The following is a 102,284-nucleotide window of genomic DNA, read 5'->3' as shown; positions in this document are numbered from 1 at the left end:
CCTTACATTGTCCCCCCAGGGTTAGTGGACAGACAATGCCTTATTTTCTGCAGGAATAAGGTCCCTCATGAAAAAATAAAAACCAGCTTGTCTCAAGAGGAAAGAAATGAGGAGGGGAGCCCTGCACCAAGCAGGACGTTTTGTTGTACAGTGCCAGCTGTACAAAAGCAGACCTGCAGCCTGCAGGAGCCCTGCTTGGGTCCCTCCCCAACCATCACAGCCTACCCAGGCCAGCTCTGGAGAGAGCCACTCAGTGCTTCACCTTCTGGAGTGAAAGAAATGCTTTTCTTTAAAGAGTGAAAGCCACCACCAGCCTGGCCCTTGGTGTTACAGGAGGTGCAGATGAACTGGAAGTCCCTTCCTTACTGACTGCCTGGACACCATGGGGGGCCCTTGTCCAAGCACAGGCAATAGAACCTCTCCTGCAGCCCTGCCTCAGAGTCAGTGTTAGATGTGACACTTTTGGTAAAATAACGCCAACAGTGCAAGAACTAATGGTGATTTTTCAGTTTACATTACTGGGGAGAAATAATGGTGCTCTGAGAAGACAGTGGGTAAATCCTTGATGACTTTAGCAGAATTTATAGCAATCTTAAAAAAAAAGACAAGAAATCCAGTAATTAAATTGATAGCAGGATAATAGGAGCTTTCCTGTACACTCCACATCATATTTCCCAAAGGAAAGTATGTTTCAGCCAAAATCTATGGTCTTTCTCAAGCAAAACTCCTCTGACTTCAGGGGAAAGCATGCTTTAGAAAGAGTGCTTTAGAACGCTTTCGGAAGAAGTTTTAAATCTTGACTCTTAATATCTACTTAAGTATTGTCTGATTTTGCACCTGGAGAATAAACAACATACACCATTCTGAAAGTCAAATACCATTCAAACTAAATGTGGCTGGGTTTTTTTTCCCCCCTTATCATTTATAAAGTGTAATTATACTCAAGTCCAACTGTCAGCCTGAAGCAGCATGTTCAGTGGTGAATTCTCCAAGCTCCTCTCAGGTGCTTTGTGTGTTGCCCTTGAAACGCTGAGATTCCACAGTGTTCATTACCTTGTCCTGGTCCCCAGTGCTGTAAATCACGTCCATGCTTTCCTTTGCTCACAGGTCCTAGACAGTTCTCATCTGCAGCCTGTGGGTACTAATCACCAGCAAAAAGCCATTAACATCCAAAGTGCTTTGTTAGCTAGCAGCACAGAGAGATGGTGTGAGGTTAAACACCAGTGACTGATACACAGCTGAGGAGTACTGTGGCAACAAGAAATTTGGTGAAGAGCCCGGTGCTGTGTGAAAGCAAAGCCATGGCAAAGCTGGGAGCAGAGCCCAGCTCTTCTTGCTGCCATTCCAGACCTGCCCTGGGGCCATTCAAACAGCTTCTGAAGGGTCATTTCCTTCTTTTTGTTGTTTGGGACATAGAAAGCTCTCAGTCCTGTCAGTCCTGTAGAGGCTCCTGTATAATTGCAGAGTCCTTCTTGCACACCCTTGCTGAGCTGGAGTCATGGATCTTGTCTGCAGTGTTCCTACAGAAAATGGAACCAAAGAGGACAGGATACAGAGATACAGATGGAGGGGGAAAATGGCTCTTAAATATAAAGAAACGCTAGTCAACAAATCCTGCTCTCAGCAGGTCTTCGTGGACGACCTCAGATTGTGAAATCAGTGAAATCACAATGCAAGGCATAGACAAAAGGCTCTGTGTTTTCCTATATTTAATAGATTTTGTTTGTTTGTTTGTTTTGTTTGTTTGGGGTTTTTTTGCTAGCTCAACCCTTTAAAAGAGACTTGCATCAGTGGAATGTTAAAGTGAGGATAAAACTTTTGTATCAAACAGTTAATACAAAATGACAGTGAACTCATTTAAAAATCTGCCAATGATTGAAAAATCTAAATAATCTTTTAAGTGTGACTTTGAAGAAACATTTTTTTTCCTTCTCCACCTTATTCCATTTTATGCCATAGAGTTTTTGTGGTCTAAAAAATAAAAAGGAGGGTATGAAGCATGCTGACCTCAGCCAAAGCCCTGGGACTCATTCCCAAGGTGAATTTGTGCAGCTTGCAGTGCTGTCGCTCACTGGCTCAAGCACAGGGCAAGCAGAGGGCAGGAAGGCTGTGACCTGTCCTGCCTGCAGGTGACAAAGGGGGATGTGGCACTGGCCATGGCTCGGCTGGGGCTGGGACCCTGCTCCCAGGCCTTGCACACACCTGTGCTCCTCCCTCCCGCACTGTTTGCCTCCAGATAACAGTGCTCTTGTGGAGAGAGAAATCTGTGACAAGGCAGCCTCAGAGCACAGCAAGGCAAGTGTTTCAGTGTCCCCTATGCAGGGGGCACAGGGCAGAGTGTCTGTGCATCGTTTTCTGGACAGTCACCTCTGCTTGCTTCCTTACATTTTTTCTACCCACATCCCTGCAAGCAATTCTACCAACAAGGGTAAAAACTGTCCTTAGCTGAAAGGATCATTTTATCTGAACATTTCTCTGCAGCAAGACAAACCCTCTGTACAACAGACAATCTTGTCTAAATTAATGTATTATTTATTTTGCACCTTTTAAATCACTTTTATTTACAACAAGCCTTAGATACAGCTCACACGCAGTAGTTAAGCTCTGGCAGTACCGACCTCAGGGAGCGAACACGTTTGCAAATTACATTTCTAAGTCATAGAAAACAAAAGAAAAATCGACTTTAAAAGAACAGTTTTGTCTCCAGGAAGGGTGGCAGGACACGTGTGCAGTGCCTGCGGGGCAGGGCAGGGCTCGGGCGGCTCCAGCTGGCTAATGGCCCCACTCCTCCTCCCGCTCACCCAGCCCCTCTTCTTCTTCTGGAAACACTGACTCGCTCTGACTCTTCAGGTGCTTGATCCCTGAAAATACAGAAGTCCTGGTTAAGGTTGTGTTTGGCTTGCATCAGGTTTTTTTTTTTTTTTTTTTTTTTTTTTTTGTGGAGCAAAAAACAGAAAACCAAAATAAGGGCAAGTTTAATGCCCGTATTTGCTCCTTTTCCACAAACCTCTTAGTTCAAGTCAGATGATGGTGTATTTACAGCAGAGATATTCTCTTCCTTGAACAAAGGTTCTGAACAGTATTTGCTTCTTTTTTCCTTGGTAAGCCTTGGTCAGGGGTGTGTTGAAGGCCATTGCAAAGCTGTCCTGAGCCAAGGAGAGCCTGACAGAGAGGAGACTGCTGGCACCACAGCTGTGACAGCACTGGATCATTTCTTAGATGGAGAAGGTGTTCTTTGACCTCCAAATAACACGAGGGGCTGGATGAAAAGGGTAAATACCTATCACAGGATATTTGGAAGTTCAAATATCCTGGTTTTGGTTATATCAAGTTTTTTGTTTGAGGGAAGTCATGAAGAGCCTACTGCTGGCTGGTTTCAGCCAACAAGTGAAGTAGGCTTTATGGAAATGAATCAGATTACAGATATTTCCCTGCCTTGTGTTCAGCACAAGGAAGCAGACTTCAATGAATGGGCCTAATCCCATCTCCTCAGCTCTGCCTTGGTGTGATAGAATTCAAGGTGGGAAAGGAAGCAGCATCAAGACAAAAAGATGACAGTGAGACCAGAGAGGAAGTGTTATTATTTTCATAAAACCTAAAGAGCAAATGTGTAAGGTTAGTCTCAGGGTCCCCCCAGTTTATGACAAAGAAAGTGGGAACATAACTGTTGATCAAAACATAACTATTTGAACAAAACCTAAGCCTGAATGAGGCTATTTTCTGATGCCATCGCTGACATTGAATAAAAATATTTTTGATTTCGTTAAAGATCATACATAGTTCTAGTAACCGTCTCGAGCTGTTAGAAAAAATGCTTCCCTTCCTGTCTGTGATGAGGAGAAATGACACCCCAGCTGCTTTATATAATCACTGCTAGATAATCAAGCACCCCAATGTGCACCCTGCAAGTCATAGCACTTGTAGGGGCACATTTTTCACAAAGGGCTTCACCCTTGAGGGGTGAGGGCAAGATCCAGATTACTGCTAATTGTGAGTAAGAAGAGTTGATGATGGTGTAAGTCCAAGAGCTTTGGCCCCACTGCCTCTTCATCTGGAAGTTCCTACACCTCACTGTTTATGCCCACATCATTCCAAAATACAGGGCAGATTTTTTCCAAATATATAACTTGAAAAAAATCTCAGCATAAGTTATTTCAGTTCCACAAGGTAACAAATAGCTGAAAACTGTATTTTGCAATGGTTGTACAACAACCAGCTCCATTTCTAACAGGAGCCCATCACTCTGTGCTGGGCTCTGGGCTCCTCTCTGTCTTTTCTTCCACACAGATGACAGCACACAGTCTCCTGGGAAACTGTTGTTCCCACATAAACCAAGCAAATACATTAATGCTCCAAAGCCACAGCTCTTGTAAGTGTGCCCTGCAATAATCCAACCATTTCCAGTTAAGAACTGTGATACAGAAGGTGCTCAGCCACTACCAAGCTCTTTAGCAACACCCTTTAGTAAGACACACACTTTAATATGATTTCACCTAACTACAGGTTAAAGGACATTTTCTTCCAAGTTATGTTTTGTTTGTAAGGTAAATTTTTCTCCTGTTGTTTCCTCTGCACTTACAGAGCCATTTCTTGTACAATTCACACTACTCATCTAACAGCTGCTGTTCAGTGCTTCTGGCAGGAATTACTGGAGCCAGAGTGAACCATTTTTTTAGGGAGCTTTTCAAAGATGAGAAGGGAAAAGTCATGGACAGAAAAGAAGGCATGTCATACATGGTATGATGAAACCATGGAACTGTATTTTTTAGAAGTGAAGACTTCTGGCCATGTGGTTTAATTGCAATATTAAATATGAAAAGGGTAGGAAATGGAGAGAAATTACATCACTGAGCATTACCCATTGATTTTTGCATGGCAAGTAGCTATTGATCTTATTTAATGATTTTTTCATCAACTCCATTCTGCAGCCTGCCTTCCCCTCTGCCAGTCATTTCATGCTCCAGTGTCCCTTGGAAGCTTCCTCCTCTGACCAGTAAGTGCACAAGACTTCATGTAGTTATACATGAGCCTCAGGATGTTGTCACAGCATCAGGTTGTCAGAATGAACTGACCCTTGGTGTGGCATTACAGAATAAGATGCTCATCTACACAACGGAGTAAATCAGTGTGCATTGACACAGAGGGAATGAAATTCCTGTCAGTAACCTATGAGCAGGAATGATAGGAAATGCAGGTAACTGCCCTGAAAGATGCATTTCCTGCACAAAGCTGCAGACTTTTGCAGTGCAAAAGATGGCCTGGAGTAATAAAAATACTTAGTTAAATTACAGCACTCATTCTCCTGGATTAAAAGCATATCTGGCCACATGACATTGCAGCAGCCCACAGTGGGTGGTCAGAGGGCACCAGAGCTGGGCAGGTGCACACTGGCACCTGCAGCCACAGCTCAAGGGCAGGGGCTGGGACAGTGGGGCTCCAGTGGGGTTGTTCAGGCTGAGCCCCACCCTTTGTCAATATCAACCATGTGACAAGCAGGTAGTGGGGTGAAGCTCTACCCACAGAGTGCTTTGCTGGATCAGTTCAGCATCTTTGCTTAGCAATATCTATTATCTATCTTAGCAATATCTGTTGTTTGCTGAAAGGTTACATTCTTTTAGAGAATGAGTAAAAATTCATTACTCAGGTCATCTCAGCCTTTTTTACAACCACAACTGTGGCAACACTAATTTATGAGAAAGGATATTTCCTTCTCATATTTCCAATCTTTGTGCCAGTGACACAGCTCATGCCCTCAGCTTTCTCAGCTGGTAACCAAGCAGGACCAAAATGCTGTAGTTTGGGGGTTATTTCTGTTCACTGACTGAGCACAATGTAAAGATGAGATGATATACAGACTGTAAGAATTTACTTGTAGCAAAAAAGCAAAACAAAGCCAGGGTATTTCAGAAGAAATTGTTTGTATGTAAGAGCACATCCAAGTTATAAACATCAAGTTCCTGATTCCACATAAGCTGCACAAGCTCTACAGTGTCAGTAGCAAGCAGGGAGGACTGCAAGTGCTGATCCATGGAGTCACCCTGTCCCATCAATGTCCCTTTTTGCAAGCAGGGAATTTGTGGGCACTCATTTTCCTGAAGTGCTGTGCCTGCACTGTCCTGGTGCTGCTCTGTTCCTCTCCCTGGGTCCCCTGCCCTGCTCTGCCCTTCCTTGGGGATGGGGCTCTCAGGGTGCCACCCACCCACTGTCCCCATGGGTTCCCAATCCCCTCTGCACCTGCCCCAGCCCCTGCTCCACAGTATCCCACCCTGCCTGGGCTCTGCTCTTCACCTGGGATGTCTGGCAGCAAAAACCCCTTCCAGACCAAACACTGCCCCTTCAACCACTCCCTGAGAATGCTTCACACCCACAATGTCTCCACACTCATCCTGATGCTACTTCCAAGCAAGGTCTGTCTGAACACTGCTAAAGCCAGCAGGACAAGGGTTGTTTTTTCTCAAAGGGCTTGTGTTTCACTGCAGGTAATGTAATACAGTTAATGTTGATAAACAAACCCATCATTCCAAACCAGATTGAGAAGCCATGCACAAATATCATTTGAAGTGGCAATTCTTTTTAGATGAAGTCACTGTCTCAAAGAATATTTGTAGAATTCTAGATACTGATAAATTATGAATGAGAATGGGACAATTTTTTGTCATTTTTGTAGTCACATCACATCCCTGCTGCTTCATCAGCAGCTGTCTTTTAGCTTCTCTCCACCTAACCAAAGCACCAGCTTAGAAAGCTAAGTAGGGTCACAAGATTTGAAACAACGAAGTGTTCCTGAATTAAATATCTCCTGGAAAAAAAATTTAAAAATATTCAAGTAATTAAGGCAGCTCCCCATCCTATTTAACACTTCTTCCTTCACTCTGCTTCACTGCCCAAGGAAGGGTGTTGACATTTACCAAACTCAGGATTGAAGTCTGCTTGGCAGCTTGAATTCCCCAAAGTTTGAAGGGTTATTTAGTTTTACGATTTGGAGCTGATCCTCTCTCTATCAAAAACACATTTCCAGATTTGCAGAAAGCAGTGAAAGGCACAGATAAAACAGGCTCATTTGCAGCATTTCAGAACTCAAATCACTTTGAAATAATCATGCAAACAGACCTGGCCAAAGAGGATAACATCCAAATAAAAATGTCTCAGCCAGTGCTAAATTAATTGTTTTCTATTTTCCTTAGCAAAAATGAGAATATCAAAAGAAATAACATAGGCCCATACCACTAAACAGGAAAAAGGACTATTCTTTTTAGTGGCACATTCTGTTTTGCATTTGCCACTTAAATATGTTTCAATTATGTTTCTCTGCTGTGTCTTCCTCATAATGTTTTTTTCCCAATTCAAGTTTGGATTTAAAACAAACAAACAGACAGAAAACACAAAACCCAAACAAACAACAAAAACCAACCAAACAGAAAAAACCCCTCAAATGAATGCCATTAAATCCAGCATCCACCACAGGTCTTTGGCTGGGCTGGGTGCAATGGAAAGCCCTTGTGAAGAGCCAAAGGAAGCTGGCAGGTCTTCAGGGCAGCCTCCTCCCTCCATGCCTGGGGATGGCCCCTGCACTTACAGCAGATAGCAGCAGCTGCATCAGGGCAGGGCAGTTCTGGGGCACCTAGCAGCAGCCTGCCTGGACCAAGGAGAGCTACCCAGAAGATGAAGGTATCTGGCTGTGAATTGGAAGAGACTATTTTCTGGCTGGATGTAAGGAAGAAATAATTCCACAGAGTGTATTTAAGCACTGGTGTGATTTCCCAGTGAAAATGTGATTTGTCTCTTCAAGGAGATTTTCAGTACTGAACTAGACAAAGCACTGAACAACCTTGTTAAACTTGGTGCCAATTCTGCTTTATGCATCAGGTTGAACTAGGGACTTTCCCAAGGTTCCTTGCATCCTAAACGACTATATGATTTTATGAAATCAAAACTCAGTAAATGCATCTTATACATTGTTTATAACAATGTATTAACATTAACTGTGTGGGCTACATATTGATCCACCTGGGAGCTCAAATGACTCCTTTCTCTGGAAAAGTGATGAAGTATCTAAGTGCACCAGTCTGAATTATATCAGGAACAAGATTCCTCTTCACTCCTTGAAACCATGGGGCCAGACTAAATCAAATATTTCTGCTCTGATTTTGGAAAGCACACAAACTCTTAATGATGTGCTCCACTATGATTTATATATATATTTATGTGAGCTACCTATTTCTCAAAAGTAATGGGAGTAAAGTCAGTGAACCTGGAGCATCTCTTGCATGTGACAGATACACCCATGAGATCCCCAACATGTCACATAGAAATCACAGCCCAGCTGTGGCCCAGTGCTTGGAACTGCAACAGGAAAATGTAATTCCTGAGAGGGAGGCACAGAGCTGCTCCTCTGCAGGTGAGTCCTGGCCCTGCTGCTGAAATGGCTCCTGGTCCCTTGGGGGCCTCAGGGGCACATCCTTGTCTCAGTCACTGCCAGGGCGTGGTGCCTGAGGGGGCTGACTGCCAATTGAAAGAATGTGCTCAGCTTCCTGCAGATGTAACAGGTTCAAAAAGCTCACTGTGCTGATCAGCCAAGGCCTGTGCTCCCTGTTTCACAAGAAATGCCTTTCTTGCTCAGCATCTGCTCAATGGGAGTAACACGGACTCTACACTTCACAAGATGTTTTGCCAGATGTTTCCAGAAACATCTGGTGCTCCCTGGGATGAAATGTGCTCCCTTTTGGTGTCAGTGCCAGGGGGAGTGTCCAGAGCCTGTCCCTGCTGTGAGCACCCCAATCCAGCTCTGACAGGCACAGGACACAGTCTCAGCTCTGAAAAGCATCAATGCTTGCTGCTCTTCCCACCTCCAGCAGAAGCCAAGGACCATCAGAGCCTGCAGGAGCAGCTGCTGGCAGAAACCTCCTTTGACAGAAGCTGAATTATTATTAAAAACTTTTCCTCTCTGTGATGGCTCTCAGTTCAACAAAATGCAGCTTCACTGGCCTCCCTTCTTGGCACTTTATGCTTCATAGAAATTTAGAAAAATCCAGTTTCATCATCTTCAAATGTTCACTGTCAGGTACATGCCAGCTACGCTGCCCAGTTTATTCAAATGCAAGAAACACATGTCTTGTCTTCTCTCTGCCCCATCTGGAGAAGATATCAGAAACACAGCTGTCATTACTGGTCATGGAGAAAAAAAATCTTATCCATTGCACATACATCTCCTAGGCATTTTGATGTTCTTGATCAATAATTTTGTTCTTTGGCTGAAAAGAAATTAAATCCTACTATATATTTAATTTTTAATTTTTTTTAAACTGCTGAAATACAGGAGGGCGTATATAGAGCATACAAGAGCAGAACAGTAAGAAAAATGCTATAGTTTCCCAAAAACATATTTTGAGCTTTCTCTTGTTTCCTCTTTGCAAAAAGGACCTGTTATCTCTCTCCTTCATCTGTACAATCAGTTCCTGAAACCTTTAGTCCATTTTTACTTAATTGAGGGGTCTAGATAAGCTCAACCTGCATACAAGTCAGAGTTCAGTGCTTAAGCTTTCATTAGTAACTCTTAAAAACCATTAACCCTATCCTTAACCCTACCTGCCTCCCCTTCTTCTCTCTCTACCAGGCAGCTTACCAAAAATGATGCTCACTGGTTCTACCTTATCAGCCCTCTCTGCCCCCATTCCCCATTTCCTTGATCCAGTTGCCCTTGCACCCAGTCTCAGCTTTCTGACCTCTCTCACTGTCCTTTCCAGCCTGCTGATATCTTTGCCTCTGACAATTTTTGCCTTGGTTCTCCTTCCCTCTGGTTCTTCTGCTGTGGTAATCCTCTCTCCTTGCTGTTCTCTGAGAGTCATTTTCCCTTCTGCCCAAGTGAAAACTCTAGAGTGCATCTTCTGTGCAAGCTCGTGGAAGTCCAAGACAGCCCCTCAAAGTGGTCAAAATCAAGCTCTTGATCTGAAGTCCTGTCCACAACATTCATCTGCCATGAACAACACTGTCATTTTTTCCCGATTTTTAGGCTTACACATTTCTGATTTCCATTCTTCTCTAGATCCCCATATCCAATTGTCATCCGAGTCTTGCACATTTTTTCTTGCTTAATGTGTCCCATCTAGTTTTTACTATTTATTCAGACTTTGAAACTCTCCTTTTTCTGGGGTCTTCACTACTACCACATCTCCTTCTCCTAGCTTTATAAATGGACCTTTTCTCCTGCCACTAATTTCCCACTTGAGCTCCCTCCATTGATTCCCTCCAATATATTTCAGATTAATGGTGGCTATTTATGCTTTCAAGGAAAATTAAATTTCTTCATATATTATGGGCATCCTCTGCACTCATCTCAAATCAGGGAGTGATACAGCTTTGCTTCTCAGGTTGCTAGGCTTTTATATTAGCATTTTCATTCCTTCTCCTAAAGCTCAGGAGAGATACAACTATCTGCCTCCATGGCTATATCCAAATCCTCAAAATCCTCAGTTATGGACTTTCAGAAACACACTGAGAACATTTTTGTGGCCAGCCTGCTGAGACAAAGACTGTTACTTTCCTCCCTAACATTCTCTATCTGTCCCTGGGCTGGGTTGCTCCACGCTAGCTGGGAGCTCCCTGGTGCAACAACCAGCTTCTGTTAAATGTTTGAGCAAGGTTCATGTGGCATGGACTGAATTCCTGGTGTGGGCTCCTGGATGCTTCATTAACCTCAATATGATATGGCAAGAATTGTTGTGTGCAGTGATCAGTGGATGTTACTGAGTAAGAACAAAGAGCCAGACAAAGGCTGATGTGGCTATGCAAACACAAGATGCATTTTACACATCTCTCCTTGTGCTTCTTCACGCCCACCCAGTAGAATGGCTTCAGTCTGACAAGCTGGCAGCTATTCTTTCATCTGCTGGTGCTCATGCTCAATAATCAAACCAGATGACCTGTGGCAGGAGGTTAATGCTGCTTCCAAGCAGATTGGCACCAAGAGCCCAGGCTGTGTGTCCTAAGGCAGCCACTCTCTTGGGTGGTCTCTAAGCTACTGGCAGTTCAAAGAGTATCAAAAAGTTACCTATGGCACCACAGCAATAAAACACAACACAACACACAGGCCTTGGCAACTCCCATGTGTATGGGTGAGTCAACAGAAAAAACACGAGAGAGGGAAGGCAAAATAAAAATGAGGGGATGTGCAAGATTTTGCTTTAGAGATGTTGGTGACTGTGAATAGTCTGCTTGATACAGCCTTTGAAAGTTTTCTAAAATGTAGGGTGTTCTTTGTGGAGAAAGACTGAAAAATGATGCACTGTGCAACAGTCTCAAGGGATCTGAGTGGTACCCACGCCTGTGGGTTTCTGTTAAGCAAGGTTTCACAGAAGCTTGATAACCAACATGCAAAGGTGGCCCTTAGCCCTGTGGCCAGTGAGTCTGAGCATAACCAGGTCTTTTCTTTATTACACAGATCACTCCTCCAGAAATTAATGAGCTTTTCTCTTACTGTTAAAAAAAGAAGAGTCAACATACATAATTCGTGTTAAGTTCCAGTTATAAAGACAAAACCCCAGCTACTGTTTGTCTGCAATGAATTTATGTAAAATACTGTGAATTACTGTTGTATGTAGCTTTCAAGTTTGAGAGTGAGATAAACAAGTTGATACAGAAAGTAGATGCACTAGGTACTCTCTAAGTCCTGTTTAGATTAGCCTAGGAAAAGCAAAGTCAGGCTGTCACTCTGTGATTTACCATTGATGTAAATGGTAAATCAACATTCAAACACCAGCAGATATGGGGGCCTCCAACATTTAGCACGAAAAGGATCTGGAGCACCAATGTGGCAGTTTAAGCTAGGCTGACATTATAGCAATATATAAATAATAATTACAAAAACCCTCCATGTGTTGTATTATTTTATACCTCAGCTCAAAATGAGGAGAAAAAAAATTCTCATGTGTTGTGATTATGAGACCAAGACATTATTCAGCCTTGCAAGTTCATTTACTTTTTTTCCTCTCTCTAATATGCATGACTAAACCAAAACAAATGATGTGAAGCATTGGCAAATATGATGGGTTTATGCAGGTCACATATCTGATCTGGAGCAGATCAGATCATCAGCAAATTCAGCAGGTCACCATGGCCCTGTAGAGGTTTGTGAGTGATCATTCAGAAACCCAGCAACAAAGTATGACTCATTTTCTACATGTCTGCTGGTTGCTCTCTTAGCTCAAGTCATACCATCCTCAGTTGTCATGGTGAGCCTTTTAAATGACAAATGTTGAGGCTCATTTGAGGCTCCTTTCAGTCAAAAGGCTCACTGTTAAACTATCACAATGAAGACTGTATGAGAGCAGCAAAAATCATGTTGCAAATGTCTGGCTACTTTCCAGTTTGTTCTCTGAGACATTGCTTCCCACTTTCCATTTTTCCCTCTCAGGATGGCTTGAAGCAGCACTGGCTCCTTAAGAGTCATGTGAAGGAGCTTCTTGCACAGAAAGGCTTTTGTTGGCCCTCCTCAGGCTGGCCAGAACACACACTGGAGAGAGGGGCCAGCTTTGCCATGGCTGAAGGGACTGCATCTCCCACGTACAGCAGCCTAAAGAGTAAACAGAGAGGTTTTTGTTGCCCAGGCAACTTCTCCTGGTATGGAAACATCTGGTTCTGCTGGTCCCTCCTTCCCTTGCCAGCCCCCAGACTGCAGAAGGCAGCCAGTCCTCAGAGCTCACATGAAGAGCAGAGGCCCCTGCAGTCAGCCAGCACGTGACTTTACTCTTTGGAAAACCAGAAAATATTTCTTAGCTGGTTCTGTGAAGGATGGCTCTTGGACAAATACCCCAAAAACTTGATCAGGAAAACCTGCAGAGGTGGCTTCCATGGCAGTAATGAACCCAGGCAGTGCTGCAAGGCTCTCCTCCCCATGGCCCCTGTGCTGCTCTGACCAGGCAGCTGGGGCCAGCAGTCAGGAGAGGATTAGAGCTTTTCAGCTGACACTTTTCCATCCCAATTTTTCACAGCTAAAAGACAGGCTTGGAACTGCTGGTAAGTGTGCTTGAATTCAGTGCAGGCAGACCTTCAAAGGTGCTGTGCTTTGACAGGTCCTGGGGAGCTTGTTAGATGGTCAGAATCTCCTCTGAAAAAGCATTGTCTGGAGGCCAAACCTTACTGGGCAGTGTGTTCATTTGCTGGAATTGCTAAGCCCTCACTTTTGACATCAGCACCACTTTCAGTCAGGCAGCTGTCTGCCTGAGAGTAGGTCAACATCACAGGACTGGCAGAATTGCTCCCTCATGTCAAAGGATTACAGTAATTCCACCAAATAAAAGGCCACATTTTCAAACCTCTAATCAGCTGCTCTGTAATAACAGAAGTCAAAAGTTCTGTTACTGTCACAAATTATGTCTTAGAACTCACTGGCCTTAAAAGTTAGTGAGTAGCATTTTCTAAATACAGCTTCTTTAAATTAAACCATCTTACACTTTCACAGGCAACTTCTGTCATTCCTAGGATTCACCACATGCTTCTCCAGCCTATGCATCCAGTTGGAGCCACTCTGCAGCCTGACTATCTTAAAATAAGCTAGGAGGCTAAAAGTGGGAAGTTTTACAGCTAGAAAATCACATCAGCCCAGACTTGGGAAAGCTGATGCTAAAGACAGCATGAAACAATGCTCAGTATTTCAGCTACAGGAGGCAAGTCTGTTTGGAGGTAGGGACAGGCCAAATTTTAGTGATACAGACTGCTATGTACAAAATAAAACAATTCTATCATCCTACCTGCACATATCATCCTACCCTTGTTTATATAAAGGAAAGGTTAGGGAGAATTAGATAAATCTTTCATAAGAAGTCTTAACTTCTGCATTCAATATATGTCATTGTTCAACCTCAAATATGGATCAAGTGTAGCGTTAGGTTGGAGGCTGTGCTTAATGCCAGAGCTTCAATTACAAAAATAAGGGTCCTTTCCAGGCCTTGAAGTCAGTGAGCATTTACAAAAGCAGCCCTCCACTTGTCCCAGGAACAAATGCTTTGTTCACAGCTACTATTCCTTTTACAGGGGATGAAACAAGAGAGTTCTGCTCCCAATATGTCCAAAGATTAACTGGTAACTTCTGTGTGAGGAAGGGAATCAAGTGTCATGAGTTTATTTCCTCTGATCTGTTCCTGCCAATAGTGGCAACCAAGAACATTTTCCCTTTTATAATATTTTTGTTTTATTTCTTGTGTTCTTAATGGGGAATTTCTGACTGGCTCTCTGGCCATTTCTCTTACCACAGCACAGTTATGTCTGTCTGTATGCTTGTCCCAAACTCCTGCTGGTGCTGTGCAAACCAGCCTTCAAAGCAAATGCCTAAGCATTTGTCAGGGATTTGCCTTCAGCAATTAATTCTTGGGGAAAATGCTGTGTTGAAGAACCTGAGCTGAAGGAATCTGAGCTTGTTGGACCTGACGTGGGCTGACACCTGCACCTAGCTGCTCTGTGAGCTGCACTGTGACAGGAGAGCAGCATGACATCTGATCCATGCCACATGTTTTAACTTCACATTAAATTACATCCATCCCAATGGCAATCTTTGTTAAAGTTTAAAAAATACACTGGCTGGCAGAGCTCTTTTTATGGTGGAGAGAAACGAAGCTCTGTTCAAGCACCTGCAGTGGAGGCAGAGTGTGCTGCTGGGAAGGGCTGGGATGGCTGACCCAGGGCAGGGCAAGCCCACTGCACACTGCTGTTCTGGCAGCACAGCCAGCACAAGTGAAAAAGGAAAATGCTGCTTAGCTGCAAATTTCTCAGCAGTAGGAACAAAGCCTAGCATTTTTTCCTGTGATTACTTACAGTGATTTGCTCCCCCCCCCCCAAAAAAAAAAAAAAAAAAAAAAAAAAGGAATGCACTTGTCTGTGATTCCTTGTCCAGCCAGCAGAGAGACTTCCAGGGCTTGATTTTTCACTAGGCAGTCTGTAACAAGCCCGGGGTAGTTCCATGCCTGACTTGGTTTAAGCAGGATGGATTCATGCCAGAGCACTTTTAAAAATGACAGTAGCAGGCTTCAATAGCTGCAGATTTGCCCTTCCTTGAAGCCAGACAATTTTCATTCATTCATGATTAGGAGAATGCCTCTGAAATTTTGCAGTTTTAGAAAGAAAGAAAAAATCCACCCCAAAAAAATTAGCAATAGCAGAACATTTAGTTTTGCCTAGTTTGTTAAATATACAAAAATGCATACATGCCAGGGGAAAATTAATTTGATTTTTGTACACATTCAAAACACAATGGTAATTAAGGACTTTTTTTCTTTCAAAATCTAACTGAGAATGCTTGACAAAACATTTTAATCTCCCCAACTTCATCAGCCATTTCCAAGAAGCTGTATTTCAGTTTTCTTAAGGCATTCTTATCTGGCTTCAGTTTTTAGTGGACAGCATTATCCAGCTGCTCACTTTTTTCCTGGACAACTACACTGTGGCTCTACATTTTTTGGATTGACTGACATGGGAATTTTTCTGAAGTCAAGAAACCTTAATAGTTGAGAAAAAACTTATTGCCACATCCTTTGGGGAGAGAATCCTTGAAGAAGAGGAGGCTGTGATACTGAGAAGCAGAAGCCTGAGTTATGTAATGGTGAGAATGAAGTCCTGTGTGTAATCACTGAACAGCTTTTGCTGCTTCTGTTTCATCCCCAGGTCTGGCAGGACACCCCCAGCATTTTATATTTTGGATCCTTATTTTCTATTTTTGTTATTCTTTTCGTGGTTATCATTTCTTTCCATGATCTGGGGCAGATACAGAAAAAAATTTAGTTACTGTTAGATGTAAATTTCTTGCTGAATACTCTGTGCAGCCTGAGATTTTTAAGGTTAGGATGAAAATATTTCCAGCGAGTTTTCAAAATGAAGACAAGAGTGAAATCTTTGCTGGCCACCCAAAATTCCAAGGTGGTGTTTCTCTGCTATACTTCCATGTACCATGTGGCTTTCACTTTTAATTAATCCTGTCTCTTCCTTTTGTCAGACCTCTATAAGCTTCTCTGTTAGTTTGCTGATTAATTCCCTACTGAGTTAAAATTATTATCTTCATTTTGATCCTTCCTATGATGACAAAGGAGATAGGATTTTGGCATCAGAATAAACTCACATCAGTACTATTGTAAATGTTGAAATTACTTCTTCTTTTACATATTTTATAAGCAATTTCAAAACTAGAAAAACCTTTTATGATTGAACAAGTGATGGATAGGCAAGTGTTTTGCTTATTATCCCCACTACAGCTGCTTCATGGGTGGCATATAAATAAAAGGCCATTAATATTTTCTTCATGTTGCCCTAACAAGTCCTAATTTTTGCTTCTGAGAGGTTTTCCTAGCACACAGCATCACCCTTGCAAACTGACACTGCTGAGCTGTCTTACAGCAGCAGGGAATGTGCTTCCACAGAAGATGTCACCCCCTGGGCTGGAAGGTGACACTTGGCTCTGGGCAGCTGTGGGATGCTGCTTTCACTGCTGGTGTCATTTCCACGTTGTGAAGGGCTCAGTCTGTGCCAATTAGCTCTCACCCAGAACGTTCCCAGCTGGGTGTAGGCACCCTGTACTTCCCACTGGGACTCTTGGGTGGCTCTCCTGCCCTGGGAGCAGACAGGGAGCAGCATTGCTTTGCTGCAAGGAACAATTTTAACAGAGGAAGGGTACAATCCCTTGAATCCAGGGAGACAAACTGGACTGTAGCAATTGATGGTGTTTTACACAGTAATGCAGACAGGTTTTCACGCCCTTAAAACAAATGCAAACCAATTTAGTACATAATGTTTCTGCACAACCAGGGCACTTCTTTGGTAGAGAAATTCAGCAAAATCAAATTCCTAGCTTAAACTTCAGAGTTAGGTCTGGCACAACGTCTCTGAGCTTTTGGGTGAGGAGAAAAGAGAGCAGTTAAAGCTTTAGTTTGACATCTCTAGTAATATCTTAAATTTGAAATGTTTTCATTTTACCTTGTTCAGCTTATAGGCAACTGAAACCCCACCAAACTCTTATATTTAAGTATTTTTGATTGCTGGAAAATTAAACCCCAACGTTAAGAAATGCATTATTCAACATCAAATGCAGTCACCACGAATTATTTGCATTGCAGTAGATACACCCAGTCTCACCTTGCAGGTGCCAAGGGCAGCACAACATTGGGACAAAATCTTTGGTGGCTCTTCATTGTGTGAGTGACTTGAACTTGTGATAAACCTACTGGTTTGCCAAAGGCATCCAAATACCCCAGAGCCAGCAGCCAGTACAAGCAGAAGGCAATTATGCCACAGAGACACACTACCTGACACTCAGAATTGCCACAGTCTGAAAACAAGCAAAGCTCTCAGTTTTTCTGGGAAGCACAGCAAGAATATCAGTATACTCAATTTAACTGGGGAAAATATAGACAGAATACAGAAAAGGTAGGCTCTCCTCTAAAGGTTTAGACACATTCAGATCACAGCCATAGATTCTTTAAAAATTAGTTTTTACACTTCTTACTTTAGCTCTTGCTAAGAGTGAGCTGAAATAAAAGTCAGGCTCTAACCACTCATGGGATGTGGGGAATACTGCTGGAGTGCAGGTGGAATGTAGCAATGTAGTAACCTCACAGATTTTAAGTTGAAATTAGTCAGATTTAATATCGTTCCACTCCTTGCATCTTCTTTCCATGCAACAGTGGAGCTGCACTAGGAGTCACCAGAGGGAGCCTGCATGCCAAAAATCCCACTGCTTTTTTAAAAACTCTTTACTCTCAGATGGCAAGGACATCGAAAGCTGAATTTATAAAATTTACAAAATTTCTCCTCATTGCTGGGAAAAAAAAAATAAATAAAAAAAGAGAAGGCTGCTGCCTCCCTCTGCCTTGGCAGGAGACGGCAGCCCCTGGGCACTGGGTGCTGGCCAGAGGCAGCCACTCACCCTGCTGCTCTCTGGCAGTGCCTGTGCTTTCCCTGCCCTCCCTTCCAAGGGCCACTCCTTCCTCGAGGGTCGTGTCTGCAGCAGCCCCAGCTGAGCTGGAGAGGGGCCTGTGGGTGCCCTGTGTCCCTGTCACCTGGAAAGGTGCCATGGCAGGGAGCAGCCCACCAACCTGCACCACTGCCAGGGTTTACCAGGTGTGTGTGCACCTTTACTGTGTGCTGTGGGCCAGCACACACAGCAGTGGTGCCCCCCGAGCTGGGACAACCACAGCAAACACTTCAGGGCAGTGCTTTCCTTTCTGAGCAGTCACTAGACCCCACAACTCCTTTAATTGTGTTGATAGAAATAATTGTGTTGAGAGAAATTGTGTCTGTAAATTGCTCTGAGCCTGCTAATCGTCTCTCCTGGCTATAAGTGGAATAACACTGGTTCTTCTCAGGCTGTGCGAGAGCTGAAAAACCTGAAGTATCCTCCCTCCTTCCGTTTCAAGAAAAACTAGCAGCTCCATCAGATTTTCAACAACATCCTGCTGGCCTGTGCAGCTCACAGGAAAATGAATCCCTTTTCAGATCCATATGCTAGCTGCAGTATTTCCTGTGTTTTTCTGGTCACAGTCACACATAATTCATGTGAGCACTCAGTCCTAGCTGCAGGCCTGAAAGGATGTGGTTGAAATCTTCAGGCTGCTCGTGTTCTTGTCTCCATGCCAAAGCTCTGGAGGATGGTTTTGGGAACTCTGTGTTCTTGCTATACTGGGCAATGTTGCATCTCAAGGGGTGAAGGAAGAGAGAAATTATGGAGGGGAGAAGAACCACAGGGCCTTCTGTAGAAAATTTTTGGTTTTTGATAAATTCAAATAGGCATCCACTTCAAAAGGGAAAAAAAAAAAAATCATATTCTGAAAACCCAGAAAACATCCCCACCACAAGAAACCCAGCACAGATGGTCCCTAAAAATCAGAAGCATGGTTTCTGTATGTTTCTCTTGGCTTAACCACAGAAACAAGGAGCAGGTTGTTCAGGAGCAGAGATATCACAAAGCTAATGTGCTGCTGGGACCTCCCCTGGGGTCAGGGTGACACCCGAAGCACAAGAGCTAATGGTGAGCTGCTGTCCCTGGAGGAGCAGCTTGTGGCCAGGAGCCACTCTCATGGAAATCACTGCCCTGATCCCAGGAGGACTCAGAGCAGGTGGTGAGAGCTGGCTGATGCTGTGAGCCTGCACCCACTTGCAGATGCTGACAAGGAGCAGCACAGCTGATGGAGTCCTGGCTGGAAGGTGGTGGGATGGTTTGGCTGTGTCAGGCTAATGCCACTGCTCCCTGCACAGGGGTGCCCTTCATGTTGCACAAACTCACTATTAACCTTGAGCTTGCCTGTAGTCATTCTGTTTTATGAAAGCTTTGCCTTTTGGAGGTGGGGATTTTTATATTTGAAATTTGACTACTTGGAGAGGAGCCATTAATAGACAAAGAGGGGCTGTAGAAACATGCAGTTAGCTACAAATGCAGGGAAGGCTTTTCTGTTTCAGGGTAAATTCCATGAGAGCAGCCCCCCCGCTGTGGGGGCTTTTAGAAATACACTACTTGAGAGGTTCCTCTGTAAGTACACACTGCATCTACCTCCAGAACCCCCAAAGCAGCCTGAGCAGGGTCCCCCAGTGCCCCAGCAGGACCCCTGGCAGTGCTGCAGGAGGAGGGTGCCCAGAGCCAGGGGGAGCGAGGCCCTGGCTGATGCTCTTGCCCTCACTGCACAATCCTGCCCTGCCTGTCTGGGAGATGTCAAACACTGAGCAGGAGCAGCAGTGTGCAATCGAGGTCTTCATTCTGCCATCTTGCTTGGGATCAAATTCCAGATTTACAACGCTTTAGGTGAAACAGAGGGGCAATGATTATTTATTACAGTAGGGCTGGCTGCAGTCAGTGTCTGCCATGTGGCTTGGTTGTTAACCTCCAGCACAGAACATACAGCAAGGAAATAAAATTTAATGCCCTGTCAAATGGCTGACTTCCTAAGAATCTTACATGTTCTCCTATAAAAATATTATCTTTTCTTCAAAAGCTGCTTCCATTCAGAACACAACACTGCCAAAATCTTTGTAATTTCACTATAAATACATCTTGTAAAAAAAGTAACCAGAAGAACACATGCTGCCCTTCCTGGGATTTCTAATTTACATTTTAAAACATGTACTATGTCTCCCATATTTTTGTTCTATAGTATTTATGTTGTTAGCTCTTGAAAGGTTTTTAATGTTGTCTGTTACTGCTTAGAAACAGTGTGATATTTACACTGCCCTGTATTTAACACAACAGTGCTTAATAACACTATTTTCAAGTCATAAATGCTGTTTCACAGCACTTTTCCAAGATTAGCTTCTATCATAAAAATTCAGTTGTACCTTTAGAAGGGGTCCCCTTTAGCATTCATTGCACAAGATTAGAAGGAGCTCTCAGATATGTGGATTTCACACTGAGCCAGATGAGGCCAGCAGAAATACTCCCCCAGATTTTGGCCTGTGTTGGACCTCATGTGGTAATTTAGGGACTGACATTAGTGCTCAACACAAACCTCTCTTCTACACTCCAGGCAAGAGGGGCTGTGGCACAAACATCCCAGTTTTCCCATGGGACAGATGTCAAGCTCAGTCTCCACTGGACACCTTGGTCTCTCTATAGGTGCTGCAGTATTTGTTGCAGCCAAGGCCAGAACCATTTTGAAGCAGGAGCTGCCAGCTGTGTGAGATGAGATGTGTTCAAAGCTGCCAACAGTAAGAAATGAAATACAGGCTGCAGCAGTGTCTGCCAGCGTGTTGGGCAGCACTGAACAGTGGCAGCCAGCTGAGCTGGAGATGGCAGCAATCTGATTACCCTGTCACCAACTCAGTGATTCACTGATTCATTTAACTATTTTTTTTTTCCTCAATTATATCTACTGTCATCATCCTACTGTTTAAGTCTGAGGAAAGAGAGAGGAGGGTAGAGAGAAGGGGAAAGAGACCAGGCACTAGAAGGTAACATCTTGGTAAAGATAGCCAGGAAATTCATTCAAGGCCATTCTGCATCAAGTGCTGTGGTTGTATCGAGGTGCACTGACTCAGATGTGGAAAGAACAGTATCTAAATGATGAGAACAAGCAGTCTGGGAAACAAAGCTGCCCCTCTTGTCACCAAGTTAGGGACAAGGAAAAACCACAATGATACAAAACTGCAGCATGAATCTTCTATTCCCAGTTCTTCAGCAGGTCCAGACAGCTGTGGGCCTTCTGCCCAGGAAATGAAGTGTGTTGATGGCATTTTGTCCCATCTCAACAGGTGAACAAACAAGAGAGTGCACATGAAGAAGGAGGCAGAGCTCAGCCTTCTGTTCCCCAAGAAACAACTTACTGAGACACATTTTCTACTTAAAAGGAATGTGCTGAAGAGCTGGTACTCCCAGGCTAAAGAACAGATGTTTTTCCAGGGATATGGCAGCTCTACTAAGGCATTGGAGGAAGACTGCCCAGCCTCAAGAACAGCTGCAGCCACTGGACATTGCCTGGTTTTGTGCAGCAGTCCTAGCTCCCTGCCCAGCAGTTATCCCAGCCATTTAGCCTACTGGAAAAGGAAGGAGGGCCAAAATACCACTGAGGACTGAGAGGATAATTGAAAACCATCTCCATCTCCTGCTCTGGCCATGTGACTGATGTGCAGCACAATCATCTTTGAAAAAGGATCATCACTGGAGAGACTGGAAAAGTGCAAATGCCTGAGTCAAAGTGACTCACCCACATAAGAAAGGTTTGACTGGGCACCAGCTCAATTTGTGAATCCTCACAGGCCTGGCCTTGATGTTAGAAGACTGTGGAAGATGCCTGATGTTACAGCTGACATTAATTTCCTACAAATTAAATGTAAGGCCATGTATGAAGCAGAAGCACAAAAACACATGGTACTTTTCTCTCTAGAATAGTGGGATGTTTCATGCTCTTACCCTGCTGTGCTTAGTTAACACTGGAAGCTCTTTGCAGAGTTTGCCACGTAAAAAGGCAGCCTGTAAAATGATACAAGTTTCTGCAGAGACTGCTAAAGCCTTAGAAACTTCATTCTTGTGCCTCTTGAAGTAAATTTAGCCTGAGATTTTTGTTCCTCGACGATTCTCATGGGCTCCAAACTCGGTGCTTACCATACTAACAATAATCTTGGATGTCTCCAGACTCTCCCCACGTTTGTCGTTAACCTTCAGTCACAAAGTAATGAGATGCATCAGACATCGCCAGGCTGGCCTGAGGGGTTACAAATTTGGATGAGGGCCACAGACTGTACTAATTGCTTCTAATAAATTACATATTTCAGGAGGGACATCATGATTTTAATCATTTATTCTGCATGTTGTTTCCTTTGGAGAGACGAACAAGTGGGCACTAAACAAGCAGAGCATCTGAAATTCATGGCAGAAGCTAGAAAGAGCTCATTTAATATCAACCATCATTGTAAATACTAGAATTATGCATGTATCAAATCCCTGGGTCTGAGCACTTTGGGAAAAGCCAGTGAGTTCTGGTTGTTTCAATGACTGAAACCAAAATAATGTCTTTGAGTGTTCCTTAGATTTATAACAACTCTGATTTAATCCCATTTCAAATCTTGTACCTGGGGCCTAGCTCAGGAAAAGGCCTTTGTTTTTATGCAAAGAGAAATACATTAGGAGGGGAATTTAAAGCATTTATTTCCCAAAAGGCTGAGAGGGAAAACAGTAAAATGTATCTCTTACTTGCGTGGGGAATGACTTTAATTAGGATTTGATGGCTCCTCATTGCCAAGGTGGTCCAGTGAACACAGCCAGCCACAGTAACTTTCTTCAAAGCCTGCAGAAATTAGCAGGGTCTTGATTGGATCTGAACAGCCTCTTGCAGAGTGAACTAAGATGAGTGAAGTTTTCCTGGTTCCCTGCTCTCTAGCACAGCCAGGCTAGCAGACTCACTGCTAATGAAATCCTCAAATCCCTTGGGAACGTGCACTTCCTTCACAGGGGGAGACCTTGATGGTGTTTAAATAGCCACCAGTATTAATAGCAATAGCTGGGAGATAATGTGGGGGTTTGGGACCTCTAGGGAGCAATGCAGGTTTGGGAACAGCTCAGGCTGACTTCTGTTAGTCTGTGTAAACCTTGCTTCCTGCCTGCTCTTCCTTCCAAGGATGAGCTGAGCTAGGAACAAAACGTGCCTGCCTAGGTGAAAGGAGACCTGCCTGAGCACCAAGCGTGCCCTGGCATGGAGAGCTGCAGCTCTGAGACTCAAATTGCTCTTCTGATTTTCAAGTGGGAATGATGAGACACCAAGGAAGCACCTTTACCTGGGGTAAGTGCCATCCTCTTCTGCCCTGGCAGTCTAAGATGCCTTCACGTGGTCCCTCTCTGTCTAAAATGGGATGGGATGTCTCCATCTCATCCCATTTTAGACTTCTCTGGCAAGTGTGAGGGTCAAAAATGAGCCTCCAGCAAGGCTTCCCGGGGCTCCTCTAGCCCACCAAGCAGAATGGTGATGACACTTCTAAAGATGCTGTTTGTGCTCTGGTAGATGGATGGACCTCTGTGCTAAAACAGTTGGACATTTACTCTGGAAAGGGATCAAAGGATTCTTCTTGGTTTTGTCTTACAAAAGAAGAACAAGAAGCAGATTAGTAAATAGGCAAAAAAGGCCTTACACATTGAGAGCTGACTGGAAAAGATTGCCCAAGGCAAAAGTGGTGACTGTTCAAATTGCAAAACATTCCTGTGGTTGCTTTTATGGTATTTTTCACAGGGAGGTTCCAGCCAACCTTCACACTTGAAGAAGAAGACCTTAAAGGATGAGAAAATTTGAAGTTAAGGCATGAAAGCACATGAGTAATAGCAGGAAAACTGACACAAAGAGGGGAACTGGAGGTGATGAATCCTCTGTTAAGATTGCTGCTTAACATAGAAAAAAACTAAGGCAAGACAAGAGGTGAATCACAGCATGCAGAAAATAGGATGGATTCATTTGATGCAATCTTCAGATACTGACTTTTGCCAGCACTGCCTGCTACAGACCAGCATGGAATTCAACACCAGTGAGGCAGGTTAGGAAAGAAATATCTATGGCAGCAAAATGGAAAACCTCTTTGACATCCATTAGGTTTGGTAATACAATACTAAGAAGCACACCATGCCCAGCTGTTATCTGGTTGGCCAGCTGAGTCTACTACTTAAATCAATAGCTCTCCCATTGATTTTTCCAGCACACTGTATTCCAGTAAAAAGAACAGTGCTCTGAGATGAGTCAGCTATTTGCTCTGTCTGTAGGAACTCTGGTGTGTTTTTGTTTAGGAAAATAAAAGCAGGAGCCAAAGTACACACAGATATAGAGTAATAAAAACCTGCCTGTTGCACCAGGTTTGCTACAGCTTGCTGCAGCAGCTACAGCCCAGCCTTGAGCTAGAGGAAGCTTCTGTAATGATGAAACTGAAATATTTGGGGGTGGTCTTAGACAGATAATAATGCTGAATTTTAGTTTAATAAGTGCAATGGCAGAAGGAAAAAATATACCCCCACATATATCAAATAATAGAATCACAGAATCATAGAATGGTTGGGGTTGGAAAAGACATTAAAGATCATCTCATTCCAGCCCCCCTTCCATGGACAGGGACACCACCCACTAGACCAGGCTTCCCAGAGGCACAACCAGCCTGGCCTTGGACACGTCCAGGGATGCTAAGGCATGCAGTTCAGGAGAGGAGCTATGAGGACCTGGTTTACACTGCACTTCATTTGCACAGTATTTAGTTTAGGCTGGCACAGCAAAATAATACAGCAGTGATTAGATAGATATTGCTATCCATGCAAAACATTTTCCTTCTAGAAAAAATATTGATATTCAACATCATAAGATTATTTCTAATATCCAGCACACAGACTTCAGCCTATTTTGGCAAACAGAGTCTTGTGTGGCAGTTGTGATATTGAGTGATATTTTATTTGAGGACAAGTACTAGAGAACTCCAGCTACAGAATGAGATACGCAGAACTGGCTGATATGGTAGATTACCTCATGACAGCAGCAGTATTTCACACAACTAATCAGATATCCCAGGTAATAAGCTGTGTTAAACAGGCAAATGGAAATTCACATGTTCATCTTCTACCAAGAGGCACCTGGCAGGATGGCCTTTAGACTGCAGTCTGAAAATGAGCCTGCTCTGACAAGTGTCAGTCAGAAGTGCTGGTGAATCACCACAGATCTTGCTTCACTGCAATCACCATCCAGTCAAATTCTGTTCAGAGCTACAGAAGAAGCAAGGCCTAAATGCAGCTGTTCTGATCCCAGGTGATATCCCTGCTGCTTTTGTATGTATTCCTAAAAAGCATCCCTCAAAACTTTTATCAAGACTTCTCATTTTTCCTTATCTTCCCAAGAAAGTCTTCACACACCCTGTTGTCACATACCCAGACCACGGTTTTGGTTGTTCTCCTTTTCACAGCTGCCTGGAAATGAGAGGCAGAATATGGGGGAGTGGTTTCAAATAAGAAACAGAGAACTCTATGGGGCCAGCACCAAAAGAATTTACATATTCAAGAAGCTCTGTTCACAGCTTGGCATTGAATTCTCTGTTACAGCAAAGTAATCAAAGCATAAAAACTTTTTTTTTTTTTTCCCCTCAATTTGCAACTGCAGCAAGATTCAGTGCTGAGGATGGGGAGATGCCAGCCTGAGGCAGGTGGGCAGTGCCAGGGCAGAGGGAAGGCAGTGGTGGCCGGGCAGGACCCTGTGGCAGTGCCCTGGTCCTGCTGTGCCCCCGCCAGAGGAGCCCCGAGCCGGCAGGACAGGAGGTGACAGTACCTTTGAGGGCAGGAGGGGTGAAGACACTCTGCTTCCTCTGCTTGGGAGAGGCACTCTGGGACTGCAGGGGACAAACAGAGAGGGCAGTGAGACACAGACACAGACACAGACAGAGCCTTCTGCTCCTGGCAGCTCCCTGGGCACCCGTCTGAGTACCCACCAGAGAGCTGCTGGGAGAAACACACCGGGTACCACTGGTGCCAGCTCCCAGGCTGCCACAGGAAAGCTAACACACAGGAAAACTAGGACAAAAATATGTGTTTAATGGACAACCTTTATGACTCCCAGGCAAAACTGATCCAATACTACTGAACATTACCCCTCACTCTATCTAAATATTGTTAAACATAAAATTAGGATAGCCCGTGCTTTTAACAGCCTGTGTAATTGATTCTCTTAAGGCAAATAAATGTCTGTGTATATTAAAATAGTTGCAGGGTTTACATTAGCCAGCATTCCAATTACAATGTGATCAGTGATTATGTGCATGTGTAAGATAGTACTGAAGTATTAATATATACATTTTAATATAAATAAGTGGAAGATACCTCCCCCTGTACCTTTTCAATGTGTTCTATTAAACCCAAGATAATAATTTCAGCTACCAATCACTCAGACTTTAACTGAGCCTCATTGGAGTGTCATATTCAGTTAAACTTTGTGTGGCCCCAAAATCCCATCTATGCACAAAAGACAAATTATTCCAAAATAATGGCAGTAAATTGACACATAGAGTAATAACAGCATTATTATTTTATACCAATACACATGGAGTAATAATGGTATTACTACATTATATCAATGTTTAGTTAGCAAAAACTAGCTGGAGCATATTCAGAGCAGCTTTTGCAAAATGAAAGCAGCTAAATTGGTGTCAGTATTTCACCAACTTGAGTTCTGTCTACATAAAAAGGACAAGAAAGCCTCATCCAGTACACCCTCAGCTAGCTTTGGAAGACATAAGTACCATATCACACTCCTAACCAAAAGGTTAGGAAAGGGAAAACTGTGCATAACCAAGCTTTCCCCCCCCCCCCCATTTTATCAATTTCTAGTTGTAGTAATGATGTTGCCTTTACCCAAACATTTGCTAAAAATGCCTAATGTATAGACTCTGAATTTTAATCAGCTCTATTTCCTCATGGAACATTTGAGACATGTTTCACACAAGTAGGGCTAATCCTATTAACTTAGCTTATCACAGTGGATAGAATGATAACATTTATAAATAAAATATTGCCTTCTTTGGAAAGAGAAAGCTATTTATAAACACTATGGGATAGCTTGGTGAACCTCATGCCAGTAAATCTTCATGTGTTTGCATTGGAGTTCAGATTTGAGCCAATCAATACCTCCTGCTGCTATTTAAGGTGCTGCCTGCTGCTCTGAGCAGTGGGTGAAGGAGAAGGAGATCAGGGAATTGGAGGAACCATGCAAGGGCAGGTTAGAAAATGAGATCAGAGGAGCCAGCTTTCAGCTCTTGTGCTGACAACAGGACTGCACTGCCTGCTGTAGGCTTGACAGGTGATGGAGAGAGTGGAGAGGTGCTTGTGCCCAGCAGTGACCTGCAGTCCACAGCAACCCTGGGGTGGGCTGAACTGGCAGGGTCACCTTGGCTTGGCAGTGCTGTGACAGGGCAGGGCAGCAAGGCAGAGGGGAGGCTTGTCTCTCCCAGCTCCCCGCTCCAGGGGGCTGGCAGAACTCAGAACACAGCTTTACACGGCCCTGCTTTGAAAATGATGGTTCTTAAAAGGCTGTGTTGCTGCAGATGGCATGACCATGTAATAAAAGTATCCATTGGGGTGAATCAGTGAGTTTCCAAGAGTTTTTGACAAGAACTATTTTAACAAAAAGTATGTTTAAAAAAAGAAATAAAATCACTTACCTCTGCCTGTGAGATGTTTGTTCTCTTCTCATCTTTTTCTAGAGAAAAACATGAAAAGAGAAAAGTTAGTACAGAAGCGTTTCTCAGGGCTAACATTTGTAACTCTGCCACGAACCTACAGCACTGCTGTAAATAAGAAATTGACCTTCTAACTTACAGCTTTTCTTTCTCATTTGTGTGTCTCAGAAAGCCAGAGGCCCTGATTAGCATTTAGACACAAGCACTGCATCTGAAGCACTTAACTCCCGTTTTTGTCCCTGAATACCAGCGAGCACTGGAGTTCCTTCAGCAGCAGGTCCTTTGTCCTGGCTGGCAGCAGGGCTCTGCAGCTGGGGCTGGCAGGGTGCAGGGCTGCTCTGCCCAGCTCTGAGCTCTCTTCTACGGTTGGCAAAGGGTGTGAGGCAAACCCACAAAGGGTTCTACTGCACTCAAGTGAAAACAAGAACCTCACCTCAGGTGAGTTATTGAGGTACCAACACTGGCACTGAAAAGCGCCTTGCAGTAATGTGTAAAATTAACAAAACAAAGCTTAACAAAGAGCCACCTTTCACCTCAAAAATCTATGACATTACCAGACTGAAACTTTTCCTGATCTTTTTACTTTACTTTTGTTTCATTTGCTTTAGACTATATGTATGGCAGAATTGGCAATACTTGGGACTTCTATTAAAAAGAAGTGCCTCTGAGAATCTGTATGGACAGCTAAGATTGCATGACACAGAGGAGGCTCAAGGCTCCTCCTAACCATGGCACATAACCAGCTTTTGTATGAGCTAAATTGTTTCACTGCTGTTGTCTTCATGTGGGTAATGGCCAGAAAGTATCTGTCTTCTGCTGATGCTTTCACACATATTTGACAAAGATCATGCAGGATAGATGATACACAGCAGTTTGGAGTCCTAAATAAAATAAAATGTCATTAAAAACACAGACATCCATCTCTCACCGTTTCAATGGGCTTCCTAAAATTTTCCACTGGCAGTTATCAGTGTGTAATCCTCACTGAGGTGGGACAGATCTGTAACCACAGGTCTGAGCAAAGAATTAGGCCTAGGCAGGATCATTTCATCTGACTTATTCTCTAGGTATTGGCCTCTTGTGGTGTGCTGTGTATGAGGGGACTAGCCAGGCCCTGCAGATGGATGGATCACATTTTCTATCACATTCTTTACCGTTGTCTCTGGGCATCTTGCAAACATTAATTGATTTACTAGATTTTTCAATAGAAGTATTTCCCATTATCCCTCTCTCTGAAAGATACTCAAATCACTCATACTCAGGGTTAAAAAGTGTAGTTGAAAACAGGGCTGATTACTAAATCAGCATGATCCCACAGATACAAAATTAGACAAGACAATCAGGAGTTTCCTGCCATTGACATTTGTGTGAACTCTGGCAAGGTCACTGATCTCCTCCTGGACTTCCCTACCTGTAAATAAGTGTAGCAATGCCTATTTCAGTGTTGAAGTGTCTATTCCAGCCCATTAAACACTTTGGGGTATAAAGTCAGGCTGGTTAAATGGGTGATAATTTAAGTGCTTGCAGCCTCTCTTATTGCTTGCACACCAGCACATCAGTTAGTCAACATCAGAGGTTTTATTTTTATTATTCAGGATACTAGATTTAGCTTAAATGCTGAAATTTAAATAAATCAGGGACTTTCAGCAAAGAACAATGAAGAGTAAGTTACGTCCCATTCCTTCCTGAAAATCTAAATTTGCCCAGATTAAAAATATATTTTGTGAGCCCAAACTGCTGCTTGCATAAGGAACAAAACCTGACATCAGTAGCTTTGTTGTGTTTCAGGTCTTGATCCTGAGAATGTGCACAACTCCAAGCTGGCTCTCACATTTAGTGTTCTGAGTGATGTGACACTAAAACTGTCAGAACTGCAACATTTACAGCCCTTCCCTTCACCCAGCAGCCTTTATATCACAGGCAGCTTTGGGATGAGGACTGGTCCTGTACGGAGTTGGAGAAACCATTCGTATCCTCAGGGCAAATAGTGCCAGTGAGAAGCATCAGACAGTGTGGGCATTTAAGAACAACCTGTAAAATCACCAAAACAAACCATTTTCCAAATCAGTAAGCAGAGATTGGCAAGTAACCTGAGGGACTGAAAGGGACAAGCTCCAGGCAGGAGCCAGGAAGTGTTTAATGTGAGTTGTGAGCTGAAGGGAAAGGTGCAGCTGGCTGGAGGTGAAGTTTGGGCAATGGTTGCATTTTGGCACGAGTTTCTTTTTGAGGGCAGAAGGAGGAGCACATGCTAATTTCTGACAGGTATTTTGATGGATAATACTCCGTCAAGAATATAGATTTTTAAGGAGAGATGACAAGGAATGGGAACAAGGGAAGCCTAAATCCCAGAATGCCATAGCCTGAGGCAGAGAGGATAAAACAAACAAACCCTCTATGTACAGAGGATGAGGAGGAGGAGAAAGGGGAGCATGGAAGGTAGATAGAAGAGCTTGTGAGTAACTGAAGTAGTAATGAGAGACAGGGACATTGTGCCAACAGCAAAAGGGGAAATTTAGGGATGACAGAGAGCAGAGCTGGAGTGCAGTGTGGGCTGGAGCTCAGTCAGCAGTTTTCTGCCTGGTCATAAACTTGGTCTAACTGAAGGATTACATTAAAAATTGTGTGAACACTTTTCCTTGGACAAAGAGGGGTTTTCCAGTGTAACTTATAATGCTTCATAAAGTTACTTTTTAAAGCAGTTTAAATGGTTAATGAAAGCATGTTTTTACAGCAGTCTTACTAGGAAAGCATGCTTGTGAGAGTAAATGAAAGCAAGAATTAGTGCTCTCCCTGCAAGAGGCCAGTACTGGCACCAAGAGATCATGTAGATCTCCGTGACAACAGATTTTATTGTGAGAATGGAAGGTACAAGGTAAGAAAAAAGATCATCAGTTACCAACTGCAAACCAGAAATCTCCACCACTGGAAGTCAAGCAAGCCATGCATCTCCCAGTCCCCTCTCAAATGTATTGACAATTATAAACTGAATTTCTTTAGTGAACTCTTAGAGCATCAAGCCATCTTGAGAAGGGTCAGGAAATAACCAGATGCTAAATCAGAAATATCAGAATGTGATATCACTGGATTCACAGGGCAGAGTGAAATCTCTGATTTGTCTGCTCTGCTGAGTACTGTGCAGGCAGGACTCAGCTCACAAAAGTATCTCAGTTACACAGAATGAGCAATTCACTTATCATGTTTATAACTCAGCAATTAGATCATGGAGAGTGTGAAGAGATCAGCTGTGTCTCTAAAATATGAAACAAACCCCTAGCTCTCAGCAGGTAACTTCTTCCTACAGATTGCTCTTTATGGGGCCAGAAGGGAAAAAAATAATATTCCACTTTCCTTCCTTACAGACCATAACATTGTTCACAGAACACAATATAGCTGTATTGTATTTCAAATCTCAACATGCAGCTTTTTTCCAGTGTAACTTATTCTAGGCTGCTCTAATTACTAACAGGACTCTAATCAGTCAAGTAATTTCTTGACAGTTTTTGTGGTTTTGTTTTTAAGAGGCATACTATAAATCATATGAAGACCTGAGAATGGGTTTGTACATACCCAAGTGGAGGTAAGTCAAACCAAGACTGGAGCCTTGTTTAGAGACTTCTTTACACCCTTGCTGAGGAAAAAGCAGTCGAGGGCTTTCCCTTGTGCTGGGTGAATAATGTTTGAGCCTAGTGTGAGCCTTACCTCACATAGGCTGGAGCATCACCTGGCAAAATAAACAGGATTTAGGGCTTTTTTTTCTGTATCCTCAGATAAATAAATATGCACTGAAGGGTTCAGCCTAAAAGGTATTCCCATCAATCCAGACCTGTGCACACACTTTCTGAAACAAAGCCTGAGTTTTTTAAGGAAAGTCACTTCTGAGAGCCCAGCTGCCTGCACAGACCTTCCAGAATCAGAGCTCTAAGCTTTGGCCTTCACCCAGAGCAAACCCTCATCCACTTGCAGGGAAACCTGCAGCACCTGGCCCTGGGTATGCTGCCAAAAGAGGTAGAGGAAGCCCCAGGGGGTTGTGTCCCAAGCAGGGCTGTCAGCAGAGCTCTGAATCCTCCCTGGCACATCCCCCAGCTGATCTGGGGGCTGACTCCCCCAAAGGTGTCCTCATCTGGAGCCAGAGGAAGGAGGATGGTTGTGGCTGGAAAGGAATCTGCTTGGTGGTGCAGATCCCTCCTTCCATGGATCTCCTCTGCTGTGCAAACACCGTGTCCCTGCTGGGGGAAGCTCTGGGGTCATTTTAGAGGGAGATCAAAGCTCCTCTGCCTTGCTTCTCCCCCTGGACAGTGTTAATGCACTCAGGGCAGCCATGCAGGCAGAGGGGTGACCTGTTTGAAAGGAGCTGGCCTCTGATGTCACCCATGGCTCTGCAGAGGTCTCATCCAGCAAAGGCTTATCTCATCCAGATAAGTACCCTGCTTGCTTCCCCCCAGCAAGAGCAAATAAAAGCCTTTTCTGAGGGGTTTCAGTCAGGCACTGCAGAAACAGAACAAGTCAGAGAGGCCAGTTTTTACACAAAAGAAACTCAGCAAGAGGCTGGTATAATTGTTGGAGAAAGCTTCTTGTAGTGAGTTTGGGATTTTCATTGGGAAAACATAGCTGAGCAGATAAAAATCACAGGGGGCTGATAGATTTGGACTCAGGCAGTTTTAGAAATATAAAACCAGAAAAGAATCCCTCATTCTCCTGCCATTTAGTGGCAGAAAAAGATGAAATTTTCTAAAAATTATTTTTTGGTCATTTCATCTTTCAATTTTTCCATCACTAAAAGAAAAGAAATATTTTTTGATCTTCCAGTTTACCTCAATGGTGTTTGACCACCACAATCTGTGTTAGTCATTGGCATTTGTAACACAAGCTCACTGAACTCTGATTTAGAAGTTGACTGACCTAATACTTGTTTTTTCTGCTATCACACCTACTTTTCCTTTCTTCTAGAAGACATAAGAAGATCAAAAAGTATTTAATGTTTTCTTTTTGCCGTAGTCCTAACGACCTATTGCCACATCAGCTAGCATCTCATCACTTTTTACTGAACCACTGAGGTAGGAAAAGGAAAAAAAATTCAGAAAAGACCATCATACAAATGCTTACATAGCTAATTGTTTGATTTTCACTTGCTGGTTTTTATTTGCCAGTGTTTATCAATGAGAACTCGACTATGGGTTTAGATGTCATTACATTTAATTACAAAGAAATATCCTGCTAAGCCCTCCTGGAGTGAGGATGTGTTCCTGAAAATATTCCCACTGCAGAGCAGCTCATTAGATGCCGAGTGCAGCTGCTGTGGCAGGCAGAGCTGGGAGCTCTGCTCCCCTCCTCACTCAAGTGCTGACAGCAGAGAGCTGCTGCTGCTGCATCCCACTCACTCATCAGCATCTGAATTACTGCCTGGCCCTTCAGGGAGCACTAATAACAAGATTTGTATAGCAAGCATTAATGAAAACATAGGGCAGAGAGGAATTTGCTATACACAGAGGCATTTGCATGCCTATCTGCCCTGTCAGGAGCCTGCAGCTCAGGTGTGTGGCTTGGGGAAGGTCCCACACTGTGCTGACAGCACTGTCACCCAGGGACCTCTTGTCCCTCTGTCCCAGAGATCACAGCTCAGCTTTTCCCAGCTAGCTCCTGTCTGTAACCAGCCCTTCCCTTTGTACTTCATCAAAATACTGCAGGCCAAATGAATCTGCTCTTTGGACATTTAAATTTCTTTTCCCAGGTAAATCAGTCTTCTGAGCTGTGTATTTCCCACCTTCAATATTCAAGTAGCCATTGCTAGTACTGAGAGTAGGGGCTGCAATCTCCTTTGTTAGACCAAATCCTTCCTCGTGGTGCTCAAAGTCAGCCACTAAATGGAAAGAACAATCATCATTTTCCTCCTGATGCACACAGCAGCATCTGATCCAAACATCTCTGATCATACTGAATCTAAGAACCCACTTTAAGCTGCACAGCCATAAGATTATGAAATAAAACATAAGCTGCACAGCCATAAGAATATGAAACAAAAGCACCTTTCACAAGATACATGGATCAAAATTTCTTTACAACTTGCATTCTGGTAAACATAATCTACTTTGGAAGAAGCTGGAGACGTTGCAAACCTCAGCTGTGAATCTGAATGTATTTGTTTACATCACATGATTCTCAGAAAGGAATTATACTGCCTGATTCACCACCTTGTTATTCCAGCTTCATGCCAGACTCATGGAAATCAGTCTCATTTCACTGGCATGAAACTGGAATACAAGAGTGATGAATAAGGTCTGCAGCCTCACCACAGAGCAATCATGAATTATTACAACAAGCACAAAAGTCATCCTTCTCCTGAGCATTTTTGTGCCAAATTTTTCATTCTCTCTCCCTAAAATACATGATCAATATTAATATAAGTCAAACTCTAAACAAGTACCATAAAACAAATATATCTTCTCAAAATATATTTTGAAAAAGAATTAAAATTTGATTATATTCTCCCTTCTTAAAAAAGGACTTACTTTTCTGCCTCTTGCCTTGGTGTTACATTTCTGCCTGACTTTGTGGCCTTCCAGTTGCTGCCAGCTCTGTAAGGTTTTATCCTGACTTTGACCAGACACAAAATGGGTTTTGTGGAAAAAGCTGTCATGAAAAGAATAGTTCCATGCAGAATCTTCTTTTTCTGGAACACAAGAGACCCTGTCCTGCTCCATGAGAGAGGGTCAGGTGAGCAAGGCACTGGGAACAGAGTTCCTGATGTGAAGTCCTGGACAGGGGGACAATTCCAGAGCTGGCAGGTCTTCCCAGGGAGATAACCAACCCAGGGAGAAACATGCATGAAATAAACATTCTGTTTGGGCAGCTAATGTAAAGATTTGCTTTAATTCCCAATATAAACAATTTCTTCTAGTTGCTTTCTAAGCAGCACAAACTCCTCTTTGGTGAAGAAAATGGAGACAACTTCCAAAGAATGACTGACTAAATAAGATTAACCAGGAGCACGTAAGTACTTCATTTTTTCTTTTGATCTCTCAGATGAGACATTTTCTGGACCAAACAAAATTCTCTGACTAAATTTCCAGGAGTGACTCTGAGCCAAACTTTTCATGCAATTTGCAGCTGACCAGTGTGGACTTCTGGCATCAGAGCTGAGAGGAGCCTCTGGCAGGACCCCAGGGTGTCACTGAGGGCAGGAGCTCTGGGTCAGGGTTTGCCTCCTTTGAAGCTCCCTAAAATTTACTCATCACAAAGAGTGATGAGTAAATTAAACTTATTTAACAGCAAAGTATTTCTTTCTGTTTCCAGCATGACAGAGTTGAGCTCAATCAGAAATCTGGGGTGTCTGCTATGCTCTGAGCCTTGGCCAAGAGGAGTTCATCAGTGCCTGGTGCTGCTGGGTGTTAAGGGGAGCTGAGGGTTGTTACAGGCAAAATGAGTCCCGTGGGAGTCCAACACATGCTCAGTGCAAATCCTGCACCAGCAAAGCCAGCTGGGCAAAGGGGAATGCTGGAGAGAAGTGAAAGACAATCATTTCATCACTGACTTTATCAGCTCATAAGCAACAGCAAGGTTTGCAATTTAAGAGTCAGTATTTTATCCTATAGATACAGCATGAACTGGTCAAAAGAAAAAAAGAGAAAGGACAAAATACTTTTCCATTTACTAAATAGTTCTAGAGTTAGTTCAACTGGGAAAGAACTTCAGCTGTACATGAATTGCCTCCTAGTCAAAACTCTTGCTCATTTTCTAGACTAAGTAATAACAGTCATCTCCATATTCACTACACCATTGAAGGGCCAGGTTAATGCATTCAAATAAGTGAAAATAAATGAGACAAACTGAAGAAAACTGCTGAGATTACTGATGGGAAATTTAAAATTCTATCAGGAAAGCTGTTGGTAAACTCAGGTCTCAAAATGAGTAAAGTAAGACTTAAAAGATATGTGATGGTCTACATATGACTCTTTTATGCACAGCTACTTAGAATGATTAAAATCTCCCATTTAGATTGAAACACACATTAGGAAAAAAAAAAAATCCTGATTCTTGCAGCAAATAAATGTAAACCAGGATGATACAGATTTTCTGGCATGAACCAGAAGGGAACTGGACAGCCATCATTTCTGGGTGCCCCAAACAGTGCTGGAGGCCAAACTAAACTACAAGGAAACCTTAGAAAATTAGACTTTCACAGACATACAGAACGAGGCAAAGGACCAAGACTGCAAGGCAGACCTAAATCACAAAATGCTGTCTCAAAGCTGCCCAGCTGTGTGAAGGAGAACTCACCTCATTGAGAGGTTACAGTGGCACAGGGGCTATTCTGACCTGACAGACATCAATAAAGACTGCAGTTGTGCTGAATGGACCAAGGGCAGCTTCCACACTCACAGCACACTCTCACCTGGCCTGAAACCTGGCAGTGAGAGACAAGACTCTCTTGAAGGAAATAGGAGAGCAGTGGAGATAAGACAGGAGAAGTTGCCAGCAAATACTCAGAGAAACAGGTTCAAGGAGCAGAAACACGAGTCTGCAATGAGTGTCCCCAAGCAAAACAAACTGCCAGACTACTACATTTCTTATTAATGATTGCTGCTGTTTAACCAAATGCACCCAACACTCAAAAAACTTCCCAAGCAACTTGCAATTATTTTTGTACATTGATGGACTCATAAAAGTGTTATTAGTTTGTGAAAAGACTTAACAGTGTCAATAAGTACTTTCAAATACTCAAGGAAGAAAAGTGCCTTGGGCAGACAGCTGTGAGTCCATCAGTAACACTGCCCAGTGTTTGTAAAGTGCTGCTTCCCATCTGCTTGCTTGCTCTAGCTTCAGTCTGTGCTCAAATGACTGAAGATCTAAACACAATACTGAGGCAAAGATCATGAAGTAAAATTCTTTATTACCAGAAATACAGTGCTAGCAAATCCCAGGATAAACTTTTAAACCATTTTCTAATAACTTCATGTGCAGGAATCAGTTGTGATGGAAAATGGCTGATAACTGACCTGCCCATCTCAGTCTTTGTATCAGTGCTACAGCTGCAAATGCCATCACTGTCAGTGGCTCCTTTCTTGGCTGGGAGCTGTAGGAATATTCTAAGCTCTAAAATAAAAACCAGCAGCAGCAGCCAAAACCAAAGAAACCCCAGGCAAACATTTCTTAGCATGCTGTAGCTCACAAAACCATTAAAAAATGCATCCTATCTGAATGTGTTTGTGCATTCTGGAAAGTGACATTTGCCATGGGAGAAGAAAACCTACAAAACAATAAAATTTTCCCTTAGCCAGTGATTATTATTGCTGTCTTAGCAATTTCCTTCCTTTTGGAATAATACCTCAAGGATTTCAGTAAGAATGCTCTGTAAAGCTAGTCCTGGCCAACTGCTTGTGGCTTGCTTGTGGTTAGAATGCACATGCAGAGAGTTCCTCACATGCATGTATCATCTTACATGGGAATCAAGTCAGCTACTAATAATAGCTCTCCTTGGGGGTTAGGACCCTTTTTTACAAGAAAAAAAAAAAAAAAAAAAGGAAATAGCAGTTTTGTAAAGCCATTGCTGGGTTTTCCAAGCTTTCAAAGAGTCAGCAAAACCAGGTTCCATAATCTCATTTTTGCCTTAAGCACAGCTAGGTGGGCTGGAACAGCCCAGGGCAATCCTTGTTAGCTCAGAATAAGTCAGCTGTAATTTCCAAAGGCATTTGTCAGAATTTCTACTAATATTCATACATACCAGGGACAGAGGGGACTGTGGCTTTGGTTTTATACATCTCCATCTGTACTGCCACAGTCAGAAACACCTTGCTGTGATTCCTTTGGAATGAGCCTCATGCTCCTAAGGGATGTGCTGCCCACATTAAAGCCTGAGTCACACACCAGAATTTCAGAGGGCTTGAGAGCCCTCCTCTGAACAGTGACATCCTGCTTGCTGTCTACTGCATCTCAAAACAGACAGTAAATACCTAATGCTGGTCAGCATCAAAAATCTTCCTGGTCACAATCCTTTAAAGGGAAAACTCTTTTTTCTCCCTACCCCCTGTTCTTCCCCCCCGTTTAGTTCATCAGTACAATTCCACTTGGAAAAGACAAGGACACAAACCAGCACTTAGTAGGACAAAGGTGTTGCTCTCAAACCAGCCTGGCTCTCAGGATGGCCCCTGATTGTGCAGCTGTCCTGCAGATCCTAACACAAAAGGGAAAAGGCAGAGCAAACACTTCAGCTGATGCCAGGGAAGCTGCTCTGTGGAGGTGGCCAAGGAAAGGGCAGGACAGGCTCAGCTAAATCTTTGCTTTCTACCTGAGAACAGCCATGGCAGGAACTCCAGCAGGGCTTGAAGGGAATGCTGTCCCTGCCTGTCCCTGAGTGTGCAGTCAGTGCAGAAATGTGCCCAGGGACCAGGATGAGCCACACTGTAGGGTGCAGTGGAGCTCACTGCTGTGTTGAACTTTCAACCTGCCTTGCTCCTGTTCATTTTCTGTGTGACTTTGCTTGTCTTACCAGAATGAAGGACACGGCCTCAGGTAAAAAACACAACCTTTACAATGCTCCTTCATCTGCTTAACACTGCTGACTCTTTTAGTGCAGTTTGGTTCCACAAGAGGAATAATACCAAGACATCAGTTCTCTGTGGGACATCTGCATGCTGGGTATCCCATGGGAAACGTGAACAAAGAAGGAGCAGGTCACTGTGCTTCATTCTGCTGCTCTGATAGTCTCTTGATCCTCCAGGAAAGACATTTGAGAAAAAAATCAGAAGTGATTTTAGATACAGACACAGGAATATGAAGCTTTGAAGGGGAGAAGGAGAAAACAGAGCTCCTTTCAATAGACACACAGCTTAAATCCACGCCAGAACTGCTTTGGTTACTGTAAAAAGAGACTCCACTGGTCCATCAGATCTTGTTTCCACCAGCTGATGACACAGGCAGCTCAGACTCACAGGAAAGCAAAGCTGAGCTCTGCAGCTCCCTGCACTCTTGCTGAGTTTCTGCAGCCTTCTGCAGCTGGCAAAGCCTTTCAGGACTGAGAGGTTCAATTTGTTCAGTCTCTGCTAGCTTTAGGTCCAGATTCATTAAATTCACACTTTTGGTGTAATTTGAAGTGCAGTTTCAACTTCAGTAATGCCACATAAAGAGTTAAAATCTGTCTCTAAGAGCTCAATAAATGGGCTACCTTGATTGATGCTTTAAGTGCAAGCCCTTCCCAATATTCTGAACATAATGAGGTTAGTGCTAAGAGCTGGCCTCTCTCTCATCTATCTGCATTATCTATTTATTCTGCACACGTCACCATGGTAAGTGAGGGCTGCATTAAGTACTAAATAGCAGAGGTCAGAAAAACCCTGTGTTGTATTCTTTTCCCCTCAGCAAGGCTGAAACATCTATTAATGGATTTTAGTTTATTGCCTGTTGTGAACTAAAAAATACATTGAAAATATCAATACTAGCACATTATTGAAGTTTGATTTAAACATAATCTCAAAAAACCTCTCTTGATATTCTTATTTCAAAAATTTTGTCTTATAATATTTAAATAGACTCAATTTCAAATATTCTCTGAATTTTTTTTACATTAAACAGCCCTCCCCCCCAAAAAAACCAGAATCTGTGCCACAGGCTAAACCAGACATATTTTGATCCAGAGCCTTTTTTTAAAATGGCATCAGCATCCCAAATTTTATGCTCATGTACAGTATTAAAGATGGCTTAATTATTTTGACTATAAGAAGTCATTACACCTAGGCACTTCATTTTTTAACTAGAAAACTCACCATCTATTCCAAATTCTCAGCAAAAGAAACTGAGGTGAGTAAGCATTTGGCAGAGTGCAAATCTGTGAGGAGCTCCTCTTTACAGAGAGCAAAATGTTTAACCTTCTGGGTGCAATGAAGTTAGGATCTGTCCAGCTGACTTCCTGAGCAGCCCAGGCAGCCCTGCCCGGGGCTGCTCCCTGCCAGGGCACGGCTCTGTCCTGCTGTTCTCACCGAGCTGATAACAAATGCAAACATTCCAAAGGCTTATCAGGCCTGACCCTGACTGATCAAGCAGCTGGGGAGCTGTAATGTGAAGCCATGTCTATTAAAAATCATTTGCAAATAATCTCCTGGGGTGGAAGGAGGCTGTTTCTATGGTGCTTTTGTATAAGGAAGGAGGAAAACAGACGAAGAGTACAAAGTTCAGCCCCTAAAAATACCACATTCACTCTCAGATAGTTCCAGGGACATTGACCCTTCCAACACAAAACCAGTGGGAGGCAGGGAGCAGGAGGAACAAGTGGAATCACTTGTGGTGCACATTAGGAGTTTAGCTGCACTGGTAAATAAAAAATTATTTCAATTCATTTCTTGGGTATTCAAGGCTGGAACAGGAGTAATGGATTAATGCAATTCCATCCATACTGGGAGTAAGTAAATCTTTTGGGGTTTTGGTTTCATGCCTTCTCAGCTGCACCACTTCTCTGATGTAGGCACGAATCTGAGTCCTGGTTGTGAATATCCAACCTCTATTTCCATCCTCCAGAGCTTTCCCGGGAGGTGTTTGCACCCTGGGCTGCCCCACCTCACAGAGGGACAGTAGGCTCTGCTGGGTGGGAGTGACTCCTTCCTGTTTTGACCTAATTTACTCACTTCAGCCAACTAGGAGAAACCAGTTTGTATGGGTCACGGAAAATGTACCTGCACAATCAATAAACACTGAAAATGAAGGAAGCATGGATAAAAACAAACATGAAAAATTCAGTAAAATAAGTGAATGTTGACCAGAACATGCAAAACAGCTTTTTGTTTTGACTGTCCCTGTGTGACTGTCAGACCCTTCACTGTTTACTGACTCTAGAGGCAGCCCAGACTCTATCTGGCCTCTATATGAAATAGCACATATTTCTTACTGTTTCACACTGTATGGTTTACACAACTGCTAAAATACTCGCAGGGAATGTTTAAATTTGTGAATTACTGTGTTCAGGACAGCAAAACCTGTGCAAACACAGCTGGCTGCTTTGGTGATAACCCTCAGTCCAGGCAGAGCACTGCTCACTGCATCCCAGCCAGCTGCTGTCCTTCCTGCACTGCAGGGAGCGTGACAACTCTGCTGACAAGGGATGGCAGTGACATATAAAACCCTCATCCTCTCATGAAAATGGAGCATCTTCATCAAATGGAACGTTTTCATGAATGCTGAAAAAAAAATCTCTTTTCAAAATTGATTGTTTCTTTCTGGAGCCTGTGAGCTGTTCCTTCTGGGCTGAATAAAGAACAGCTCATGCACAGGTTCTTGACATTTTTTTCTTTTTCTTGAATTTTTCAAGTCCTTGAGCTTGCCTTTTAGTATTTATGGAGTCTGTGTTCACACTGCATATGGGTGAGGGACTTTTGCTGTGCCTTGTCCCAGGGAATTCTGTGGGTCTGAACTGCAGAGTGAATTCAGAGTAACCCAGATGAAAAAGCAGGTGAGCAAAGTGTGTACAGGTAAGAAAGAGGGATGCTGCCTGCCACTGAACAGTTGCAGTCCCACGTCACCCTGCAAACAGCAGGCTAATTTCAAGCACAGACATTTTTATCTCTGTCCTGGAGCCCCTATCACCTGTCAGGTCTTACACAGTGTTTACTTTACATATTTCATTGTGTACCTGTGTCAGATAGTCCTACCCAGCACAGGCTGAAAGCACAGGAAGGCCCTCACTGCCCTGGCAAGACAGAGATCTCTGAACACCCTGGGGCCATTGGTAATGCACTCTGGGCTATGCCAGCCCTCTGCTGTGAGGGGACACAAATGGTTTTCATTGCTTTCTGAAGCACCTCCACACACTCCTGGGATGATATAAAAGAGACAGAATACTTAAATGGCATACACATTTAGTGTATAGAAAGACCAACTAGTTTGACCAAAAAAAAAAAAAAAATACAGCTAATGACAGTTTTTATTCATGTACTGCTTTTTTGACTGCTCTATTACCACATTAGAAGCCTGAAATTGCAATTGAAAACAGCTGCTATTTGGCTTATTCACTCTCTAGCTCTTGGACCAAAGTAAGCAGTATGTCCTACCAGAATCTCAACAGTTTGAAAAACATATCAGTTTCCATGGACTCTGAGACCAAGAGTCTTCTGCTGAGATTTTTCCCTGGGAAGGTACAGCAGACCTGCTTGGCAATGCTCAGAAACACCTGCCTCCCACTAAGCAGGTCTTTTCTTGAGCTCAGTTTATTTTGTCTTGGAAGAAAAAAAAAAAAAGTGATCATTAGATCTAAACCCAAGCACATTCATTCACCTAGAAGCATGATCCAACTAATATTAGTCACAAACCTTAATGCTGGGCAAAGTGACTCACATTAATCCCATCAAGAATGTGCTGCTGGTACAGTTTGCATCAGCAGAAAAGCACATCTGGCTGTGGTAATGAGATTTATCGTGCAGGCAAAGTCCAGGAGTGTCTAAAACCAATTTAGCACTAAAACCTCAACTGCTTTGGGTTGTCATGGCATTGACAAAGGTGTAAGGACAGATTTTCCTCCACCACTCACCTGGCTGTGTTGTTTGCTGCTGCACTAAATACTGGCACTGCCCATGAGGCATCTCAGCAGAGCTCTGGGGAGGTGACAGTGAGCTGAAAGGCAGATCCTTTCTGGATTACCAAACATCAGCTAGGAATGAGAAAGCAAAACTGCTGATGCGAGCACCTCCCTTGTTCAGAGCCAGGTACAGATTGCTTTTCTTCCAGTTATGATTTCCAGCTCTCAGTAAGCTCAGATGGGCTGTGCTATACTGGGAAGGCATGCTTTATATTGCTTTTGCAGTGATAATATGTCCTTACTGCTTTGAAATGAGGTTTGCAAAGCCCAGAAAGGCAGCTGTATTTCTAAACACAGAGTAACATTTACATTACCAGCAAGGAAGTCAAAACAGGCAGCAAAGCAGAAAGGGGAGTTGGAAACAGCAAATACATAGAAAATTTAGATGATACACAAAAGTTTATCCTGATGTTTACCCACACTCCAATGCTTCAAGAAGACTGAACACTTTGACATAAGTTGAAGAGCCTTTGCCAGCCAGACTGTTTGATGTTGTGTTGGCTCTGTGACAAAGCCAGTGTGTGCAGGAATGCTGGCACTGCTCTCTGATCAAAGCGAGCCCTAATGGCATTAAACCTGAGCTGTGGTCTGACCTGCTTTCTTCCCTCTGCCATCACTTCTTTGCTCTGCCACCAGCTTTTCCTTGAGCTGTTGCATTACAATATTCTGCTGTTTTAAAGCATGCTCAGATGCTTATTTCAGCTAATAAGAATTGATATTCCTATATTTTCTGCTATGCTGGGCATGGAGACAGGAGGTTGGGCATAAGCAGAAAAGGCTGCTTGTGATGGTGATGCTCAGTTCCTGCTGAAGTTCTCCAAGGATATTGCAAGGGGAAAAGGAGGCAGGAGAGCTTTAACAATTTTTGGATTAGACGCTTGTGTAGTGAAATAGTTAAATGTGTCTTTAAAACTAAGCATGTGCTTATGCTCCTTTTATAAAAGGCAGGTGTAGAGCAACTGTGGCTACAGCAGGATGTGAGAGGGTCACCCCAGTAGCCCATACACCACCCTCACAGGATGGGATGCTGCCCATTTGTGTAGCTCTCTCACTTTGTACTTGTCTTTGCCTTCACAGATAGTGAAAGGGTCTTATAATTTCCAATAAAAGTAACCTGCTTTGCTATTACAAAATCAAACATCAGATGCTCAGAAAATCCAGCTCCACTGCTGGCAACTGAAGCACAATAGATTAAAGTGATTTTATAACTCAAGTCTCAGTTTGCTAGTGCTAGTTTCTCTGCTCCAATGGGACACAACCCATCTAAGAGCATTTTACAGGTAGAGTTAAGGGTTTCTTCCTGGCTATGTTGTTTCACAAGGTCATCTTGTCCACTGCAATCACTGCTGCTGCTGGAGCTCAAGTCTCTCTTTTGCTGACTGTGATTGCACCTATGCATGATGCCAGCCAGAGTGGGCATGAGGGAATGTGAGAGTCAGTGATGCTACAGGCTGCACAGGAGCTCCTGTAGTCACAGTTACCACCTGCCTTTAAAACATTCAGTGTGGTCTAACACTGCCTTCTTGAAAGCAAGGAAGTCAAGCAGACTCTTCTAAGAGTTTTTGAGCAGCTGTCATTGGTTGAAATGACTTAGGCCTAGTAGATATTCCATCTTCACTTTATAGCACAATTGACCTGACCTAAATAGGTGAAGACATATCCCTACCAAAGCTGTAACAGGCAGCAAGGATGGATGAAAAGACTTAACAGAAAACAACTTTTAGATCTTTTACAGAAGAACTCAAGCTGAATTTATTATGAAGTTCTTAAATGTCCAAACACATTTTATTGCCTTCTGGTTTCCAGATGGGTGTGCATCCAGAACACCAGAACACCACAAATATGCTGCTTTTTCTTCCCCAGCTGCAATCAGAAGCAGCTGTAACAGAAGGCTATGGAAAAGTCTGATTCTTAGAGTATGCCTGTCTCTGGTTCTCAAAAAAAAGAGAAATTTAGATAATTTGAATAAACTTTGTAGGGGCATCCAAACATTTAGGATTGCATTAGGACATGTATTTCAAACTCTTGGAAGCATATCCTCCACTAGCTCCTTGCTCCTAATGAAGGAAGTGGAATGCTCCAGTGGGTAATTCAAGGAACAAGGCTCTCATTTAGCCCAGCTCTAATAAAATAGGGTGGCTCTGTCAGTATCACTGGAATTCTCTACTGCTCAGTTTTCCCATTGTTCTAGGGAATCACACTTCTAAAGCAATTGTTGGATTATCAGGTTAGCACCCCTACTTTTTTTTTTTTTTAAATTAACTGCATCCATTTGCAGCGATGAATTTACTATTGTAGGAGACAAATTTTATTCAGCATCCCCCTGAATTCTACTCAAAATCCAGTCACTGATCAGCATTTTGGGGTTTAATCAGCAAGGTGCCAAGAGGCCCTAGGACCAGCTGACTCTGAAAGTTGAAGGCACACAACCATCTCAGAAGCTGTACAGCACCTTGCAAGGTGAAGACCACAAGGGCTTTATTTGGTATTTGCACATCCATTTGTAATCCTATTGTCTGCCTTGCCAAGCTGGCTTTGCAGTCCTTTTACTGCACACACCCTGTCCAAAACACTTGCCCATGTGAAGGAAGTGACCCCCATGGAAATCTGCATGAGCCTCGTGGGGAAGGGCAGGAAAATGAAGCTGCTTTTAAAGTTTTAATTTTTATCTGGCTTTATGGAAAATTTTAAATCAGGACAAATTTATAATTTAGCCAAATAATAAATTCATTAATATTAGCCCCCAGTATCTAGAAAGAACAAATCATATCTAAATAAACAAATCTAAATAAGTGAAGACAAATGCTAACTCATGGGCTTATATGGAAGCTGGCTGAAACCTGCAGCAATCCTGACTCATAATAAAAATGATTTATTTAAAGACTCATTATGAACATTGCAGGAAAGGTGATAACAGACATGTACCACTTTGTTTACAGTAAAATTTCCTGTAAATTAAAGAGTTCTTATTCTTTGTTTGGTTTTGATTTGGTATTGTACCAAGTATCTGTTTATAAAAGGAAATATGACGGTACAAAGCATGCAAAGTGAATTGCAGCAGAGATTAACAGTGAAGGTGAATTTGCTTTAAATTAAGTCCTAGCAACACAGACAGTGTAGATCCCACTATTATCCTATGTAGGTAAAGAAAATCAGTTGAAAGCAGATCTTTCATGCACCATTTTTGAGAGCTGAGCTACCTGAAGTTCAGGACAGAAATCTACTCTCCAAAAGAATTTAAAAAAATATTCAGGTGACTAAGAGATATGGCAGGAAAAAATAAATGTTGCAAAGCACAACAAAGGAAAAGTCTGATATAAAGCAGGCACTGTGTTCCAAGGGATTAAGTATTGAGGATTTTGTCCCTTTTTGTGGATTTTTTTTGTTTATAACACTCCCTAAACAGCTTATGAAGGAATCTTTCTGAAGTCATGTTTATATGACGAAGTATGTCTCAACCTCAAATCATCCCATCCCACAGGGAATCTTCTGTGGGGACTCCTGGATGAAGATAATGTACTCACAGTTGGAAAGGAATCATGAAAAAACACATTACATGTTTTATCAGGAAACTAGAAGAGAATCTGCTCTGTAGAAACAGCTCCTTGGGTTGAATGCACGCTGGACCCAGCCTGGTATCTCCAGGGATCAGACTTCAGGGGTCTCCAGGCTTTCCACCCATGGAAAGAAAATACTTGTGGATGGAAGAATTTCATCTGGGTCACAGCAATTCTCCTTCTACATACAACCAAGATTGACATGGAGGATAAAACTGTGAAATCAATGACATCATCTGAAGGCCAGGAGCTACCTGTGTTCGTGGGGTTTACAAAGATCTGTGGTTTGGTATTTAGAGCTAAAAATTTAGACCTAAAAAATAAATGCTGGATTTTAAAAGTCATGTAATTAATCAAACCAGTTTGCAGCCAGTCCTGTGTATACAAGCTCAGGGGTGTAGAAGGTGTGCTAGCACTCACCTGGGGGCATGTGTTCATTCATGATGACGAGGGATGCTGGCGTGGGCCTTCTTTTCCTGATCTGTACAGGTATAAACCAAGGACAGTCATTAGGGCCCATCAGTTGCCACACACACAAAGCAAAGCAAATAATCTGTCTGGTCTCCTCCAGAGTACAGAGCAGGCAAAGTTAGAAAGGAAACTATTTAAAGAACAGCAGCACTTTACTGCTTACTGAGAGCTTGTCTGGTCTGACAGCAATCAGGGTCATGCTGCTGCTTGCTCAGGGAGACCAAAGGCATGGGGAGAGCTGGCCAAAATACCTTTGGGATTTGTAATCCTCTTGACTTCAGTTTTTTGGACATGTTTTGCTGAAAAATATCAGCCATATCTTAAAATATTGACACTTAGCTTTGCATCAGGGAGATGATTTCATAGTTTCTGAGCTTGTATGTGCAAATACCTAGTACTGCCATAGTTCTCTCAAGTAATAACTAATAATGTTTTGCAAGTGCATTTCGGAGTTTTGCAGGTGTGAACTCATGTTTCTTAACTCTTGTCAGAGGTGTTACCACAGTAACAGTTCTTTAACTAAAAATACTCCAGTATTTAAGACCTTAAAGAGAGTATTTCCAATACAACAGATTTTACATACCAATACATAGTCCTGAATTGTATACAATTCTTCAGAGTTTATCTGGGTAACTACTTTTGTTCCATTAACAGTGGCTGAACTACATGGTATTGGAATACCCTCTTGTAAAGCACATATTTGCACTGAAAGCTTTGTGTTACTTCACAAAAGCCTCCGGGCCTGAATTTCTATTGAATTTAAGACAGGGACCAGGAGCATTTAAGCTAGAAACCATTCTGACACAAAACCTCAATGTCAGTGCATTTGTTCTTTTTTATTTGCTGAGCCAACATCTGTATTTAGCTAGGTTCAAATTTTGCTTTCAGAGGTGTAAATGGAAAGTTACATCATCAGGGTTAATGGGTTTATTCTAGATTAGTGTAACTGTAGCTGACTGTAGAATTTACTATTTTAATTTCATCACACACCCACAGCGAAACTGTATAGCACTTGGAATCAAACTCACAACACACACAAAAAAAAAAAAAAACCTGCCCATAAATACCAGGCAGAAAATAGGCTACAGCATTTCAGCAGCCATGGGAATTCCAGGAAATCCTAATCCTATGATTCTCACAGATTTCAGAAAAACACCAGAACACATTCTGCTTGAATCCATTGCAGAACTGTTCTGTAAGGTATGGACAGCTTCCCAGCTCAGACGTGCCTGCAGGCAGAATGAGGACCCACAACAATTCTTTTCTGCACCCTTCTGATATTTCACATTTAATGGTCACTCCCAACTTTTCTGGAAAAAGTCTCTGCCTTTTAAGAGACACAACATCAGTGTATTCAGGAAACCAGATGACTGTCCTAAAGGTTCAAATAATTTCATAGCTCCTGGTGTGGAACTTTCAAGGTTATAATATTCCCCTGGTGTCACCTAAAATCAGATGTACCCAGACAGAAGCAAATGCTGAGGACAACTTGCACAGAGAGAAATATACTGGGTCACCTAATTAAGATTTATAGAGTTTTCTCACAAGACTGCCTGTGACCTTTTATTAGGCACATCTACACATAACTGTACACAGTAATAGGTGTCTTTTCCTCCTTAGACATCAGTACTGAGATACATATATGAATATATTTATATATATCAGTAATACATATATTATTATGTGTGTCTTTTGGGAGTGAGTTAAAACCTAAATAGCACACATATTATTCCAACAAGGACATAAGTACAGCATATTTCCACATGTATGTATTTTTCAGGCACATAAAACACTGTAAAAATGACTTAAAGACTGTAAAAAATCACGAGAAACCCAGGAAGTAACTGAAATGACGACTATTGTGCAAAACATTAATTGTATTTTCCCATGTTAAATGAAAGGTAAATAAGATGTTTTCCCAATCTTTCTGTTAGGCATCTATTATGAACTTCATGCTTTGCTTTATGTACATATAATACACTTGGATTGATTTGTTGAGAATGCATTCATTGAGCGGATTTATGTGAAATGTAAGTGTTAGGGTAGAAGTGCAGTTACAGAAAAGGCACAATATACATCAATAAACCTACCCCAGGTGAAGAAGCCTTATTCTGGCTAGAGGACATACCCTTCTCCCTCTTTATCAAACACCACTATAACCTCCAGAGTACTTAATCTAGCATAAGCTAGAATTATACAGAAGCTAGAAAAGCCTTTAGGCCACAAGTACCCCTTGTGCCCACCCCCATCCTGCCCCATTCCCACCCCATTCCCTGGAAACAGCCAAGGAAACCCATCCTCCTTACCTGCTCAGCTGCCTCAGGGTCTATCTGGCTCTGGAACAGGGGCACAGCAAACTGTATTTTTTTGGGGCTGTTGGGCTCCATGGCGATGCTGAGCTGAGGCAGGCGAGGGCAGAGCCTGGAGCTGAGGCTGGCTCCGTCCCCGGGCCGGGCTGGAGCTCCGCAGGAACAGCTGTAGCTCCCGACTTAGCCCGGGAATCTGCGCCAGCCCAGCGACTCCCGTACTCCACATCCACAGAGATGCCACTGCCTTGCCTATTTTCTTCTTTTTTTTTTTTTTTTTCCCTCTCCCCTCTCTTCAGCAGCCCTTCAGATCCTCTCAGCAGAAAGCTGAAAGGAACAATAAGCTAATTGTGCACCGGCTCACTTCCACATATGCCAAGCACTCACTCAGGAGCTAATTGAAAATGCAATACTAGCACGGCACGGCCTGGAGCCTGGGGATTTGAAAAAGAGGAGCTCTCCACTGTACATTACTGACTGGCTGCTCAGAAGTGCAATGCAAGCTCCCTCTGAGTATTGCTGATGGGCTCTTAATTATTGATGGAATCAGGAAGTTTTCAGATTTTGGGGGTGGAGGTAGCAGAAGGGGTGGATTCAAAAATTCCGTCTCTGTTACAGTGTGCCAGAACCACTCTCCTCTTTGCACATATCAAACGATCCCCTTCGCTCTTTCGGATATTTTTTTAATCCTACAGTTTTACTAAATCTTACAGGAAGATTTTTGGTAATGATGCTGCAGAGTTGTCCACAATTTCATGACATTTCTCTGGTGGGTTTGCAACTTAGGCCTGGTTTTCACATTTAGGCTGTGATTTCTTTTGGTGGGCTCCAGCCCACGTGGCTCCAGATACTGAGAACACTCCCATTTGAGCCAGCTCTCCGGGCTCCCTCGTGCTGAGCACATCAACAGGCATCTCATTCTATCAAGTAAAGCAGAATATAGTGTTTACTCAAGATTACATCTTCTCTCCATTGACTCTAGAAAAAGGAAGGATGATTCAGGCTAGTTAAACCACTTTTGGATGACTAAAATTCAGGCTAAATCCTACCTAATGGTACAAAATCTGTGCCTCATTCCAAGACCAGGAAAATAATTTGGTCAATTGTATCAATAGTACTCCTTTCTGTATAATTGTTTTTGATTTGGAATGGCATGTTAATTCAAAATAAGTGCGTGAAACAACATCCAGCAATCACTGACCTAACCTACCTCTTTGCAAAACTCAGAGGAATTTGAAAATGTTCTTTGTTCAGGCCACTGAGAGCACTAAGGATTTTCACAGTTCACCACAAGCTTATTGAGTCACTGAGTTCTTTCCCACCTGTGCCAGTGGAGGAGGCGGGGAAGGAGTGAGGATTGTGGGTGAGAGCAATGCACTGGCCATACACACAGAACAAACCAGCAAGTCAGACATGAAATACTTGTTTGGCTTTGATTTTTGCAAATTAAACCCATGGCACACTAGTGGAACACCGGGCTGCTTCTGAACAGAGGCAAGCACACAAGCTAGCTGGTTGGGCAAGGACCTGATACAGCTTAGGAAGGGAGGATAAACTTTAATCTAAGGATCCAGTTGGCTCCATGATCAAAAATAACTCTCCATGAGGGCCAAAATTCCCCTCCTCATCCAAATCAAAGCAACTGTGAACCATAGTGGATTCCAGCTGACAGCTAGTAGCTGGCAACTTTCCTGTTCAATTTCTTGTGATAGTTTAGGTGGGAATAACTTAAACTTTTGAATCACAGAAGAGTTTGATTGGTCAGGACCTTCTGGAGATACTTGATCCCACCACCTCTGCCTGAGACTAGGCTATTCTGGGACCTCTCTGTCTGAACCTGAATGTTTTTGGTGCTTAAGTGAAATGCTTAGCTTCATTTTCCACAGCAAATGAAAGAGATGCACAAAACACTGATATTCAGTGTTTCATATGCCCATTTTTAAGCCTCTACTATTCCTACAATGACAAAACATAATTTGTTTTATAGACTTCCACAGTTAGAGTGCAATTGTGAAAGTTGTGGTGGCACAATGAAGTCTAAGGCACTAAAGTAGGAGAGGCACACTCTGCTTTCAGCAGGACAATTAGAGAGTTGTTTTCAGGACAGTCTAATTATCCAATTTCACAGTTCCTTCATGCACAGAGGGGCCATTATCAAGGACACCTTCAGACATACCAGGGACATACACACACCCACATACACCTGGGGGAGGACATAAGCAGGGATCTGAAGTTGAGGCTTTCCTCTTGATCTTTGATACTTGAAAGAAAATAACGTTTGTTTTTGCTGTGAGATACGGTGAGAAAAATGTTTTCCAGATGCATTGCTACCATAAGTATTAATATATTGTATATTTTAAATATCAAGTTTCTCTAGAAAATACCTGTTTTTCATAAAATGTCTATTCTAGATGTCTATGAAACTTCATGTATTAAATTGTACAAAGGCAATTCTAATATATGTTACCGATCACAGGAGCTGTAATTATCACTGCAAAGGCTTAACATTTCTTATGTTAATGATAAAATAATTTTATAAACCATACTCAGACAGTAAAAATTTATTAAAATATTAAGTGCTCAAAGGATTATAACAGCGTGTTTCAGCTCCAGATTGCTGGACATTGCTGTCCAAAGGAATCATGTCTCAAATGCATCTTTATTAATGGTATATAAGAAACAAGCTGAGCAACCCTAAAAAAAACCCAAACCAACAAAACCACTTTTTGGCAGCTTCTGAAGGGAGACAGACAGCAGGACAGACCAAAACACAAGGACTAATTCTTAATGGGGCTGGCTAGGACTGGGAGACAGCCCCCCCAATGATGTGATGTGGAAGCATTTGCTTCCTGCAGCTTTTCTCCCTGGGCCCAACTGGAGCTGCAGCCCAGCCATCTTCACATGCACTAACACAGTAACAGTATTTTTAAAATAGTATAAGGGGCATAGTGAGGGAGCACTCAGCTATAGCATTTCAGGATGCCTACCTTGGCTCCCTCTTACACCAATTTGCAGCATTAGAAGTCTGCAGCAATCTGTGCTGGCATTTTCTATAGACTGCATCATAGTCTGGGGAGAGCAGAAACACTTAAGTACTGACACATCCTTCTAGTTCATCTTCTGTTTTTAGTGCACTCCCCACTCTTCAGTTTCAGATGCCTTCACGATTCAGCTAAAACTATGATGGAGTTAAAAATAAGAACTGTCCAAGATCTTTCCTTCCTGTGTCAGTCACTATGTTCTGGTATGAAGCACTGCCTTTTAACACACCCTGCAGTAGGGATGAGCTATGGAAGGGCTCGTGGCAAAGTTCCTGCTCGAGCTATTTCCCCTGGTGTCTAGGAAAGGTTTTTATCTCATTTCCAGCCAAAGACAAAGCTTCTGGGATGGCAATTCCAGGGTGATGGTTCTGCACTTTTTGCACAATTTTTGCTGTGTCTCTGATCTGCCTCAGCTCCTCTGGTGCAGTCAGAGACCACTGCAGCATCACTCTGGAGAGGAGAGCTGGAGTCCCTTGTAAAACAAACCTGCTCAAGGCTTTGGCTCCTAAATTCACCAGTGCAGAGAAGCACCAAGCTGCAGCACCCTGATCCAACAGGGGGCCTTTGCAGAGCAAGCTTGGACCTGGCAATTCTTCCAGCGTGTCTCAGACACAACTGCAGCCACTGATGTGTGAGTGATTTAACAAAGATATGTTGACCTGTGCTTTCCCTGGGCTCTCCAGCTGACCCTCTCCTCACAGAAACATGTCCTCAGCATGTTGCTGGGCAGCCCCAGCAGCATCAGAGGGAGAAACACTGCAGAGCACTCTGGCTTTCTGCTACAGCCAAAAGGGCTTCCATGTGCCCCTTCCTTCTGCCTTTTTCTAAAAAACTGATGAACAGCTTCTTCCCTGCCTTTGCCCAGACATGGGCACCAGTTTGCCCTTTGGGTCTCTGCACTGTGCCTCATTCATGGGTGCTTAAATCAGATAGAAGCCTTCCAAGAATAAAAAATTACATATTCAAAATGACGCTGACATTTTCCGTTCCCAACAGCATTGCAAACAGGGTGACTCCCACTGAGCTGCTGGAAACACAGTGTGCTATTTATGTATAGAAAATGCAAAGAGTCTAAAATTTGCCAGGGAGGTAAAATGCAGAGCAGATCTCATCTGCCTCATGAGTACCAAGTGCTGCCACAGCCAGGTCGAGGAGAAGAACAGAAAATCTTTCTGAGCAGTGAGAGAGTCAGTGGGACATTCAGTGAGAGCTGTTGGCCTGGAAACAGTCTAACCCAAATTTCCATTGCCAGTTCTTATCCATAGGGTATCAGGTTTGGACTTGTTTATGTACTAACTATGTATGTGGATACATAAAGCCTAGATAAGTAAAAAGATACAGCCATTTCTATTTATACAAGCTCTTTAGTTAAGATAATAAATAATTCCTCAGCAGTAGGGTTTTAATCAGAATCAGTTTAAAGTTACTTTATCTGAGCACAGAAGATCTCACACTTTCTATTCCAGTCTTCCTCTGAAATTCACAGCTCTCCACACTTTGAAGTAATGTACAAACATTTACTGCTAAATCCCATCCACCACCATCAATACAATACACACATCCAGAACACAGGAAAGGAGCTGGATTAACGGGACATGACCTGAGCAGACAGTCAAAGGATTCTTGCCTAATATGGACTATAGCTCAATAATGCAGGAAGCAAAACTCTGGTACTGATTTTAGGAGGGTATTTCAGCAGGAAAAGATGCTACAATTTGCTTCCTTACCACGAACAGGGTAAATCTAATACATCTTTCAATAAACAAAACTGTGTCGTGTACATAGGTTTTAGAATGAAATTATATTACGTTATTTCCATATTAAATCTTTAATGCAAAAGTTGCCTGACTATATCACTGAATTAAACAACTGAAATATAAAATTCAGTTGTTACTGTAAATTTTTTTTAAACAAAAGTTAAAATATAGAACACATAGAAGATAAACCAAGGAATGACCTTCCACAGTTTCAGAGTCCGAGTTAGAAAACTCCTGTGCAAACACACATTCCCAGGCAGAAAACGAAAAGTGACCAAGTACCTGTAAAAGCTCAGCATGCCAATTTCAGAACATGTTCTTAAATTTTTGAATTTGAGACTCTTCAGATGGCCCTTCATTCTTGCCTCCTCCTCCCGATCTTAGAACATGCTAGACCAAAAGATATCACAACAATCCTCAAGGTCCTGCCTGTAGCATCTGCAAGGAAGGGACAGAGATACACCTGACAGGATCTGGGTTTTGGTGACCTGGGCAAGGTGTCTGGGGCACAATTGTTTGTTACTTCCTATACAGGTGTTGGGAGTAGCAGGAATGGGGCTGCTCCATGAGTAGGGACAAGCCAGGAGCCAAGGCTCAGTGGGATACCTGGTATATATAATTATCACACTGCCTAAGCAGGACCCACCTTTCCTAAATCCATGCTGGCTGGGCTTGATCCTTTGGCTGTCCTCTATGTGTCATGAGATTGAACTCAAGTCAATCTGATCCATAACCTTCTCTGGCACTGAGGTCAGCCTGACAGGCCTCTACTTCCCAGCATTCTCCTTCCAACACTTCTTGCAGGTGAGTGTCACATTGGGCAGTCTCCAGCTGGGACTTTTCTGGTTAACCAGAACTGATGACAGATGATGGAGAGTGGCTTGGCAAGCTCTTCCACCAGCTCCCTCAGTACCCTGGAGTGAATCCCACCTGGCCCTGCAGACTTGTGGGTGTTTACATGGCACAACAGGTCACTAAATGCTTCTTCCCAGGTGCATGGGGCCTGTTCTGCTCCCTGTCTACCAGCTCAGGGGGCTGATTGCCTAGAGGATAACTGGTCTGTCTGCTAAAGACTGAGGGAAAGAAGGCATTAACTACCCCAGCCTTTTCTTCATCCTTGGTGACAATTTTACCCCCCCCGCCACATCCAATAATTGATGGAGCTTTTATTCATTCTGCCTCTTATTGCCAATGTACTTACAAAAACACTTTTTAGTGTCTTTCACAGCAGTGGCCAGATTAAGTTCTAGCTGAGCTTTTGCCTTATAATTTTTTTCTACATGACCTAATGACGCCCTTGTGCTCTTCCTGAGTTGCCTGCTCCTTATTTCAGTCTCTCTTTTGTCCTGAGTTCCAGTAAAAGCTCCCTGTTCAGCCAAGCCAGTCTTCTTCCCCACCAGCTCTTCTTTCAGCACATGGGATGGCCTGCTCCTGCATCTTTGCAATTTCCTTCTTAAAGTATATTCAGCCTTGCTGGACCCCTTGGCTATTAAGGACTGATTCCCACTGACACTCTCTGAACCAGTGTCCTGAACAGGCCAAAGTCTGCGCTCTACAATTCAAGGCAGAGGTTCTGTTGACCCCTCTCCTTAATTCACCATGTCATTTTGTGGTTCTGTGGTTGAAAGCTGTCTTGAGCAGAGCATCTCCCACCAGCCCTTCTTTGCAAACGGATCTAGTGGGGCACCACCCCTTGCAGCCTCACTTACCAATTGTGTAAGGAAGTTCTCTTCTGCACACTCCAGAACTGCCCCCTCCCCTCTGCTGGAGATATCTGGGAAGATAAAGCCTCCCACAAGAACACGGGCCAACAACCATGAAATATCAGCCAGGCACTTATCAAACAGTTCATCTGCTGCCTCATCCTGGGTGGTCTGTAACAGACTCCCACCAAGACTTTTGCCTTGCTGGCCTTCCCTCCACAGGCACTCAACCTTACCATCACTACCCTTAGCTGTGCACAGAACAAACACTCCCTAAGTACAGAGCCACCCTGCTGCCTCTGCCTCCTCGCTCGTCCCTTCCAAAGAGCTTACAGCCACCACTGCAGCCCTCCAGCCACACAAGTCATCCCAGCACATTTCTGTGAGGGACACAATGTCATGGCTGTCCTGCTGCACAATGGCTTCCAGTCCTCTTCCTGCTTGTTCCTGGCACTGTGTGCATTGGTGCAGAAGCACGTCAGCTGAGCTATCGAGTCCGCCCCAGCACTGGCACGCTGCCCCAGGCCCACCTCTACTGAGCCTGCTCTTATCTCCCCCTTCCAAGCCAGCTTAAAGCCCTCTCAAATCACCACCAGGGAACCCAACCTGTCTCCAGCAAGCCTGGTGCCACACGGACCAACCCATGACTGAAAAAGCCAAAATGCCACCAGTGGTACAAGCCTTTAAGCCACAGGATCAGGGGGGTTCTCCTGCTACTCCTACAGCCAACAGGCAATGACAAAGGTCACTGTCATAGCAAGCTTTAGAAAAGCATGCAAGATATCTCTGGCAATACAGTCTGGCTTTATTCACTGCAAATTTAGTTGACTGGTATTTATCACTAATAAAGCTGCCTGAATCTGCATTGAATCCATATCAAATTCCAGGCTGGAAGGAAAAAAGACAACACTAGTTTGCAAGGAAAGTAGCAGTTTGAATCATTAAACAAAATTAGAACTGTCCATGCTCAGAAAACCATTATGCTAAGTCACCAAGGACAGGCATGTGTTCAATAATGATGGCTTTTTCTAAGGCACTAACAATTGTCAACAGAAGTTGATACCAGCTCAACTTAACCTACTTGACAGGCCCACTAAAATAATTATTTAACAGTTTATAGGCATTCCTATATGTAAGTGTCACTCAGAAAATATTAGCTGGAAGTGTGTTTAAGAATGGCAAAAATCTGTTATCCAGACTATGGAAAAACAGGTGCTTTTGTATCCATTAGTTTTAACACAGTTTGTAGAAATGTCATTTTGAAATGTCTTTATTTTAAATTATAGCCAAACCTCAGATATATGACTTCCATCAGTTGGATGAAAATTTGGCAGTACTTTTCATCTCTCAGGATATATAAAACATTAGGATTTGCAACTGCTGAGATCAAGTGTTCTTACAGGCTACAAGATGAAGTACCTCAGATACTCAGGGACGTTACAGCAAGTGGCTTCTCTTGGTGGAGTAGCAGGAAGTCAGGCTGCTGTCTCGATGGAAGATGCTGCTGGCAGCTCCTGCTCAACTGCCACCAGCTCCTGAAGTGCTTTCCTCCAGCACTCCCTGAGAGCTGCAGCTGTCACCTTTCTTGAAAAGTGGTGACATGGAGCAGCTCAAAGGCATGGGACCTACATAAGTGGTCAAGAGTGTTAATTGACCTGGCTGGGGGACAAGGGGGGCAGGTTGAGTAGGTTTTGGGTTTCCAAAGAAGGTTGCAGACATGTGGGTCTGGCTGGCTGATCTCCTGTGGTGTTTGGGAATGGAGCTACATGCTCATGCAAGCTGCAAAGCAAGGCAGAAATTTACTGCAGCTACCACCTTGTAGGGATTGCCACGTTATCAGTGCTGCCAGAGTTTGTAGTTCAGCTTTCCAAGGTGCAGAATAAGGTTTTCAAGAAGGCCCAGCCTCTACTTACAGGGAAAAACTCTGATGAGAGGTCACCTCATCAACTTCTTGGACCAGCAACAGAAGCCAACAACTTTAAGACAGTGGTTTTAAGTACCAAAACTGCTCTCACATTGCAGGGTCCCTGAACATCTGAAAGCTTTTTGGAAAGCCAAGTCCCAAGCTTTCCTGCTGTTCCCCATTCTGTGCACTGTTTGATCAAATCTATCTTATTTTGCTTAAGAGTAAACCATGCACAATAAAAAACACTGTGACGCAAAGTATAGGCAAAATAAATATTTTATTGGTTTAATATACAGTTTTTTAAAGAAATCAGCCCTTGTGTGTCTTCCTAACACAATTTAAAATTTTATAAACTTTTTCATATAATATTGTAATATTTGAAACTATTTTTGATTAAAGACCTTGACATAGTGTGAAGAGTTTTAGTACATGGAAAAGGCAACGGAGTAAAGAGAGTTCAAGCACAGCCAAAAGGGATATTACATATCCACTAAATGTCTATCTGACCACATAAAAACTCCAATGACTTTCAATTTTCTTCATTGGAACAATCGGATATTCACCAGGCTGACTGAAAATACACTCTGCGAGGGATGGAGAAGGAAAAGAGATTTTTTTCCATTTTCCCATAATATAAGCAAGGTCATTCATGCATTCCAAGTTGCAAATCCTAATTGCTTTCAGAAGATAGTATTTTTATGGCATTTTGGTTAATATGAAGCAGAACATCTCTTGGTATGACTGCAAGTAGTCAACACCAAAAAAAAAACACCCCAGTGCTTAAATAAGGCACTTTCCTATAAAGGGATGAGCAAACAGCAAGGAAGCAAATAAAATTAGTTAAAAGTTGTCTTCTACACAAAGATAAGACTTTCAGTGTCAGAACTTTAAGTAGTTTTAAGAGTAACCTCATGTCATTCTACCACTCTGCTAATAGTAACCGCCTCGAGAATTAACAGCAATTTGTGTAACAGGGTTGTTTCCTTCTTTTGAAGTGGCACTAAGTAACAGCAGTGGAAACCATTATTGGTTATTTCAAGCTCTTAAAGTGGATCAGTTATTGCACAATAAATACCTCATAGAGGTCAGTGTTTTGGGAGGGGTTGTTGTGGGGTTTTTTCTAATTTTTTTTTAAAAAAGCTAGGCTGAATGTGTACGTGTTATTTATAAATTGGTTACACTTGGAAATCTTCAAGTTTCATGATGCATCATTAGACAAAGAAATTAGCTACATAAAAATTTACAACAGGGACATACAAATAAATACAAAAACCTTTCAGAGTGACACAATTTTGCTGATGCTTTAAGGAAAGTAATGTTAAAGTGTCTAAGTCTTTACGGATGAGCTCAAGGAAAGGTCCACATCGGAGAACCAAGCGCAAACCCACAGCAGCCCATCTCAGCAGCTTTAACACTTCCTGAAGCAAAACCAACTTGGCACTTTCACCAGTGGGTGCTGCCCAAAGCAGAATCCCACAGCATTTCCGACTACATCCAACCTTAGAGGAAAAAAAAGGAAGATGAAGACCTAAATTAGATTTTTGGAAGTCTGTTTGTTATGTTTAAGTATGTGTTTTGAAACTATTCATATCTAAGGCAGGCAGGCAAAGTGCAAAAATCCTCTTGCATGGTGCATTCACATATTCATCATAGAGCACACTGAAACTAAAAATCAAGGACCACTCTATGAAAGCTGACAGCAGAGTGGGCCCAACTACAAACCAGCTGACTTTCCAAATCTATCCAGGATTATCAGTATTCTCGGTATTTAATGAACTTCAAATTTGATCTCATATGTTTCATGGAGAAAATGCAAACAAAGCAAGGTGTAAGTTAGCAATGATATTTAACACAATTAAAATAAAAATAAAATCTGGTTCTTGCAGATCCCCAAAGATTACCTGGAGTACCAGTTTCATGGCTGTGTATCTTGTTTTGCAGTTGCAGATCTGCTTTGGGGTGATACAGCTGCTAACAATCCACTTACTATTTCTCTTCTTATTTCACCAACAATAGATTCCTTGATCTGAAAGGGATTAGCCAAAGTTTAAAGGTCAGTGATTTATATAAACAATGGATAAAACTAAATGATATTGCAGATATGTTTGACACTACCAGCATGGACCACTAAAATTCAACTTTCAAAACTGTGACTGGAAAAAACATTAGAAGAATGAAAAAATAACTCTAAGTAATTTTGAAGTTCTTGCAAATTGTATAAATGAAAACCCAACTAGTTTGATATTTCCAGATGGCAACTATATTTATGTTTTACACTTAGGATATCTGGTTTTACGCTAAGAAAAGAATACATTTCAACTATACAAAGTTCTGAAGAAAAACATTTTAGGATATATACATCAAAAGCATCCCAAATGCACTACTTTTTGACAAGATGTTATTCTCTTGAGAAGGAAGGCAGGATTGATCTCCCTCACAAATGGATTACACAGTAGAACAGGTCCAAGTCTGTGAACACAAGCTGTTGCTTCCAAATAATTGAAAAGGAGACAAATCCTAATTGCATACTTTAGCAGGAAAGACAAAGAATTTCAGCAGTTGCTCACATCATCAATGGGCCACAGGGGTTTAATCTATGCCAGTGAAGGCTATTTTTCACAGGATTGTGACAAAACATTTACTCATTAAGTTTTATATAAAACACACCCAGGAGTTTCCAGTAGCAGGCATGTGAGTGTGGCTGAGACTACAACAAAAAAGAGCAGAGCACTGATCGCTACAGTAAAGAAAACAAAGGAGAAAAGGAGGCAAAACACAGTTCTACAAGAGCATATTACACTGGAAAAGAGCAGGGGATGACAAAGAAAAACAGTATGGGCTTCTTACAAGTACAAGAAATCTTTGGCACTAACTTAGTTTTTTGGATGGTCTTCAGGAGGGACAAGCCAGATACAGTTCCAAGGACAGAGGAGGACAGCAACTGTGAGAAGGTACAGGGAGGTAAGAGCCAGAGTCTGGCCTAAGGTCACACAGAAGCACTCAGCATCCCAGTTAAGCAATACATTTTTCTTTTTCACGTTAGTCTCCCCTTTTCCTGGTGCGTCAAAAGGATTAAGCAACAACGTCAGAAGGGTGGCAGCAGCATTAGCAGCAGGTTATTTATCCCTTGTTCTCTTTGGCAGGCAATTCAATCCCTAAACCATTAGTGTGGCAAAGTTCCTCATTTCATTACTACTTTGCATCAAGCAGAAATTCAGAGACTATGATATTGGGAAACAGGTTCCAGTTGGGTTGTTTGCTGATTAACAGACAAAAGAAAAGCCATTGTGCAATAGAGCCTGTTTCACCAACAGCTGAAAGCCCAGAGGATGTCTATGCTGATGCACACATAGATGTACAAAGCTTTAGAACCACTCTAAGCATAGTAAGGGCTTTGGGATTAAGAAATGTAGGCACAGGGAAACCTGCACACAGCACCCCAACTGTCCAGCAGGCATAAGAGAGCCCCCAGCGCTGTCTCCACCTTTCTTCTTCAATATCTCATGGGGTAGGTCTGTGAGTATGCTTCAGAACAGTCATTTTGTACCCTTCTCTCAACAGACAGACAAAAATAAACCTCACTTTCCCAAAAAAAAAAAAAACTCATAAAAGCTTCCCAAATTGGCAAGTAAATGATCTAGTATGACACACAGTCTTGTAACAAAGCAGAGACTGGAAGCAAAGCAGCTCCTGTTCTATTTTCAGCTCTTCCAACAGCTTCTGGCTTGACCTTGATTATGTGAGCCCTCTGCTTCTCACCTTCCTGTCTGGATGACAACAAGGCCACCCTCCACTGCCTCTTTTCACAGCCCCTGCTTCCTCCCCCTCCAGACTCAGCAAGGTCACTCCTGTGAGGTGAGCCAGCACTGACTCCTGCAGTGACTCAGTACCGTGTGTGTGTCGTGACCAATGGCCAATATTTGCCTTTTTCATTATAAATTAGTTAGGGCAAGGTGCACCTTCAATTTGTTCTGCAGAGGGCACAGCCCCCTGCCAAGGCTTCCTCTGTACAGAAGACAGCAAAGCAGTCAATGAATGCTCCATTAATTACTTTTAGCAAGTGAATGAAAAATTGATCATTTGAAAAATGAGAGAACCACTCATTTTTGCTACATTTACTACGTTGATACCTATACTCAATATTGCATTGAAAACACAGGATCACTCTCACTTTTATAACAGTAAACCAATGACCTCTCTTCCTAGAAAAGAATTACCATTACTGCAGTATTATGTGGCTGCTAAATAAAGAACTGATTGAGAGTGAAGTGCATCACTTGTGGCAAATCTGGAGATAGGTGTTCTTCACCGACCAATGAAAAATGGAACAAGGCTCTTCACAGTGCTTATACTTCTGAAGTATATTGTCTATAATTAAAAGAATTCCTTCCTACTCTGTCTTCTTCCCATGCCACTTCTTCATGGCAGCAGCTGGTGAGATTTTATGCTCGAGATAATAAGATGAGGAACCCAGCACCTGCACACGTCAACAACCTCCAGACATTTTGAGGGATGTTGAGCTAACATGGATTTGAATGGAAAATGGAGAAGGAATGATTCTCTGCCAGACCATCTCTGTCCATTTAGACTCATTACAGCCTCTTAAACCAGATGATGACAGGAAAACCATACACTTCCTCAAAGTGTAACTACATTAAGCATCATTTATAATGAAGAACTGTTAGCAAAATCAGAATTTCCACCCTTATAAGCAGAAAATCTTTCAACTAGCACATCTTTTAAACTGGAGAAGAGCAGAGTGAGAGGGCCTGGTGGCCCTCCAAGTGACCCTGTGACTGACACAAGTCAAGCAGTAAGTACTTCATGTGATAATCCTGTGGAGGCCAGGCTGTATGTCATCAAGAGAGCTACTGTTTGCTATTTTAACACTTCAAGTTGCTGAATGTTCTTCCAAGGGAGTTAGTCCATGAATGGCAAAAGTTAACACTGTGGGTTTTTTCCACGGAGCAAAGAGTTACAGGCCAAAGTTCACATGCATTACAGCCCACCCAGGCATATCACACCCACTGCCTGGCTTCTCCCTCCCCAACACAAGGACAGCTACAGAGAACGGGAGGAATGAACCAGGATTTAATATTTCTGAGTGCATACATCAAGAATGCATCCTACCAGATTTCTTTCTTTTGACAATGAACTGGAATTCCTTTGCTAACAACAGTGCTATTTAAGCAAGGCATCATTTCAATTTATGCTCTGTTTTAATGCTTGTGAAATAATAAAGATTTTCCTGGTATGTGTTTAATAGCATGTTCTGGCTCTGCAAAATCCACCTAGTACTGTGAGCCAATGAATCTCCACTCTGACCTGCAAAACTCCTCATGCTGAGAATCTTGAGTTGATCCATAACCCACTGCCAATGAAGTTAAACTGAAGGACAATCTTTCTGTGTGCTCAAATATTCACAAAGTGAGTCAAGCTTGCTTGTTTGCTGACTACTCATCTTTGAATAGCAGCCTCTCAGTTCAGGGTGGATTCTTTCAGCATTACAATGTTCTCAGTGCCACACAACTCAAATAACAATCTCTGTGCAAAGAGTACACATCTTTATTTGCTGTCAACTAATGAAGCTAAAGAGGAACTTTCACAGAGGCTAACCTCAGAAAAAATATTGACTGAAATAATTCTGTCCTTTGACTTCAGCTCACTGTTTTTTGTCTAAGCTGCTTTTGCAGTACTTTTGAATTACAGTTCTCCTTCCTATCTCAGTTTATCCTTTAGCCAGCTTCCACCATGACACCACTGCCCTGAGATGTGGATTTTTACACACAGCCTGGATACAAAGGCCATCCTGGCTTCGCTGCAGGATCAGAAGCACAGTGCAAGGTGGGCTAAATATCTCATGTACCACTCTTCTGATGAGTGGCATGCATCTCATCCATTTCACAGACAAAGCTAAGGTAAATTATCCACAGCTTCAACACACGCAGACCTGGAAGGTGCCACGGCATTACAGCCTGGCCTGTTGTCATTTCTAAGAATAAAATCTCACCAAGTCTTCTGTGGTCTATGGCAGAGCCATACAAAAGCTTCAAGGGACAAGCTAAAGGCTAAGTGTCCAGTGACCCTTGGCTAAAGTATAAGTGGTGCTTCTCTTGTGAAGAAGAGGGAATAAAATCTACAAGTTCTCGATTCCCGTTTCTGTATTCAGAGCAAAGTTTGCTCCACTTTTTCACAGGCACTTCTTTTCAGAACAAGTAATTTCTTTGGCTTCCTTTCCCCATTTATATTACTTGCCAGAGAGCTTTTCTGTCATGCCACTAACAAAACATACAGTTTTAGTCGTGTTTCTTAACCTGGCCCACAGGAAAAATAACCAAGCACTCCTCCCTTTCATTGACTGCCAATAAAACTAGTTCAATACAACTGGTCCAAAATCACTCAAACTCTGAAATAACTTCCCACCTGCCTTCAGCTTGTTTCACTTACATTCCTATAGTCCTTAGTGGTTGGGGTAGAGGGACTAGAAAGTAAGCTTAGCATTTACTACAGCGTTGTTTCAGAAACATTATTTCACCACTCAATGAACTCCAGCTTGGCATTTTAACAAGCAAACATGACAGAAATTTTCACTTGGGAATCTGAAATACTGCTGCTTAACCAAGTAGCAGAGACAGCAAGTTCTTTCCCAGCCATACTTAGCTATTAATTTACATGCTAACCACTACCACTGAAAAAAATGTCCACTGCTTTGCACATGAACAGAGCTGTGGCTCCAACACCTAGTGACATGTTCTGAGCTTTCAGACACAGCACAGAACAGGATGGAGCCTTGGCTGGAGAGGGAAGAGAAAACCTTGGAGGACAGGAGTTACAGCCAGCCTTGTCTTTAGGTTTCAGGACACTCAGTTCAAACATCCCAGATCTCAGCCCCTCCTTCCTCACCTCCCGTATGACTTGCTGCAGCTCCTCCTGCTCCACTGCTTTGTGGATTTCATCAACTGAAGGCATGAGAGGGGTTTTTTCAAGTTTTTGCTCCACCTCTGGCTTGGAGTCTGCAAGCTCCTCAGAGCTTTCCACTGGCTGTCCAGTGCCTGCTCTCAGTGGGGGAGTTGGTGTTAAGGCAACAGAGGCTCGGTACAACTTCTTGCTTTGACTCTTGGCTTTTCTACCTGTGTGACCAGAGCACACTGAAGAGGAATCCGAGTTTCCATGGGAGAATACCGACTCTGTACCCTCTGCTGGGAGAGTTTCCAGTCCAAGCTCTCCCAGTCCTAAGCCCAGTTCAGACTTCAGAAATGACTGCTCTCGAATAAGCTCAGAGACCTAAGGATTCAGAAAAGAAACAGTCCCGAATAAGCAAACAAAAAAGTCACATACAGACATAACTATGTTTTCTGGCTATTTATTTAATCACTTACTCATTCCCTCCATGTAACAAATACAGCTATAAAATAAATATATCCTTTGCTTTTATTACTGCAACAAAGAGGATCATGAAAAGGAATGTGCCTTTTTAAAGCCAACATAAATAAAAATTGTGGCTCTTCCCCAAGCCACTGACTTTTGCAACACATATACATCTTGCCAGAGCCATTGACAGGCACACACGTAGGGGCTTGATTTTCATTCGTTTGGTCTTTTCTTTCTGCAGTTTTTGAACTACTTATTTCAGTAGCAGAAAATGTGCAGAAATAGAAAAAAATAATTTTCCCTCAAAAATTAATGAGGTAGTACCACCATTTGTATCAACTACATGAAAAAATCTCACTTCTACATATTCCTCCTAAAAGCTAACAAGACTCTACAGACACACCTACAGTTAAATCTGGTTAAGGAAAATTGCAGCTGTTTTCAACAAAGCTATTTAAGGGAGTAAAGTATTTCTAAAATTATGTGTCAAATTAATCTCCTGTAACCTATTTTAAAGTAAAGCCTTCCTGGTTCTTTTTGTAAGTAAAACACAGAGTAAACACTTACTGGTTCAATGACGTTCAATGGAGAAGGACATGACAGATTATCAGCACTTCTGCTTCCATACATACCCTGAAAAATTAAGTTATTAAGTTAATGCACTTAGGACTTTCTTAGAGCTCTCAGAAGCTAGTATATTATCATGCTGCATCTCAGACAACTTTCTGTAAAAGCAGAAAGTTGAAAACAGGAAGCAGAGCTGGTTGGAGTAAGTTAATTTCAGTCATTTTTAAAGCTGGCCCTCTTCTATAAAAGGATTTACAAATACAAAGTTATTTATACAGTTCAAAGAATGCAAGTTTGGCTTGAGATCACAGTAATACCATTTTCCTGTTCTTGGGTTTCAATTTTTTTCCCCATGACAAAATACTGAAGAGGAAGATGTGGCCTGTGCCTGTGCTGCTACTACAGAAGATCAATGGCTAAGAAAGAGAAATGAAACCCAGGAAGAACACATGACACTTTTTGTCTGTGCTTCTTTTGTTTGGCTGATGACAGGACTGCAGCACAAGAAGAGAGGAACAGTCCTACGCTGAGTGAAAAAAAAGAGAAAGTATATTGCCATGCCACCAATAAACACAGACAGATGCCTTTTATCCCCCTTCTTGCACTTTTGGGGAGTGTTTGTAGGAGCAGAGCTTCTCCCACTGTTTGTCAGGGAGTCATGTCTTCATCTGAAGTAGCTACAAAAGGCAACAGAGGAAAGAACTCATGACAATGGGATTTCCCCCCCTTTTTTTTTTGTGTGTGTGGGGGGTTTTTTTGGTGGATTTTTGTTTTGTTTTCTTTTGGGTTTTTGGGGTTTTTTTTTTGTTTGTTTGTTGTTGTTGTTTTTTTTTGTTTTTGTTTTTCTTCCCATGGATTGGCAGAGCTAGACAGAAAGCACACTGTTTCTTGGGAGAGAAACACTGTGAATGTCTCATCTCTCTGCCCTCATCTCTCAAGAAAATCAGATCAGTGGAGAACTCCAGAAAGCCCATCACCATGCTCCAAGGATTTTAGACATAAGCCCTAGCTACCAAACCTGTGAAAGTTCAGGGTCATGAAGAGGAAAAAGAAGAAAGCACTGACAGAAGAGGTCTGCCTTTCTCAGCCCTAAAACCCCACAAGGGTTTGGTGTTCATACATATTGATATGGATGAACACCAAGAAAGTCACACACCTTTTCCCCAAGGTGAAATATTGGCTGAAAATGAGAAAATATGACCCCTGATACACATGGCATCATTAGACTCCATCCCACTCTAAGAGTTGTAACAGTTATGAGTTATTATTTGTCCCTGCTCATTGCAGGAGGGTTGGACTAGATGATCTTTAAAGGTCCCTTCCAACCCAAACCATTCTATGATTCTGCGATGAACATTACATTGAGAAAAAACAGATGCTGTTGCAAAACTAATACTTACTATGTGTGCCTGAGGTCTGTAAGGTGAAGACATGTGCAGACTTCTGAGCTGGTCTTCCAAGGCAAGCAGACGTTCTTCCAACTGCATCTCCAACTCCTGGAGCTCCATGCGGACGGACTTCCTCAGGCTCTGCAGCTGGTCAGCTTCGAATCTACGGCAAGGCCATCACAAAGAGAACAAGAGCATTCACTGCACCCAGCTGCAAAGAGGTGACTGAGCAGGACAGCCCCACAAGCAAAGGACTTCATACAAGGGAATTCAAAGCAGAACACAGAAATGTTAGCTGAATGCCTACACGGCACAGAAGTCTTTTTCCATTTATGGAAAGATGTATCGGTCCATAGAAAAAACAAAACCACACAGTGTACCACAGAACATTCTCCAAATATTTTAGCTTTAAATGCAGAAGAAATCAGTATTTCTACATATATCGAATCAAATGAAATTTAAAGCTGATAAGAATTACAAGCACCACAGAGTAATGCAGTAATCACGTTACTTCTCCTGTGTGGTTATAGATTCCCCAGCTCTCACAGCTACATTTTGGCCAGGAAGCCACAGTCTAAGGCAGCCAACTGATTTCAAACATGTTTACTTTTAAAGTGATAGGCCAAGAGCTGATTCAACTAAACTAAATACAAAATCAGTTTCAAAAATTGTTCCAGATCTGCTGCTACTGCAACTCCTGGCGAGCACAACCACTCAGAGCCAGAATATGAATGCCATCTGTAGCCTGCTGAGTAGCCACTGAAAGGTGGAAAGGCATCTGAATGCTGCAGTTTTCGTTCTTTATTTACATCCACAAAGATGGGAGTGACCTAAAATCAAATCTTTCAGATTTCTTTCCCCTGTAACATGCTATGTTCAAGTATCCTATGATAACTACCCTTAAAATCTGCAGCTGTAGAATCACTTTGCAGAAAGGATGCAGAAAAAAAATTAATTGGTGAGAAATAGGGATTGGGAATAGGGAAACAAAGAGTAAAAAAATCTAGAATGAACATGTATAAAGAAAAGAGTAAATAAGATTTTGGCAAAAAACCTCATCTCCAACCCTGTTCAAATTGAAATGAATAGATTTCTTGTTGATCTCAAGAGCAGTAACACATTTTCTGATATGCCACAGTATTTTCTCTTTTTTTGTTTTTTAAAAAAGGTCATTTTACCTTTCCTCCTCTGTCATGTGCTGATAAACCGTGGTCTGTTGACGCAACATAGTCAATTCCAAATCCATCATTTGGGTTCTGAATAAATTGAGATTTCTCCTCACCACTTGTAGCTCCTGGAAAGTATTCTGGGGAAATAAAAATATAATAATGAATTACATAGGAAAATGATTAAAGTAGCCACATTTGCCCAGATGAGCCCTTTGAGTTAACAGCACCTCAGCAACTTCAGCATATGATGGAAGCTGCATGTTATACCATCACAATGAGTGAAGAAAGGAGCATTTTCAGCTGTATCATACAAGCAAACACATGAAAGTGTATTTAGATTAATTCCTTTTTAACGTTATTTGCGGGAAGCTCTCTCTTGAGAACAAAGACAAGCAACTGCCCAAAGTGAGCACAATCTGTGACACATTGAGGATGTTTCCTTGTATTTTATTTTGATGGAGTGCCACTCCATAAATAGGGTCACTTACTTCATAGAGAGGTAGAATGGATGATCTCTGAGTAGTGTAACCAGTGGCAGCTGAAAGATCCTGACCCCTCATCACTGGGTACTAGGGGGAAGAAACAAACAATTTGAAATGGGAAAGGCATCCTCTTGAATGCACAGACACACCAAAAGCAGCCCCTAAAATACAACCTTTCTGGCACTGAGATTTCTGCAATCCATGGAAATACTGTGTTGCAAATAGGCAACCTTACAAAATGTCAGCACCACTTCTTAACTGACACATGTGCAACAATTTATGCTTGAAAACTTAGTAGTATCAATTGTCTCAGCTAATGATAAAAACAACAATTCCAAAACCATACCTGAGCAAATTAAACTGTGTCCCATTTTGAAATCATGATTATAGTAAAATTTGTCATGGGATTTTCTTCAGTTCTTAGTTTGGGGAATTTTTGTTCATTTTGATTTTTAATCTCACTATGTTGCCTTCATCCAAAGACCCCAGCTTGCTAATGATCTCTCATGAAAACAAGATTGAAGAAATGCTATTTGCATGTTGCAACAACATATGGAGCAAACTGATAAAATCCAGGGGTTTGTTACATGTAGAGACACAGCACAAAAAAGAGCACTGGAAACAGCAAAAATGTTTATCTTCTCAAACATGAAAGACAGCTTGTCCTTGAAAGAATTCAAAGGACTATTGATATGCCATGGAAAATCTGAAGCATGTTCATTCATATAGAGAAGTTTTGCTCCAACATGATCACGTCAAGGGGATGGGTTTATCTTTCCTCTGCCAGCTTTCTCTGTTCCCTGTTCTATCAGCAACTTATCTAGTCCTCCTTATTTCCTCTTAAAATCAGAATCAAATATTTAAACAACTCAACTTTTTCTTTAGCCATTGAGTATGCTATGTGCCAAACTCGATCTCTACTGGAGGAAACCAATCTCTGCTGTGAGAAGGACCAAGCCCCCAAAATGAAACCAATTTAGAAAAAATATGCTTGAAGAAGTACAAGTGGGCTAAATGTTATTATCCCCTCCAATGCCCTTTTTATTTTGACTGAACCAGCTTGAGTACTGGATGTAATACAGAGATTTCTTTTTCAGCAGGTTTAGCTAGCATGGTACATGTGGTAGAAGCACTGAGCACACTGTAACCTTACACAGATCAAGGCTGCAATTGGTACACAGGAGAGAATTCTCTAGAGAAGGTTAAGTCCTGAAAACACTTTCTCCCAGGAGCACCATGAACACCACCTTGAGCAATGGTTGACTTAAAACACAGGTGACCACAGCTTCCTGCTGCAGAGCTGGCCACCAAATCTTGCTCTGAGAAGCAAGGCCAGCCGATAGAACCAAAGGAAGACTGGACTCACCTCTAACTTCTGACAAGTGGCAAAGTCAATAAAATAAGAGGCCACCACAGCCTCCCACCTGCAATATGGTACAGGCAGGTGTATGTTTGCTCTTGGGTTAAATGCACAGAAATTTTAGGTCTACAACTGCATAGTATTCACATATTCATACATAAACGAGCAGAGTCTGTAACTGCCTTGCCCACACAGCCTCCTGCAGGAGCTTGCAGGATCCTAAGTTGGATCACTACCTAAGAAAACAGCAGAACCAGGATGGCAGAGGAGGAACAGCTGCAATCAGGAGAGGAGGAGCAGAAGGTGTGGCAGAAATTGGTAAAATTTATGTGCTTGCATTCTTAAGCTTTTCCTCTCTGAGTGATGAGATGGATAAAATTTCACATGCTCTGACAAAATCAATTCTTAATAAAAGACTGATGATATCAAGAACATGTTGGCTAGCTCCAGAGTTGCAAGTGGAAAAGATTGGCATGAAACAGCACAGAAACACAGAGATCAATCACTTACATCATTATTGAAGCTTTGTGAACATAAGGAAAAAAATGCACTTTTAACAGCTGGATGAGAAGTACGTCAAAGAGAAGAGAAATCAAAGGATTGACCAGACCATTAAAGATTCTAGAAATATGCATTTTTAAATCTAAATCTAATGATTCTCATCTCAAAATAAAATAATAGCTGATAAACAGATAAACAGTATGCTGTTCCTCCCTCCCATCCAAGAATATCCATAAAAGCTAAAAAATAAAAAATATTGGAAAAAAAAAATCATTCTGGATCAACTAGAACAAGAAAACATTAAATGCAAAAAAAGTGGAGCATTGAAAAGATGATCATAGAATCACAGAATATACTGACTTAGAAGGGACCCACAAGGGTCACCAAAGTCCAACTCCTGGCCCTGCAAAGGACAGCCCCAAGAGTCATACCATGTGCCTGAGATCATTGCCCAAATGCTTCTTGAACTCCATCAGGCTTGGTGCTGTGACTTCTGTGGGGAGCCTGTTCCAGTGCCCAACCACCCTGTGGGTGGAAAACTTTTTCCTAATATCTAACCTAAAACTCCCACCTTTGAATATTCAAACATGCCTGTTTAAACAGAAGCTCCTAAAACAGCAGCAAATCAGACTTGAACAAAATATCTTTTTCTTTTCCTGATCTGTTGAACTACTCAAAGGAATATTCAGGTTATCACCTTGGTTTGGTAAGGATAAAATAAGGAGCCCCTTTGTCCAGGGGCAAAACTAGGCTTCCTCTTACCTGTGAGAGGTTCTGCAGAGAGTTTCTGATGTCATGTAGGACCCTGCGTAGCTGCATCTCCACAGTGGAGGGTGGGTTCATGGCAGGAGGACGATGAGGAACTCCATGCCTTGGAAAGAAGGGGCAGCTGAAGGGGGAAAGCATGGGACTGAAGGAAGAGCCAGAGATGCTCGGAACACTGTGGGTGCTGAGCGTCCTCATGTGCTCGCACAGCGGCCTGTCCTGCCACTCCGTGGGGAGGGAATGGAGGGAGCACGTGGACCGGGACATGGCTGCTGGGATGTGCAGGGGGCAGCTCTGTACCCTGGTGGGACTGAGCTCCTCAGACAGCCTGCTGGGCCCAGCCTGGGGCACCTCTTTCTTGGAGGACGAAGGCGCAATAAACAGTGTGGATTTGCACACAGGATGGCTGGAGGCTGCCTCCTCCTCACTTCTGTCATTCTCAGATGCTGCTTCCTTGTCCTCCTCCACTTGTGTGTACTTGTAGGTGAAAGAAGGAGGGCTGCAGAGAGTCTCTTTTCCTGGAGTTAACTGAACATTCACAGAGGACACCACTTTCACTGGATTCAGTAACGCAGTTGGGAGAGACTGAGACCGCCTTAGAGGATAGCCCGAGTCAGCAAACCAGAGTCTCTGCTTCCTCAGAAGATCTTTTGACTTAAGCAGAGTGCACCTGGCCTTGGAGTCAGGTGAGTTGATGATCCTCATCTCAGCTCTTTGCAAGGCAACCTGAACTCTATCCACAGATGATGGGGAGGAGCCATCACCTTCCAGAGACTGCATCGACTTGAGGATATGGTGTGTGTGATATTGAGGAAACTCAAACACACTGCCTTCCTCCAGCAGCTCTGATTCTTTTTGCTCACTAGAAATGTCTTCCTCTTTAGAGCTGACCTCTCCTTGGACTGTCTCCGATATATGAGATGACTTGCTTTCTTGTCCTTGATTTTGTTCAGTTTTACAGTCACTAATTTTTCTGTCTTCACTCCTTCTGCTATCAGAAGATGACCCTACCTTTCGTCTCTCTACTTGAGAGATAATATCCTCTTCATCATCGTCATAATCCTCCTCCTCATCATCTTCCTCTTCCTCCTCCTCAAACTTATCAAAACAGGGCAGTTCCTTGGCTATCGGTGTCTTCTGTTCCTCACTGTGAGATGTCACAGTTGTTTCACTGTCACAGCTGTCAGCACTGCTTCCCATGCCCTGCAAAGACTCCTGAACCTAGGAAAGATGAGACAGCAAAGGAGTCAGTCAACTGCTGCCTTCTCAATTGTCAGGCCAAGAGTCCAAGAACACCTTCACAGGACATTGGGGCGGGGAGCAGAAAGAATAATTGTGCAAGAAAATTGTGCAAGAAAAATGGTGCAGGAGAACAAAGAAACCATAGCATCAGATACATTAGGAGTGCAATGAAGCATGGCACCAAAAGGAGGTTTTTATTTTTCTAAAGAGAAAATTCTTCACACATTCCTTTGATTTGACAATAAATTCAATATTGTAAGAAGAACAGAAGTGGCAAAGGAGTAAGAGCAAGAAGAATACAACACTAGTATTTTAAGTAGTGATGACACTCAGCTGGGTCATGGTACAAAGCATTTCCCATTTATAAAGGTTCACAACAGTGAAATGAAGAGTAGCATTAGGAAATGCAGAATACCCTATCTCAATATCAAAATCTCCCTCAGAAATCTTAATTATGGAAGGCAGAGATGAAAGGCAATATGGTTCATATTTTGAGTTCTCTCCTGAGTTTCAGAGGAAGGCTATGGGTGCAAGAGTCAATAATTTAACAGTAGATGGCACTAAATTACCATACTTTTAAGAAACAATATATACTCCTCCATATCCCCTTCCTCTTTTCACAGGTTCTCTTCACTAGCTGCCAAGCTCTCATTTCCCCTAGCTGCATCATTCACCCATATTTTCTGAATTCAGCTCAGCACTTGGTCAGAATTAAGGAGTGAAGGTGGCAGAGGAGAGCCTAGCAATTCCATGGCACAAACCTCATGCAGCCTCAACAGACCTTTTCCAAACAGCATAACAGAAAAATCTGTTCCCTTTACAGCTGACACAGATCAACTCCAGCAATATTCCAGTGAAAAGGTACTTAGCTGCAACATACTTTTAGTGGGCTCTTAATCAGGTTGCAACCAACATAAAGATCAGGAGTGACAAACTCTCCTCTGAGTCACCTTCTAACATGCCTGTCAACTTCAGTGCACTCACAGCTCTGTAGAGAGCTGAAGAAGTGTCAGATGATTATGCTCTTTGCAGGAACTCAGGATCATTTTTCCCTTTATTCCTCCCTTTCTTGCTCTTGGAAAGCATTAAGCTGATGTTTAAGGGAGACAAAGACCAACACCCTCTTGGCTTTTATTTTGGTACTCAGTTGAAGAACTACTAAATCAGAAACCCCAGAATTCCAGTACCAAAATGAAAAAGCAACACTGATGGATGAAGAGGGTAAAAAACTCTTCCAAGTAACTGCCAAACAGCTTTTAAAATGCTTGGTGTGCCACACAGGAGAAACATGTGGTAGCATAAGAAACAGTTCAGCAGATACAGGCTATGGAAATGAAATTGCTGGAGATACCCAGAATCCCATTTATTCCTTTGGGCTGTGGTCTAGGTCTCAAAGCATTTCTCTGGCTGACTGACAGGCCAATCAAATCATGGCTATTACTGTGTGAATGCTTTAGGAGAACCAGGAGAACAGCTCTCCAAAATATCAGATACAATGCTGTGCAAGCATGTGTATTGAGCACACACCTAAACACCAGGCAGGAACAAAAGCTTTCCCTAAGACATGAGGTCTCTGGTCAGCATCACAGCAATTTCTGGGACTAAGATCAAAGAAACTGGAACAAGAAAGAGCATGGAAGATCAAGATCAACTAAAATTAGTCTATCTTCACAGTAAAGCTAGTGTGAAATTGTTTTCATTTTCTGTCAGTTGGTAATTAAAAAAAAAGAAAAAATGCAGGGGGTGGGGGAGAGAAGAACATGGGCAGTGGGAAGGCAAAAATGATAAAAAAAATTAAATAATCAGCAGAACAGCTTTAATCCTTCAAGACCTTAATTTCTACCCACTACTGAGAGGAACTGACAGTGTGAGAAGATACACCAGTAACAGCAAACAGAACATACTGAATTTAGACCTTATTCCAGTCCCAAATATACCCAGATTACCCTACCAGAAAGGCTTTCAAGTTTAAACACAGAGACTTGGCAGGTCCAGCTCTGAAAACTATGATTTTATAGACCTAGACTGACAGTCACAGTAGCAGTCAAACATCAACATCCCCCCTACTGTTTCTCACTAATCAGGAGAATTTCAACCACAGGATGAGAGCCTTACCTGAAGCTGACTGAATGGAGAACAGTCTGTAGAGTCCTCAGCAAAGCCACTGCTGTCAGAGTGCTGACTTGCTGTCCTTAAGAGCTGATCTGTTTCAAACAACCAAAACCCAACTGTAATTACTTTACAAATCACAGCCTTTCAAGACCAATCCCAGTCAATACAAACTTTCCTTTTACAGCAAAACATCATGAAATGGGTAATACAATTGCTTTTCAGGTTCCACTTTGAATGAAACAGAGAAACAACTAGTTTGTTTCAAGCAAAATCTCTCTCACCCAAAGCCCTACTTGTGAAACTTCAAGCAACCATTTTTTACATTTTTCCTGCCTGTGCTGAGGAAAAAAACCTCTGCAGATACTGCCACTGTTGGAGTTCTCCTGTCACAAAACTGTATCACTGATTAATTCACACACAGGCAGTGGAAGAGCTGCTTTTGTGTTGTAAAGTACAGATTTGACACTTCTCCTGATCATGGAGATCCTGAAGATAGTGGTCTCCTACCAGCCTACACCACCCCACACACCCAAAAGGACAGCAGCAGATGGGCAGAGAGAGCCATTGGAGGACTCTGCCAACTGCTGGAGAGGGTCCTCCACTGGGTTAGCAGACAAATGCAGAACATCCCTTACACATCAATGGGCAATCTGCCAAAGCACATTCCCAGGGCTCCTTTTATACACGAGAGATAAGATCCTCCTGCTTGTTCCTTTCTACTCTCATTAGGTAAGCATTAAAATAGCCTAAAGAGGCTCTAAAACCCTAAGTGCTTCCCAGGAGTGATTTCCTCGGGTGCAAGCACTGCACTCACTAAGCAGCTTTGCAGGGAGATCTCAGCAAGCCCTGCAGCACACTATTGCATGTATATTTTTTCCAGACTGGACACAGGAAGCACCCACTAAGTGCAATGTTTACCTTATGGCACCAGAAACATTTTACCCAGCCTGAAGGGAGCAACAACCTTATCTCACCTTTAGGTCTCAGCAGAAGTATAAAATCTTGGAGATGGGAAGTAACTACAGGGAAGTAACCCTGTCACCTTCTCCTCTCGAGTCTTAGGCAAGCTTGCTGCTGTCTTCTCAAACGCTCAATGCAGAATTTTGCCCCAGTTAAATGTAGTCACATAATGCATCCCAGTTCACAGCTCAATGCATTGGAATGCATTATAAAAACTGTTGGCTATTCACAAGTAATTTTTTTTAGTATTAATTTTGATAAACATTTTACTAACACAGACATAAGTAAGAGCCTGCAACAGCCTGTGAAGACCAGTAGAGGCAAACTGCCCACTAAGCTTCTGGATCAGTGACGTCACACAGCTTTTAGGGAGTGCCTTTCAAATTGTGCTGCTGCTCTGTTATCATGGTAGCCACAATATCCTGCGATGACAAACAACTTTTCTACCTCAAGACAGACATCCCCACCCAACTCCCAGTAAGGACAATGGAAATTACTTCCCTGAGAACTGGATCTTATTAACTGACCAATTCACTTAATACAGCTGAAAGAGCATGCCATGAACAGCATGCCACTACAGCTGAAGTTGGGGGGAAGCTGTTACCTTCTTCATGGTGAATAGTTATCTAATTTTGTTGCCAGACATTCAGTCTCCTCTGTCCCTTTTCTTATCTGGTGAATTTTAATAGAAGAGGGAAAAAAAAAAAAAAGAACACTAATGGTGAAAGCCTTAGCCTCTCTTAGGAAAGAGATCCCAATTAGTTCAGATAAAGCAATTCACCAGTGCATGTGCATGAACTTTATTACTGGTCAACAGAATACTGACCTGCCCTTTTGCTTCCTTCTCAGTCAGTATTTCCTTTTCAGCTACAGAAAGGAAAATTACATCTATATATTTTCTGAAATCAATTCTTGGGCTTCTCAGACACACAGTACTAAAGTTAAAATCAGTCTTTCAGATAATTTTCTATAGCATTGGTTATTTATGGACATGCTTTGACAGCCTCTCAGGACAGATACCACTAGGCAAGGCATCAGCCTAGTGCAGCCATTCACACCGGCCTCATTTATCCATGGCAAGTGACTGGCACAGTATGAACAGATTCAAACTGCCCTGGTTTAACCTAAGGAGACCCAGCCCCTTCCCACAGTTATCCCTTGCTTTCTGTGCTACAGAGCTGCTAGGATTTTTTAACATTTTAAAGCACATCAGGAAAGATGTTCTCTAAATAGTCATCTGCTACCACACCTTACCCTGCTCCTTTGCAAGTTCTTAGGGTTTTCCACAATATCACCATGATGTAAATGCAGTAAAAAATTATAAAGAGCTGGAATCTCTACTGAATCAGTAGTGAAATGACAAGGTTTGGTTCTGTACAGACTGGAAATACCAACTAGTACACTGGGATATACAGATACATAATGTATCCACCCTCTTGACAAGACTGATCCAGCTATGTAGCCTGCTCTACCGCACCTGGATATCTCAGATTCAAGCAAACAAGGGGAAAATAGGAAAACACTTTAAAAAAAGCTACAGATTTACATTTGCATCTTGACTAAAGGGCCTCCTGGCAAAGAAGACTCTTAATACAAAGAGTCTGCAGTGAGATATGGGTCCCCTCTCTTCACCTTGAGTGCAGAAAACTCAGCAGCAAAGGTTGATTTACAGGGGCCAGGCTGGGATCATCCCTTGCCCTCTGCAACCCCAGCAAGGCAACTGTACCTTCTGCAAAGGTAGGTACCACTGCACAACACTGACTCTGCCACTTAAAGCTACTGTCAACACTACACAGAGGAGATCTTCTGAACTACTGGGAGGAGGCCAGGGGCAGGATAATAACGAAAGTGTGGAAGAAGGAACCAGCTACAACAAACAAAACCAGCAGGAACAATCAAACTCCCATCCCAGTTTAACAGAGCACAAATTAAAATGCTTATTGGATTGTTGTTTTAAACTATATTTAAAAAATATCCAAGTATATCTGGGCACTGAATATATGTAAAAACAAATTGAGTATTCATAAATAAACTAAATAAACTGAAAATGTTCTAAACATAGAACACATGATGAAGAATCAAGTCTGTGGTTTACAAAACATGAGAGCAGATTCATCAGAACATCCCTGTCAGGGAAATGATTAGTTCATCTATTGTAACATAATAATGAGCCACCAGTGTCAGTCTCACTCAACTGCTCACACAGAAGAGGAGAGGAAATATGTGGAAACTGTCCATAAAGTTTTAACATTTGTTTCTTGTACCTGCACTATTGGAAAAGTTCTAATGCACTCTGTATTTTATAAGATAATCAATTAAATTAACATTCCCAACTCAACTACGAGGTATTTCATTATGGGATTAAATATCAGCTGTCCCTCCTTGCACTGATCACACCATGCACCCCAGCACTAACAAAACCAGCCCAATAGGGAGCCCTGCTGCAAAAACTCCCTGAGTCCCTGGGGATTTCCTTGCATCTGGACAGATAAGCACAGACTCCCACAAGTACTAAATCTGTTCCAGATGTTTTCTTCTCACTCCCCCATCTCCAATCTCCTGTGGAGCTGCACCCACAGAGAGCTATAAATACAATAATATATTAAGGACAGGAAGTGCTGATGATGTGCTTTCTTCCCTTTCAAGGATTAAACTTGCAAAACCAATAACCTTAATGCCTTAAAAGAAACAGGTCTGTGGCTGCTCAAAATTTCACAGAGCCAGGTTGATGCCAACAACCAGACATTCACAATTTGCGGTGTCTTGAGAATACTTTTTCTTCAAGGCATTGCATCTGTTTTTGTCTTGCTTTTGGGGCTTTTTTTTTCAGAATGCAAGGTGTTGCTGTATGGTATGTCCATAAGAATTTTGGTTTTGCACTAACAAACCTTTCTACCAGATAACTTTGCAATACACTTTTTATACTGGACATTTAGCAGGGCTGTGTGTGTGTTTGCAAACTAGCTGAAGCTTTTCATTCTTGTGCTCCTAAAACAACTGAGACAAGAAACATGCTTTAATTAGTAGTCTAAACAACAGCAGACTGTGTTGTTCAACCATAATAGTCAACAGTCAACCAGACTATTTCAGTACGAAAGAGAATGGCCTTTTTTTTTTTAATTTGAGTACTTCACTTCTTAATGAAGACCTTCTTAATATGCCTTACAAACCATTGTAAATTTCAGAGAAAGCATCCACAGCCCCCCGTGGAGATGTAAAATGACACTGCAAGGTTTCTAATAATCTGTACCAAAGAACACCAACTCTACTAATTGAAAAAGAAACACCACCACATAAAAAAAGAAGTACAGAAGTATTCCTTCAGGGGAAGTATTCATCTGGAACAAATCTTTAGTTACACTGTAGAGACAAAGCCTGAAAAAGGTGGGTTTGTATAAGGATTGTCAACTGAAATCGTACTTCAACAGAGGACCTGAGGTTGAATTTTATGCTGATCCCACCTCACGAGATTGCTAGTGAGAGTGGCATTTCACATTCAATGACCAGCATTTTTTATAAGTGACCACTAACTTTGGATGCCTTCTAACTTGGTGAACATCCACTTTCTGAGAAAGCAGGCTGAAAGGCCTCTATGCTGTCTCATGTTGGACAACTTACAAAAAAAAGTTGGCTACAGTTTTTTTACATTTTGGGTAAGTTCTCCATCAAATGTTTGTCCTCTTGGCAACTTGACTGAAATCCACATACAACAAAGTCTTAAATTTTTCACATCTCCCAGGTGAAATAAAATGCTGGTCTCAGACTGACTTTTAGCAAATGTGCAGGCATTGATACCCTTGTCAGATAAGTCACAGAACACTCCAGGCAATGCCTGCCTGACAATAAAGTGTCACCATTACTCTGTGCAAAGTGTATTCAGAAATAGGAGGGATGTAGTGCCTGGGAAACATGACCCAGCCTGCTTCTGTCAGACTGGAGTCCCATTGCCAGAACTGTTGGTAGCTTTCAGCACTAGGAGTACACACAGGACCATCTCACTTTTCTTTCTCGTGTGGCGGAAGAAGAGGGTAAAATAACTACTGGGAGAAGAAAAGATGAAAAAAATTATTTTTTCTCCTCCCTGACTGCAGCTCCTTGTTCCTTAACCTGGTTTTCTCTGAAAAGCTCTCCCTGAAGCTGGAGAGGCCAGCAAACAGGAGACCTGCCCTATAAAGACTGCACTTCTTTTCATGTGGTCATGTGGTAAAGCAGGTGGAGGAAGAAGGAAGCATGTAAGGAGGAAGTACAAGGAACAGTCAGAGATTCAGTTTCTGGCAATCCCTAGTGGCCTATGTTTGTACCAGAGGAAGCTTAGTGAGCAGCAGGCTGTGTTGTACAGAACACTGATGAACAAGCAGCACAAGCTATCACCAATAACCAGGCATCTCCAGCACTCCAGGGCACTCTCAACCATGTTCATGCAACTCAGCTGACAGGTCACACAACTGTCAATTCATTTGTGCAAATGCAAATAAGATGATCTGTGTTTCTTTAGACAGGTTTTTCTGCCTCTCTTAAGTATCTCGAGATGCTATTCATGTTTCACCAAGAAATTGCATGCATCTAAGCACCTCCCTAAGTGCAACAAGCTCTAGTTCCTCTTTAATTAAATGTATCAGCTAGAGAATGAACTTCACTTGCCCAAACCGGGCAAAGTAACAATCACAAAAAAACTTTAAAATCAGCTTTATCCCCCTCCCAAGCCATAAAACACATAAATAAGAATTTGAGATGAAAGCACAAACTAAGTGAACCACAACAGCCAGTGCACAGCATTCTCCATGTGAGGGACTACAGTTTCCACGTGGGTGTAGAGACACTAGTTTTCTGTGCAGGCACCCTGCAAACAGAGCAGTAGTGCATAGGAAAAAGCTGCATCTATCATGCAATTTAGGTTTAAAACAATGTAATTTCAGTTTAAATGGGTATCTTAAATTACAGGATCTACTAAGGAAAAAAAAAAATCCCACACAACCTGAATTAACATTTCAGGCCATCTGAACTACCATCAATTACACAAAAGTGAAAACAGCCAGTGAGGTTATAGGGCTGTTGTCTTGCCTGTAATTTGGTTGCCACCTTGTAGTAATGTTCTGTGATTTAGCTAAAAAAGAAATCTTTTTTATTTCTAGAGAGAAAACAAACTTTAGAAGCTTAAAATATCTGAATCAGCTTTTCAGAGATGGAAGGACCCTCAGCAGTCTGATGTCCTCAAAGAGGCTGTGGTCTACTCACCTTTCCTTGACTTGGTCACTGCTAGCTGATGTGTAGCTGAAACGTGAGGTAGATCCCCCTCTGTGCTCTGGATCTATCAGGAAGAGGAGATGAATATTTTGTCAGGCCAACTGGAATATATTCCTGTGCTTAGGAATGCCTAAGCTATACACATTGCACATGCAGGAGGAGTTTTGGTGGTTTTTCCCTCCAACTGAACAGCCTATACTGGTTGAAGGAGCAAACTGTGATCTCCTTGAACCACCTTTCACCAGGCATTCAGCAATGCTCCTGCAGGAGAACAGGGACCCTTGGGCAGCACCTCCCACGCAGAGCACAGACCTCCCCTCTGGTTACCCACTGCACGCAAAAGACCTGGAAATCACATCCTGTGACAACACAGAGCTCTCAGTTCCTCCTTGGCAAAACACTAAAATTACTGTGTGACAACACCTCTGAGACCACCTTTACACTACTGTCTTGTTCCAGTCAGATCTCTTGGCCCCTCATTTGAATATAAACAAGTACAATACATGTAGAAAAATGTATCAGGAGGTCAGCACACATGGACTGTCATCTGCTGCCCTACCAACTATTTTCTACAAGCCACCAGTCCTCCAGCAGAAGGACCCAGACCCAGCCAGAACCTACTCCAGACTTCACCACACCACTACTCAGGGAAAGAATAATTCTTATGTCTTCCAGCACAGAAAGGGAAGATAATGTATTCAGATCCATGCACGTTTCAAGTGGGAAATTTAAAACTACATAAAAATGAATCCTTTCACTCAGTAACTTTGTGAAACACTGATTAAGAAAGCAGTTCTCAGGCAAACGTTCAAACAATGAAAAGAATATCTAAAATCTGAAGAGGGAGGCCTTTGTTTGGTTCAAAACCTAGAATATGTTCTCTCTTTTTGCATGTGATCCCGAAAAAATCCTAATGGATCACACGCAAGTCTATATGCACAACCCCCATCCAACTATCTCCAACCCCTCCCTCTAATGGGCTACCAGCCCAGTTTCAAAAGTATCATGCAAATAATTTATCTCAATTTTTTATCAACTTAAAAGTGTAAAAATCAAGATACTGATGTTGATAAGCCAAAATTAGTATTTGACTAAAAAAGAGCCAAATACTAATTTTATATATTTGCATTGATCTCATGTGTATAGCAGCCACAAGAGCGCATTTTCTTAATTACAAAGGTTTTGAGGAGTACTTGGTATGAACTTTTCACCATTTATAAGTGAGCAGCATTAGTTTTGCACAATAACCCTAGTGGCTTCTGTTCTTTTAGGAGATGAAGGTTGTACCAAAGGGATAAATCCTTATTTTATCCAAGTGCAGGGGACCACAGAAGGTGCTCACCATTTATGACTAGGAAAAATTCAGGGGTTTTTTTGTTGTTGTTGTTTTGTTTGGTTTTTTTAACAAAGAACAACAAGTAATCTTACAGACACTTTAATAAAACTGGCCTTCAGGAAGGTGTCTTGATTCTCTCAAATCTCCCAGTTTCTGATGGCTAAATTTGCAGCTTTCCAAAAGCTAAGACTCTTCTCATTTAAACACCATCCACCTCCTGTCCTTGGCTGGGAGACAGCATTCCAACAGTGTCCGTAGCACAGTACAGCTCCTGAAGCACCCAGAAGCTGCTTCCCCATCCCTCCTGCCAATATTCATGCTGGTAAGTGACCTTCAGGACTGTCATTGGCCACCTCAGGAGTGGGTGTTTGGGGGAAATCCTGTCCTGACTCACTCCCACACTAGCTATCTTCACAGCCGCAGACTTCCGAAGGGCACGCAAACCTCCAAGGCATTTGTAAGCCTTGGAAGGAACTTCCTTGATATATCTGTCATCTTTCTTATGCATAAGAATGCACTCCAAGCCAAGCTAGGAAAACAGGGGGAGGAGTTATTGTCACTGTTTCTAATACAGTTTATTGTTCATTACACCCTGCTTAGAGACGCACAAAAATAAAATCACACTGCCAGGAATTGTTCTAAAATATCTCCAGCAAAACTGAATCCCTCCCTCCTAGGGATCTGTAGGCACTTGATAAGTATATACTATACTGCATAAACAAAAAAATCAACCACAATCCCATCCCACATCATATGTTGTCTTGCCAAAACAGCTGTGTTTATGCCTGGCATCACTGCACAAAGTGTGCAACCAAAACTTTGCCAACACATCACACTTGAGCAGAATTCAGCGAGTCTTTCCAGCCAGCTTACTCTGAAGCAAAAATCCACACCTCTTTTTAATATAAACACATGTATATACATGTGTATAAAATACATTAATTGTTTCAGTTTTGCCCAAGGGTACCAAAAATGGATTTCTCCTCTGAAATATATGGCAAAATGCATTACTGCTCAGTCCTATCCAATTGTGCCAATGCAAACATTTCTGTAGCTACACAACAAGCTGTATCAAGAAAATTATCTGGCTGAAAACTAAGCCAGGAAAAAGAAATAAATCAAAATACACTGAGTTTCTTTTTCCCCTCTTAACTGGACTAGTCCTTTGTTCTGGTTCAGTAGATGGCCACACAACATGTGGGTAGGACTCACTGGAATAAACAAGTGCTAGGGAAGCACAAGAGGCTTGATTACCTTTTTTTTGCTTAATAAGTGCCTTCAGCTAAAACATTAGTTGATCCAGAAGAGCTTTTCATGACAATATGACACCAGACACAGTATCTTCTAGATCATCACTTCATCATTCACTGTAAAATTCTGTGACTTTTCTATTCACTTGCTTTCTTCATTTCACCAATGAAATCACAATATCCTAAATTTTATGTATCTATTTCACATCGACAAAAAACTTAACTACTGAAATTTTAACAGTCACATTGAAATGTGCCCACAAAAGCATCCACTCATTTAAGAATATTGAGACAGTTCTTACAATTTGAGCAGCAAGTCTATACAAAAATTGTATTCTTGAATCTGTAGGCTGTATGTTTACTAGCCTAATAAACAAATCACTTACAGGAACCTGGGAATTAAAATTCCTTTGGGACAATTATCAATATGAAAATGGATATCTGCATATACGAAGATGTTAAAAGACACCCAGCACAGGCTTTGTAATTAAGCCTTGCCAAAAGTCATGTCACAGCGACTTTCAATGTGCCAATTTCCAGAGAACAAATAAATCAGCTTGGAGTAGATTGTAATCAAAACCGAAAGTTGCATAAGATGAGCACCTCATGCTGCATGAAAGCCCCTCCTTTGTTTCACTGCAACAAAACTCTTGCTTTATTCACAAATTTATCTTTAATAAACATCAATTAATAAACTGAATTTACTTCTAGGCAACAAAACTAATGATTTCTAGTTAACAATTTCAGTAAAGCAAAAACTAAATACACAAGGTTTTGCTGCATACAAAGCCTAACCTAGATTTACTTACACAGTGAAACCTTCCCAGGAGTTATGCCAGTGATAGCAATTACTTGAATTTGATTATAAAAAAAAAAAAGAATGAGAACTTTCCCACTGACTTTGGAACAACAGCAGCAGCAGCAGCAAGTTACCTCATTAAGAGGATCAATTAGAGCAGCCTGCAACTGCTGAGAAAGCGCAACACTCAGAGAATTTAAAGTATTCCTGGAGAAAGCACCGTCAACTGCACAGGAGGGAACATTCCTGTGCTGGCAGACAGGGAGTTATGTAAACTGTATGCACAAAGAAAGCCATGTATCTTCACCCACCTCTTCCATCTCAAAGGAGTCCTTCTGCTGCAGCATGAGGTTCACGACGGACGGGTTTGCGAGGGGAGCGCAGGGGTCTCTCCCCGGCGATGCCGTGCACAGTCTCTGGGTCAGGACACTGCTGTCGGAGGTACTGGAGCTGCTGCTGAGGCCTGGCGAGTCCAAAAGCCCGGGCTCTTCGCATGGTCTATCCTGGGCACTTGCCAAGCTGCCACCCTGCCCATCTGCTGGAGGCACAGAACCCTCCTGTGCTCCGTCAGCCGCAGCAGGGAGGTACACAGGTCTCTCTGCGCGACTGCCGGCTATCTCCTCCTTTACAGGAGCCAAAAAAGAGGGACAGTCTTTCTTTTTAGGATATTTTGGCAATTTAGAATCATTTTTAACATCATTTTCCTCACTCCCTACTTCAGCTGGACTTTTCCCTTTTTCAACAGGCGAAGGACTTGAGGAGCTGCTGCCATCAGCTTGCTGTGTGCCACACAGATTGAGTTTTGACAAGGTCTTCATTAACCGACTGGCTGTGTTGCTGCGATTCAAAGGGGGAGGGCTGGATGCCTCTTTGCTGGAAGACACTGAATTCATACTACCAATTTTTTGCAAAGGAGTCCCAGAGACTTGGGAATACAAAGAAGAAAAAGCATTGGCCACAGTAGTAAGCACTTCAATCTGACGAAAACGACCTGCACAGGAATGAAACACAAGGCATATCTGAAGAGGGAATTTTGATCATAATGTCTGCCCAACCCCACAACCCTCCTCCTACTTTTATCCAGTGCTTCTAAGGCTGAATGAACACTTCCTAGACCTGTAAGATGAAAGTCATACCCTACTATGGAAGAAAAGAATCTCTACTAAATGCAGAAGAACAGCACGCAAAGTTCTCCCAAATTAAATCCGTGGCATATGTGTGTGAATGGAAGTTTATTTACAAAATGCTAGAAAGGAAGTGTTACTCACATTGCTCTTTCCAGCTACAACTACAAAAGGACAGCTATGCCCTCATTTCAGCAGCGCTCATTACTGATCCAACAAAGCTCTTGTCCAAGCCCATAGAAAAACTGCCCCAGATTTCAACAATGACAAAAATAGGTCACTGCCACCCAGAAAAAAAATCCCACCCAGCGATAGAAGAACACCAGAAACAGAGGGATATTGCTATTTGTTTCAGTGCTCTAAAGCTGCAACAGAAGAAAAGATGGGAATGATACAAACCAGAAGGCAGCACACCTTACAGGATGCCTTTTATTTCCCTCCTCCACTACAAACCCTTCCACTCACCCCACGAAGTACCACCCTGGTGGTCACCTCTTGCCTATTTAAGACCAAGCAAGAGTTTTATTATGAATTCTGAATGGAATGTTACCTTCAGGCTGTAGCAGAGTTTTGACAGAGTATTAGATACACACCTCTTTTGGGGTTGTTTACATAGTTAATAAACTCATAAATAAACTGTACTTCAAAAACATACTTACTTGTTAAAGCAAAACTTGGATTTTCCACTTCCATACGCTGTATTTGGGCATTCAAAAACACTTTGATATCTATCCCTCTGGCAAATGATGATGAATTAAAAAATCTCGCTGGAATTTTTGAAGCAATATCTGGTTCATCTCTTCCAAACCCAAGGTTATAGAGCACTTCTTCAGGATCTTCCTCATAAAGCTCCAGTAATTCAGAAACACTAGACAAATGAAAGATGTTAACCACCCACATGTCTCCTTTTAAGATCCAGTCCCTTCTATCAAACTGCTAACTCAGCCCAGTAACCACTTTGGTTTATTGAACTTTTGACTCCTACAACTCAAGACTAGTTTTGGATATAATTGTGGAGATCTCTGCATCTCAAGTTTTCGTTCCCATTATGAGAGCCACTGGCCCAGACACATCACAGATCCAATCCCATAATTTCTAAAATCAGTCCTATTCTGCAGAGCCCAAATTTTAAAATGCCATTAAAAGTTCAGGCATTTTTAATGTTTAGGTCCATTTGTTAGCATTTACTGAAAACCAGAACAAAAGACAAACAGAAGTTTTCCAAGCAACCAAACGAAAATTCCTTTCTCAGCAAGGCACACAAAACAAGCCAAGCCCATGTAACAGAAACAGACCTTTAAAGCACAGTTTTACCTTGAAACAGTCGCGCTGCTTTTTCCAGAGCCGGTAGAGTTCATACTTCTCCCCTTCTGATGGAACTGCAGCCTCCTGTCCTTTGCCAGTACACCATTGCTGTCAACACAATCAGAGAGGACCCCTGAGACAAACCTCTTCTGTTCAGGGACTTGATTCTCTGTTTCACTGGAGAGCTAACCTGCCAGCACTGCCGAATTTCTCTTTTTCCCTTCAGTGTTCTCTGGTTTATATTATCCATGTCATTTATTGAAATGCAGAAACAAAAGCAAACCCTGGGCCACCTCAGTAAAAATGCACAGAGACAGTAAGACAGTAGGAAGGCAAATACGAGCTGGGAAAACAACCCCCGATCTGCCCTTGCTGCCCCACCCTCGCTGTTCCCACCCTCCTCCAGTAAGGAAGCCCAGCCTCGGGTGAGCTGTCCTTGCCCTGCCTTTTCCTGCCTCCCCTGGGCCGCTGCCTCCTCCAGCAGGACCACCTCTCCATGTAAGGGCACCCTCTCCACGTACCCTGCTCACCCCATGTGCCACCTGCCCGGACCTGGCTGGGGAAACTGAAGAGGCTCCCAGGGAAATGAAGCAACACAAGCTCCAGCCCACACTGCTGGCCAGTCTCTTTCCCAATCCCAAACTATTTCTTCCCTGCATCTGGAGAAGCTGCCAGAGCATTAGGTGGTATCCTGGGTTCAAACATACTTTTCCGGTTAATCTCTCTGAGGAACAAACTGTTCCTCCCCCAAACAGCCACCAAGAAACCAAAGGTGGCAGAGGATTCACCTAGGAGTGTATATTTAATTATGGAGCCCAACTCAGGAGGAATAGAGAGGATGCTTTCCACAGGGGCTGTGCAGTATTCACTGAAGTCTCAGTGGGGTTTTAGTTTCAGCACCTTTTATTTAGAAGCTCTAACCATCTCTCCTCTCTCAAAGTCTTTTTTCCCTGCTCCCAAAACACATCTGCTGTGACAGGTAAAACTAATTTTCCCTTGAAATTTCTGAAACAGTGAGCAATCAGTGAGGCAAAGAAGGTTAATCATGCAACATTGCTAAGATTTGTCATTTCTCTGTTTTCCCCCTGCTACTCCAAAATCTACGTCAGGTCTGCTGAAAGAATATAAAATCTTAACTTATTTTTTTTTTCTGCACCTCCTAACGGCTCTTTCTGTGTTATCTGTATCACTTCCTTCACTCTCATGTAAACAGATACAAGCAGAAGAGCTGTAGCTCCATGGTAGCCCCCATGACTTCCACTGCCCATTCTCCCCCCTGCCCTTCAGTATAAATATTCCTCTGAAGTAAACAAACACAAAAAAAAGATGTTTACCATGTTTCTGTTTGGGTATCACTTCGTAGTTGATTAGCTGTAGAGAAAGAAGAAGAAGTTATATTCAGACCTCTTCAGAGCTACACTTCTCACAATCAGTACAAAGAAGCAGACAGTGAGCACGCTTAAAAACAGTCCTGCAAAAACCAGATTTTACTTCTTCCATAAAAATGGGATTGTCAAGGGTTTCTAATATATGGCTGATATAAAAATGATCTGGTTTATTAAAGCTCTGTTTACAATTAAATCTCATATGGACACACGTTTACATCCTGTCATTAATCTCATTACTTAAAATTTAAATTGTGATAAGCTGGTAATTGTTATATAAACCATTTATTGCTTTGCAACTGAAGCCATGATTACCAGCTGCAGGGCTGTTCCTGGGTGGGAAGGGGAGGAGGACAAGCAGGCATGCAAAGATTGCTCCAGTTGAGAAAGCAAAGAATAAAAGAAAGGCAGAAGGCCCCACGGCCAGATGCTGAGACTATTTGTTCATCTTTTTATCAGCAAAGTGGGGCAGGGCCCTGGCTGCCTGAGCCGTGCAATACATGGACCAGAGAGCTCAGTGAAGCCCTTGGTGCTGATGGGGCCAGCAGACATTGAGGGATAGGTGATAGGGCTCAGAGTTGATAGCCTCAGGAGGAAGGCTGTTCCCAGGCACCAAACACCTGGTCACCAGGCTGACAGGGAAGTCAGCACTTTCCACAGCTGGATCACATGGGAATGTTCCAGGCAGCATTATTCTTTCAGAACTGAACTTCAGACTTAAATTATGGGTTCTCCAAAGAGGACACTCAGCATTAACAACTTGCCACAGGAGACAGGCAAGGAGCACGTGTCTGTTATAGCAGCCCTCAGAATCAGGTATGAAAAGAGTAATGTCACACACTGCCAGGAAAACCCTGCATCTCGACCTGCTGTGCCAGCAGGGCAAAGTCAGCACCTGTGAGCAGAACACGGAAACCTCTCAGCCTCTCTCTTGGTTTCAGAGACATCACAAAGAAATGTATGCAAAACACAGACCCACATCTCTTCTTTTCAATACTCTTGCCTATAATAGGAAGGTAAGCCTCTCTGTAAGGATTATCCAGTGACTAAGTTGAAAGGCTGAACCATGGGTTTTACCAGCTCAGCAGTGGGCTGGGGTTACAGGGCCCTGCCCAATGCCCTCTGTACCATTCACACAGGGCTCTGGCTTGCATCTGGACTCAGGCAGTCATGGCTGCACAAGGGCAGGCCATTCATCCCAGCCTCAAAGGGGCTGTCTGTCTGGCAGGGCATGCAGCCCTGCTCCAAGCAGCTCTGTTGTCCCCTTGTTCTTGGATGGGAAGTAAAGCCCAGCAGAAACATCCGCATCATTACACAGAAAAATCAACCAGCAGTTCTAGTGCTGGGATCTTTTCATCTGAACAAGCTAAATCATGCTAAAGACCCACAAAAACCAGCAGTCCTTGGAAATTATAAAGAGAAAAACTGAAAAGAAAAAAGTGACATGATGTACTAAAATCCACTGATTCTTGTGTTCTTGGTCATAGGCTCAGACCCTTGGATTATCATTACACAGAAACTTTTTCTATGAAATCTTTGTGCTGCAGGCAATCTAACAAATGGAAAAAGCTGTCAAAAGGAAAATTTAATCCTTTTAATCTATTGCAATAGGAGACTCATTTACTGCTTTTCCATCATCAGATCAAGATCACTACCAGATAAACTTCTTTCCCTTAGAAGTCTTAAATCTTTAAAAACTAAATCTATTTCCTTCCTCCAGGCCTTGTCCCACTACTCTGACACTACTGGCAAGACTACCATGGAAGGAAAGGGCTTTCTACTACACCAGTTCTGACACTTAGCAAAAGTTGTAATTCAAAAACATTAAAAGCTAAACTGGGAGTTGTGCCTTGTTTTTTTTAAACACTGAAAGCAGATAACATCTTATATCCTCCCTGGATATAAGGGGGAGGATACAAACCAGGACATGGTTTGTAAGACTTTTTTTTTTGCTATTTTACAAGATGCTTCTGTTAGAACAGAATCCACAGTGCTTTTGCTAGCTGGTTTATGGACACCTCTGATCTATGATCAACATCAAGGCAAGAAGTCTTTTATACAAAGTCCACGGGGAACAGTCACATCTCCTTCCCCTTAAAAAAGGGAAGAGAAAGAAAAGGCAAGCAGCTAGCAACAGAAGAGTGTGTGTTGTGGTTGATCCAAAATACTTACTCAGCTTTGGTGCTTTTCACTTTTAAAAGCACTTAGCTCTTAATGGGTTTGCCTCGTGGCTGACAGAATTTCATTCCGCCTTTCAGAAGGTTGCACATGCCACTCCCAAGGGATTCAGTGGAAGTGGGGCATGCATGGCTGCCAAGAGTAACCCATGGACAAGAAGAGCAAGTAGGAGAAATCATTTTCTCACAGCCTTGGTAAGTGCTCCAGGCTTTTCTGTCATCGTGGGTATTAAAATGAGAGGGCAGAAGCAAATTCAGGGCTGCGTCTGACCTTTGGGTCAGAGACCCAGAGTGTTTAACTCTAGCAATAGTCTAAACAACTTCAAAAAGCAAACCTCCCTGCATTTTTTTGTGTGCTTCATCCTGCTTTTCTAGCCAATGCTGTCCTTCAAAATAAAAATCAGATGACTGAGTATAATTTTCTTTGCTAGAAAAAGAGTCATAATCTGCCACACCCACCTTCGGCTCCCAGGGATAAGTCATCTTCAAAACTTCCTCCATTTCTCACCAGCATGCCTGAAAACATACAGTTAGCACTTCAACAACTACAATGCTCCAATGTTTTCTTTCCAGCTGCTTATCTAAAGATATTAGCAAGACACTTTATTTGATACAAGAAATAACTAGACTTTATTTACAATCCCTGCATTACTCATGCAGTGAAAATGCAGTAAGAAGTTACATTTCAGAACACAGCAAAATGATTTTGAAAGGGAACGACTACAACACTGCTTTGGTTTTGCACTCAGAAACACTTCCAAGTCAATGTGTGAGCAAATTAACTTCAAGTGGGAACCTGGAGGTACCACTCAGCACATCTGTGCCTTTGGCTGCTGCGTTATCTATCCTCCAGACATCTTACCAGGAGAGTCCAGAGTCTGAGCCCAGCTGGAGCATTCCCCTCTCACCTTCCTGTACCAGATTAGGAGGTGAAGTGAAGACTCCAGGCACAGCAAGTAATTCTTCTTCATCCTGTCACTACCTGCACATTCCCACTGTACTTTGAACTTTTGTATTCAGACCTGCTCAGATAGTAAAATTTTCAGGTGTGGCAACCACAGTTATTAGAGGCAGAGACTGCTTAATGCTCTCCAGTTTGGAGACAAAATCACCTCCCTGTTTTGCACATCGGGGAGTTTTTTTTTACTAAGATCTCCAGAAAGACTTATTCAAGTTCTTTTTCCCCTTCTCCAGTTGCTCAGGCACAATTGCTCCCCTGTTGCAGAGAATAACTCTGCAACACTGACCCAGCTTTGGTTTGCTACTGAAGACACCAAGTCTCACATCAATGTCCTTGAAAACATAGTTTCCAGCAAAAGAGATTTCAGTAGGTGAAGCCCTTCCTTACCCTTCAACAGAGGATTGCTTTGCTCATCCAGGGAGGCTCCCAGAGGCGTTCTGAAACCACAGAAGAGATTACCACTACTTAAAAAACTTGCTGCTTCATGTCCTTCCTTACAGCATGTAACAAGCTTGTGATAGCAGCCGTTGTCCCTCCCTCCCTCCTTCCCTCCCTCCGCCCCCAGAAAGCACAAACATCTGACGACTGGCAATAACTTCCTAAACAACCCCCAGCCCTCTAAATAAATACACCTTGCAGAGAAAAACAGCAAAATATAATAACTGCACAAAGCTCAAACACCTTCAGGAGCAGCAGCCCCTGCTGAGGAAAATCATGGACTTCTCAGCAAAACACCCAGAAAAAACAAGCATGAATTTTTGAATGGATTAATTCAATCTCATTTATGCAGCAAAAACTGTTGCCATTTTTCTACACATTTAAAACTTCTTGGAGAGAGGGGTGAAAAGTTTTATTTGATGATCAGGAAGAATCAAGACAAAACATCTTGACAGCTATGTTAGCTGTCACTTGCCAGTTCTGATGACTTACAGGCTGTTCACACTAGTTCTTTTTTGGATGATCCCTCTCACATCTGTTGCCTGAAGGGCAGGGGATTTGCCCAACCTCGTGGTGCTTGAAAGGAGCAGCAGAAGCCTCCCAAATGACAGGTCCATACCCACTCTGGGTTCACACTGTATTTGTTGACACTAGCTAGATGTTTCCACATCTTGTCTCTCAGACATGTTTAACCAAAGCCTTGTCACTCTAAGTAGGACAGCTTTAACTTTCAATGCTCAATACAAATTCAGAAATATAATACTCATAAAAAGGGGAAAAGCAGATGATTTATCCACCTACATTATGTATGTTTCATTTGGATTTTTAATTAGACAAACACATAAACTTGCCCCAAGACCTGAAAGTAAACAGTGCTCTGATACAGTATTTATTTTGGTGCCACAGCCAAATTAAGGAAGGAAAGTTTGCATCTGCTTTCTAACAGACCTTACACTTCACAACTTTATTTTTCTTTCCCCTCTGAAAAAAGCTCACTCTCTCCAGATGCAGCCTGCTGATATGGAGCAAGCTCACTTCAACACGCCTTCTGCAAAGCAAAGCAAAGCAAAGCCCCACCGTGGTGGGACTCCAAGGCAGACAGCCAGAGCATCCAGGTGCACAAGCACATTCCAGGCGACAGGACACACTCTGCCAAGGCTCAGATCTCCTGCATTTCTGGAGATCTGTCCAGTCAGAGTCTGAAAAAACTTTGGCTATATTGTCTAAACCTGTCAGGCTACAAGAAGCCTTATGTTCTGAGGTAATAGCTACGCTGGACGTTTACTCCCTGGCCCTGATGGGTGCGCTCCCAATCTTTTCCCTCTCCTTCCCTAGTGACTCCCATGCCTCTATGTTTTCAATGTAGAAACTTGCTGGCATTGACTCTGACAGCCAAGGTCAGTGCTGCATGCAGTGGCTGGCAGAAAGCAGTAAAAGCATCCATCAAAGCTGGCATTTTCCTTTCGAAATTCAGTCTGTCACCATTACAGCACATTAGCAGCTACCAGAAAAGCATCCTTTCAACCACTCCTTGCTGCCCTACCTGCATGGCTGCACACAGCTGCCATACACCCCTGCCTTTGAAAAACTTGCTCTTAAGAACTAAACAAAACATGAGTTTAAACAACGGAGAAGTACCACACACAAATCCTTTCGGACAGCAGCACAGATATCTCTGCCTTTCTGCACCAGGTTGTTTTCCAAGGCTCTGCCAAGGCCCATGGCTCTGGCTCAGAGCAGCTCTGTGCACTTGGGAGTGTTGGGCTGTGGGACCCTTCCTTCCCCTTGCTGTGCCCTCAGGATGGGATCTCCCTGCCTCACACAGCCTCAAGGCTTCCTCTCATTCCAGAACTTTGTTCAGCTACCAGTTGTGGTCAGGTGGTCTCTCAGAACAACACAAAGGTTTTGCACTGTGCTGTGGAAGTGTTCAAATCTCAGCTTTTAAAACCTTATCTGGGCAGAAGCCATGTTTATTTTAAACTTGAAGCAAAAAATCTCTTCTTTCTAAGGCATTTCAAGAACTCACTTCCTGCATATCTACAGGAGATGGCTCCTAGATACCTCCCACATCCCCTGTATTACTGGCAGAGTTTAAATATATTCAATCAAAATAATACACGTCATCATAATAGTTGACAAAAATTTATCTATCAGTATAATACTAACACTTGTGCTTTAACTTTTATGAGCTTTCTTATTACTTCAAGATGCCTTTTCAAAGTACTGGGGAGAGAGAAAAAGAGGCCTTTTTCAGAGGCATGTGATTCCCAAAATGTGAATGAAGCAGAGTTTGAGTAACAGCTGACATTTTTATGCCTCCATAATTCTAATCACAGTATGATAAATACCTGCTTTTTTGCTTTTGGAGTTTGCTGCTAGTTATTTCTTTACAAAAATCCCAAAACAACAAAATGGATATCTATTAAGGTAAATAATATGGGAAATTAGGAACCCTCCTCTCCTCTAAAGCAGATGTGAAACAGAGATGCCAAGTAATAAAAGCCCCAAACCACTAACATAAGTATCAAAGGACAGACAGTAATTCTGTTTATCCATATTAGAACACTACTGATGCCTTTAGAAACAAACAAAGGAATAAAACTTAGAAGCAGATCTATTTATGCAGTGGGTTGATATTAAGGTTTTTTTGTGCTGCTGCCAACTCAAACCAGAAAACAAGACTTTAAAAGTGCCAATTTTCTTCTGATTTCACGAACATGTACAGAAACTCAGAAAATGTGAAGGACTACTTTTAGAAAACATGTAACAGAAAAAATATTGCATTCAGTAACTGAACCTTCATTTGTAGTAATAGCTACATGGTAACTTGTTACGGAGCTAACTTGTAAGAATAAGGTTGTCTCATGAACCAGAAATAGAAGCTTGGTTTGTGTATGCTCACACTTTTTAGCAACCAAAGCTTGACAGCAAAACCAGTGTTATTAAACAAGCAAGAAATTTCAGGAAAAGCAACTTACAAATTGTAAATTTCACAATAGTTATTTTTAAACAAAACACTGTAGTACCTGCAGGGCTATTCCATTGTCCTCTGTTAATGCCGTCCTCTTTTCCCCTCTACATTGTTATCTAGGTTTCTATACATACAATCACTTGTAACACTGCAAATTGAATTATCACTTTTCTGCACATGCTAGCAACTGCTTGCACGTACATTAGGCACAAAAAATTAAACTATTCTGCAGTTTAAAACACAAGGAACTGTGCAGCCCTTCACAGGCAGCTGGGATTGCATCTTCCAGACATGAACCGCAGACACTGGCACCCTGCACGCCACAGAGCAGGGGCTAACCCCTGTCTGAATAGCATTGTTTAGCAAATCTGGTTTTAAAAGTCCTTCTGAGCAGAACACAAGACTACTCTCAAAATACTGACAACAGTAAACAGCTGTACTTTAAAAGGCTACTGTGCAAGGAGGACAACAGGTTTCAAAAACATGAATTACCTAAATTTGTGTTTCTCTATTAGCAAAAGGAAAGTTAACTTGTGCTTTGTAAAACAAGATTTAGACAGAGTGGCAGTGAAGCATTAGGAAAAATATCACCCTCAATGGCCTCTTTCCTCTCCAGTCCTTACTTTTTTTTTTGCCCTCCCCACTCAAAAAATACTTCCAAGAAAGCACTGAATTCGTAATATTGATTTAAAGAAAACTGTTTAGTAGACCAATGGGACACCAGGTCTGAGGTAAAGTCAGAAAAATCTTCTCCCATTCTAGCATTTTGGAAGAATGGGCTGTCAGGTCTGAACATTGTATTTTAGGGATTAGTATGATTTCAAGGCTGTAGCTGCCAACACCCTATCCAAGGCACAGCCTGTAAAAATCTGAAGAAAACTATATGGAGGATCCTGCAGCTAAAACACTTCAGTTACAGAGTAAGATCAGTCAGTTACTTACTGGATCAAGAGATCACAAAGGCACAACTAATCTCAGTGGTAAATTCTTGCCTTAATGTAGCTGCTCTTAAAAGGAGAAAGAAACCAGAAATATCAAATAGCAGAGGTCTTAAAATGTCATTGTCAGCTACTGGAAAGCTAGTTGTTACCTTCTCCCCATCAACTCTGCCTCCAAGGGCTGAATGGAGAAAAAGATAGGACAAAAGCAGCTGCTACTGATGTAGCACTTGTGCTTTTATAGGACTGAGAATGAAGAAAAAGTAATTCCATCAATACCTGTTCTAAACACCAAAGATTATTTGGCAACAGTAACAGAAATGCAGAATACATATACCGTGCCTCAAGTTAAGGATAGAAGAAATTGACTCAGACAAATCCAGTTAGTCTAAACTGTGGCATCACTCCTGAAGGCCCGTAAGCACAGAGCCATGCCGCGGAAGCACCGTTTCTTGAAATCTGCACCAAAAACCAGCAAGGAAACAGTGGAAGCTCAAAACTGGAGCCCCTCGGTGAGAACCATTGCAGCTTCCAAAGTAACGCTGCCTTCCTGACTCTCTGCTGAGTTCCTCCCCCGGCGGCTGAAAGCATTAATGAGACGCCAAGGAGAGAAGCGACGCCGAGCGCCAGCTCCCCTGCGGCCACGCGGGCTCGGGGCGCTGCTCGGGCGCAGCCCGGCCGGAGAAGCGGCGGTGCCCGCGCCTGTGCCCGCTCCGCTGCGCGGCCGGGGCCGCCTCCCTCCCTGCCTCCCTCCGCTGCCGCAGCGATCCGCCGGCGGGAGCACCCACCTGCAGTCCTTCAGCCATATCGCGATCTTCTCGTTGGGAACGCTGTGGCAGCCTTAGGGGCAGAGCAGGAGAGAGAAGCCGACAGTCAGTACCAGCGAGGCCGCCCCGCGGGGGTCCCGGTGGCCCGCGGGCTGCTGCCCCCGGCACTGACCTGCTCCTGCGGCCAGCGGCAGCTCGCCGCTGCCGCCGCCGCGATCCTCCTCCTCCTCCTCTTCCTCCTCTTCTTCCTCCTCCTCCTCCTCCTCGCCGCGGGCCAGCGCCGCTGCCGAGAAATCCTCCGCTTCCGACGCCTGCCAGGAGTCGCGGCTCTTGGCCCAGGCCTTCCTCTTCTGGGTCGCCCCTTGCCACTCCTCCGCCGCCGGGGGCTGCTCCATCGGGGCGGCGGCACCGGCGGGGGCTTCACGCCGGGAGGCGAGTGCCGGAGAGAGCCAGCCTGCCGGGCGAGCGGAGATGTGCCGTCCGTCCGGCTGTCCGTCCGTCCGCCCGCCCGCCCGGGAGCCGCGGGGCTGCCGGGGGGCGCGGGGCCGCCGTCCGCGCAGCTCCCGGGAGCGCGGCTGCCCCTCCCCGCGCTCACACGCCGACCCGGCCCGCCCCAGACCCGGCCACCGCCGCCCCCCGGCCGCCCCCGGACGGGCGCTCCCGGCCCCGCAGGTGCCCGCCCCGGCAGAGCTCGGGCGGCCCGGCCGCCCTCGGTACTCACATGTCGCGCCGCGGCGAGGCGGCGGCGGAGGCTGCGCCCGCCCGGGCTGCGGGCGGCGGCGGCGGCGGCGGCTCTGACTTCCTCATACCGCTGCGGGATGAGAAAACTCGGCGGCCACGTGACGGCGGCAGGGCCGGCGGCAGAGCGGGGCCTCCCGCCGGGGCCGGGCCGCCGTCTCGGGCAGGGATGCGGGGCAGGGGCGCGGGGTCGGGCCCGCTGGCGCTGCGGCAGCGCGGCCCCTCGGGCCTGGGCTGGCTCGGAAGGGCCGCCCGTGGCCTGGGCCCGTAAAGATGTTTCCAAACTAAAAAAGATGCCGAGCAGCGAAGAGGGGCTTTGCAGGGTTTTATCTGGGGGAACGGGAGTGGGGAGGGGAGAGAAGACACTAGGAAAAGTACAGGATGTGTGCTGGGTACACACAGCCTTCGGCCTCGCTTCCAGGAGTGTGAAATTAGAACAGCCTCTGCTCGGGCACAGCCTGGGGGCTGCAGGGACACCAGGAGCACCAAACCCGGCCTCTTAAAAATCTTAAATTTGAAGCCTTTGTCATCTCCTTCAGGATGTACCAGAATCAACTGATAAACCCAGCAAAAGACGAACGGGTTCCCATATACGGGAAGGAGGTGCGGACAAAAGGCGGCTTTCACTGTGGGGGCCGAGTGCCATTTCTTGAGCAGTGTCTCCTGCTTGGGGAGGAGACGGCAGGCGGACAGCAGCCCTGGCTCGGTCGGTCACTGGGGGCACGGTGGGCCGGCTGCTGCCCGCCCTGCGGGGGGAGCAGGGCACTGCCGTCCTGCCTGGGGTCAGACTTCACATCCGACACACTGCTACAGGAGCCCGGCACGGCCAGCGAGCTCACCTGCACCCGCGGAGCTGGGAGAAATAAGCTTTTGAAACAGGTCTTTTACAATGTTTTCATCAAAATATGCTGAATTAGCAAACACAAGCAGCAAAATTAACCCGTGTTTTCTGGAGTTGTAAAACCGGTGTTGACAGCCAGGCACATGACGTACTTCATGTTTAAAGGCAAATCTGCCTTTGGAAATAAAAGTTTAATGACACCCAATCAATATTCTTTCATTATCTAGTTTTATAGGTAAAACCTTTCAAGGAATTTCTGTTTCTTGTTTTTCCTAAACCCCTCTAGCCCACCCACTACTTTACGCATATACAGCCTTAGTAAGATAAATTTCCCGTCACCACAAGTCAATTTCCTAAACACACCCTAATTTTTTTAATGGTTTGTATTGAAATAAAACCAGAAGAGCAGTAGCACAAAGGACAAAGTGCGTTTGTATTTAATTTGACCCTGAAAGTACACATTCTGTCGATGTTTTGAGACGGTATTTTTGAATTTCTTTAAAAAGAGCAAACTACATTTGAATCTTTCCCGTTGATCCTCAAAATAATCAAATAATTTTCTCAGCAGGGCTTGTTGCACACAGTGCAGGATTTGCATAAGCTAATATGGAGCATGTCCTGAGCCACGGGTGTCCCAAGTGGTGAGCCAGAGGGTCAGCACAGGTCCTGTGCCCTCCACCACGGGTGCTGGGGCTTGGACCTGGGCTGAGGCTCCTACAGGTGTATTTATAGCACTAGGATCTTAAAATCTGATTTTTTTCTGGCTTTGTTGGCAAGCACCTAGCGCAGTATTTCTTCAACATAATGGCCTATTTTCCATTTTATGTGTGTGCATAAATATATGTACCCATTAATAAGTGGCCCTTTGAGGTTGAGCTGCCTGGATGAGAGCTGTAGGAGCAGCAGGGAGGGCCTAGAGAAGTTTAACCTCTGCCATTGTTTGCTGCCTAAGAGGGAGCACAATTTCTTCTTGAAAGTTACAGCTTCACTGGCACAGCCAAGGGTGAACAGTTGCAAGCTAAAAGCAGCTACTGTCTGGCCGTGCCAATACATCCTTAAGGAGTTCTTAATGCACAAATTACTGACATTATTGTCTATAATTGCTTGTCTGTTGTGACAACACTTACTCAGGGAATGTCAGAAATGTAAACAGCAGCCAATAGCTTTTTGCAGTGAAGTCCTGCCAGTACAGCACTGGGCTCCCTCTTGCACCTTCATACCATACTAACAAAATCCTTTTTGTCTCTATATGAGTAAGGATTGCACAATCAAATCCTATATTAAGCAGAACATTTTTCAAGGAAAATATGTGGCTTGTTATTTCTTTTAGTACTTGTAATCAAAAAGTCAGTTTGTTCTGTAATAAAAGTTTGTCTTGCTTCAGAATGTAATTTGTTAGATGTACTTCAAAGCATTAAATTCATTGGGAAAAAATCATGTCATCTGGTCACTTAAATTAGACCAACTTTTTTTTCCCCCAAATTATTTTGAAACCATTCAAATAAAACATTGTGTAGGCATTAATTAGATAGAGATAAATTGTGTTTTATATTGTGTTATAAATTTCTAAAGGAAGATTTATAACCACAGAACCATTAGCAGTACTACTTAGTACTACCAACTAAAAAGCACAGAGACACACACATTTTAAGAATAGTAATAATTCTCACATTTGTCATCTGGGTGCTGGCCCTGGGTATATGAATATATGTGTAAATACACACAGAGAGAAATACAATTTAGCCCAGAAATACCACTAAGTCACTGTCTTTTCTTAAAAGAACAAAAACCTTTGAAGTGGACTTGATGCAATTTTTGCCTGCAGAGAATTCTTTGAGATGCAGTATTGTGTGAAAAAATAAAGTCCTACATAACTCAAAGATATAAATGAGGTGCTTCCACCAGTTCCCATGGGCATTTGTTCCCATGTCTGAGTGCACTGCAAGGAGCATTTTCCTGCTACAGCTGGGCTAGGCTTCCCCAGGCTTTGAAGCACATCGTGTCCCTGCTAGTTCTGTACATCAGGAGAGCCTCCAGTGTTCAGGAAGGATTTCACAATTTATCTGTATCCCTCCATACAGTATGGGGAGATAGGGATAAGCCTCTGGAAACCAAAGAACTATTTCCAGGCTGCAAATCTGGGCTCTTGGTAGCATGGTCAAAGCCTATGCTTTGTCCTCTGCTGCCTTCCCAGGAACTGCAGGCATCCAGCGCTGGAGGAGGATTGGAGGAAATGGGATCAAGACATGCTGGTAAGATCTGGACTGGTCAGATTTGGAATCTGTTTCCTCTGTTTTCCAGCTCAGCTGAGGGCTAAGCCCACCCTCTCGGGATGACCATCTACAGGAGGAGCAGCCATCAAAGCCCCATTGGCAGATCTTGCCACAGAGAAGACACGGTGGCAAATGGGTAACATACAGAAGCTACGAGACTGACTAATTAGGAATAGGTTTATAGACAAAAATAGAAAAAAAAAATTAAAACCCCAACAAACCAAAACAAAAATCCCCTCCCCCAAAAAAACAAAAAGAAAAAAAGACATTAAAACCCCCCCAAAACTCTCTGTGCCTTGTGTCTTCCTTTGACAGGAGTAATGGGAGTTATTTCATAGGTGTGCATTCAGAGATGTAGTGCAATATGACAAAAACCTTCTGTGAGTCTTTCACGTGGCAGTAGAACCGGTTCTTGACAGGGGGAGAAACTCCATGCTGCTGCCTAATGTGGTTTGATCCTGGGACTTGCAGCTCCAAGTCAGCAATGTTTCATGACCACAATTGGATTTCCATATTATTGGCAGACAGAAGAGAGGAGGAGCTAACAAATAGTTCACCTTTGCAAGCATTGTTACAAAAAAATATTCCTACATAGTAACAAAACTATGATAAATACTGTGCAGTTATTTGCTTTGGCAGGGTCTGTGTTTGAGAGCTGGAGAATGCATGAAGAAACACACAACCCACTGTCATGCACATCTTTAAAGTTTCCACAGCTCCATTTTAGTAAACACGCTTTGTTAAATTAAGCAATTTCTTTCTAAGCCAAGATTATTAAAAAAAAAAAATTAAAAAAGTCTACTGAGGACTCTGCTATGCTGTAAATGAGAAAGACAGCCTGGCCAGACATGGGTAGTATCTATTCCCTGGCAAGAGAAGGGGCCCACCAGTGCCTTTTCCAATCTTCTGTTCAGATGGCCCACCACAGGGGTGGGCAGTTTTGTCTCCTGGCTTTTCCACCCTGCAGGGACAGCAAAAGGCTCGAAGTCAGTCCTTGCAGAGCTCCTCCAGGGTGTTGGTAGCCGGGAAAGTGCTGCTGCCTTTCTTCAAGTTGATATGGCAACTTCCCAGCTTCTCCATGTATATCTCACCTCCCTGGTCCTTCTAGCTAGGGGACCAACCAGTGCCTCTGGCTTCTACAGAGCATCTGTAGTCTTTTTTCTACCAGTTGAAATGCCTCTTTTTTTCTTTTTTTTTTTTTTTTTTTCTTGTTTGCCTTTTAAGCCATTGTCTATTGTTTTAGGCCTTTTGAAGGCCTTGTCTCTCTCACAGTGCTGACACCAAGCACACCCATATCATCTGCCATTCAGACCTTTGGGGATTTTCTTAACATACTTAAAAATGGGAACCTCACTTGTTTTCATACCATCCTGTCTTTCCAGAACCAAATTGAGTAACCAGAGTACTATGTTGCTAAGTCAGAACAGACTGTCTCCTTTCACCCTATAAAATATATATAACATAAGATGATAAAGAATCAAAACTGTGCCATGAAACAATAATAATATGCACACCATCTTTTTTCCTAAATGTTCATTTTTAAAATTACATATTTAGAGGGAACTGCTAAAAGTGAAAGACAATTACATCTAGAGTATCATTCAGCTATCTTTCTCTGTGAAGAAAAGAAATCATATACTTGGAACCATTACTGTTGCCAGACAGATGTTCTCTCTCAAATATGTAGAGTAGAAAGGATGGAAAGTAACCTGGCAGTTTTGTTCTAATAAATTAAAGTGTTAGGACAGTGTCTACAGTTTCTACAGCTTTGCCAGGCATTTTGTTTAAACATGAATGATATGCATGGTGTTCCTATAAGGTAAGGGAAAAAAAAAGCATTAAAGTTAATGCAAACTACATCTCTTCAGGCTCTTTTCAAACCAAATGTTGTCTGGTTTATGAAGCCACTTGTGCTTCTGGGACCTCTTGCAGGAGTAGGAAGGAGGAAAAAGCCACTTCCGCCAGGGCGTTTACAAGAGCTATAGCATAGCAAGAGGAAGTTTCTAAAGGAAGAGCCGGATATCTGTCCTGAAGGGGATTACAGCTGCACCACCAAGTCAGATGGACAGAACTGAGGCCAAGTACACAGAAATGTGTGAAAACAAGCAGCATGGGGAAGAGTGAAAGGCAGTTTTAAATCTCTCAAGAAGTAAATGCACTTCATGTCACTGAATTATATCAGTGGGTAGCTGTAATTTTTGATGTTCATATCTTTACCAAGAGATCAGGCAAAGGAAATAAATCCACAGGTTCAGGAAATTAAGGCTTTTGTTCATTTTAAACCCAATCCTGTGCATTTTCTCATTCTATGCTGCCTTTCTATAAATATAGTGACTGTGTTCATTCCCTTTCTGAGCACTGCCCATCCAAGACTATGGCACCAGGGCTATATCCATCTATGCATCTGTCTCCTCCACTGTAGGATTCTGTTCTCTGCTTTTACAGTTGAAGTACTTTAAGATGGTAATTTCAAATACTGTTACTGCTCATTTGTTTTAAATCTTATGTGTTCCAAAAGGCTGATAAAAGAACTACACATAAAAAATAAAGGTGAGAGATATCTCTCTGCACTTAAAAGATCTTTCTTTATCTTATCTTTCAAAAGCACTCAGCTGATATTTTGTCCTGTTTCTGCTCTCATTGGGATCCCTGATAAAGCTGTGTGTGTTTAGGGTAATTAAGCTTTCTAACATGCATTGAGGTAGGGAGTGGGCATTACACTGTCCATACTAACAGCAAACTGCAGGGATACAAAACAAGGGAACACAGCATATCCAGATCTGACTGACTTACTGTACATTTCCTTCCAAATCCATTTAGAAAACTCACTGAATTAATTTGGGTTTTTGCAATGAATCAGTGAAATAACATTTCATCAGCTCC

The 102,284-nt window shown here is 42.8% G+C and overlaps 2 protein-coding genes across 3 annotated transcripts; both read right to left on the bottom strand.

Moving 5' to 3' along the window:
* Nucleotides 1-2,511: 2,511 nt before the first annotated feature.
* Nucleotides 2,512-49,820, bottom strand: PPP1R1C (protein phosphatase 1 regulatory inhibitor subunit 1C). The gene is given in 6 exon segments (XM_059853216.1): nucleotides 2,512-2,861; nucleotides 25,740-25,800; nucleotides 27,625-27,662; nucleotides 46,174-46,234; nucleotides 48,531-48,654; nucleotides 48,656-49,820. Coding segments are annotated over 6 exon segments (477 nt in total). The 5' UTR covers nucleotides 48,760-49,820; the 3' UTR covers nucleotides 2,512-2,772.
* A 7,375-nt stretch (nucleotides 49,821-57,195) lies between these two features.
* ITPRID2 (ITPR interacting domain containing 2) lies at nucleotides 57,196-96,377 on the bottom strand. 2 transcript variants are annotated; one of them, XM_059853213.1, is made up of 19 exons: nucleotides 96,271-96,377; nucleotides 95,722-96,003; nucleotides 95,571-95,622; nucleotides 90,823-90,872; nucleotides 89,934-89,990; nucleotides 87,247-87,283; nucleotides 85,922-86,020; nucleotides 85,267-85,475; nucleotides 83,795-84,474; nucleotides 80,090-80,162; nucleotides 73,898-74,010; nucleotides 70,538-71,761; nucleotides 67,921-68,001; nucleotides 67,442-67,569; nucleotides 66,276-66,426; nucleotides 64,876-64,941; nucleotides 63,841-64,221; nucleotides 58,839-58,963; nucleotides 57,196-58,436 (listed from the first exon to the last, which is right to left on the bottom strand). In XM_059853213.1, exons 2-18 carry the CDS (start codon nucleotides 95,942-95,944, stop codon nucleotides 58,853-58,855), a joined length of 3,735 nt encoding a protein of 1,244 aa, XP_059709196.1. In that variant the 5' UTR covers nucleotides 95,945-96,003; nucleotides 96,271-96,377; the 3' UTR covers nucleotides 57,196-58,436; nucleotides 58,839-58,852. The 2 variants fall into 2 exon arrangements, with proteins under 2 accessions (XP_059709196.1, XP_059709197.1); XM_059853214.1 differs by having other exon boundaries at nucleotides 73,898-73,986.
* Between the last annotated feature and the right edge of the window lie 5,907 nt (nucleotides 96,378-102,284).

The sequence above is a fragment of the Haemorhous mexicanus genome, chromosome 8 (genome assembly GCF_027477595.1).
Source record: "Haemorhous mexicanus isolate bHaeMex1 chromosome 8, bHaeMex1.pri, whole genome shotgun sequence".
NCBI classification, from domain to species: domain Eukaryota; kingdom Metazoa; phylum Chordata; class Aves; order Passeriformes; family Fringillidae; genus Haemorhous; species Haemorhous mexicanus.
The sequence above is the reverse complement of the archived record's forward strand: the minus strand, read 5'-3'. Positions and strand labels throughout refer to the sequence as shown.

Bases quoted from the DNA above. Each gene is read 5' to 3' on its own strand.
- ITPRID2 (XM_059853213.1), bottom strand. From the start codon at position 95,944: ATGGAGCAGCCCCCGGCGGCGGAGGAGTGGCAAGGGGCGACCCAGAAG. The intron at 84,475-85,266 runs GTAAGTATGTTT...ATTCCTGTGCAG, and splicing joins TCCAAGTTTTGCTTTAACAA to GTCGTTTTCGTCAGATTGAA. The intron at 68,002-70,537 runs GTAAGAGGAAGC...TCTTCCCCCTAG, and splicing joins CTCTGCAGAACCTCTCACAG to TACCCAGTGATGAGGGGTCA.